We start from the raw sequence: 112,423 nt of genomic DNA on the forward strand, positions 1-112,423 counted from the left end.
TGAAGTTGTGATGTGCTTCGGTGTCCGGTTTCTGAATTCAAGGGACCAACGGGGATGAAGTGGCATCAGCTGTTTGTAAATCCATCGCGTAAAGTTAACGCAGAGTCCTCAAGTTATTACTAACTGCCTCCCAGTTTCAAACTGTTGATGTACCAGAATGGTTTGCGCAATTAAAACGAAATGTCTGGGCGAGTAAAGACTTGATGTGTAAGTTGGCTGTCACGGAAAGCTTTAGCGCACTGCCCGAAGGAAAGTAATGTTTCAGGTTATTGGTTCATTTATTCACTTTTCTTGCCAATTCTTTTTGAATGTAGATATTACTTTGTTTTATTTTAGTATGTCATTGATACATAAATGTGTTTCAGAGTTGGTATTCCTGCAGTTCAGAGTGAGGGATACGTGTCCATTTATGTTAACCGAACCAGCGTCCGCTAGTCATGGGTGGGCATTTTGTACTCGGAGGTATAGAACATATTTTTGTCTTAGATCTGTGAAATGTAAAGTCTTACCAGGTTACATGATTAAATATACTTTTAATATCAGATATATATATAGACCTTGATAGCTAGACATTTTTTTAATGTTACTTTGTAGTTACTGTGAAAGGTTCATATTGGCAAACTAACATTGTTTATTAACAACAGGGATTTATTAAGTAGAACTGACTCCTGGTATCTTTAATAGAGCCCGAACTAGGATGGAGAGGAAAGAATCTCTTAGGGATTTTTTTTTTTTTTTTTTTTTTTTTTTTTAAGAAAAAAATGATCCACCTCTGTTTGGACTCTGGTCATCTACCTACATAGCATTCTTGTGCGCTTTAAAGGTTTATTATATTTTGTCCCATGTAAAAACATCCTCATTCTAATCTGTTTTCAGATTTCCTCTTGTCACTTTGTTTCTTTTTTTGTTTGTTTGTTTGTTTTTCTTCCTGCATGCTCACGTGGACACGGGAAAGCAGTGCCAAGGAAAGTGGAGCCCCTCTATGTTGACAGGCTGATGCTGGAAACTAAAGAGGGATGGTCCTGAAGCCAGATGTAGGTGAAAATCACCCACTTGTACATTTTAGAAGCAGGTTTGTACGAGTTTATATATGAATGAATAATAGACACTCGCTTAAATACCAAAAACATTCAAAGTCACCTTAAAAATGTCATACAAGGACAATCTAATTTAATTTGTGTTACAAAAAACACTTAATTCATGTAGCTGCTTTGAAATGAACTTGAACCCACAGTTTATTGGAAACCTCCACACAATCACTGCTGAATGGAAAACTAGCTACACCCAGTCACACCTGATCCTCATCCGTCTTCCTCCTGTCTCACTGCCTCCTAAATACATTTTCAGTTTGAAAAATGTATTAATTGATGCCAGGGCTTAACCAGCAACAGTCTGTCCCGACATACAAGACCACTTACAGTATTTAAACGGATAAATATGCCTTAACTGCCTGTGAAATACAGATTTTATGTCTTCGAGCAACCAACACGGGCATTTATCTATGCACTTTTATTTTTACAATACTGAAAAGACTCGGCAGGAAGTTGTGCTCAATGACACCGTTAGTCAGGTGGAGCAACAGGCGATGTGACTGACAATTTGAATTTAGGTGAAGACAATATCACAAACATCTTCATTTTCTGTAATGTCCCTCTATCTTCCTTTTCCCTGAAGCCGCCGTGAACCCCAATGTTTTGCCAGTAGTTATGGCTCCAGATCTTAATATTGATCATTTTGTCATAAACTACACATTTACTTCTCTTATTCCCGTGTTCAGCCATCACTCTACATACTGTTATTACAGCCTTATTCCAAAATGAATTAAATTCATTTTTTTCCCTCAAAATTCTACACACAATACCCCACAATGACGTGAAATACAATTTTTTGGAATTTTTGCAAATCTATTAAAAATCAAAAACGAAAAAAATCACATGTACATAAGTATTCACAGCCTTTGCCATTACACTCAAAATTGAGATCAGGTGCATCCTGTTTCCACTGATCATCCTTGAGATGTTTCTACAACTTGATTGGAGTCCACCTGTGGTAAATTCAGTTGATTGGACATGATTTGGAAAGACACACACCGTCTATATAAGGTCCCACAGTTGACAGTGCATGTCAGAGCACAAACCAAGCCATGAAGTCCAAAGAATTGTCTGTAGACCTCCGAGACAGGATTGTATCGAGGCACAGATCTGGAGAAGGGTACAGAAAAAGTTCTGCAGCATTGAAGGTCCCAATGAGCACAGTGGCCTCCATCATCCGTAAATGGAAGAAATTTGAACCCACCAAGACTCTTCCTAGAGTTGGCCGTCCGGCCAAACTGAGCGGTCTTCGAAGGGCCTTAGTCAGGGAGGTGACCAAGAACCCGATGGTCACTCTGACAGAGCTCCAACGTTGCTCTCTGAAGAGAGGAGAACCTTCCAGAAGGACAACCATCTATGCAACACTCCACCAAGCAGGCCTGTATGGTAGAGTGGCCAGACGGAAGACACTCCTCAGTAAAAGGCACATGACCTGTAGTTTACCAAAAGGCACCTGAAGGACTGTCAGACCATGAAAAGCTAAATTCTCTGGTCTGATGAAACAAAGATTGAACTCTTTGGCCTGAATGCCAAGCGTCATGTTTGGAGGAAACCAGGCACCGCTCATCACCTGGCCAATACCATCTCTATGGTGAAGCATGGTGGTGGCAGCATCATGCTGTGGGGATGTTTTTCAGCAGCAGGAACTGGGAGACTAGTCAGGATGGAGGGAAAGATGAATGCAGCAATGTACAGAGACATCCTTGATGAAAACCTTCTCCAGAGCGCTCTGGACCTCAGACTGGGGCGAAGGTTCATCTTCCAACAGGACAACGACCCGAAGCACACAGCCAAGATAACAAAGGAGTGTCTTCGGGACAACTCTGTGAATGTCCTTGAGAGGCCCAGCCAGAGCCCAGACTTGAACCCGATTGAACATCTCTGGAGAGATCTGAAAATGTCTGTGCACCGACGCTCCCCATCCAACCTGATGGAGCTTGAGAGGTCCTGCAAAGAAGAATGGGAGAAACTGCCCAAGAATAGGTGTGCCAAGCTTATAGCATCATACTCAAAAAGACTTGAGGCTGTAATTTCTGCCAAAGGTGCTTCAACAAAGTATTGAGCAAAGGCTGTGAATACTTATGTACGTGTTATATTTTCATTCTTTATTTTTAATAGATTTGCAAAAATTTGAAACAAACTATTTTCACGTTGTCATAATGGGGTATTGCGTGTATAATTTTGAGGGAAAAAAATGAATTTAATCCATTTTGGAATAAGGCTGTAACATAACAAAATGTGTAAAAAGTGAAGCTCTGTGAATACTTTCCGGATGCACTTTATTTATATTTGTTCTGCCTCTCTGTCTTTACATTCCACTCTCCTCTACTAACTCCCTTGCATGTCTACACCTGTCATTCCCCCTTTCTCTCTCAATAAGCCTCTGTGTATCCACCTTCTTTTAACTGCTCTTGCGTGCTGAATTTGTTCCACGTGAGGACCCCTACAACAGTGGAAATCGAATTTATCCCACCCGCCAATGTTTCCGTGCTGCATCTTTGACCCTCCCCCACCCAGAGTCCCACTGAAAACCTGCACACCAGTGGTAGAATAGGGGAAGCGTCCATGTCTGATTTGCTGCGTGCTGAGGCGTGATAAATGAAATTACAGTGCTGTCATGCAGAGATTTCAGACCCCACAGTAAGACCCAGGTTTTTACTGTACGTTGGCCGGCCTCCTCCCTTCACGTATAAAGCACAGATGCCATTTCCCATTGTCCACACCTGATTTACTTTTACTGAAAGCATCTGTTGATGTGTTGAGGCTTTGATATGCAATTAAAAGAAAACATTGAATTAATCCATGCAGGGAATTTTCCTGGCAAAAGATCTCACAATAAATTTCCTCTGAAATGGGATAACCTTTCTGCTAACAAGGTTTTTTATTATTTCTGGTGAATAAATTGTTTTGCAACTCGAATATATTTCCTGGAACTGTCAGCTGGGGATGGAGATATCAGCGGTGTTGACAAATAAGATGTTGCAGTGCATTGTGACAGCAATTCCACTGGGTGGGGATCATTAGGCTGCACAGAGTGAACAGGATGTTCTCCATCAGTGCATTTCGGTTTCCTGCAAAGTCACTCTGGTGTTTTCCATTTCATGCTACAGAAACAATTTAAACGTGACCGTTGCAAGAACAGAAAATGTTTGTTCGGAGCCACTGAGCCCTTTGGTCTGCATGTTAGTAACAGTGGGACAAATGATGAGACCACTTGTTTTCAATGCTACAGAGTGAAATGTATGGCCAGTGAAGTGCTTAAAAGACCTGCAGAAATCAAATGGACTGTGTGTCGACTCCTTTAAGAACAAAACTTGGTGGTGGTGCATTGATAATAGTGACAGTGGAGTGGAGGAAGAAATGAAGGCCGGTGGAGTTCATTAATAACGACTACTTTGTGTGTGAGCCAGAAAGCTCTCAGCCTAATACATTTTAGTGCTGCTGTCCTCAGTGGCTCTGGAATAAATCACAATATTACAGCGGTCACAGAGCTAAATGATAGAAGGCTTTTTTAGCACAGAGCCCAAACGGGCAAAGGGACAAAAATCACTTCATTAGAGTAATTGGTTTAATGTTTCTCATTAGCTAGAGAGATATTTATACTGAAGAAAATTGATGACCGCACTTAACCCTTTCTTTGCAGAATTCACCACTTCTTTCTGAGTCTGGAGTTTCATGATCGTCCAAATAATAATAAACTCTCGCTTCATGTGAGCACCCTGGTAGGTTGTCATTCTTTCTCCCCATCCCAGTGGAAATCTTCAAATCACACATGATTTTTTTTGCGTTTTTCCAGATTTTTCCTCTTCTTCTTCTTCTTCTCCTTCTACCAAAATGGCGTGAACTCAGTTTACCAAATGTAAGCATGAAGGAGAAGCTTGACATATCAAGGAGGACAGGAGCAGCCCTCAGTTTTGACAGCAGTGCGATGGTTTAGGGAGGGTGTTATGTGCTGTTGTGAATCTGTCGGGTTTGTCATCACCTCCTGATTAGGCTGCTATCTCTGCTCTGCCTGTGAGGACGAGGTCCGGGCAGGAGAGCAGCAAAAATTTGTGTCCGCTCATTCCCAGCAGACAAGCTGATCCCCACGCAGAGACAAATGTTTTGGCTTCATGTTGTCTTTCAAGAACTGATACAGCAAATTTATGCATCTGTGTTTAGTTTTTCCTTTCGGGTGAGGAGGAGAGTCAGCTGTGGGGATAAAGTTGGGGCTCAGGTGGGTGCGTATTGGCTGGCCTTTGGTCACAGACACAAGCACGGAGCCCACAGAGCCCACAGAGTCCAGACCCAAACTACAAGTGACAGTCTGCCTACTGTAAAGGTCATAGTCTTTATTACCCATGAGCTTGGTTGCTATCTATCTACCACAAGGCATCTGCAATCCCCCTCCCCTTCCAGCTTCTCCCCCTCCTCTCCCCTCAGTGGCACAGCAGTTGGGCACCTTGTGGCATTTCAGAGGAGAGAAGCCACTGCATGAAATTCAGCCCTGTCACATTATAGACCATAATACGGTCAACAACTGAAGGTTATCATTTGGAGATGTAATATTGTTGAGCCACTGAGAGAGATGTAATAAGGCAGGAGGCAATAGCAGCTGAGGGATTTGATGGTACCGTCTGATAATACAGCTTATTTATCTGTAAATATAGCATGAAGATGTTCACACTGCAAAATGTTCTTCATCTTCTCTTCTTGACATTTTCATGGCAACCAGATTACAAGGAATTCCAAAAATAATGTAAATCATTGGATGTGTAATTCCCAGATGGTGCGTTGTAAAAAAAGATAAAGGACAGTAAAGGGTAATTTCTATATATTTTTTTAAGGGGAAATTTGAATTGAAAGGCAGTAAACAAGTAAGCACAGTCATTCGTTTGTGCAGTAACAAAGTTTTATGCAAAACAGCAATTTGACTATCAATGACAGAAATTTGAGTACACGTAAACTGCAAATGACCATTTCTGCTCTGACTGACTGCCTTCATTTCGATTATCTGATGACAACAATGTCTAATCTCTGATGGTGCTCTAACCTTTAGCGCATAACATCTCGTTTGTCCGAGGTTGACTTGTAGCTATTTACGTTCTGTTAACAGGCCTGATGAGATGTGTTCTGGTGAGTGAAGCTGCTGGATATGTCCAGCAGGTCATATCTAGTAGCTGGGCCTCTGAGCATGGCAGGAAACTAAATCACAGTCGTTTCCCTTCAATTAGTGAGTGATTAACGCCAGGCCAGAGCCGGCTGGCTGACCTTCTGGCCACTTAACTGGATCAATGGGTCTCCAAAAACCCAGCCACATCAGCAACCCAGGAACCGTGCAGTGGGAGTGTAGGAGAAAGAGAGCTGTTGACTTGCGCTTTGACTGCCCACTTCTCACTCTCTGTCTATCTTTGGCTCTGCTGCCATCACCTCTCAATCTATCTTTGTAAAATTGTCACATCAGCTGCCTTTTTCTTTTTCCCACCTACAGTGCATCTGGGAAGTATTCACAGCGCTTCACTTTTTTCCACATTTTGTTATATTACAGCCTTATTCCAAAATGGATTAAATTCATTTTTCCCCTCAAAATTCTACACACAATAAATACTCCATAATGACAACGTGAAATACATTTTTTTTAAATTTTTGCAAATCTATTAAAAATCAAAAACAAAAAAATCACATGTACATAAGTATTCACAGCCTTTGCCATTACACTCAAAATTGAGCTCAGGTGCATCCTGTTTCCACTGATTATCCTTGAGATGTTTCTACAACTTGATTGGAGTCCACCTGTGGTAAATTCAGTTGATTGGACATGATTTGGAAAGACACACACCGTCTATATAAGATCCCACAGTTGACATGTCAGAGCACAAACTATGCCATGAAGTCCAAAGAATTGTCTGTAGACCTCCGAGACAGGATTGTATCGAGGCACAGACCTGGTGAAGGGTACAGAAAAAGTTCTGCAGCATTGAAGGTCCCAATGAGCACAGTGGCCTCCATCATCTGTAAATGGAAGAAGTTTGAACCCACCAGGACTCTTCCTAGAGTTGGCTGCCAGGCCAAACTGAGCGATCGGGGGAGAAGGGCCTTCATCAGGGAGGTGACCAAGAACCCGATGGTCACTCTGACAGAGCTCCAGCGTTGCTCTGTGAAGAGAGGAGAACCTTCCAGAAGGACAACCATCTCTGCAGCACTCCACCAAGCAGGCCTGTATGGTAGAGTGACCAGACGGAAGACACTCCTCAGTAAAAGGCTCATGACAGCCCACCTGGAGTTTACCAAAAGGCACCTGAAGGACTGTCAGACCATGAGAAACTAAATTCTCTGGTCTGATGAAACAAAGATTGAACTCTTTGGCCTGAATGCCAAGCGTCATGTTTGGAGGAAACCAGGCACCGCTCATCACCTGGCCAATGCCATCTCTACGGTGAAGCATGGTGGTGGCAGCATCATGCTGTGGGGATGTTTTTCAGCGGCAGGAACTGGGAGACTAGTCAGGATGGAGGGAAAGATGAATGCAGCAATATACAGAGACATCCTTGATAAAAAAAAAAAAAAAACTTCTCCAGAGTGCTCTGGACCTCAGACTGGGGAGAAGGTTCATCTTCCAACAGGACAACGACCCGAAGCACACAGCCAAGATAACAAAGGAATGGCTTTGGGAACACTCTGTGAATGTCTTTGAGAGGCCCAGCCAGAGCCCAGACTTGAACCCGATTGAACATCTCTGGAGAGATCTGAAAATGGCTGTGCACTGACGCTCCCCATCCAACCTGATGGAGCTTGAGAGGTCCTGCAAAGAAGAATGGGAGAAACTGCCCAAGAATAGGTGTGCCAAGCTTGTAGCATCATACTCAAAAAGACTTGAGGCTGTAATTTCTGCCAAAGGTGCTTCAACAAAGTATTGAGCAAAGGCTGTGAATACTTATGTACGTGTTATATTTTCGTTGTTTATTTTTAATAGATTTGCAAAAATTTGAAACAAACTATTTTCACTTTGTCATTATGGGATATTGCGTATAGAATTTTGAGGGAAAAAAAATGAATTTAATCCATTTTGGAACAAGGCTGTAACATAACAAAATGTGTAAAAAGTGAAACTCTGTGACTACTTTCTGGATGCACTGTATGCTATTGGTTCACTTAAAAAAAAAAAAAATTCTGTCACTCTCTGTGGCTCCTCCAAGCAACTCAACACTTTCAACATGTTCTGTCTTTCCCACACTTTCTTTTAACTCTGTGTTACCTGCACACTCCAGTGCAGTAGTCCAGAGAGCTGTAACAAAGGATTATTTTCAATGTTCATACATTTCTATTACATTTACTGTATTTATTTTCTAATTAGTGCTCATTAGAGCCCACTTACTGGATATTTGGGATATGAGGGAGTTAAAAGATTCTATTATCGATATATGGGCCAATATTCTGTACATATCCAGTATGTATAAACGTACATTTTTCTGCAGTGATAACTCAAATATGACATGATGCCAAAAATCTGTAATGGAGACAGGATGTTTTATAATTTATGTCTCGGCCGATATATCGGTCAGGCTCTGCTTCCAGTTACAACAGTTACATGCACAATTGTGCAACTCCGAAAATAAGCAGTCAAATAATTGTTTACAACTGTGCAAAGAAAGTCTAAATAGTAACAATTATGATTTAAATTCCTCTTACTGTTCCTTTTTCCTGGAACTGTTGCTGCAACGAATCCTGTGGTTTGCCAACTTTTACTGGCCAACTGATTTCTCCAAGGAAGAAATCCAAAACTGTTTTTCCTATGTCCAACTCTTTTCAGTTACCTTAGTTACATGCAGTCTTTCTGCAGAAAATTCCCTTTTAAAAAAAAAAGGTTTTATTGTCACAACACCCACAGTACAGATGTTTCTGTCACATTTCTTAGTAATAAATATTGAGATTAAACATTTCGTTATTGTCTATACGTATATCCAATATTGTCCTTCAGCTAGACTAGAAGGCCTCTCTCGCAGACAGTTGTCTGTTCTGACACTGATCATCTGTGGCTGCTCTCTTTGTCCAAAGAGCCTGATTCTGCAGGACTGGGGGGCTTTTAGCTGTCAGTTGTCCAAAGAGAGCCTTAGGACATTACACATTGTTTGTTTGTTGTCCACCACACCTTCCTCAATGCCCCAGTATCCTCTTCTTTCTCTCTGCTTTAATCTGTTGTCTCCATCCCAATACTTTTCCTCTCTCGCTGAACCGCCACACCCATACTGCAGCCATTTACTATATTACCCCGTCTCCTCGCTTTTTAATGGAATTGTCTCACCCTCTCTGTCTTTTGCTGACTGCATCTGTTTTTTCTGCAGCTCCCGGCTTTAAGTTGTTCATTCATAACCTTTCCTTCTTCCTCTCCCTCACTGCGCCCGTCTTCCCCCTCATATATCATTCCATCTCCTCTCGCCACTCTGCCAGCTGACTCGCGTACAGTCGAGTCGGGAGGAAGGAAAATGAGCAGAGCGCTTTTGCAAGGGCAAGTAAGAAGTCTGTCATGGATGGATGGTTTTGAGTGAAGGCCTGGCCAGTAGGTATGAAAGAGTGACAGCTGAGGCAAAAGACTGCTCACAGATACGTTTATTCTACAAAGGTTAAGGAGGTGGATTTGTTCTCCAGGTCGTGTCTCTTTAACATGAAACTCTTGCCATGAGGAGGTGAAACAAAAACTAAAGAGGCAGGAGAGACACCTATTGATCGGCTTGAGTGGGACTTCCTACAAGCTAGATGTTGCTTTTCCTCCGTCCTTCACCTGAAAATGCCTTCTGAATATTACAGTGTTGGCTTTCGTTTTAAGAGCATCTTCTGAACAGAGGCTGAGGAGATAAAATGACTTGAAATTAAATAACTGTATTTGACTCCAGATTTGACTCCAAACCGAACATTGTCATGTCCACCCATCTTCTATTCCAGTCTCTCACCCAGTTTTTGTGTCCACTCCTGGCATCCAACCAGCCCCAGTTCGACCCTGACCCTCCAGCCTTTCTTCAGCCATCAAGCCTCTCTCTCTCTCTCAAGGATAATGGCAGAAGTTCTCACCTAACGGGCATCATTAATCATTATTCCCATGCTGTCTGCTGCTGTAGCAGCTTTTGTCTGAATGCCTGGCAGATTCTCGGACACCAACGGCAGATGGGCACGCTGGCACCCTCCGTTTGGAGAGGCACAAAGAGAAACCACAGCAGCGCAGAGGGAATGGGGTTTTCTGACTGGACATGGATCTGCCCCAGTTACCTGAGCTTTATTTTTAGGAACAAATGTGGACCGGATGTGAATCATTTCTCATGTCTGTGTCTCTACTTCTAATCTTCTTTTTTTTTTTGTCTTTTTCTTATTTCAGGAACAGGAACAAAATTCACGAGTGCTTGGAGAGGTTAGCAGCGCCAAATGGACCACAAAGTGGGTAGGTATGTAAAGCACACGGTGAAAAACAATGTTATTCCAAGTGCTCTACAGTAAAGTTGCTGATATAAGTATATTATAAAAATTCTGAATTATTACCAATGATGCTAGCTTGAGGCTACACCACCACATATTGCTAAATCCTCAGATCACAAAGACCTGGCTAATGTTAATCATCTTATTTAGCCTGATATCATGCTAATATTTACTAATTAGTACCACTGATTTATCAAACTCAATAGGCTTGATCCTCTGGTCAATGCCAATCTCTGTACCAAATTTAATTATTATCAGAGTTATCAACAGTTGTTATATGGTCTATATGGTCTTTAATTGCCTTCCATAAATACATTTAAAAATAATAAAAACCTCAAAATGTTAGTGCTCAGAAACATGACATAAAAGCCACCATGTTTTCACAAACATGACTCAAAAGCACTGCAGTTAGTGTCTATTGCATTTCACAGTGTTTATTTCTAGTTGCTTGGGGACTGCAGACTCACGAATGAATATAACAGAATAAAAAATAAGTGGTAAGCGTAATCATAAAACAGCGAGGGGTAAAGACTGTTCCGCAGTCTCCAGGCAACAAAGTCCGTTTTGAATTTTGGGGGTGTGAAATTCAGAGGAGTAATAGTTCAGAGGATCTGAAGGGTTTTGGGGAAGGAGTGGGGGCTGAGGAGGTTTAAAATACAAAGTGGCACTTTATGCAGCACTTGGAAAGCAAATAAAAAGAACATTCAGTTTGATATTTGAGGATTTTGGATGAGCTGGAGGGGAAACAAAGACAACTGACTGAAACATAAATTCATACTAATCACGATGCAGCGGATAAATGCATGTGGAAGAAAAGATCTCTATCATCATGTGATTATAGTTACCCCATGACATTTAACAATTGTGTTATCTTGTCACAATAACAAACACAGACAGGCAACCTCCTGGATTACACAGCCCATTATTAGCCTGAAATCAGAGCATCTCTGCATCTCTTTGGCCCGCCCCCCCAGACTCCGATAAGAGACAACAGTTATTCCTGACACATTTTTATTCACCAGCGTTATGTAACATCCTTCCCAGTCATGCCTTTGATTTCACTATAATGAACTGACGCCTATCAAAGTCTTAGCGGTGCAATGAATTAAAAGAGCTTATGAAAGTTGAGCGCAGTGGAGCATACAGATTAAAACACAAAACCTCATACGGACATTATTTCACCTCTGTAGTCTATTAGCTCCTGGAACGGTGCGAGAGGAGAGGGGAGAAGAAGGAGGTGAAGGGCTATAGGCTATGTGCTTTATGCAAATGTACAGCATGCATTATTATCTTTGGCTCTGCTTGGCTTAATATTAGCAGAGTAAAAGGAGCAGCTGGACTCAGTAATCCTGACTGTATGCAGGGAGAGAGGAGAGGAGTACAATGAAGGAATGGTCAGAAACCACAGAGTGAGGTGAAGACAGAGTGAGGGAGGGAACAGAGGAGGGAGGCAGGCAGGCAGGCAGAGGAAGCGGGGTGATGTCACCTCTAACAGGCAGCCAATGAGAGTCAGGAAGGGAGAGGGGAGAGAGAGAGAGCGGCCAAAGGAGGGTGTGTTTTTCTATCACTGCAGCATCAGCAGAGAGAAGAGGGGCACAATCAATTTTCAAAGAGAAGGGGAAGAAAAGGCACAAGTAGATAAGGAAGAGAGGGAGACGCAAGGAGTAGCCAGAGGAAAGGAGCATCACCGTGGAGGTAAGAGGACGTTTTTTTTTGTGATGAGATGGACAGTTTGTCATTTAATGGAAAGTGAGCTGGTGAGCGGATTAATGAGGTGGAGGTGGCTTGTTATGGAATAGCACCTTTACCTCATCTTCCGCTGGCAGTACAAGATTACAGTCTGGTTCATGTAAATTACTTCAACAGCTTCTTATTTCAATGTCGGCTCTTTGGAAATTAATCTCATACGAGCCATCAGGTGTTTAGATGTTTTGGTAAACTATAAAATTACAGATAACACAGCACTTAATTGAAACAATAATGATTGGACAAATGTCAAAAGACGTCTTTATTTTGGTGATAGTGGCTAATTACACTTAATTTGGATTACCTTTAACTGTTTCGAGTTTTGAAGCCAAGTATCGTAGATAACCTGTTGGTGCTGAATACTTTCAGAAAAAGATGTTTTTTGTTTTTGTTTCAGTATTTCTATCATGCTGATTTAACAATCAGTGATCTGCATTCAACAGGGTCTCCTCCAACATGAATAGTGAACATACAGCAGTGCTAAGTGCCATTGTGCCACCTCAACGAACACATTATTGGCCATCATTTCAGTAAAAAATGACCTCATATTTACTTTTTTGGGATGAAATGAATAATAATGAATGATGATGAAGAATGTTTATATATTTTAACAGCATTGAACTACACTTTATAAATTGCTCGTGTTTACAATATCCGAACCAACCTAAAAAAGATACAGTACCAATATACTTAAGTATTCTGCAATGCTGCATTGTTGCATATTCTGCAAACTGGGAATAATTTTTTAAATTCTTCGTTTTGCGTCGCCTCTCCGTCTGCCTTGTTATTTTAATATGAATATTTATTTTCTTCCCCTCCCCCAGCTAATAGCTGAGTGGCTTAACGTTAAGTGTATCCACCGATTGCAATGTGCTGCTATGTTTTCCATTGATGCAGAGGAGGGAACTCAGCTGTACAGGGAGCAACACAGCAGAGTAGACTATAACAATTTTCTGGTCTACCAGTCTTATCTCCTGGAGCTGCAGTGGGTCTGTTTTGCCAGCGCAATGATGGAGTAATCGTAACCTGCAGAGTTTTGAGGAGGAAAGAAAGAGAAGAAGAAAACTGGGAGAAAGAAAGAAAAAAAAAAGAAAAAGAGATTCATCTATCAACTGGGAACAGACGGTGAGAGAGATATTTGTACTGAAGGAGGGGATCAGAGGGTAAATAAGGGTGGGGCAGCGCACACAGCAGACTATGGAGGTGTGCCGATGAAAAGGAGGCACTCACCTGGCTGAATGCCACACAGATGCCTGCTGTCAACCACTGCGGCCTATTAAACATCCTTCCTTTACACGCAAGGAAACGGACTGCTCCACCACTCGTATTAATGATGTAGAAAAACTGTATTGCCAGAAGCAGTTGCTAAAGGCTGTGAGCTCGTTCCATTTGTAGCTTGTTAAGGCGTGTCTGGTGTTCTGTGGGTAACAAATGCATATCATGCACAAAGATATGACTCACAAAAGTATAATTAATAACATCATCATTTTAAAAAGATATCTGCTAATACAATGTCAGTCGAGAGAGAGCTGGTTCACCACACTAGTGGTGTGGTGAACCAGCTCTCTCTCTTCCCTCCCTCCATGCCTGAGTAGCCCGCAGCTTGTCCCAGATGAACCCAGTCAAGGGACTGGAGGGGAGAGAAAGCACTGTGTCTGACAATGACTTGTTACCATCTGTACAACATCCATAAACATACTGCACTGCACACATTCACACAATAGATTCAGATAGAGCTGCATCTGACAAGGGCGTGTTGGAGTGAATGGGTGTGTTTGTGTGTATGGAACCTCTCCGTGGCAGCAATGCTCCAGAGACCTGCTGCTGGTCACATTATCATACTATTTAATGCAGTAGGTTTTGTGTGGAAGTAGCGGGCGGATCTCCAGACTGTGCCCGAAGCTGCTGGTGTTGCAGCGACGTTGTTGTCAGAGTAGCTGGACTTAGAGTCTATGATTACCCTCTCCACAGTATGGTGCAGAATGTAATCTCCCCTCTGACGCTGGCTCGTTAATTGAGCTGTTCCATCAAAGAGATGGATGGAAACAGGGATTTATGTGAGGAGAGAGAGATGGAGAGACAGGGCTCAGCAATGAAAAGGCAGAGGAGGAGGAGGGTGTAAGCAACATAAAAAAAGATAAAGGAGAAGAACGTGGACTTCCTTTTGAAAGGCAAAGCACTCTGCATCCTTTAGTGTATGTTTTCTGCTACAGTGCATCCGGAAAGTATTCACAGCGCTTCACTTTTTACACATTTTGTTATATTACAGCCTTATTCCAAAATGGATTAAATTCATTTTTTTCCTCAAAATTATACACGCAATATCCCATAATGACAAAGTGAAAATAGTTTGTTTCAAATTTTTGCAAATCTATTAAAAATAAACAACGAAAATATATCACGTACATAAGTATTCACAGCCTTTGGCAGAAATTACAGCCTCAAGTCTTTTTGAGTATGATGCTATAAGCTTGGCACACCTATTCTTGGGCAGTTTCTCCCATTCTTCTTTGCAGGACCTCTCAAGCTCCATCAGGTTGGATGGGGAGCGTCGGTGCACAGCCATTTTCAGATCTCTCCAGAGATGTTCAATCGGGTTCAAGTCTGGGCTCTGCCTGGGCCTCTCAAAGACATTCACAGAGTGTTCCCGAAGCCACTCCTTTGTTATCTTGGCTGTGTGCTTCGGGTCGTTGTCCTGTTGGAAGATGAACCTTCGCCCCAGTCTGAGGTCCAGAGCGCTCTGGAGAAGGTTTTCATCAAGGATGTCTCTGTACATCGCTGCATTCATCTTTCCCTCCATCCTGACTAGTCTCCCAGTTCCTGCTGCTGAAAAACATCCCCACAGCATGATGCTGCCACCACCATGCTTCACCGTAGAGATGGCATTGGCCAGGTGATGAGCGGTGCCTGGTTTCCTCCAAACATGACGCTTGGCATTCAGGCCAAAGAGTTCAATCTTTGTTTCATCAGACCAGAGAATTTAGTTTCTCGTGGTCTGACAGTCCTTCAGGTGCCTTTTGGTAAACTCCAGGTGGGCTGTCATGTGCCTTTTACTGAGGAGTGGTTCCGTCTGGCCACTCTACCATACAGGCCTGCTTGGTGGAGTGCTGCAGAGATGGTTGTCCTTCTGGAAGGTTCTCCTCTCTTCACAGAGCAACGTTGGAGCTCTGTCACAGTGACCATCGGGTTCTTGGTCACCTCCCTGACTAAGGCCCTTCTCCCCCAATCGCTCAGTTCCTGGTGGAAGAGTCCTGGTGGTTCCAAACTTCTTCCATTTACGGATGATGGAGGCCACTGTGCTCATTGGGACCTTCAATGCTGCAGAACTTTTTCTGTACCCTTCCCCAGATCTGTGCCTCGATACAATCCTGTCTTGGAGGTCTTCAGACAATTCTTTGGACTTCATGGCTTGGTTTGTGCTCTGACATGCACTGTCAACTGTGGGACCTTATGTAGACGGTGTGTGTCTTTCCAAATCATGTCCAATCAACTGAATTTACCACAGGTGGACTCCAATCAAGTTGTAGAGACATCTCAAGGATGATCAGTGGAAACAGGATGCACCTGAGCTCAATTTTGAGTGTAATGGCAAAGGCTGTGAATACTTATGTACATGTGATTTTTTTGTTTTTGATTTTTAATAGATTTGCAAAAATTTCAAAACATTTTATTTCACGTTGTCATTATGGGGTACTGTGTGTAGAATTTTGAGGGAAAAAATGAATTTCATCAATTTTGGAATAAGGCTGTAATATAACAAAATGTGGAAAAAGTGAAGCGCTGTGAATACTTTCCGGATGCACTGTATATGTGAAAGGAGCAGACAGAGAGAACTATAGGAGATAGAAAAAGGCAAGGTCACAAGAGAAGATGTGTTGTAGCAGAAGAAGGAACCATTTAAATAAAGTGCTCAAACATTAATAAGAAGATTTCTGATGTCTGATTGTTAATGAAGAAGATTATCTGAAAGTAAAGCCCTGCAATGCGCAGTCGGATATTTATGCTTTTGCTGTATTCATTTTTATGGGATGAGTCTGGCCTGTTTCCAAATGCCTTTAGTCCTGCAGTTGAAGTTGGAGAGCTGGTGTTGTGTAGGAGGAGAGAAGTGATCTACTCTCAGTCTGCCAGTTAGGAGCAACTCCACGGTAGAGCAGTGGGGCGCTGTCCCTTCGCTCCTCAGCCACCTGTTATAGCCTCGGAGCAGCTTTGTCTACCCTCATGCTCACCAAACACAGCTCACCAAACACAGCTATATGAACACATGCAAACATAAACACATCTGCACAGTGCATCTTAAGCAACGCTCGGCAAACTCACACTGCAGAACTCCTGTTGCAGTGCACCAAATTAAAGATTCTCTGATGTTGCCTCCCTGGCCTGATTACTTAAGCGTCTGCGACTGATCAAAGACCGCACTCATCACTTTCTGGGGATTCAGCCATTAAAGCAGCAGCGAGGTAAAATATGGGTTAAGAGGGAGAGATATCTCTCAGACTGAAGTGTCAACAATAACACTTTCATGTCTACTTTCCTTTTTATCCTCCTCTGAGAGAATAACAGTTGTAAAGTTACAAACTCACAAGCGCAGATTCAAAGGCTTGTAAGTGATCTCCCTTGAGTAGTCTTCCAGCATGTCTGCGTCTTTTCGATGCTGTGTGTGTGTGTGCGTGTGTGCGTGCGTGCGTGCACAGTTCAGCGGCAGGATCCTGTGCACCTTCAGGATGTTGTCAGGACCCCAACCCCCCCCTGCACCCCTTCTCCTTGTCCGCCTGCAGCTTGGAGGCTGTTTGATTTAGACTGTGCAGATGGGAGTCAGTCTACCGGGTGTCAAGTAGGGGATCGTGGAGACATGCTGTCAGAATACATTGCGGTGATTTAGGGGGCTAAGGGTCAGATGGATTGACGGGCCAGCCACGGGTAAATGACTATAGAGAATTGAGGTGGAGGGAAGGGGGAGACTGAAGTTTTCAGAGGTGAGGTGATGCAGGCAGGGAGGAAAACCTTAAGATGAAAATGATTGATTTAAAAGGAAGCAGGAGGGTATGGAGATGGCAGAAAGGCTCTTATGGAAGATGAGACATGGTGGAAATGGACTTTCGTAGTGTGATGACTCGTCATCCCACCAGAAGTCCTGCACTCTCTTCTCAGACAGAACAAAAATTTCGACCTATCCATTTCTTTTTACTGCCTCGGTGTCTCTTCCTGCCATTTAGTTGTTTGGTTTCACTTGCCATATCCGTATTAATACAGTGGACAGACAAAACCACATTGGGATCTTAATCAAAATAATGACCGTAACTCCCATTAGCCTTTCCAGAAAGTAGCTCTCAGACAAAGACTCATAAATCCAACCCTGCTATACAATTGAACCTACGATGGGTAGAGGGCACAAATAGAGGCGTCATGTATGGAAATGAATTTAATTTGGCAGAGTGAATTACCTTATTAGAGCTTTCAGAAGTGATGTTATGAGAGAGGAGAAATTGTAGAATTCCCTTGGGTGGTAAATATGATATTGGCAGTTAAATTACAAAACTGGAACCCCATCGTGGATATCACTTCAGACCAGGAGAGAAATTAATTATTTCCAAACCAATAACGAAACTGGAGGCCCCAGATATTGTGGAAATAAAATCTTCAAATAAGGGAAATTTTAACTAAATAAATAAAACAAACTGTCTTTATTACATTGTTTCATTACTGTGGGGCAAAATTGTAAATCCAATTCCTTTACAACACATTGTTAAAGTAAAGAATCATACTTGAAAGCAGCAACGCAATAAAGCTACACATTGAATATGAATTAGGGGATATATGAAACTGTTCCTCTCTTTGCCTCCTTGACGTTGTCATCTGTCGCTGGCAACATTATGTCTTTGTCTCGGCAACATACAGAATTCCCCCTCAGCATCACTCCTTCTGGACCCCAGTCAGCTCTATCAAAGAAGCTTTATTGTCCACATCAACGACTATTATTAGACTCAATTGACCCTCTGTCTAGTGTGTTTCCCTACTGCATGTATCTGTCTCTGACAAGTCTTCTTTTGATTGTCAAAGATTATGTGCATGAATGAGTCTCCATTAACAGTGACCAGTATGAGATGAATTAATTAATGCATGAAATACCAGTGTTAGGTTATGGCCTTTTATTTGTGAAAGATAATGTCAAGTGTCTGGTGGTAGCTTTGCTGAGACACATGAATTAAATCTGGAAGTTTAATGGCTACTGGATAGATTCAAAATTAAGTTACATATTACAGTTAACACCATAGAAAACTATTAATGCTTTTATTTTGCTCTGATTCTGTCTACATAAAACTCTTAGTTATATTCATAATACATACGTTTATAGAGTCTAGTTCCCAAGATGGAATCACAAAATAAATTAAACCACAAAAGGCAACTGAATATATTGTCATTATTAGAGTACTAATAGCAGTATTAGTAGTCTATTACAGACTTGTTTCAGTATTCTTTTTTTGTTAGCTTATTAACCATGTTGCAGATTAATCAACCTTTTAGTTTTTGCAATAGTGTAAATGTGCCAGAGCTAGCTGATGAGCTAATTTACATCTGTATTCCCTGGGCTGGTTATTACAAATTAGTGGCCTAATATCACTGTATAATGATATCTTATTGTTGGGTGATGTAAACGCTTATATAGGTTAAATAATTCCTAACGCTGGTAAACATCACAGGATTATATAGAATATATGTTGAAATGTATGCAATATAGCGACAGGCAAAGAGATAGCTTCGGTGGTCAACAGCACCGTTAAACATTTTGTCTTCTGGTGTTTTTTGAAGTTCCATATAGCAATTTTAGTTTTTTTTTAAGCTAATATATTTATTTGACAATATTGACAATATCTCCACACCACTGACCATATTGTGACACTTTGGGGAATTCATGTGCCCTTTGTCCATTCTGGTTTTCATTACATTTCACAGGCTGTTTATTAACAGGACAGGGTAGCATTGGTTTACTAATTCATTGATTTGTTGCAGAGAGGCCGGCTGCATTTTTAATGAAACTTTGGGGCATGATATATCTCAGAGCTGTGGGCGACTACAGCACTGATGCTTTTCTTTAAGTTACATCATGCTGCTCTGCTGAGGCTTTGAAGGAGGTTTTCAGTACGGATGGAGTTTATTCATCTGTGTTTTCCTTGTTAGTTTCCCCTTGGATAATGTTTCTCAATTTCCTTGGCATGACTTTCATCCTTGCCCAGTTTTTACCCTTTGCCAGTAAAAGAGTTTATTCTGATAGTCTAGATTAGAACGTCAACAGAGTAACAGTATCCACGCTTAAAGATGCATCTGTTTCACAGGCAGTCATGACTGAATGTTTTTTGCAGAGGCTGAGTTACTGTCTGTTTGCCTGAAAGACATTTACACTCTGGGACTGAAGCTTTCTCACAGTGAAGTCATGTTTTTTTTCTTCTGCTCCCTGAAAGACTGGACTGGATTGCAACATTGAGGCTTATGCCAGAGTGAAGTCTGTTGAAGCGTTGTGGATGCATGCCTGAAATTCTACTGAGATGAGATCAAGATTATGTTCTTTAGAACTCTTAAAATGTATGAGTTTAAAAACTCAAAGTTTGTGCTGCAGTTGTTGACTGCCAAGGTCTCTATTGCTCTGAAAAGATGGGAAGCATTGTTTGGTGTGTCACAGTCAAGAAGACAAGCTGTGTTTTTGGGGGCATAAGGGTAAATATGTTGAAGTGAATGTGACTGCTCACATGTGAAACCCAGTGTGCTTTGAGTGTTCTGAATCCATCTATAGGTGTATTTATTTGGAGCATTTAAATTTAAGTGTATTGATTTTGCTTAACTTGTCTCTTCCCCACTCTACACCTACACTTCATTTGATTTAACCATAACAGAAATAGATGGGGCGTGAAGCACGAGCATCCAGACAGACACACTCGAACTGACACAGCATCCTCAAGCACTGCAGGTGATGTAAGTAAACAGGTTGTCTGTGTGTTTGTCTCCTTGTGATGTTGTGACTGTAGTTTCTTGCAGGCAGTTTATCTGCTGTGTCAGCCATGATATATTCATTAGGGTTGGATTGCAAAGAGTTGGAGGGGATCAGGTTTTGAGTGGGTTGTAATCCCCATACACTGGCCTAATTTAATCTCACCTACTGTGCCATCCTATTTCACACTACACCCACCACACGCATGCAGGCGCTGGCTGGAGGAGAGAAGATGGTGGGCATACAAGGTTAAAACAGGGTAATGTCAGACAAGAGGCCTGAAGACAAAGAGGGAGGATGGTAAGAAAAGAGCTACAGTGAAGGGAAATTGATTATGAGCAGTGGGAGAGATATTCAAGTGCAGAGAAAGAAGCAGAAAATGTCAAGAAGGCAAGAAATGTCAGAAACAACAGGAGAGACGGATGAGGTTTAGAGGAAAAGGTGCTCTTTAAGTTTGTAACAATGGTCATGTTCGCTTACGTCTTTCTTTTCTGATCTTCGTCTTTCAGCGAACACAGCTGGACATTTCTTACATGAATCTTGTTAACAATTACATCAATATAGAATATAAATGCTGGAACACTGTGTATCTCAGACATGTAGGTTTTTAATTTATAGAAGCTGGTCATAAATAAACACTTATTTTGTCTGTGTAGCTGCATATGAATATATTATGTGTTATAAACCATTCATTGCAAGTATAATGCCTAGGGGTAATGAAATTATATGCCAAAAAAAACCCAACATTTTATTTTGGCATCTTTTCCAGATAGCCTTCTGCCCAATGTATTTTGAGATGCCTCGCCACCTCATTATATTTATTTGGCCAAGTTGCAAATAATTTGCATGTCACAAAGACTTCACACAGTTAAGTAAGGGTTTACATAACCTAATGTCTGTTGTTTTCTTTACCATTGATGACCTACATCCCTTTCATCAGCTATCCTTATCTACTCAGAGCCGGAATAAATTAGGTCATGCTTGCCTGCTATGCGCTCCACACATTTTCCACCTGAAGAGGATGTAGTCTGTGAAACTGTTCTAATTGCCCTCTTCTGAATGTGGACTTTGTGTTTTTAAGTCAGTCTGGTGTTGGAGATATTTTAGCTTGCTCCCTGAATTGGTTAAGGTAATTGGGCATGACACCACAGAAAGCCTCAAACAGAACAAAGCTGCAATAATGAGATGTCATATTTTGCTGTTTTGTTTTTATGCTATAAAATCGTCTACTTACATCAGCCATCATGTTCTGTTGCACAGCGGGAGAAATTGAGCAGTTTTTGTGGCTAAACTTGCGAGGCACATTTGGCGTAGCAATTTCTGCAAATCATTTGTTGAAATCTTTGTTGAAGAGAGGACTCACTAAAGTAGCAGGAAGCGATAAGGAGGCGTGGGGTGAGGCTTCTTGTTAATATGAGGAAATGATAAAAGGGGCAATCCCCAGGAGAAAACACAGAAGCAACAGGAAGAAAAAACTGATTTATTCAGGGGTGCAGATGTCACAAGAACGGGAGGTCTGGAGATGAATAGAGAAAAGATGAAGAGCAGGAACAAACCACATTGAGATAAAGAAAGAAGGGGCAGCAAATCGAGGGCCCAGACATTGTTAACAAGGCAATTATACACATAAGCAAATACCTCATCCACCAAACCTTACACAGTTGGGTGGGGCAGGAGAGAAAGTGGAAGTGCTTGAAGCTAAAGGAAGAACTCTTGTTATCAGTAACCTTTTTATAATGTTGATTGAACCATTAAATTTTGATTCTGCTCAGGGCATCGAGATGGAAGTGTGAGACTGAGGAGGTTAAGATGGAGGGACAATGTGGGAAGATAAACAGAGGAAGATGCAGTTAGGGAGAGATGGGAGGCTAAAGGACAGAGATCCTGTAGTGATTAAAATGTCAGTCTGTGCACAGGCAGGGGCACACCTGCCAACCATGCATTCACATACACACCAGCAAACTTAACAGACAGGATACAATCCAGCATGTGCTCAGTGCTGGCATGACTTAATTCACAGCATGTGTCCTGTATCATCCACCTTTATACATTTTTGTCTTCCTTCGATTGCCCCCATCCCTTCTGTGTTTCTGTTTCTTCCCCCAGTGGCTCAGACAGTTTGTGTTTTATCTGTGTGTGTTGTGAACACCATTTTGACCAGCCTGTGGTTCAAAGGGGGACAAATACGTCTACAGTAAATGTTAGTGACAGGGTTGTTACCAGCTGTGCAGCTGTCATACAGACTGTTCCCTGTGTTGCGACCCCTCAGCCTGCCTGCGGGGTCCGTCCGCCTCCACAAGTGTCAGGAGAGCTGGTTTCTTCTTTCACTTTGAATCAAAGAAAAATGTCTCTGAGGTGTTTGAGAAATGTTGTCATGCAAAAGCTGCATTTGTTTGGCTGGTACTGGCTGGCAGGAGTTGCTGACATGCTGTGTGGGTGTCCTATATAGAAACTAGCACAATCAGCATGTTTTAAGCCGGGCTATCATGAGATGGAGATGATTTAGATATCTGCCACCGTAGCAAGGGATTTAGTTGACTAAAATGTTGCTGCTGGTTTATTTTTGGGTTTATTGTCGGACTTTGTTGGCCTGCCTCTATGAAAAAAAATCGTAGGGTAATTTAGCAGCAGGCAAAGGTCACCACCGTTTCCTCTGCATCCCTGTGGTCACTCTCTCTGTATCAGTTTCTGCCTTCCTCTCTCACTGGAATTGGAGACAAACTCCTTCTGTCATCTCTCATAGCTGAAGTAAAATGGGATGGAAACAGAGATGAGAGACTGTGGTGGAGCTGTGGCCACAGCTGGGGCTTCAATGTACGGGGCAATACCCCAGGAGGAAGATGACGGGGACAGAAAAGATAATGTGATGCATGAGGAGTCGAGCGAGGAAGGGGATGAGCGGTGAAGCTCCACAAAACAATATGAATAGAGAAGAGATGAAACAGCGTCCTCACTTTTTTGCTTATTCACTCTGTTTACCTCCTGGAATAGAAAATATAAAGCCAGATATTCTTGTCACTCCTTTTAAATGTCTAACGGGAGATGACGCACACATAGACTGATGCAAACACAGGCGGGATGGAACAGGTTGTCTGTTTACCCTCTTTCATATTGCGCCTTGCTGAAAATTGGTGCGCGTGCTGGAAAATGTCATGTCCTTGATCTCTTTGCGCTGCTACACACTGGTGCGTGGAGGGGCTGGAGCTGTGTAGAGATGTGCGGAGGGGGATTTACAGAGACGGGGGTCTTCAGCAGAAAACAGGGCTGTGCGCCTCAGATAACACTGCAGCCTTTGATGGAGCTCGGCCCTACTCTGTTGGAGAGCACAAGCTGCTCCGCCTCAAATACATCTCCGCCGCGGACTCCATTGGTAATGATTGGATTTAGTTACAGAGCAGAAATGGTTTGCCGATGATAATGATAACAGATGCGATGGGAGTTAGTCAGCCACTTAGGGACGGGGGACTGTATCGAGGCAGTGCCAGCCTGCAAATTTCCCTTTAGACAGGCTTGTCTCTCTCAGGCTTGATAGAAGTTGATCGAATGCTACCTGTAATTATATTTTGTATGATCTTGGCCTGGTGATTGTAATGAAGATGTAGTGCAGGACAGATGTGTCCCACAAGCTTTTTTCCAAAGGGAAGCAGCAGAAAACTAAGGGGGGAGGGACAAAGAAGTTAAGGCTGAGAAAAAGCGGGGTTTCATAATAGTCAGAGGCAATCAGCAGGGAGCAGAGACTAGAGAAGAGAAGTGAAATATACAGACAGGAGTGCAAATAAAAGACAGACTTTCAGCAAAGACGACAGCCAGGAAGCAGGAACACTTTCAACTATTGGTTGCATGTAGACATAACAGGGGAACTGGAGAAAGTCAGAGATGGGAAAAAGAGCAAGAGATGGAGACACGGGAGACAGGAGATGAAGGTAGCGAGTATAAAGTACAGATACATGATAAAGAGAGAGCGAGAGGGGGTATGGGTATGAGGGGGGGCGGGGTGGGGCGGGGCGGGGGGTGGGGGTGAGGAAGATGAACATGTGGGAGGGGGAGGGGAGAGAGAAATATTTGCTGTGTGCAACTGAGCTGGAGTCAGGAGGTTGTCATGGTGATAGCGAGGTGAGAAAAGAAAAGAGAGGCAGGGGTATTCACACCTACACACATACACAGGCATGCACGCACTCACATGCACGGACACATGCTACAACAAACAAAATGAGTCATGCATAACAACACTGACCTGTCACGTTCTTAGCAAACACTCTCACACTTTTGTACACAAATGCACACACAGGTGGTGTGTACAAATAAGCTGAGGCCATGTATGAAGCCCTGTGGCCATATCACCACGCAAACTCCACGTCCCATCCCTCTCTGCTGTCTTTTAGCCTCAATCAGCTTCATTTGAATGGCAGGCAAATCTCCTTAAACTGACTTGACTGACTTGACAATTACCCAAACCAGCCTGCAGTCTGCTGCTGTATGAACACACACGTGTTGTTGTTGTGTGTGTGTGTGTGTGTGTGTGTGTGTGTGTGTGTGTGTGTGTGTGTGTGTGTGTGTGTGTGTGTGTGTGTGTGTGTGTGTGTGTGTTTCTCTTTACATATCTGAGCTGTGCTGTCTACATGGGTAACAAGCTGATGTAAAGACAAGCAGCAGCTCCAGTGGGGTATGATTTTCTGAGCCAATGCACACACACACTGCTGGCACGCACTTAATAATAATAATAATAATAATAATAATAATAATAATAATCAGAATTTATATATCCATAAAATGTTATAATAAAGATAATAAAACTGCAGTGACTTCTGAAAGAAATGTCAAAGTTATTGTTTTTTTGTATCAGAAAATTATAGAGTGTCTAGAGGAGCAGATGCTGAGGTTTTATGAACTGGAGAACAAAGCATGTTCAAGGAGAATAATATTTTACTCAGATCAAAGTGAAGGGACTTTTCCTTAAAAATAACTTCACCTTCACTTGTACCATTAGAAATGTGTCTCATTGCAGTGAGGGGAGAGAGTCTGAAGCACAAGAGAAAAAACAGCTAAGTGCCAACACAGCAGGAAGAAAAATGATTCCATATTGGACTACAAACAAATCAATAACATCTCTCAAGCAGAATCTTAGCACTTAAATTAAATCTGGTTTTAGATGAGTGCTGGGAGGTGGAGTTAGGTTGGAGATATTTTTCCGCAGGTGATGGGTCTATGATAATATTTAAGTTTTAGTCTGGATTTAAGATACTACACTGTTTCAAGGTATACAATATGCAATAAATAAACCCCCAAAAAATTAATTTGATTTCACTTCTGTCAATCCTTCTCATCCATACACATCACCATCACCTCCCTCTCCTTCCACTCTGTTTCTACTCCATAAGCATTTAGTAGCTGTTCAGGGATGTTGCATCTCTTTCCTCATCCCCAGAAGATCTGGCTTTTGATTAGATGAGGAGCACTTAAGGGGAAGTGCTGCATTTGCAACTTTTAACAAAGTTAATGGGATTGCCAAGGAGTTATCTGACCTGGTTAAGCATTTAAAAGATGCGAATCATAAGTGAGCTGTTTTGTTAAACCTGCCTTTCCTCTACCTCTAATGTGGTCAGATAATTTGTGACACCTGATTGGTTATGCTTGTGTTGTTTTTATAACTTTGTAAAGTGTATTTGTCTCTCGTTTTGCATTGCTTTGACAATGAAACAGTAAGTTTCTACTGTTTATGCATGGATGAGAGCATGTCTGTTGCATGTTTTCATGAATGTACTATCTGTAATTTCATGTGTGACTCCTTTATGTCTCCACAAGCCCAGTGTTAGGCTAGAGATAAAAAAGAAAAAGGTCCAGCCGCTTTTCCACAGTCGTTGAACCACTGGGATCCTTCCATGCAAATGTGCTGGCAAAGCACTGTGTGTGACCTTGCCCTGCCAGCAGCTCATTTCCCTGAAGTGGTGGAAGAGACGGGATTACATCCAACCTAAAGAGACCTTGACAAATGTTTCTGACAAAGTCTAAGACTTGGCAATGAGCTGTCTGCAGGAAAGGTTAAAGGCAAACATTACCCTTTGGAAATATTATGAAAAAACATTTTTGTGGTTAAGAACCTGAAAAAACAGAAACTGAAACTTCTCTGCGAAATAAAGGCGTGTCACAATTTCACATTAGGCAAATTAAGCCTTCTAGTTTTCTCGAGTACTTTCTCTTGGAGGCTGACGTTTCTCAATTGTCTTTCCTGGTGTGATGAAGGTCGTAGGTCAAATACACAGTCCGCCCCTCTCTTCAAGTTGTGGCGCCCATTTTCCCTACGGACGCGGCCACGTGTTCTTGTGTGTCACACGAGTGGCTGGCAGCTGTGTCCTGCAGAGCTATATGGGCCACTTATTACCTGACCCGAGGGACCGTCCCCTCCTCCCTGTCTGCTGATCGACTGAGCCCCTCCTCAAACATCACTACCTGCAGCAGCCAACACAAACCTCCCCCCCCCACCTGCAGTCTTCACTTGATGCAACCCAGACACGCACACAAGTGCACACATATGCTCCCATTCACACCTGAGGCTCATCAGATAACCGTACAACAGCCTTCTGTTTGAGGCTCTGCTGCTTTATGCTGTAGTTATGCATGGCTGACTTGAATAACAATGTGAGCTGTATGGAGAAAAAAAAAATCACCATGAAGTCATATAAAATTCTTATGTTTTGTGCCCTTATGAATGCATCCGTATGGATATATGAGCATCTGCTCCAGTGGTTGGTTTCCCTCTAGTGCTGTTACTGTTTGTGTTGTTGTAGCTGGTTTGTCATCTCCAATTGTATTAAGCTGCTGCATCTGGTTTCAGGGCTAACACTGACAGATACTATACTGATGTCAGCTCCTTTTTACTGGCCTTTCTGGCTCCACTTTGGTCCCCAAAGGCTTTACTTGCACACGCGCATAAAATCTCCTTTTCACCCGTCTGATCTCACTCTAATTTTTCTCTCTGAGGGATGAATGGCTACAAAAATATCACTGACTCTCACTTCCCAAACAGCGTGTGGCGTCACAAAAGTAAAGAAAAAAAGTGGCGGTGAAGGTCAAAATGTGCGTCGAAATAATAATAATAAATTAAAAAAAAATACAAAGTGAAGACATTCTCACCAGAGGAGCAGGAGAAAAGGGGAGAGGCTGACTGTGAGAGATAAGGAGAGAGAGAAAACAGAGAGTGTAGGGAGGGCGGAGCAGACATAAAACGAAGCAGGGAGGAGAAAGAGAGAAGGTCACTCCTAATAGCTCCTCCACGTAATTTCATAACGTCATGATTGCCCCTCTTTACTCAAGCTAACACCATTAACTATCTGCCGTATGACCACTAAACCATTCTGCTCTTCATAAGCTGTACATATTCAACTATCAATGTTTCCACTGTACACAGAGTATCAGTATTACTGTTGAATTATTTGGTAGTGTGCAGGATCAACACTATGAATCCCATCTATCTTATCGCATAGGATGTGTAGCGTGTGTTGTGGGTGCTTGCATGCATCACATCTTATATCTACTGCCTGACACTGAGGGCGTGTCTGTAATTAGCGCGCTTTGTGCTGAAGGCATGCAATCTGATTGATGCTGTTGCTAATGAAGCAAATGACGCACAAGCAAGATTGCAGCAGCCTATGGAGAGTTTATGTTTGTGTATGGGTGTGTGTAAGTGAGTGTGTGCATGTGTGCAATCATAGTAGACAGTAAGTACGTATTTAATTTAGTGTACCAAACAGATGTAACTGGCTTCCTTGCTATTGTCTGGTTATTGTTGGTCATCTTTCCACATTAAATGCGTTTAGATGGCTGGTGAAGTAAACTTAAATTGACAATTCTTTTCAGTGCTACAACACCAGCAACATGTTTAATCTTTAATCTTCTATAAAGTCTCCAGTCATGACTGGAACACACAAACCTGCTCCATATTGTTTATTTTTTCTGTTTTTGATACATCATCATTTCCTGTAACTAACTGACTGACAGGCAAGCCAGAAGTGAATTAGCTTATCAGTTGTGGACTTAAGTGAGCAGCAGCAAACATGCTAGAAGCACGGAGCGCGAGAGGCAGAACTCCATCTGCAAGACTGCCTCCATTAGCTGACAAGAGAGATTAGCTGACCTGCTGACACACAGGCTGATCTTGACTGATACACACAGCAACACACATGGACTCTCGTGCACACAAATACACACACACACACACACACACACACACACACACACACACACACACACACACACACACACACACACACACACACACACACACAGGGAATCTGATACACCGTTACATTAGGATAGCACCCCTGTTTTGATCATTATAGAGCTTTTACTGGTCAGTGATACCATAACCAGATATCTCTCTTTTCATGTCTGTCATTTACACTCTGCAACCCACTTTTTTCTCACTTTGTTCTCACTTTCTATGAATTTTTCAGACTTTTTGTTTGTTGTTAAACCCCTCCCTCTGATCTCCCACCAGTGTTGCCCTTCTTTTTCTCTTTGTTGGTTTTACTTCCCTCCATCCACCTCTCCTGTTTTTCTACCGCCCTCACTGATATCTTAATGAGTCCACTCCCTTCCCCTTCAATTATTCACCACCTCTTTTTTTCTTCCATCATTCCTATTGTGTCTTAAAGGGGAAAACATCAATAAATAAATCACACCAGGGGTAGCTTATTTTGCAGTCTTGGAAATAGGTGGGTTACCTGCGCCTATTGGTGTACAATAAAGGAAGAGCGAGAGAGGACGAAGGAAATCTTGTCCTGTTGTTTTGTACTTTAACTTTCAGTTGGATAAGTCTTTAAATTATTTATCCTTACAAATCCTTAAAAAACTTTGTGCCACGTGTCAGTTTAAGTGTGTGTAAATAGTATAGACATTAAGGCATCCAGTATTTGCACTTGCACATGAATGTGTGTGTGTGTGTGTGTGTGTGTGTGTGTGTGTGTGTGTGTGTGCGTGCGCGTGCGCGTGGGCGTGTGTGTGTTTGAGGGCACGGTCTGTCAGTTTGCACCAGCAAATGAGTGAGTGCGTACGTGCGTCCGCATATGTAAGTGATACCGCAAACCCGTTAGTGTCCATGTGTGTGAATAACTGAATTTGTATGTACAAGGGGGATGCTGTGTGGAGACCACGTTGTCATGGCAACCAGGACAGAGAGGGAGTGGGCGGTTGCCCTCACGGCTCCTCTGACAACCTTCATTTTCTCCTGCCTTGTGCCACTCCAATGTTAACCCCTAACCCTTGTCAAAACAATGGGGGGTTGTAGTGAGGTGGGGTCTTCAAAAGAGGTGCAGGCTTTGGAAAAAAATCAGGCAGATACTGTGGCGTGCATTCTCTCACCAGATTTAACACCAGTGGGAATAGGAAAGTATCTAACGGTTGACCTTATGCTAATAGTGGTATTGATAAATGTGCTGTCTGTGTAGCCTGATTCCTGATAAGCTGTAGCTCTGCAGCTTTTTTCTACTGGTAAATTTCCATTTGGAGTTGACCACGGATCATCAGTCATCACACATGTTACTTGGCCCTTTAAATGAAGAGCCACAGCATGAGGGAAATATTGGTTTCCCACTGTGCTAAAATGCTCCTTTTCCATTAGAATTGCACATATTGAATTAACTAGCTGCGTTGTCTTTTGTCCGAGCCAGACTGCTACCGCAACAGTTTATTAAGGTGATTGAGAGGGGAGGAGAGGAGAGGAGAGGAGAGGAGAGGAGAGGAGAGGAGAGGAGAGGAGAGGAGAGGAAAGGAGAGGAGAGGAGAGGAAAGGAAAGGAGAGGAGAGGAGAGGAGAGGAAAGGAAAGGAGGACAATGAAATGCATTTTGAAAAGCGATCGGGGGGGAATTGAAGAAAGCTTTTAGTGTGAGCTACCAAGGGGGCTGAGAGAGGGGTAGACTGATAAAAAGGTGACAGGAAAATGGGCACTCATCATTCACGGACAGTTCCTATTATAAGGCTGGAAACACTTTTAGAAAACATGAGACAGACTTGCGAGAAAGGCAGTCTTCACTGCGACGAATGATGAAGGACAAATAATTGTGTTTCAAAGTGAGTCGTGGATCCGAGCGGAAACAGGTAGCTGGTGTTATTTCGCATGATTTGTGGTATTTTTCTGCTGTAGCGACAAAGTGGGTCTGAGACTTGTCTCACGGCAACAGGCTCATGCATTAAGTATGACCCTGCCAGGGAGAGGAAGAGGGGAGGGTGTGAACAAGAGAGACAGCCCCACCAAAGACACCAGGTATGGATGGTCAACATTAGTCTGGGACCAAACCAAATGTATGGCAAGGGGAGCAAATGAATTATGAATTTGGGTGAATTTAGGCCAAATTGTGCCGACAGGAAGGGGCTTCCTATGAATAATTCACTCTGTAGGGTGCCTAATCATCTACCCCCACCAGCATCACCTTGTTTCTCAGACAAGCCTCCTCCCTTCAACTCCCCATTGACCCTTACAATTTCTCACTGCCCTTCTCCTGTAATGCATATAACTCCGTCTGTCCATTTTTTTTAGAGTACTCTCTTTGTTTACATTTAAATCACTCCATATTTTTCCTGTCTCTCCATCCGTCTCTTTTTTGTATGATGTTTCTTCAGACAGACGAACCCCGGGGGATGAGGAAAGGGTAAAGGGGGGCATGTATTCATTTATTTTTCTCCCCCCCTCCTATCCTGCATCCTCGCCTTCTACACATCTTCACAGCTGGAGGTTGTTAATATTTAAAAGCAAGGCATGACAGTACACAAGACCTGCACACGTTTGAACACACACACACACACACACACACACACACACACACACACACGCACGCACACACACACACACTCACGCACACACACGCTCCCCCATGAATCCAGTAGAGCAGCACATTGGATCAAAGCACATAGAGACTTTCATAATTTATATTTTTATAACTCAAAATATAGAGAATATACCTACATTCATCTACATGGTAGCTCCTAACACAGATATGGGAGGAAACAGGAAGCATCTCTCGTATGTGTGGGTGGTTGTCACGATGTGGATCAGACTATATGTGAAACTTGGGACATGATTAGACTCTTGAGGTTTGATCCCATCTTCTCCACAGACAAGAGAGACGATTAAGCACCGCAAGTGCTTGGCAACACCCAACATGTCTACTTAATGTTAATTACAACATTTTGCAGAAGAAGGAAGGGTGTCTATGTAATGTCTGACAAGGGGGGAAAACGCTCCAATGGAAGTGCAGCAGTTACATTTTACTAATGATAGCAACATTAACAGTAATGAAAAATGTTTGTGTTATTTGTGTTTTTCCAAGCAAAACGCCTCAAAGCTCATGAATAATTGAAGGAATGAAAACATTTATTTGGTCGATTTGGCTCGTTTGAGTGGCCTGTTGATGGCTAATTTACTGCAGTCAGGCTTTCTTGTGAAAAAAAAAGAAGAAAGAAGCGACCACGCCCTCAAATCTCTCCTCACTCTACAATCTCCCTGTGATTGAATGACTTCTGATGGCGCCCGCTGACATCCCAATGGCGATAATAGTTTTTTAAAAGCACTCAGAAACACTGTCGGGTCATCTCAGCCCAGCTGCAAGCAACCATCCCAGCCGTGACCTTTGACCCTGTCCAATGAAGCAGGTAACAGGGCTGGGATTGGATCACTGACAGCTGCACAGCAGACACCCTGAAGAAGTGAAATCAGGCATCTGCTTCACCTTCAGTCTTTCACCTCTGTGTTAATGGAGAGGCCACCAGGCTCCATGCCATGCACACAGCTTGGAAGTAGCGTGTGTGTGTGTGTGTGTGTGTGTGTGTGTGTTAGTATGTCTCAGACCACATCAGTCTGGGCTTTCAACTGTTTGGGTGGCTGGGTTGGCCCTGTTACATGGCAACCTCTCAGCCTCTCCCTCGCATGACAGTCATTTCCTCACCCTTCCTAACCCATTATAGTGTTCCCCTTTACTGCCCCTACTCAACATGACTGGAATATTCTCTGGTAGGTCTGCCTCCTGACTGGAGCCCACTGGACCGAGCACTTTTATCTTTTTGATCTCCCCTGTCAGACCACTCGAGGTGTGTGTCTGTCTGTCCCCTTTCCTTTCTGTCTGTCTACTCGTGCATTACAAGCTTCTTTGTGTGTCTCGCCTGTGCCAGCTAGTGCATGTGCCACACACTCCCTTGGTGAAATTGTGATTGGCGGCGTGACAAAGTACGGTGCGCCTCATCATTAATCAACGTCTTGCTTTGCTCCACACGGTGCTCCCTCACCATCTCCTTGGAGAGAGAACTGATAGGCAAGCTCCCACCTTAGATCACATTAACAGCAGTACTAATACACTAAAGAGCCCCGCTTCATTCATCTGCCTCTAATGGCATTTTGGAGAGGTCGGTTTAGGACCGGATCACCGTAATTGGCTCCCTGTCAACAAAGAACAACAACAACGAAAGTGGCTTTAGTCTGGTGGTGGGTTTGGTAAAGAAGAAGAAGGAGAGGACCAAGAGGAAAGTGACTGATGCACACTGATTGGAGGAGCCTGCACATGTGTGTGTGTGTACTAGTAGATGGATAGGATTAGCGTCACAGCTGTCACCCTTTGTCATCCGTCCCTCCCTCCCTCTTGCCTCTGCACTCCTCACCCCTCCCTTTTTTTCCCCTCCGCCTCTCTCCTTCCTCAGCTTCACCTCTCCCTCTCCTCTGCTCTCCTCCTCTACCCCACTTCTCCACTTTTTATCTCTCCTGAAGTCCTCCACCCACCCACCTCACCACCCCTCCCCTCCCTCTCTGCCTGCTCTGACAAGGAAAGCAAGTGAGTGTAATAGCTCATTTAATCCTAATGCTGTTAGTTTAAACTGCCTTATTAAGGACTTAGCTGTTGTTTGCTCTTTAATTCAGTCTAATTTGGCTCTTTTGATGTAGACAAATCCCACATTCCTGTTTTTTCTTTTAAGATATTTTTCAACACATTCTTGGCTGAGTGACATATGAAACATCAACTGTAATTAACTGGCCAGCCATTACCGACTTGTTAAAAGAAAATGAGTGATAATCACTCCTCTCTCCACCCTGCATGCTTCTTCATCATCTGTATGTCCTCTTCTTTCTGACCTTCCCCTACTCCCCAAGGTCAATCATCATTCCGTTGTGGCATTGCCAACACACAGTGGTGAGCGGAGCCAAAACTCTATCAATCAGGTTGCAGAGCTGCCAAAGAAGCCTCTCTGTCTCTATTATCGCCATTTTCCTTTTGTCTCACATGTACATCTTAATCATGGTGTGCTATAACAGTTCTTTGTGTGTGATACTGAGTAGTGTAAACAGTCAGCGGGCTGCGCCACGTGGTGCCGCGGGGGAGGACAGCCTGCATGTTGTGGCAAGGACCGACTCCAAGGGTACAGATGGAGAATGGATAGACTCTTAGTAGGGGGGGGGGGGGCTCGCCTTACTCACCACAACTGATAGCATTTTTATCACACACTTATCACAGCACTATCACCCAAGTACACTATGAGCTGTTCAGGCAACGCAGTCCTGACCAGTCAACCTAATTAAGTTTGTTTGTCTTGTGTATTATCAGATTTGACAGTTCATTGGTCTGCATTTGTCTGTCCGAGCCCCATCTGGAAGGCTCTGTTCAGCTTCTTGTTGTGGTATTCTGCCCATCTGTGCTGCTGACTGGCCTCTCCATATGGACCTCTGGTCATGTAATTAAAACCAAATAGAGACTTTTTTTTAAATTCAGGAACAGGTGATGGACATTGTTGGTGTTTTTTGTTGGATGTATATTGTAGACTCTTGATTGGTGTGTTAACTCCATGTCTCAGTCTGTCTATTGGTCTGACCACATGGTCCGGGGTAATTTTTCTCCCATTCTGACACATGGCCCTTCTCTGCCCCTCTCTGCCCCTCTCTGCCCCTCCCTCTTTCTCTCCCCCCCCCCCACCTCTCCCTCCCCCCACACCCTTCCTTTTTTTTTTTTTTTTTTTTCTTTCAGAGAGGAGACCAGCAGGAGGGCGTGGACCTGCTTTAAAGAGGAATACCAAAAGAAAGAGGAAAAAAAGAGACAAGACAAGAGGGACCAAAGACATATGAGGCAAAGCCAAGGCCTCTTGCAAGAGAAACATAACGTCACACCTGCTTAGAACAAGTGTGTGTGTGTGTGTGTGTGTGTGTGTGTGTGTGTGTGTGTGTGTGTGTGTGTGTGAGAGAGAGTGTGTGTGAGCGAAGTTGCCCTCTGTGTGCATCTTACTGGAAGTGTGTGAGCAGGTGGAACTTGGATGGGACAGTGAGCAATGCCTCACACGCAGCGACAGCAGGTTGGCAGTAGGGGGCAGTGCTCCTCCCGCCTCCTCCCCCTTGTCCTCATCCTCCTCGCCCTTGCTGCCCAGCCCAGCCAAGCAGCCATACGCATACCCTCCAACTGTGAGTACTGATTCATAATATTCATAGCAATGGTAGCTGAATGCTTCCAGAAGGTTCAAAGATCTTTTTGTTGTGTTAATTACCTTGTTGATTCATCAAAGCACTCCAATAATGCGCTTTTATCGTGATTAATTAGTACAGATGAGCAGAATGAACATGTGTTTCTCCTTCAGTATCTCACTTCAACATCCAGTGCTAGTGAAGCCTGTTGGCTCAAAATACTACTGTCCGTGGTTTCTTTGGTGAGCCCTCATCTGCGTCTGTGGTGTGTCTAATTACTTTGTAATTGATCCCCGCATACTGCATTGATTAGTCCCACTATTGATCTGGTTTCCTTGGTGCAAACCAGAATCTGATTGGAGCGTAATTTAATCAACAATTGAATTATACAACAAAAAAAACTGAGGTTTTTTCTCTGGCTTTCATTTCTTCCACCTCCTCGATGCAATATGTGGGCATTACAAATACAGCTGAGCTTGTGGCCCTACAGGGAAATTGATCTTCATCTCCTCTGCTGCTGTCGGCCTGCCCACAGACCTCCTCTGGAAGGAGAGAGAATATTGTTTCCACTGCTACTTTTGTTGTTCTCTCTTTATCTAAGACTACTTGCAGTGAGTCACAATCCTTCACCACCCACACAAATTTCCAAAGTGTGTATACACAAGCAATGTGTGCGCTGACACACACACACACACACACACACACACATACACACACACACACACACACACACACGACGTAAATGTTGATGAAATACAATAAATCTCCCTGTTTAATTCCCAAAGGGGCTAGGTGACACGGAGGTGAGGGGGACAAGGAGGATGAAGGGAGGAGGAGGAGGGGGGGACAAGGAGGATGAAGGGAGGAGGAGGAGGAGGAGGAAGGTGGAGCGTCAAAGATGTAAAAGGTCAAGGTGTCCCCTGCCTTTCAATTAGGGAGCCTCTGCCATGTCAATAAGAGTCGGTGAAGCAGTGATCAGGATCAATACAGGAGATGCTAAGAATCTGTATCAAGGAAGACCGGGTTAAAAGCTACGCTCCATTACAGAGGACATTACACTACTTTATCGTCCATGCATCATAAATGTTGTTGAACTATCTATCTATCTATCCATCTATCTATCTATCTATCTTTCTTTCTTTCTTTCTTTCTTTCTTTCTTTCTTTCCTTCTTTCTTTCTTTCTTTCTTTCTTTCTTTCTTTCTTTCTTTCTTTCTTTCTCTCTTCTATAACTAAAATATTTTCCCCTATTGCCTTCACTCTGGCCATCACTGTGGACTAACAGACCACATAAGTAATCGTAAGTACTTTTAACTTTATTGACGTCTGTCTTGTCTTAATGCGGGTGCTGGCAGAGCTTATCGTAAACAAGTGTTTAGAATAAGCTCTGCCAGCACGAAACTTCATTATGCCACAGATGTTATTTTCTATCCATTCATCAGTAAAATTACTTTGCATTGTGCTGCACTTTAATGGATCTGGCATTAACGTGCAATGCGTGACTGTATGTGAGGATGTGTGTGTTGTACTGTGAACATGTACCTGTTTCTGTATGAGGGTGTGTGTTTTAGTCTCATTGGCTCCCAATAGGTGAGATCCCTGTAGGAGCAGGGAGGAGGAAGTGTGAGGAGCTGCTGTCTGTAAGGAGGCAGCAAAGCTGTCAGATCAAAGACACAGGGAAATAAAGAGGAGTTAAAGCACTAAGCTCCATCTCCTCTCCTCCTCCTCTGCCAATAATGGAGCAGAGCCCACAGCCCAAACTTCAATTTGATCAGCTGAGGAAATGGGCTTATTTCCTCTATCAGTGGGGATTCTTTCATTAAATTCCCTCACTCTTCTTATCCGTCACTTTCTGAATCTCTGTGAATTTACCCCTTGTTTTTTTTTTTCTATCTCCATCTTGGTCTCCCTTTGCTCTGTTTTTCCTGTTGCTCTGCATGTGCTCTCTCCTCACTGCTCTTTTATCCGTCTCCCCTGTCCACTTAGCTCTCCATCTTCATCGCCTTTTTCCTCATCTACCGCAGCCCCCCCTCTGTCCTGTGCCCTCCTTTACCCACATACCTACATAATGTAAATGAATCTCTGACTCGGGCTCTGTCTCTTTTCCTCAAGTCAAATTAAGGAGTGTAACCCCAAGTATCAAGCTGAGACTCCTATTCCCCCAACAACAGCGTATGTGCACCGGAGCTATGGAGAAAAAACATCTAGATTTCTGTCTATAATTATTCAATTGAAGTAGAACATAAGAATGGTCTGTAATGTATGTGGAAGATTCACACACACCCCAGCAAGTGTTTCTTTTTCTACAAGTCTGTTATTGCACCATGCTTTATGGCTGGTGACAGAGAAAGAGAAACCTCTTTTGGTGGTCATTACTTTTTTTTTCTTTGAAATCCCTGCTTCATTTCCCCGCAGACTCTTTCCCTCCCTCTCTCTGTCTCAGTCTCAGGGAGCACTGTGCCATATATCTCTTTTACATGAACTCTCCCTCTTACATTATGCGGTATCAATTTCCTCTCATCTCAACCCATTTTCTCTGCCCGTTCTCGTACTCTTTTCCTCGGCCTACATTTCATCTCTTTCTCTAGGGAGTCTTTTTAAGTGATATTGACTGAATATACTTATCAGCAGCGGTTAAACTATGAAAATGAGTATTTCCAGTTATTCTGTAGTGTTTGGTAAGACATTAAATGTTGCTATAGAGTTGTGTGTGATACAGTGGGGTGACTTATGTGTGTGTCATCATTGAAGTTAGAGCAGCATGAATCATAAAAGGAGGTCATGTGAATTCATGTATGCATATCACACTACCTATGCAATCCATCTAGATGTGCATATACACGTCTGCTTTATGTTTTGTAACTGCACTAACTCTGATTGTGGTCCATGCAGTCAAGACGCCTCCAATGATCAACACACATCCGGAGTCTGTCACCGTCTTCAGCGTTGAAGACCTTGTCATGAGCTGTGAAGCCTCTGGCAACCCTTCGCCCATGTTAGTCAGCACACACACATGTACACAAGCAGAATAAACATGTTTTGTCTAAGTCTGAAGATGCCATGAATCAACTGGGAATGCTGACCTTCCCTCTCCTTGTTCAGCTGACATCTACATATTAGTATTACATGAGAGCGCAGCTTCTCCCAGTCAGAGTTCTTGTTTCAACGAGGGATAAATGTCATTAAGCCCTGGAGCAATCTTTTCAGTGTCTGAGCTGCTCTGAAGTGGAAAACTGCGCCGATTGCCAGGGAAAAGATGAATATCGCAATTACACAGCGCAAGCCCCAGAGTCCCACTGGGGGAGCTCGTGTAAATTTTACAGCAACTCATTTGTGCCCTCAAATCCAGTGACATATAAGGACATCTTGTGTGTGTTAAAGCCTGTTCTTAAAGGCGGAAAAATGACTGCGTGACTGATATTTGAATGAACAAATCTTCTGTCAGTGTTACTTATTCTCTATTTTTTCTTTGTTCTAGTTTCCGATGGACGAAGGATGGAGTGGAGTTTGACCCCAGCAGCGACCCAGAGCTGAAGGTTTCTGAGAGCTCGGGCTCAATTGCATTCTTCACGCTCAGTAATACGATGGACACCCTGAAGCAGTACCAGGGCAAATATGTGTGCTACGCATCCAATGAGCTGGGGACAGCCGTGTCACGCGAAGCCATACTCAACACTGATGGTAAGAGCGCAATAAAGCAACCACTGACCAGTTAAGACAGAGTCATCAATTTTTGATGGACGATTAATACTTGATGATACATGACTTGAAGTATTTGATGCTGTATGTGCTGATTTATAATCATTTCTCTTTAGAGACGAGGGTGGAATCACACCCTTTGAAATAGTATCAAACAAATTCAACATCCTCTGATCACATCAGAGAAATAACATATCTTTTAAAATGTCAGTTTTAATGTTAGTTCTTCTGTAAATGCCTTCAAGGTTCAGATTTGAGGCGAGCTGTTCTGTTGTGGATTCATGTAGTTGATTTATGAAGCTACGAGCGGAGCCAGCGTATAAACCGTTTCCTTGTTCTGCTTTGTAGAGAACTCATCTGTTAGCAGATGGTGGCTCACACTGAGAGCTCATACTACAGCCACCCAGAACATAATTACATGCAGTAACATGATAATCAGCATACACTCACACTCACACTCAAGCAAACACACGCGCACACACACACACACACACACACACACACGCACACACACACACACACACACACACACACACACACACACACACACACACACACACACACTCTCTCTCTCTCTCGCTCACTGGGGCCCCTGGGCAAAAGTAAAGAGCACCTCGGTGTATCCATCCACCTGTGTGACTGGCTCTCTCCTGGGCGACCTCCTTCCTTCATAGTTTCCCTGACAACCGTTTCCCCAGAAACGCTCTTGAGTTGATGTCATGTGAAGCACTCCTCAGCAGCTCCTTTGGGGTTATCAACAATGGGCAGAGGGGAGGAGGGAGGAAGGGAGAGCAAACACATATGACTGAAAAATCACGTCCTTTTACTTCTGCAACACAAAGAATAAACCTGAAGATCCCTCTCCTCAAATCCTTCAAGTTCCTCCAGTGGAAATTTATACCTCATACTCCTTACCCACTGCTGTGTGTGCTGACTTGTGATGTGCATCGCCTCAGGAAATCTTCACATGTGTTTATGTTTGTTTATCACCTGTGTGTTTCCACACAGACTCACGGGTGTTTGTATTCTTTCCTCGCTTGCCTCCCTTTAGTCCCCCCCTCCCAGCAGAAAGAACAAAAGGTCAACAAGAAGTCTGAAGAGGGGAGCAGTGCTGTTCTGAAGTGTAACCCCCCGCAGAGCTCCATGGAGCCTATCATTCACTGGATGGACTGGAGTGAGTACATCACTTTTCCATCTCTCCTTCCATTACATGCTTCCTGTCTCCTCGATGAATCTGCCACTTAGACTGCACGTCCATCCTTTTGTTGTCCACTTTGATCACATCAAAGAGAGCTAGCTGATAATATATTTCTGAAACAATATAATCTAAATTGGTCTCTTTTTCAATATCCAAATATTCTTTTACTCATTTTTCTTTTTTTCCTCAACAGCAGGATTTTTTCATACCCCTACTCTCCTTGCTGTCTTTGTAGTTACACTTTTCTGTCTCACTCCTTTTTTTTCGGCTGCCTCAATCTGTCAGCATTTTCTGTCAGTTTCTCACCTCTGCTCTCCCTCTCGGTTCAGGGCTACACCACATCCAGCTCAGTAAGCGGGTGGTGGTGGGGAAGGATGGCAACCTATACTTTGCCCATTTGACGATTGAGGACAGCAGGGATGACTACACCTGCAATGTCCAATACCTGGCGACACGCACGATTCTGGCTAAAGAGCCCATCACTCTGACTGTCAACCCCTGTGAGTTCTGCTCTGGATCAACTCAACTCCTAATCACTGAACTGAACTGACAGGAACTGAAGTTGGTTCCTGAAATGTATCTTTAGGTTAACGATACTAACGTGTTTAATATCAAAATTTAAACCAATGCAAAGGTCTTAATGAATGAGGAGAAATTAAGCTCCTGGTCAAACTGGTATCATGTAAGAAACAAAACATTTTTCTACAAATTAAGCTGGATGTCAGGCTCAAAGGTAATGTTGCATGACATGTAAAGTTATATAAAAGAGAGTGCAGGTTCCCTTGATGTATCTTTCTGAAATGTCAAAAGATAAGTTCACTTGAATTGCACATGTGGAAATTCTCCAAATTTTAAAGAAATGCATCCTTAACGTATTGAGATATTTCGATCTGAAACAGAGTGGTGGGTATACCAACAAACTGACTGAGCAACACTGAAATTACAAATACTGGCCAAATACTGTCTGTGTTCCTTGTCATTTTAGGGACTCTGGACATTAAAAACAAGACTACATTGTCTTTAATACATGTATTAACTATACATTTGAAGTTCTTCAATTGTACAGTTTGATAGTAAGCAACCATGAACATCCCTTTACATCCCGTTCTTATAGTAAAATGCTGCATAAGTCTGCGTGTCATTTTTGCACGTACTGTATGATATTTGTTTAGAACCACCGAGGTCCCAGAGTTATACCAAAGTCAACTCACCATTATGTGGCGGCATGTTCTGCTGACCAAAGCAGTGCCCGTATCCGGGAGACATCCCAGAGCCAGCAGGGGGCCCATCACCTTCTCAGCCCAGTTGTAATGAGATGCAGCTCACACTGAGATGTGGTTTCCAGCATCTGTGGCCCATCTAGAGGTCACATGTTAACATGAGACCTGTGTGTGTGTATAGGAAGTCTGTATGATGATGTTTTGTTAGAGAGGTAAACTTTTCTCCACATGACTCCACACCCTGCATCTGAGTGTGTCAGAGTCTCTGAAGTGGCTGCTGTGTCAGCAGCACAGCAATCTGAAAATTACACATACATATGTATGAGTTTTCCTCCTCGTCTTTGTGTTTCCACCTGTCTTTGTCCAGCCAACTCAGTACTGCGGAACAGGAGACCCCACATGATGAGACCTGCTGGATTCCACAGCTCGTACCACGCCCTCAAGGGCCAGACCATCGAGCTCGAGTGCATCGCCGAAGGCCTGTGAGTGTGTGCGCGCATATGTGTGTGCTTCAGTCCTCATCAATCAGATTGCCCATTTTAATCAATCTTCCTGCCTCTCATCCTCCCCCTGTCTTCCTACAATGTTGCTGTCTCCTACCAACTCTGCTTCTCCTTCTTTAACATATTTCTCATCTTTTCTCCCTTCACGTGTTTTTCTCTCTGCCTGCCTGATTCATTTTATCTCACTTTCACCCACCGTTACACACTTTTGTTTCCCCTCTCTCTGTTACACGTCTTCCCTCACACATGTCGCTCCATTTCTTCCTATACCTCCTCCTTCGTTCTCTCTCCTCCTCTTCAGTCCCACCCCAGAAGTATCGTGGCTGAGGAAAGACGGCGAGCTGTCAGAATCTCGGACCGTTAAAGACATGTTTGACCGCCGTCTGCGCTTCAGCAATATCTCGGAAAGTGATGGGGGAGAATACCAGTGTATAGCTGGAAACTCCCAAGGGAAAATCACACACACTTACATGCTGACTGTGGAAGGTGTGTTTCACACACACGCACACGCTCACAGACATGCAAACAAAATTTCAACACATGTTGACCGAAGCTGAAAGACAACACTGTATATTAATATTTTCTATGACATATTTTGAAGTCGGTATATCAGAGAAATTGTTCTCTTGGACATACAAACACAATACAGTCAGCCAGGTATGAATGAAGGCTTGCAATTATGGATTGAGTCATACACTTACACAAGTCTCTGCATTTTCTATTTCTGTGGCAAGAGTTGGCAGATGTTGAAATTAATATATTGATTTTATAATACACAGACTCCAAGTTCTTGTTGTCCATAAAGATATATAATTTTAAACACAATATGTTTTATTGAACATGAAATAAAGATGATATGAGCTCATGATTTTACAACATAATGGTAAATGGTAAATACAACAATCCCGATATTTAGTAATAAGAAATTACATTTTAATACATTTTGCTTCTGCCTTGGGTACTTGTGAGTGATTGATGAAAATAGTCTCAAGAGATGCAACAGAGACACAGATATCCTTACTTTTTATCCCTAGTTTTGGTTAAGAAACACTTGTTCCTACATTTCCCATAATGTAACTCCATATTGCCTGTCCCTGCTGAGTAAACACCCATGTTTTTCACAAGTAGCCCTTCCTGTGACCAGTATATAGACAAAAATTTTTTTTTATTATAACATAGTTTGGTCAGTTGCTTCATTTTTTTAAGCCTTACAGAGTCTCTTACACTGGTACTGTGTAACTTAAAGATGTGATGTTTTGTTTGCACTGTACATGTTTGTTATATTCTGTCCTTGTAGCTGCTCCTTACTGGACCAAGGAGCCAGTCAGTGAGTTTTATGCCCCTGGTGAGACTGTCAGACTGGACTGCCAGGCAGATGGCATCCCTTCTCCAACCATCAGCTGGACCATCAATGGGATTCCCCTCTCAGGTCGGCACTCACACCCACCTGAACATACCTCAACACACATCCTTCAGGTGTACTGACAATGTTCACTCTTTAACAGAAATTGATAAGGACTCCAGGCGTACTCTGACGGCAAGTGGCTCTCTGATCCTGGCGGATGTCAACTTTGGAGACACTGCCATCTTCCAGTGCCGGGCCTCCAACAAACATGGAACCATCCTCGCCAACACCAACGTCTATGTCATTGGTGAGTTTTTGTTTTATACATGTTTTTATTGAACGGACCTTTGTGTATGTGCATTACTGTGTATCTTATTTGTCTGTGTGTTGTTTCAGAGCTGCCTCCCCAGATCCTTACTGATGCCGGGAACACATATAGGTTTGCAGAGGGACAGGAGGCTCTACTGCAGTGCGACACCTTTGGCTCTCCTAAACCTAAAGTCATATGGTGAGGCACATGGCTATTGTTTTGTATTGCACACTCTAATGTTGTTTGGCACATTTTCATATTGACAGATTTCACAAAGGCAATATTATTGCGTAGGTAGCTCTTCATATACATAAATTAACAGCCAAATGCTGTTACATCTGGGCTGTGACTGAATTCTGTCAGTGTGGCAGGTGTCCAACCAGCCTCAGTTCTTTTTAGTTAAATGGGCAAAGTGGCATTTAAACTGATGAATTTATCAGCCACTGCAGTAGTTTAAAAGCTTTGTTTTGCTTGCCAAGTTTCTGATGTGTGTGTCTTTTTTAGGGAGAGAGGCAAATTCTCCCTCCTGGCAGATCCCAGAGTTAACCCTCTCACCAATGGGGGGCTTGAGATCTCTAATGTCACCCACAACGACGAGGGACTCTACATCTGCTCTGTACTGAACACCAACTTGTCAGTCAGTGCCGAGCTGGAAGTGTTCGGTGAGTGAGACACACACATTACAAACCCACAATGTGTCCCTTAGCATCTGATGTTATTTGCACCTCTTGCATCTTGTATCAGTGTTGTGTGTCTCCTCCAGACAGGACAGTGATCGTGTCACCTCCGCAGCCTCTGAAGGTGCAGCCTGGAAACACAGCAATCTTCACCTGTCAGGCCACCTTTGACATCAATCTCAGCCCTCCGCTTATTCAGTGGAGGAAGAACGATCAGAAGCTGTTCCAGTCCCACAGCGATGAAAAGTGAGACTGACATCTATAAAACAGAGACATGACAATAAGATAATGTTAGACATTACTGAGAGGATTATTTTCTTTTCCATTTTAAGTTATTTCATCCATTTATTTGTTAATTCTAATTTTATATTGGCTTCTGCTAGATACATTACATATCTTTTCACCATGTTTACATTTTTATGTTCATTGTACCAGTTGCACAATCAAATAAATACCTTTCTGGGGTGACAAAAATTTAAATGAGGTTGATGAGATGATGAGGTAGAATACTGATAAAGGGGGAAGATGAGGATAACAGTGATGACTGTTTTTCTTCAGATACACTTTCGATGGGTCGGACCTCATCATCACTAATGTGGGACCAGATGATGAGGGCGTGTACACCTGTCAGGTCATCACTAAACTGGACATGGCTGAAGCCAACGGCACCCTCACTTTATGTGGTAAGTCCATTGACCATATATGATCACAAAGCAGCAAGGGCCTGAGATTGCAAACATAAAAACTATAAACAATAATCACACAATCCTCTAAAAAAATATAAAAGACATATTTGTTTAAACTTGTGGTGTATAGATATGAAGTTTGCAGATTAGTGTGGTAATGTAAAAATTGTTGTCCCTCTCAGATCGTCCTGAACCTCCAGTCCTCCTCCAGATCAGTGATTCTAAGCAACGTGCAGTCACTCTCAGCTGGACTCCTGGAGACGACAACAACAGCCCTGTGCTAGGTTTAGTACAGACACACTCATGCTTACAAACACCCACATCTGTACTTGTTCTGTTCCTCTTCTGTTTTTCTTCTAATTAACACACAAATGCAACTCAGAGTGTCTTAAGTATGATTATGAGTGTTTATTAATGTTTTATTTATCTCTCTCCTTTTGGTTGACTTCCCGTCTTTTTCCATCACGCTTTGACTCTGTTTCTACAGAGTATGTGGTACAGTTTGAGGACCAGGGTTTGAAGGAGAGGGGTTGGGAAGAGCTGAAGACAGTAAAAGGAAACGAGGAGCGTGCCAGCCTCCCCTTGTGGCCCTACATATCCTACCGTTTCCGGGTCATCGCCATCAATGACGTGGGCAAGAGTGACCCCAGCAAGCCATCTGAAATCCACAACACCCCAGCAGAAGGTAAAAGCCCGTGTTTTGTAGTGAAACGTTTTTAATGTAACGGTAAACCCCAACAAACACTGGACTCTCCTTTTTGCCAATCACAGCTCCAGATAATAACCCAGAAGATGTTAGGAGTGAGTCCGCAGACCCAGACTCGCTGGTCATCACCTGGGAGGTACATCTGTTACCTGAATGTACCATCATCTGAAACTAAAGGTTTAAAAAAAAAAAAAAAAAAAAAAAAGGTCTGTGTCTTATTGGCCTCCTTCCATCATTATAGAAAATGGACAAACGTGACTTCAACGGACCGGACTTCAAGTACAAGGTGCTGTGGAGGCGAGCGGTGGGCAGTGGGCCTAACTGGCACATGAGCTACACAACGGAGCTGCCATTCGTCATCAATGACATCGGCAACTTTTCTGCGTTTGAGATCAAAGTCCAGGCTGTCAATGAGAAAGGGGAGGGACCTGAGCCAGACCCCATCATCGGCTACTCAGGAGAAGATTGTAAGATATATATATAGATATATTTTTCGATGGTTTTAATCAGGTTTTTTTTCTGGGAATATTTTGACTTGGTATCCACACCTATCACATTCCTGTCTGCTGTTGTCTCTCAGTTCCATTAGAGGCTCCGATGGATGTGGGTGTTATACTGATGAACAGCACTACAATCAAAGTGACCTGGGCAGCAGTAGACAAAGACACAGTCAGGGGACACCTGCTGGGATACAAGGTACTGCTCCTGTGTCTCCTTTGCTGTTATTAATGACTAACATGTTTGGTTTTACAGCAGAGGCAGCCATATCGTAGCTTAGCTTAGTTCTCTGTTGTATCAACGCTGTGAAGAATAGACAATTTCTTTTTAATTTAGATTATCTCACCTTTAACCTTAGAGAACTGTTTTTAATGCTGTCATAAGAAAATGTGTAACTACCTAACTCAATGCAGTCATGATATGAATTAAATTAAGTATAAACATGTATGTAATGTTTAAATGTTCAAATTTAACCCATGATTTCCTCTTTAAATTTCTCTGACTTTATGCTTCCAGATCAGCCTGACCAGGTTAGGGTCCAAGAGCCATCACCGAGGCCGGAGGGCCAGGGAGTCAGCGACCACTGTGGTGGTGGAGATTGGGGCCAATGAAGAGAAGAAGGTGATCAGTGATCTCAGGCCGTACTCCCACTATGCCCTGTCCATCACTGTGTTCAACAAAAAGGGAGAGGGACCCCCTTCTGAGGCACTGTCCTTCAACACTGAAGAGGGAGGTGAGAACAAGGAGAGGCGTGATCGTGGGGAGGAAGAGGGATGGATGACAAGGCTGTAATGGGGGAGGTGATGGATAAAGGGAGTGAAGAGGTTTAATTATAGACAAGAGTGACAGAGATGGAGCAATATTGGATGGAGGGGGGGAATATGGGATTACAACGAAGGAAATGACACTGATATCCAGAGAATGACTGGTGCACACTGAGGAGAAGGAGGATAGATATTCTGAGCAGAAAAGTATCTAGAGGCGAATGGTGCCAATATATGAATAATCCCTTTGAAATCAAGTGCATTTTAATCAAGCCTGTTTGTGCTGCTGCTTAGTTCCTGGTCCTCCCACCACCCTGATGCTAGACAGCCCATCAGAGACGGAAATGACCCTCCGCTGGACGCCTCCTGGGCAGCCCAATGGAATCCTTAAAGGATATCTGCTGCAGTACCAACAGAGTGAGCATCGTTTACATTTCATCTTCATCCAGCCAGTACACATACAGTAAAATATTTTCTATGCTGCATTAAAGATGTCAGTAAAAACATTGCGTGTAGTGTGAATGATACCAATACATCTCCAGATAAATCAATAACACTTGGAAAATGTCAAAAGCAGAGCATCCTAATGATGTTCATCAGTCAGTCACATGTCACCCAGAACTGTGTCCTCCCTGTGTTAACGATTGCACAGTGATTGACTATTTTATTTGGCTTTTCTGTGTTCAGTTACAGAGAGTGATGATAGCCCCATGCAGGTAGAGACAATAGATGACCCCACAGCCACCCACCTCACCCTGAAGGGCCTGGACCGCCACAGCCACTATCGCTTCTACCTGAGGGGGCGCACTGGTGCTGGGGACGGAGAACCCATCATGATGAAGGGTGCCACCATACTGAATGGAGGTCTAGAGCTCTTCATAGTCGTATGGCACATATACGGCCAGTTTGTATTGGATCATAAATTAGATTTTTGTTTTTGCAGCACCTCCTACCAACATCAGCTGGTCTGTGGGTGAAAACTTCGTCAACTTCAGCTGGGTGGCCAAAAAGAGACACAGGAATGTTGACTTCCAGATCTACTACCTCAACAAAAATGGTATAATATTCACACTAATGCATGCATACGTTAGACCTCATTGCTTCATTTGTATCTAGTGGGAATAGTTTCAACAATCTCGAATAACAACAAGCTAAAACTGAGCTTCATGTTGTGCCTCTGTAGATAGCAGCAAATGGAAGAAGACGGAGAAGGTGAACTCCTCTCAGTCTTTCTACCAACTCCAGGGCTTGACTCCTGGCTCTCATTATCGTCTACGCTTCATCTACAGTAACACCTCCTTCTGGGATACTGTCATCAAGACAGATGGAACAGGTACTCTGAGCTCTCTGCCTTCATTCATCCCCTCTGCTTTCATCTCTGCTGTCTCCTCTGGGTTTCCCACATCTAAATATAAAGCCCGATATAGCAGAGAGAGTGTCTTGCAGTTCTTTCTCTGCCTGTGAAGTGCTTTCAAAGACTCATGTGAAAAGAGAGCTTGGTTAGCCATATGAAATGATCCATTACTTGTGTTTGTTTGGGGTATTTTGCTGTATTCTTTGGTTCCCTGGCGAAATGCCACCCTGTCAGAATGCGTAATGCTCTGTCTCTTTTGCTCCAGATTCTGCTCCCTCTTTTGTCTTTTTTTCGCCTACCCTTTTTTATACTTTCCATTCCTCTTGCACTTTTCATCCTGTTTCCCCATTACAAAAAAACAACAACCTAACTCTCTTTTTTCAACCTCTCTCGTTTTACCTCTGTAGAAGTGACAGAGGTGCAGCCAAGCTTCGCAACACAGGGCTGGTTCATTGGCCTTGTGAGCGCCATCGTGCTGCTGTTGTTGCTTCTGCTCATACTCTGCTTCATCAAGAGGAGTAAAGGCGGGAAGTACTCAGGCAAGTGCAGCTCACAATCATGAGCACTCATCAGTAGAGATGTTAAACTGAAAGAATGCACTTAGTGACGATGAACACAAAATGATTGAGGGCTTAAGCAACTTATGCACAATCAAATTCCCAGTTGTTTAAGAGGATCACACTCATACATAGAAAAGGGTGTTTGCAGCCACCTATAAGGTGCGGCATGTAGACAGAGGATCTCAAACCTGTTTATTATTATAGCCTTTTATTATTTTACCAATGTGTTTTCTTCTCTCTCTGCTTTGTCTCTTTCTCTCACTCTGTCCTTTTCTGCGTCTGGACCTCTGACCTGCTTCTTTCCCTCACAGACAAACAGCTCAACACAAAATCTCTCAAAGACTATCAGAGTCTGTAGTAGGCACTCTTTTATAGCTAGCCTTAGATTTTGGATGCTAAAGGAAATGATGGAGCTTACCTAGGTTACCATATATATTATTATTACAAATGAATGAACAAATGGATGAATACCTAAATAAATGATATGTTAAAATTAGTGATGAGTTTTAATGTTTGCCAGTAGTAGCCGCCCCCCTCAAGACACAATTTTGTTGACATTTTTTGTGATGCTTTTTTTGTAAGCTGAGCCTCTTAAAAGCTCTGCCTATGTAATAGTTTCTCCTTCAAAGCCGACACAACCTTTGTGTGAGTAACTCTAGCCAGTCTGAAGCCATAAAGCTGTCTGACACTGCAGTACAGAAAAAAAAAAGCAAAGCACTTATAGGAATGCACCACAGTAAACCAAATTATTCTCACTGGAAAAAAACACTGTAAAATAAAACTGCACCATTTAAAAAAAAAAGAAGAAGAAAAAAAAGCTCCCTGCACAGTTTCTTTAACTCTGTAATCCTTATAGTGGCTACAACTCCAAATACTTGCTCGGTTTCACTCAGCCTATACCTTCTCCCCTGCAGCCTTCACATGAAACATGTAGTGAAGCAGACCTCTGTGCTCTCACTTCCTCGCTGAGTGAGAAAAAGGCTTTGCAGAACTGTGAAATAATAATCACAAACCACAACAGTAACTGCAGCTGACTGGACAGAGAAAAACACCAGCTTTTCAATCATTTCAGTCTCCCACACAAGGGAGAAGCAAGTGGCTGGTAGTGTCTGTGCTAAACACAAGAACTAATTGAATAATAACTGACCACACACACTGGCATTATACTTATGGAAAATTGTTTATTTAACTTATTTGGAATTTAAATAATGGTTATTATTTTATCATATGGAAGTTAGAGGATAAACTAGGTCAAAACAACAATCCAGATAGATAAACATGTTGTCTGATAGTCTGAGTCATTTTGCGCCACAGTGACTGGATGTTCCTGTCTGACGGAGAGTCATTATCGATGTCTGAGAGAGTGGCTTAGAGAGTAACATGATTAAGATCCTACTGATAATGACATCCAATGATCTGTCTCCTTTTCAGTGAAAGATAAAGAAGAGGGTCCGATGGACTCAGAAGCACGGCCTATGAAGGATGAAACTTTTGGAGAGTACAGGTTTGTCATCTGAAACACATTGTTTCTTTGAATGTTATGCTTCCATAGATTAATTAATTTCCTAACACAGCCCTGGTTCCCTCAGCACTGCTTGGTTTTCTTAATCCTTTGTGTTCCTTTCATTGTCCCTCTTCCCCCTGATGCCTGCCCTGCTTTGCAGATCTCTAGAAAGGTATGCTGTGATGTGATTCACTACCCCAAACCCACTTATTTATTATCCCCTTCCAGTGCCTTACCTACCTACTAACCTCCCTGTAAGATTTGGTGTGATTACAGTGTAATATATTATACAAGGCTGCAACTAATGATTAAACATTTTGCTGGGTAATTCTTTGATTTATCATTTAATGCAAAACACCCATCAGGACATCTTGGAGCTCTAAGTAACTCTGAGTCTTATGTCTGACCAACAGTCCAAAACCCAATAATATTCATTTACTTTAGTATACGACTAGAAAAGAAGAAATGTTTAACATTTTAGAGCCAGGAACTATCAATATTTTAGTGTTTTTGCTTGAAATATTTGTTGAAAATTGATTTTTAAAAAAAATTAAAAAAAAAAATCTTTTCAGATCTAATGTGAGGTATTTTCAGCTTGCATGTTGGCATATGATCATATGTTTTTTGAGATTGTTACATAAAGAATGTTATCAGATTGTGTTCCATTTTTTATATGGCTTGTGATAATATTTCTTGCTTTTGACCTCCTCTGTGCCCTCACTTACTGCAGTGATCTTGAGGAGAAGCGGACTGCCAGCCAGGCATCCCTGTGCGAGAGCAAGCTGTGCAGCGAGGACAACCTGGATTTCAATGGCAGCAGTGCCATAACCACGGAGCTCAACCTGGACGAGTCTCTGGTCAGCCAGATCAGTCGTCCCAGCGAGGGTCCGGAAGGGTTCCACTGCCTGCCAGATAACTCCCTGCTCAACCCCACCTCCATCTCTCCAGCCACCAATGGCATGCCCAACTCAGTCACCATCCTCGATTAACTCCCACACATTCACTGGGACCCATCAGACCAAAATATGTCAACACATACGTGCCCATACGCTCCTGTTCCCTTCTGACTCGCTGATCTGTATTTTGACGAGTAATACACAATCATATATTAACTAATCATATATTGACTATTCAGATGGCAGTCATCTGATTGACTGGACTATTTTGACCAAAGGAGTGTCCAAAGTAGTGGACAATGTGATACAAGTCTGACTGACGTGAACATGCCCCCCCTCCTCCCCTCACACCCTTCATCTGTGTAGTTTACAACATATCTAAACAACTAACATTCATTTCTCTCCCTAACTTCTCTTTCTCTCAGCAAACAACACTGCAGAAACTTATTGATAGAACGTTGTACATTTAGAGATATCAGGGGTTGTAGGTATGGTCATATAATAGAGATGCAGAGTAGTGCATTAAAAGAGGAGGATGACGGTGGAGCTGAGTGTAGGGGAACAGACAGCACCTGCTGCTGTGGAAAGTCTTGAATCTTAGATATTTATCAAGTCTGATATTATTTCAAACATGATTTTGTACGTCTCATGCCATTTGATGTGTCAGATGGTACTTGTCAGTGAAATTTTTTAAACATTTTTCTACAACTCTTTCAATAGAAAGAATCATTTTTTTGTTATCTACCATTTTTATTTCTATCATCATTTTTCAAATTGTTTTTTTTACACTTTTTTATATAAAACCTATGACTTCTCTTCATTGACATATTTCATATTTAATTAAGATGTTTTCATTTAAATCGAGTGAAGCCAAGTTTCTTAATATAAATAACATTGGATGCGTTAAGGGGAACTTGCAGTGAAAATGCTGAGTAGCATCTGGTGTATATAGCTGCATCTACATCTATCTATTTAGCCATAATACAGTATTATAGATATGTACATGCTCCCTCTAAGTTCCTGTGCCTGCTGGGTCTGCATAAAGCACCAGATTGATGTCATTACTCTCTCGCCTTCCCACCAGAAGTGTAATGCCATTATTGGAAATGATATTGTAATTTCTTTGTGTCAAGACCTATATGTAGCTTTCTGTATATGTCTTTGTCTCTTTCTACACTGTATTAAAACATCGTTGTGTCGAATTAACAACCTTTTCATACCTGTCCATCTCATACTACACAAAGTGATTGAGGAGCAGTATTTATGTATATTTACAGAGCAGAGAGTGGAGTCTTGTGGGCAAACACTCTCTCGAGTTTTATTTTCAGACCTTCATCAATGCAAGTTAATATTGACAGGCATAATGGTTGCCAGTTGATATGTGAAAAAGGCAAACAGTTGGTATTTATATCAAACACAGAATGTATTATTTTCAGGGTTAGGCAGACATTGTATTTACATGCTACTGATTAAAAAAAATGTGAGTGCAAGACACTGGAGGGATAAGAGTTGCTATGGCATTGAACATTGAACATTGAAGAAGACGTTGAAGGACAATTTTTTTTTCCACCTTATGTAAATACAACCCTTAAAGAACCATGTTTGATATAAAAAAAAATGTGAAAAATGTGCAGGTTTTAAAACACTTCACTTAATTTAAAAATGTTGCAAGTTGTAATTTTTCTTCTTCTGTACTATTGCTATGAAATCAAACTTTCTGTTTTTAACAAATGATTGCAGTGAAATTTGGGTGTAGCAAAAATGGTTCATCGTGGGGAACGAAAAAGAAAAAAAAAATCCACATTGTTCTGTAGATGTTTGCAAACATATCAAAATTTTAAAATCAAAACATTGTACATTAGTGTCATTTAGTGAAAGTAGTTACGTAACAATGAAAGCTGAGATAGTGTTCATGCCCATAATCATCCAGCAATGCGATGCAGTGCAGTGAATATCTGTGGAGTTTTTGACTGATGCAGTTATGCAGGGCAGCAATGCAGTGAGCCAGCTAGCACATACCACAAGGAGTACCTATATGCAATGCTCTCCCTACTCAAACAAATGCCTGCCACTGGCCAAACATCACCTGACAGTCCCTGAGGTAGTATCTGGGATGTCTAAAAAGGTTGGTGGCACTGAAGGAGGTGTTGTTGGTTAAACAGACACACTCAGGACAAATAAAGCTTTTAAAAACAAAACAAAAAAAAAAACCTCTATTTTCCTACAGGAGCCATGACTAACACAAAATATGCCGATACTCTAACTCAACTATGTGCTGCTAAACATCTGTGTTCGTTGGTGTTGGGGGCAAATGTTTGCTTTGAATGAGGAATGAGTGTACACACACAGATACTCACTCGACTGCCGCTCACTCTTGGCTCTTCATGTTTCAAGGGGAAACCTGGGGACAAGGGCCTTTGCTTTTCTGTTGTTGATTTTTTTATAGTTAAAAAATAAAAATCTATGAAAAAATGAATTGGTTTGTTTTGAGAAACATTACCAGAACTCAAATGCTGACAGATTAAATAACAATACCTGAGTGAGAGAAACTGGGGGAGGCAAGGAGTGGTAGGGAGTGTGTGCCACTGCCATGGCGAGATGTGACACTTTGTGATGTGTGGGGTGCTCTATTAGCACCATGATGAGGCTTATATGTATCACAGGTGGATGACAGCAGTTGGGTGGACTTGTACCACATAGTGGGGCCAATATAACTGTAACTGCATTGTGAATCTACTACTGTAACTGGACATATGACTGAAAAATAAAGTACGTGGAGCAATCTGTACTAAAAAGAGGGTCCTTTTTTGTTAGTATCAGGAAATACATGTGTTAATAATAGTCACTTAAAAATAAGCAGCATGTATTGACTAACAGTGATTCAATTCCCATATATTTATGCAGAACAATTAATCAATTTTATTAGCATATCGTCACAGAAGGACAAGCTGTTGGAGGGCGTATGGTGGTCAGCGGGAGCTGGTGTTGAATTGATTAAAGTAGTCCCTGGTGGGTTTGTTGGTGTTCAGCTTCTTATTCAGGTAGTCCCGACTGAGGCAGAAAAACAAATGAGCACACAGTGAGTGTCTCCAAAGGTGGTTATTTAAATCTGAAATCTACATTACAGTATTTCATCACTGGCACCCAAAATATACATGCTGACTAGTGCCTGATTAGAGAGTGTTTGTTTGTGTGTGCAGTGCTCACTGTGCCTTCTGCTCCCTGGCCAGCTGCATGTTGCACTGGTCCATCTGAATCCTCTGCGCTCTCCTCAGTTCTGCTGATTTCCTTTCCTCCACCTCGGCTTCTCTGGACAGCTTCATGAGATTGAGGTCCCAGGAGAGATCCTGAATCCTTTCAGCATTACGTTGTTTCTGAAAGTAAACAATAAGGGACTAAAGTGGAACACTCAGTTTAGAAAAGTACTAGAAGTGTTCTTCTAAAGCTGTCGCTCCCAACCTGAGGGCTGAGATTACCCCAAAGAGTTACATGATAAATCTGAAGGTTTGACAGAAATTAGAAAGGATAAGAAAGCATAGAAACATGTTTGTTTTTTTTTTATTTTTTTTTTTATTATCAGACTCTCTTGTAATGTTGCATTCTTTTTGAATATTGGATATATTTTTTAGCTTTGGGTGTTTAAAAAAAAATTGGTGAATGAGTAATCTTTTAGTTGAACTGATGCATGAGACGTGCTGTATCTTACCTGACGTAGACACAGATAACAAAATAGTGGGGGAAAAAAATGCATGGATAAACTTGGAGAAATAATTCAAATCCCCACTCAGTACAAAGCTTCACTAAATGGTTACATGAGCATGAAAATGACATCAATGATTCTTTTAAGATGTGACTTACACCATGAATTACTTGGGAGTGACTCCAGTACCTGTCTCTCATAGTGCTGTTCTTCTCTCTCCCTTTGAATGGTGCTCAGCTGCTCAGGGCTCATCCCCTTCCACCTGTCTGGCAGAACTTGTGGAGGCCTCCCTCCTCCCACCTCTCTCTGTGCTGCCTCTGCACACTCTGTCATCATGTCAGATGTCATCGTATGCCATATCTCCGCAAGATTCTCACTTTCCTCTCTTCTGTGTTGCTGCTTCAGTTCCTCTGCTTGCTCTGCAGCCTGTGGGAACAGGACATGGTGAGGCATGATCAAGGGACAATTAATTGATTGTCCCATTGAGCTTTACAAACCTCAATTTATAAAATGGGCTTACTTCTATCACAGAGCCAAGAGTCAGCCATACAGCGAATGTCCTCCTGAGAGATCCACTCAGTCAATTGTATTTGCTTGTGCATCATGCATGTGAGGGGTTATTACAGAAACATAATTGTCATGAAAAATATCATGACCTGAAGGATTTGCAATGATGCCTCCCAATGGAGGATTCAGCCAAGTGCATTCAGGCAAATTAGGGGAGTGCTAAATGGGGGCTTTTAAAAGCAAACAGGCCCCACACATACATCAAAGCAGTTTAACCATCCATGTTGCTTGCCACCAATTAACATGAGTGTTGCCTTCATGCACCAAGTGTGTGTGTGCATCACTTAACATTTCCAGTTAGCAATTTTAATTTTAAAATCCCACCTGAGAACACCATGTCACAGCTCAAAAAACACACCGATTTGCTTTGAGCATTGACATCAGCAGGTGGTGTGTGAGCATCTGTGTGTCCATCAGTGTGTGTGTGCATATGTATGCACTGTACCAGAGCTCGATTGTAGTTGTCTTGTGCGATGCGGGCAGCTTTCCTACAATCCTCCTCTAGTTCATCTTGCAGAACCCCCTTTAGATCTTGATGCACCAGCTCTCTGTTCACGAACATCTCTGTGACACACATGAATTGGATTTTAGCCATCGCACATTGTACAAAGCTCTTCAAAAACACACTCACACATACATTATGGCTCTCTGGGATGAGTATCCATCAGTGTCACCTGGCAATAAGGGCTGTGCGTGGGAGTGTGTGATTGTTTGCGCAGGAAAGCATGAAGCATGTGTGTGATTTACATAGACTACAGCGTACGGCATGTAAGCTCATCAGTAATCACAGAATGTGCTTGTTCCCGTGTGTGTGGCGCTCGTCTCTTTTCACCTCTGCGCTTGTCTCCCATGTGCCTTCTTTCATTGTCTACCATCTGTGCTCGCAGATCTCTCTCAGTCTTTTGCATTTGTTCTCTTCTCATTTGCTCCTCACCAGTACCCTCTCCCTGTACATGAAACAAGGACACAGACGGTGATTATTTATTTAACCATTTACTGGATTTTGTTCCACTGGTCTGGGAAGTACACCAACTACCTGTCTATCTGTGAGCCTACCTGAAAGATTGTCATACTGGCAGGCCCCAGCTCACCCTCTGGAATGGTGATGTTGAATGCCCCCTTGAGGTGACACTTGAGATCAGCATCACGGTAGTCCTCCAGTCGCTGTTGAGTGGCCCAATACCGGGTCAGGTCATCATACAAAACCCCTCGCTTCTCTTTGTCATCAATGTCTTGCTGCACCAGTGCTTCATCCTGATATTTTCTCAGCTGCTCTGTAATGTAGGTATTAAAAATACACCTGATCAATGCTCACAGGGCTGAAGGGTGATTATATAAATGGAGAGGGCCTATGACAATACTCTGCTGTGGGAGTGAGCGGTCCTAAATCCCATAGTGAATAATGGCTATGATTCAGCTCATTTAATTCTGTCCCCTCTCTGTCTCTCATCATATCACATAATGAGTTTACCGAAAGTTTGGTCCCGTTGTTTCTCTATGTTTTGCTGATGTGATTTCTCCTGGACTTGTTGGGTCAGAGTATCTAGGTCGAGACCCATCACACGTAGCCGAGTGTTGAAGATGCGGGCCCTGCGTGCTGTTTCTGCAGACCTTCGCCTCTCCACAGCCCATTCTATGGAGTGGTCCACAGGCAAATCCACTTTGTGCATGTTGACAAGTTTCTATTGAGTTTCAACAGAGACAGCATCACAACATGGGTTTTTATAGCTGACAAACCTCGCTGGAAATAAATGATTGTGCTGAATAAATTCAGGCAAAGTTTATCCTCAGACAGATTTTTCTCCTGTCATGATGTAATTACATCACACACACCGAACTCTGGAGAGGTTTATGGCCTTTGGATTGAAAGCAAACTCTTCAATTGATTTATACTTTCCTTTAACAACAACAACAAAAAAAGGTGGTAATCATTGATTAAAAGCAACACTTACCTCTGACGTTACAGATGTTTGAAAATTATTTCAGCTAAATATCTGTGCCGTGAATGAGACTGCTTTGCTGCTCGAACCCTGTTGTGGTTTGAAGTCCTTGGTAACCATGGTAACATCTGCATGTTATAAATATATCGGAAGAGTGTCGACGACAGCTGTATAAAAAGGCTTTCTGAGAACCGAAGGATTTATTTTGTAACTTGGATAATTTACTCTTGGCAGATTATCCAATTTACTCTCGGTAAATTATTCAAGAAATGGTACAATCATGAACCCATAAGGAGGACAAACTCCAGGCGGCTTCATTTCCTCTCGCGAGAAACTACGAGGTTTCATGTCTCGCGCGCTCGAGGGTCTTCCTGTTGGATTGTAAAATGGCGCATTGTTGTGCCAACCGTACCGAGTGTATTTGATAAAGATTATGACGCTGTTTATATTACTAAACTGAACGTGCACTTCATAATGTAATTCGTGCATAGGTCACCAACAGATCGAACGGAGAGGTTCATTCATTTGCGCGCACACTTCATCTTTGAGATAACCTGTTCGCTAAACATTGATTGTTAGCATTAGCTAACCAGCTAACATTTGCCGAGCTAATAGTTTCTTCTTAGATCGGTGTAACGAAGATGGGCTATTTAAAACTCATAGAGATCGAGAACTTCAAGTCGTATAAAGGAAGACAGATCATCGGACCGTTTCACAAGTTCACTGCAATCATCGGACCCAATGGATCTGGTATGTTGTGATCGCCGTTATTATCTTGCGGCTAATGCAGAAGTGCTAACTGCTGACTAGCACCGCCGAACAGTAAACACGGAGCTTCAAAGCTCCGCAATACTCAGATTTTACAACCTGAACTTTAATGCACAGAACACGTGTCACAATCTGCTAAACAGCACTTCACCTACCTGACGTGCAATGTGTATTATTAGCTGTTGTTATCATTTTGTTCTGAGATCTTTATTTCTGTTATCTCGGTTATTGTTAGTGACCAATTTGTACAATGTTGTTTGTCTTTTCATCCTTTAATGTGTTACAGAGATAATCGAAGTGATTTTGTCTGTTTTAACGTTTAGTATCACGTTTTTACCATTTTAGCAGAGATGTTTCAGTCAGCATTGCACTGGACACTCATCCTATCATCCCATTGTGTGCAGCATCACAACCAGCTGGACTTGGGAAGTAGTTGATGAATAACCAGCAGAACATAAACGGAAGTGGTTATTTTAAAAGTCATTAGGACAAACCTCATTGCAGGACTCTTGTCTTGGTTTGCATCAGATTGTTCACGTGGATCAAAATAAAAAAAGGTCTCAGCTTATTTTGGGTGATTTCCGTATAAGTGTTTATACTGAATATCTCAATGCTGTTCTTGCAGGAAAATCTAACCTTATGGATGCTATCAGCTTCGTGTTGGCAGAGAAGACCAGTAACCTCCGTGTAAAGACTTTGAAGGATCTAATTCATGGGGCGCCTGTAGGGAAACCGGCTGCCAACAGAGCCTTTGTCAGTATGGTGTACCAGGAAGATAATGGGGAGGAACGCTCTTTCACAAGGGTCATTATTGGTATGAAGCTCCATTGACCGTCATGTTGAAATGTATGATTCATTTGTGGTTGTGTGACTGTAAAACATGTCAGTCAAATAACTTTCTTTTGTCACTTGTACTAGAAATTTGAAAGGATGAGCTTTTTTGTTCATGTATTGTGCTGCCCATTTGAATACGTTGATAGTAAAGCAACATAAACATTTAGGTAGTGTTACATTAGAGCTTCTGTAAGCGTAGGTGCCCAAGTACAGCTGCACAAACATGGGTACCCAACCATAAAACTGCACATGACAAAACTCATTTTCAAATCAGGTCTCATGCAAAAAAAAACATGTGCATATATAGATTTGTGTGTTAGTCATTAAAATATGTTGCATTTATCAGTTAATGAAACCAAAAAAAAAATCACAAGTGGTTCAGTCCTACAGAACGACAAGTTCCATTGTGGGAAAGTTCTTTTTTCCCTGAATGACAGTTTTTGTGAATGAAACAACAAATTGAGCTGAACAGGTAGCATTGAATGATAATTTTTGAAAACAAACTCATAATTAAATGCATCCTAAAATCTACCCAAGATCCTGTTGAGATCTTTAATCGGTCTCTGTTGACCTCTTTGCACAATTGAAATTTTGTAATTTGACACATTTTTGTGACTTAAATATTTAAAGATATGTTTTATTATCAGTTGATTGTCTTCCCTTGGAGAAGTTTAATGCAACACCTTTGTAACCATTCTCTGTGTGTTTATGATGATCTATCGAATACTTATGGTGTTTTTGCCGTGTGCATCAGGTTCTTCCTCGGAGTACCGCATCAACAATAAGGTGGTGGGCCTGCCCGAATACAGTGAAGAGCTGGAAAAACTTGGCATTCTGATCAAGGCTAGGAACTTCCTCGTCTTTCAGGTTAGACAAAAATTTTAAAATAAACTTGAAGAGAATATGCACGGGCAATCTTTCATTTAATTTACTATCAGAGTATTGTGCTTGTTGTTGATTACTACAGTAAAATGTTGTGTGCGACTTCACTGACTATCGCAGCTTTGAATGTGACTTTAGACCAGGACCCTAAAATACCAATTTCATTGTGTTAAATAAACATCTAGTAACAAGCTCTCAGCATCTGCTATTGTTAACTGCAGCTTGGTGCTTGTATTCCTTCCAGGGAGCTGTGGAGTCGATTGCCATGAAGAACCCCAAAGAGCGTACAGCGCTGTTTGAGGAGATCTCACGTTCTGGAGAGCTGGCCCAGGAGTATGACCGGAGGAAGAAGGAGATGGTGAAAGCAGAGGAGGACACACAGTTCAATTATCATCGCAAGAAAAACATTGCTGCGGAGCGCAAGGAAGCCAAGCAAGAGAAAGAAGAGGTATGTCCTCGGTGTTGTGTCTAAATACAAAATCTTTTGAGAACGTTTTTCTTCTGTGTGCTGGTCTTCCATTTAGATTGAAATGAAAATACTTGTCTAACTTTTGCTCTTTGATTTTAAAGTTGTTTCTCCAGTAAGGAACATTTATGTCACATGTTAGTTATCTACCTAATGTTTTTTTCCCCCAATAACCCACAAGTATTGCTGCCTGTTTCGGCCAGGACATTTTTTTTACTAAAAAATGTACTGCCAGTGGGGCTTTCCTGGTTATTAAAAGGCCGTATACAAAGCATGTTTAATTTACTTCATTACACTTGTGCTTAATGCTGAATAATGCGGAGCATTGGTGTTGACCAGGAATGGGGCTTAAAACCCAGTTATGAGTGTTATTTTTGCATCTCTCTCATCTACTCCGTGTTGCTCCCTATTTACAGGACGTTTCACTCCTCTCACACAAACAGAGCTTATATCTTTGTTCAATAAATGATGACAGTGTTTTTTTTTTTTTTTTAAATCTCTGTAAGTGCACCAAAAGCTGCCAACGAGAGAGTCAGTACGAGCTTTTAATTGAACACCAACATAAGCTTGCAGAGATGCGACATCTTTAACTGCTCCCTCCCAAAGTCAACCAGGGACAGAGGGACTGATTTGTTAAGAATAAAGAGAACATGTGGATACACAGAAGTCAGGATTAGCGATCAGCCAAAAGAGTTGGAAAGTATCAGCATATCAGCAAAATATCTAATACTGTGCATCCATAATTTAATAGTCCAACCACATGTATTTATGTCAAGTTATTCTAATGTTTTTGTAACCTATACATACAAATTAAGTTTGGTAATAATTAAAAGTCTAATATTAATACAAATTAACTAAAGTAAAGGTTATTACAAAAAGATATACAATAAATCAATATATTCTTAATTTGCTTTTTAAACCTTGGTGTTGCATTAGAAAACTTGATTGGAACTCTGTCTCCTACTATCACTCTACCAGGCTGAGCGTTACCAGCGTCTCAAGGATGAAGTATGCAGGGCCAGTGTACAGTTGCAGCTCTTCAAGCTGTACCACAATGAGACTGAGATTGAGAAGTTAAACAAAGAGCTCGGTCAGCGGAACAAGGAGATCGACAAAGACCGTAAAAAGATGGACCACGTAGAGGAGGAGCTGAAGGACAAGAAGAAGGAGCTGGGCAGGCTGATGAGGGAGCAGCAGACCATTGAGAAAGAAATCAAGTCAGTGACAATGTCCTGAAAGCCCTTCTCACAGCTTTCTTATGCATATACATGGAGCCATGCCATTTACTATTTGATTTATTGTTCATCTTTTGCTCGCAGAGAGAAGGACTCTGAGTTGAACCAAAAGAGACCTCAGTACATCAAGGCCAAAGAAAACACCTCGCACAAAATCAAGAAGCTTGAGGCGGCACGAAAATCTCTGCAAAACGCCCAGAAGATGTACAAGAAGCGCAAAGGTGACATGGACGAGCTGGATAAAGAGATGAAGGCAGTGGAGCTGACCAAGCAGGAGTTTGAGGAGAGAATGGAGGAGGAGGCGCAGAGCCAAGGCCAGGACCTCACGCTGGAGGAAAATCAGGTCGGACATGTTAGACTGATGTTCACATTTAAAGGCTTCCACCATTCCTTTTGAGTAAATAAAAAAAAAAAGAAACGGAATTATGTGTTCTCCCATATCACTAAACACACATGTAGTCATGTCATGGTTTGTGTAAGTTTTGGCATTCAAAATTCAGTAGTTTGGCATTAAGATGATGGTAATATTTAGAAAATAAGTGCATGTAACTCCCTGTGTTTGTTGTTTGAAAATCATCTCAGATTTTTGTTCAATCATGAAGTCAGATTGATGTTAAAATGTACATGACTTTGTGTGACCCTAAGTTTCTCCCTTCCTCCAGGTCAAACAGTACCATCGTCTGAAGGAGGAGGCCAGTAAACGTGCTGCCACCCTGGCACAGGAGCTGGAGAAGTTTAACCGCGACCAGAAGGCTGACCAGGACCGCCTTGACTTAGAGGAGAGGAAGAAAGTGGAGACAGAGGTAAAGAGGAGGATGATGACAGTTTTGTCTGTCAGACCAAATTCATTTGCACTGATTTGATACAACCATGTGATTTATTGTTTTCCCTCCAGGCCAAAATCAAACAGAAGATCCGTGAGATTGAGGAAAACCAGAAACGTATTGAGAAATTAGAGGATTATATTTCCACCAGCAGGTACGCTGCTCTTATTTCTCTATTGATTTTAAACACTGCGATGTGCAGCTCATTGATTTTATAGGTTTCTCTGCCGTCCTGCTTCATTTTTACCTTCTTGTCCTGTTACTCCTTCAGGCAGTCACTAGATGAGCAGAAGCGCATGGAGGAGGAGCTGACTGAGGAGGTGGAGATGGCCAAGAGGAGGATCGATGAGATCAACACGGAGCTTAACCAGGTACTCAAACACAGGAGGGAAAGAAAAGCAGATGACTTCAAAAGGTTAACTTAGCTGACTGTCAGTGTTTTTGTGTGCTTTCATTGGTTTAATTCATGTTTACATGTGTTAACTCTGTTCTGAAGCAAAAATCTCAGGCTTCCTATGCAGCTGACCTGTTCCCTGAAAGCGTAATTTATTGATGTGAATCAATAGACATTTCTCACTGCAGACATTTCATATATCACACGATTGCTCAGTGGGCCACTAATCCATGCTACTTGGCTAGCAGACATAGTACCGCATTGTACATATTACTTACATCTTTTGGCAAGTAAAAATATCAGCTGTGAAGAACTCGATGACAAATGCTGTTATTATTGGCTTCTGCTGTAGGTAATGGAGCAGCTGGGAGACGCCAGAATCGACAGGCAGGAGAACAGTCGCCAGCAACGCAAGGCAGAGATCATGGAGAGCATCAAACGACTGTACCCAGGCTCTGTGGTGAGCATTCAGGGAAATATCAGCAAAGTTTCTCATGCTGTCTTCAGTTTTCAGTGACTAGATTTAGTAAAAGTGGTGAATAAACTTGACGCTCAGTTTGGTAAAAAAAAACAACAACAACACGCTGCTCTATTTTCAGTATGGTCGTCTTATCGACCTGTGCCAGCCCACTCAGAAGAAGTATCAGATTGCTGTGACCAAGGTGTTGGGCAAGAACATGGATGCCATCATTGTCGACTCAGAGAAGACCGGCAGAGACTGTATTCAATACATCAAGGAGCAGAGAGGAGAGCCTGAGACCTTCCTTCCTCTCGACTACCTCGAGGTGAATACTAAGAAGTACAGATGATAGCTCTATTCAGGAGTAATTACAATATGCAGAATCAACACACAAAACAATGTGTCAAAGACCACTGGGAACACACTTGTCAACGAAAAAGAGAATGAATGTTTTTATTTTAAATCTAAGAGATTTTAAAGAATCTTTAATCACTTCAAATTAAAATGCCATTTGAATACAGAATATTTACAGCCAAATTATCTTTGGTTATTCATTTCTTGGTTAATGTCATTAATTAAATCACAATGGGAATTAAAAAACAATCAAATTGTATTTTGTCTCTTCAAAGGTGAAACCAACAGATGAGAAACTGAGAGAGCTGCGAGGAGCAAAGCTGGTGATTGACGTGATCCGCTATGAGCCCCCCCACATCAAGAAAGCCCTCCAGTATGCTTGTGGCAACGCCCTGGTCTGTGAGAATGTGGAGGATGCACGAAGGATTGCATTCGGAGGGCCATACAGACACAAGGTACTTAACTTCATTTAGGATGGGAGGATTGAGAGCTCCATCTGGTGATACGGTACATGAGAGAATTGTCCCTTTTGGTGCCTCATATCTCCTTGTCCATCTCTGTCCAGACGGTAGCCCTGGACGGTACCCTGTTCCAGAAGTCTGGAGTCATCTCTGGAGGAGCCAGCGACCTCAAGGCCAAAGCCAGACGCTGGGATGAGAAGGCAGTGGACAAGCTCAAGGAAAAGAAGGAGAAACTCACTGAAGAGCTCAAGGTGACTTACTGATTGTTACCTGTATTCATGGAGGTCGTTTATTTGATCCTATTAGTCTGATAGTTAGCAGGACATTGCAAAAAGCAGTGCCTAAGGATGGCTAACAAAGAGTTACAAAATATACCTTTCTGCACTAATTTCAGTTTAATTTTCACTTAAAGTAAAGTCACTTCATTTTCCCTGATTTTTGATGTTTTTCTTTGCAGGAGCAAATGAAGGCCAAGAGGAAGGAGGCAGAGCTGCGTCAGGTGCAGTCTCAGGCCCACGGCCTGCAGATGAGACTCAAGTACTCCCAGAGTGATCTGGAACAGACGAAAACCCGCCACCTCTCCCTCAACATGCAGGTACAGCCTGGTCGCAACTCAGTATTTTCCTCTTGCCATTTGTAAATAGTGATTGTTGCATCAAAAGCCTATTTCATTTGCGTCATGCAGGAGAAGTCTAAGCTTGAGAGTGAACTGGCAAACTTTGGCCCTCGCATCAACGACATCAAGAGGATCATCCATTCCCGCGAGCGGGAAATCACGGACCTGCGCGACCGCATGAACCTGGTGAGGCACAATGCGAGATCTATTTAGATGTCAGTGTATGAATCTCTGGCATTGCAGTAACATCAATGGATTTTGTTTTGCAGGTGGAAGATGAGGTGTTTGTGGAATTCTGTAAAGAGATCGGCGTGAGGAACATCCGAGAATTTGAGGAGGAGAAAGTGAAGAGGCAAAATGAGATCGCAAAGAAGCGGTGAGTTTAGTACTTCAGTCAGTACTCATGTTGGTCAGTTCTTTATTGTTACTGAATCAGTCCTGGGTTTGCTGTCTAGTCTAACCTCATGTCATTTTGTTTCAGTCTTGAGTTCGAGACCCAAAAGACCCGTCTGGGTATCCAGTTGGACTACGAGAAGAACCAGTTGAAGGAGGACCAGGAGAAGGTCATGATGTGGGAGCAGACTGTCAAGAAGGACGAGGCTGAAATAGAGCGACTTAAGAAGGTAAAAACATAGAGTGACGGATGAAAACGTAACTCGGTATTTAGTCTGTCCTCAATTTGAACATCATGCTTATTGTCACACGTGTGTTTTGTGTAGGAGGAGCACAGACACATGAAGATCATTGATGAGACAATGGCCCAGCTTCAGGACCTGAAGAACCAGCACCTCACCAAGAAGTCTGAAGTCAACGATAAAAATCATGAGATGGAGGAGATACGCAAAAAACTGGGTGGCGCCAACAAGTCAGTGGCTGCAAACGCACACATTCTCTTAAACATTCCTTATGTCATGTTACTGTAAATGTTACCTTTTGAGATAGTTTTTCTACAATTATTATTTGTATTATTATTCCAGGGAGTTGACTCAGCTGCAGAAGGAGGTGACGGCCATTGAGACCAAACTGGAGCAGAAACGCAGTGACCGTCACAACTTGCTGCAGGCCTGCAAAATGCAGGATATCAGGCTGCCTCTCCGCTCGGGAACAATGGATGACATCAGCCAGGGAGAGGTACTCAAACACCATCACAAGTCCTCTAACTATTGTTCTACTGAGACAAAAACAGACAAATTACACTTTTCGTTTCTTTTGCTCTTTAGGGAAGCTCCCAGACTGATGAGTCCAGCAGCCAGAGGACATCCAGCACTGTTCTGGCTAAAGAGGCTCTCATAGAGATCGACTACAGCAACCTGTCTGAAGACCTTAAGGTACCAAGTCCAAACATCACACCTGCCTTCATGTAAACAGTCCAGCATGTCCTCCGCTCCTTATTTTAAATGCAACCTCAGCTCTCTGAGTTTGTGATACTTGGTTTTCTTGGTTGCAGTAATATTAGCAACATAGCACTTTTCTTCATAAATTGCTTACCAATACACTAAAAACGAAAACCAGCCATTTCCTGCAGAGATATGATAGCTGCATAGCTTAAAGTACACTTTGGAAATGTAAGAAAATTAAGTTATTTGATCCTTATTGACTCCTTACAGGATGCACTGTCAGAGGAGGAGATCAAGGCAGAGACAAACACACTGCAGCAGCGTCTGAATGAGCAGCAGAGCATTCTGCAGAGGATCAGCGCACCCAACATGAAGGCCATGGAGAAGCTCGAGAGTGTCAGGGACAAGTTCCAAGAGACCAGTGATGGTGAGATGGCAGGAGAACAGTTGACGCTGGGGTCAAATGAGCACCTTTGACAGAGCTCTGAATATGAACTCTGTGCGATCTCACGGGTTCATTTGTCCTTGTTTCAGAGTTTGAGGCTGCTCGTAAGAGAGCCAAGAAGGCCAAGCAAGCCTTCGAGCAGATCAAGAAGGAAAGGTTTGATCGTTTTAATACCTGCTTTGAGTCTGTGGCCACCAACATCGATGAGATCTACAAGGCCCTGTCACGCAACAGCAGTGCCCAGGTGGGTTTGAGCAATGACTTTCATGAAGTTTGTTACATTATGTATAGCGTTAACAGATATTTCTCGGTTATCCCTCTGTGCAGGTGCAAAACCTTATGATATGCGTGTCTTTCTTCTGCAGGCTTTTCTGGGCCCAGAAAACCCCGAAGAGCCATATCTGGATGGTATCAACTATAACTGTGTAGCTCCAGGAAAGAGATTCAGACCCATGGACAACCTGTCTGGAGGAGAGAAGACTGTTGCTGCCCTGGCTCTGCTCTTCGCTATTCACAGGTGAAACAAGGGAGACATACAAAGTTTGACTTGCTTGTAAATTGATGTAAATTTCTGCTCCACTTGAACATTGTTAACAGCATCTCTCCTGCTTCTCTGTAGCTACAAACCCGCCCCGTTCTTTGTCCTTGATGAGATTGACGCAGCTCTGGACAACACTAATATTGGCAAGGTCTGTTCAGAAATAAAAATCTGATTCAGTGATTCGAACTTCTATCAATGTTGATTAATGCCGCTCGTCATCAACCCATAATTTCACTCTGTACCCTCAAGGTGGCCAATTACATCAAAGACCAGTCGGTGATGAACTTCCAGGCCATCGTCATCTCTCTGAAGGAGGAATTCTACACCAAGGCAGACTCACTCATTGGGGTTTATCCGGAGGTCTGTTTCTGTTGAACGTGTAGTTTACAAAAAAATTAATCAACATAATTCCATATATTGTGGACTGGATTTATAGTATACACGTGTTTCCTAGTATGAGCATGTGCTCACACAAGTAATCATAAGACTTCTTGAAGTACCATTTGAATGTTACAAGAATGCAGCTTTTTTTTGTAGTATTGCATTAAACCAACGCTACAATATAAAAACCATGACAGAAAAAGAGTAAAGAGAAACAGACATGAAGTTAAAGAAAAATGTGAATAATGAAACTAAAAAAATCATGCCACACTGTGATATGGAGTCTATATATATATATATAAAAAATAAAAGCTTGTGTTTTGTCACACAAGCCATTAAACTTTAAAACCTTTATATTAAAGAGTATTTGCCAGACCTTAAAACTTTCAATTCGGTATCCTCCAGAAAATGCTAAATGTGAAGTAAAAATAAATAATTTACTCGGGTCAAGCTGTTAGTGGATGTAAAATATCTCTTAACTACAAGTGAGACTGGTGTGATGGTAGATTTGGGTTCAGGAAGTCTTTCAAACTAAAAGCACTGCAGCAGAAGTTCTGTAGACTTCAAAGTAAAACTACAAACCTTTTTCCCCTCAACTGTCTTTATTTCTCATGCGGCCTCTTTTTGAGTTGCAACCCACCAGTTGGGAACTATTGTCATAAATCATATTTGGTACATCTGGTTTTAAACTTAGTATGATTAAAACAAAATAACAAAGTGTTCTGAGATGTTAAGTGCATGTTCAATAACCTGTTTTTTCTTCTTTTCCATCTACAGCAAGGAGACTGTGTCATCAGCAAAGTGTTAACCTTTGACCTCTCGCAGTATCCCGATGCTAACCCAAATCCGAATGAGTAAGATGAGCTCTCCAACGCTGGCAAGTTGGATGTTTTATTCTCTATTGTTATCTGGATTGCTCATGTACTCTGTAGTCACAGATCATGTATCCATTAGGTCTCACGTTATTTCCTACTGTTTTTTTTTATGTTGTGTATTTTTTTGGGATATGCTAGAGTAGTGAATTAGTGAGGTTTTTTTTGTTGTGTGGGAGGGGGGGGGGGGGTTCTTTTTGGATGGTGACAACCAGGATGTATGTAAATTTATACAAGCCAGCCCTTTGTCAATTTGGCCATTACAATACATTAAATGTAATTATTATAAATCTGATGTAATCAAGTAAAAGTGTGCAGGAATTCGACCTTTTTAACAAACTGTAGAATTTGTATCATGTGGTTAAATGTCCTGAATATACCCAAAACGACTTTTATACTGTTGATGGCCCTCTTTACAACCGTGTGCTTTAAAGCCCTCGCCTGTCCTCTGTTGTATGTACTAAACGATGTATTGGCATTTTCACATGTGCTACTTTTTTTTTAAAGCTCGATCAGGAAACAGTTGTTACAGTACGGTGGATACATTCCCTTGTGTGAAAGCTTAAAAAAAAAAATAAAAAAAAAAATCCACAATTAGCTGCAGCAGGCACAGCTATAATGAGATCATGGCGCTTTGTAAAAACTCATCAGAACATTTTTCAAAGGAAATGTGCTGATGTCATTGCAGATGTATGCTCAGCAGTCTCTTTTTATTCCCTGAGTAATATTCTGAATCAGCTTTAGGTAAACTCAGCATTAGTGAGATTATTCTGTCAGGTCTGTTTTATTGATTGCTTTGCCTCAATAAATAAAATTAGAATTATTTAAGATCCTTTATTCTGTTTACTTTGTAATGCGTCCATGCAACTCCGTTTTATTTAGGTGCTGCTTTGGCAGCTTTACCGTCTGTTTTATGAATTCTCTTACTTTGATATGAATCAATTTGAACCCTCAATGCAGCATGCAACCTGCTGCTTTAGTTTTCATTCCATATGGGGGAGTCTGTGCTTTGCGACGCAAGGCTATTTTTGGAGTCTCAGTTTTCACACCAACTTCTGCAGAGGCAGCAGCCAAAGCTGTCTCCACCACAAGGCAGTAACCGCGTCATTTCAAAGTATATTTCTATCAAAATTGTAATGCTTTTTTCTTTTAAACACACTCACCAGTTTCGTCTTTTTATTTTTTTCCTTCTCCAAATCCCAGCCTGTGTATTGTCATATGTCCATGATGGTTTGCAGAAAGAAAACTAACACAAAGGCAAATGTTTGGATGATTTATTACTATTTTTTTTGCCAATGGTGAAAATACCAAAATAACATCAACCACAGTGGCACAAGAAGTGAAGGAGAATTAAGGTGAGGTTCTGACTGAACCTCACACCTCGCAAACTGCAAGTTTGACTAAACTGCAGTATCTCCAAAACCTCAAAACATAATGTAACGTACAGCAAAACAAAGGCAGATCAGAGGATAATGTAAAAAAGAAAACAGTCCTCTGGAGGGACTATCAATGTTTGCATTCAGACGCAAAACATTAAACAAGTGCAAAAATGATGCCCACGCAATTATAAGATTGTAAGCCTCGGGGAGATTTCACGCTAAATCAATCATACTCCAGGTATGCTGAAGAGTCTCTGTACTAAACTGCCCCAATTCAACAGGATTACAAATTCATGTAAATAAAAAACACTTAAAATCTGTAGCAGTAAAGTGACTTAACGATCACATGCACTGCCAGACTACGATGTGACTTCAAAGTGATCAAATACTTATTAAAGTTAGATCTTTGAAATGTTATTTTATAGATTAAATATACCTGCATGTTCAAAAAGTTTCCGCCCTAAAATCTGCTCATAACAACTGCATATAACAACAATTGTGAGCAGAAGTAAACTTGGTAAACCTCAGTTTTATAAGACAGCGAGTCTGAAGAGACGCTGCTTTACAAACAAAAAAAACACATCCTGCAACCTGCACTGTCAGCACCAGAGCCCCTTTCAGAGAAGTTTAACTTTCCTGGGCCTGAATGCTCAGAAACTCAGTCATTGTTTCCTCAAAGTGGAGTCCTTTCCCACTGTCCTCAATGAACACAGCACGACGACAGCTGCCCTCATTCTGTATTCACTCAGTCACTATCCTACCTCCCTCAGTGAGGCTTCAGTAAGACTCTCCGCTCACCCACATGGTTGTCCCATAAGTCTGTGGAATGGATAACCTCAACAAAAAGAAAGAAGTGCGTCAATAACTTTTCTCAGAGTAAACAGTGTTTTTATTAGATCAATAAATCTGACGAATAAGTCGTTTAATTATCAGATATATTGTTTCTCCAATCTGTCTTAAGGCCTCGAGTCCGTCTGGCACATACAGATTGTCAAAGAGCCAACAAGCCTGATGAGGTGAGGTGGAGCCACCTACAAGTGTAAAAAAAAAAAACGCATTATACTGCAAGTGACAGCGTTTAAACCGCAGAGTCGGCCTCAGCAGGCTCCTGTACGGAGGGAACCATGGGAATTGGACGTCTTTTTCTCCTCACAGCCGGATCTGGCCGGCCTTTTCCCTGTGCTGCCGCAGCAGGGACAGAGGGAGGGACGGGGACGGGGCGTCTCTTTTTGACAGAGGAGATGCTGCCGGACCGTTCGTGGAGGATGCCCCGAGCCATGCCCTCCATTGCATCGACGGGCATGCGCATGGCGTCAGCCATCTCCACCTTAGTTACAGAGACGAAGCCCGGGTCTTTGGCCAGGGAGACTAGACCGCCCTTTACAAGAGCCTGAAGAAACACAACATGGAGGATTCTTGTTTACATACAGTAACAGTTTTGTATATTATATTTTGTATTCTATTATTTGTAATTCAGTAATCTTAAAGATCCCATATTGTATAAATTGTGATTTCTGTTTAATTTTTGGATTATGAAGCAGGTCTAGGTGAAACACATCCACAGAAAAATGCACATAGCCCTCATTCAGCAACCAGCAGTTACATACAAAATCAATGCAAAGACGCGAATGTCCACGAATTTGCGCTGGGCGACGCAAATTTGTGTCCACGCAAGTTGAAAATATTGAACTTGAGCGGCCTTCCATGCGCGAGTAACACGAGGCAAAAATATATTATGTTACATAAAACTACAAAAAATATTGTCTTAGGAATATCAAGACTGCAAAAAAAAAAAAAAAAACAACGCCGGAAAAGTGTAAAATATGGGACCTTTAAAACCACTAGTCTTGCAGTATTAAGTTATGTTGTTATTATGCAGCACTTTCAAATATCACAAAATTATCCATTCTTGAAACACTGTTAAAAAGTGGTAACACTCAACAACCCCAAACTCCTTTTAAGTTAAGAGGAACTGTTCGAGTCATGACGACGCTAAAGAGAAAAGAGACTATTGATGAGGTCATGTAAATAATACAAAATTTGTGATTTGTGAAGGTTGTTTTTTTTTTTTACAACAAAAACTAGCTCAGTGCGATCTGCTTGGTTTTCCAGTTGATGAGCAGTCTTTAAATAAGAGATGCTCTTGCAATAAAAAAAAATAACAACCTTAACTTGTGTCTATGAGGGAGTAAGGTCATTATCAATATCACTATCAATGACAGATCTGACAGCTGATCAAAACACGCCCTACAGACAAAGGTGGTGATTAATTAGAGTGAAATAAAAAGAGTTGTCACTTCCACACTCACCTCCTGGACGAGCTGGTCAGCTGCTGTTGAGGAGACCTGACTCTGACTGTCACCATAGCTCGGGTCATGGGGCACCTGGGTTTAAAAGAAATATATTCATGCATTGCCAATATGATCTCATCATCATGTACACTGGACGAGTCAGCCTTCAATCAAATATTACCCGAGTTTTGTCTGTTCCCACTGAGAAGCTCCAGGACCGTCTGCTCTCTAAAAAAAAAAAGGAAAAATGAATAAAAACAATTATGAAGTACAGGTAAGTCCCTCTTTTTTGAAGTCTTGAATGTTTCAATCATTTGCCAGATTTCATCCAGGCAGTATCTGTCTGTTTCATTTTAAGTGCTGTATGCAGGACTTTAAGGGGGCAGTGTGTAGGATTTAGTGGCATCTAGTGGTGAGACTATAACCAACTGAACTCTTCACCCTCCCCTTCCAGGTATGCAAGAGAATCTTTGGTGAAACATGAAAGTCCCTCTAGAGCAACTGGTTGGTTTGTCCTTTCTGGACTTGTGTAGAAACATGGCAGTCCAAAATAGCACGCACCTGCTCCCTATGTAGATATAAGGGGCTCATTCTGAGGCAACAAAAACACAACAATTCTTAGTTTCAGGGGATTATACTCTCATGGAAACATATTTATAAATATTTTATTTCATTTCTGCCAATAGATCCCCATAAATCCTGCACACTGCATTTAAACATTTAAAATGGAGGAGTGCTCACACTGACAAGTGCAATTTAAAAAATAATTTTCAAAGTGTCTTGAGGCCTGTGAAGACCTCGTTTATATGAACCCGGTTCCTGTGCCATACCTGGCTCTGCATCCTCACTGCGATTGTAAAACTCTTCTGGACTGCCCTCCCTTTCAAATGAAAATCTGAAAGACAACAAGACATATACCTGATGCATGGCCACCCTGTGCACATGTCATCAAAGCAGTTTAGTGTGCGTGTTGGTCCTCACTCTGCAAAGGCGTTGTTGTTAGTGTTGCTCTTTGGGGCGGTTGTGGGGAAAAATTCTATATTAGGGTCCAAGCCGGAGGAGTTTGGTGGAGACTCGGGCTGGCTCTCGGAGAACTGGAGCGGCCGCTGGCTGGTCACCTGTGAGGACTGAGCGTTGGTGGGTTCAGCGGAGAATGAGTCGACCCGGTTACCAAACAGACCGTGGGAACGCTGGAAATACCAAGCAAGACAAGCACACGTGCAGGTTTAATCCAATGTCCCATATCATAACAAAGAAGTCGCTATATTTCATATCATGTAAAAGCAGGTTCAGGACAACACGTGTGTATGTGTCCGCATTTATGGCCACGATGATGCAGAGCTTGAGAACAAGTGCCCTGTACTTTGTAGGAGACAGCGTTTCATACCTGGTAAATTCCCTCTTCCCCAGCCTCCTCCATGGCTCTGTCCATTTCTTCCTCATTATGCAGTTCTCCTGAAATGGCCCTGTGCATCTGTGGGGCAGCTTCTTCCTCTATGTTCCTCAGACCAGCCTAGAAAAACGGGAAGGACAAATGAAGACAGAGGTTAAAATTGTTGCATTGTGTTCACAGGGATACGAAAAACACAGTGAAGTTGAGTACTGGTGTAAAAAAAAACAACCAAAAAACAGGTGAGCTATAAGAAGCGTTACACTGTAAGCTGGTCGTGTGAAGTGCATGAAAATCTTGGTGATTCAATATCACCAATTTATTTAATAGACAGCTCACCTGGATCTCTGGGCCTGAGGCACTCTTCTTAGTAGGCCTATAGCCGTAGTACTCCTCCTGACACTTCAAGAAGTTGCGGAAATGTTCTTGGAGCAGGAAGGTGGCGTAGAATTTCCCAACTGTCACCTCATCATCTAAGACACGGCGTAGCCAGTGTTAGGAATACTAGATTCTTTTTAAAGGTGAAATGTAACTTTATGTCTGTAGACTCACCTCCAATAGGGGGGATGACCTGGTCTAACAGTTTCATACTGGTGCGTTTCCAGATTGACTTTATGATGGCTCTCAGCTCCTCGTTGGCCTGCTCAAAGTTACCTATTAAGACCATTTCAAGAAAGTTTAACTGAATTGCAATAAGTACATCAAGTTGAAAGATATGCATATATAAATCAAATAAATGAAAGTTAACAAGTCGTTTTGAAGGAAATGTGTATATTTTATACAATATATGCCATCATGGTATAAAACCGGTTCTGATGCACTCTACCTTCTGTTTTGATTTTGAGTGCAGTTCTGACCAGAGCGAACAGGGTGGCGTTGAAGGTGACGGTGCCATCACTGTTGAGAGGCATGTTCATACCAACCAGGCGCTAGAGATGAGAGGAAAAGACTAATTTAACACAATCACAAAACATTCTTTTTGTTTCCATGTAGGATTTTTGAACTAATGTCCATCTACAGTGTTTACAGTTGAATTATTTCGCCGTTTAAAGTCCCCCTTCACTCAAAAATATGTTCTGCTTTTTGTTCCAGAAGGGTAGGGAAGGGGGGCAAAGTTCTTCTGCACTCATTCAAAATGTGATTATAAGAGCATGATTTGTGACATCACAAATAGTTTGGAAACCAATCTTGATCCAATTCAACTTACACAAGTACAATGTGGAAATTTGAAACAAACACTGAGAATGGACTTCACAGTGAGGCAGGAAACATCTTGTCTCCAGCAGTTAAACTTTACAGATGAAATCTGTTTGCATATTCATTTTTTTAGTTTTTGGTCCAAAAACAAAGTCGAGTATTTATATACCTTTAAAAAACACATTTGCTGGTTGCTGTTTTTTTTTTTTTTTTTAACATATGAGCTCCTACTAATTATGTTACTAATGAATTAAATACTGCAAGCACCACACGGTCTTTGCTTAATGGCTGTATGTACCTGGCATGCAGCCCGATGAGGACAGAACTTGCCGAAGCCCAATGGAGGCTGGATACTTCGAAGCAGTGTCACCACATCCAGATGTTTGATTCTCCCCCTGTTAGATCACAGAAACATTTTATATTCTACTTGAATGACACCCACTAAAATCTGACCTTAACCCAAAGGTTTAAATGGAAGTAAATAACTTAAGAATTGAGATTTCTTATGTGGATCTCATCATGGTGTTTATACTCACGTGGCTTCAGGGTCATATTCAGCCCAGATCTTCTTAAACTCATCCAGATGGTGCGGACCGAGAAGAGACCAATCGCGGGTCAGGTAGTCAAAGTTGTCCATGATGACGGCTACAAACAGATTGAGGATCTGGAGTAGGAAGGAAATAAAGATGCTTATTTACACTAAAGGTTTCTGTTTTTACATTTCTTTCCTCATATGAAAAATAATTGTTCAAATATTCATGTAGCTAATAAAAAAATGACTGCTGAATTTCTGGTTGGCTCTCACCAGGAAGGCACAGAGACAGTAGAAGCTGAGGAAGTAGAAGACAGCAAAGTTGGACCCGCAAGTGTACTCTTCTCCTGGCAGGAAGTCAGACTTGGGGTCACACTTCTTCCCATACATTGAAGCCATCATGACCTCCTGCCAAGCCTCTCCAGTAGCACATCTGGATACATTAACAGACACCAGACGGTGAGATCTTGGCCCAGATTTTGAACTTGCAAAAAGTCCCTTTTGAAGTTGCTTATTACTCACCGGAATAACATCAGAACAGCCTGAGGGAATGTCTGGAAGTTGTTGTTGCGGTTGATTTGGGTGCCGTCCACTAAGGCTACCTTTCCGAAGATCTGCAGTTTGTTACAATCCAAATAAAATTCAGAGTCAGTCAGCAATACAAGAACTTGTCTTGACGACATTTACCAGAAACATAATGACAAGCTTCAGAAGCTTACAATGTTTTCCTTTACAAAATGAATACTGAAGATTGTACCTGCATCCCAATGACAGCGTAGATAAAGAAGAGCATTATGATGAGCAGAGCTACATGAGGGAGAGCCTGTAGACAGAAAACATTGACGTTATTGAAAAGTGACCACTGGGAAGCACAGCGGAAAATGGTAATTAAAATAATGATGATGATGATGACCTGGAAAGACTTGATGAAGGTCCACAGCAGGTTACGGATGCCTTCAGAACGGTTCAGCAGTTTGACCAAACGCATAACACGGAAGAGTCGGAAGAACGTGATGGAAACTGAGGCATTTTCAGAGGCCTGTGGACAAAAAGACAGCGTTCGATGAAAAAGACAAAGAAGTAAAACATAAAAACATAGCTATGTCCAAATGTAAGGAAGTTTCAGCTTACCGCAATGGCTTGCATAGGATTTGTGTCCTGCACAAGGTAGATGAAGAATTATTGTAGTTGCATGAGTCGTATTTTATGTAATAATATAATTAATAGTGAGCAAAATAGGGTTAATAGTAGTATGACTTTCCACTTTTGATGAGTTACAAAGCTTCCAGGCCTTTACTGCGAAAGAGTTGCAACTTGTAACTCATGCGAAATCGACAAACTTCACACACGTTGCTCTAAAAATATTAAGTTTTCAGTCAGTCAAGCTGTCACTGATACTTGCTTGTAAATATATATACACAGTGTGGAGATGTAGCCCTGTTTACACAATCAGAATGAGCCATACTGTAAGACAATACAGCAAACTCCCTGAGGTCTGTAAGATGAGACGAACAGTAGAAATGTTTCACCAGCAGGTTGAGTGACACACGATTCGTTACAGTAGTTCTACAGTTTAGCAGAGAACATAGTGGAGTGCTCACACAGCAAGGCGCATGCAGCAGGGCAGTGCAGATCAGATATTTACAGCACAGCCATGGAGACAGTACAGTCCTCCACTGGAGGCCAGGGCAGTCTGTGGAGGATAGACAGGTGAGGAGTGAGGTGCATGGAGTACAGAGGGATTGATGGGGACAAGAAAAAAAAAAAAGGGGGCTGATGTGAAATATGGTTGTGGATGGAAAAACTGTTCAAAGCTCGTGTTTAAGGGGGAAAAATGAGGACAACGCGGTGCAACAATGGCAGGAAAAAACTGTGACTGGCCAGAGAAAACACGGAGTCCGTGTACATAGAATTACACTGAACTGATATTGTGTTCTTTTTAAGTGCCCACACAACACATATAAGACATCAAATCACTGAAAATGGAGTAATTAATAATTGTGGGAATAATAATTGTTTTTGACGTTTTGGTGATGGAAATGCACTGAAGAAGGTGGAATGTGGAAGAGGTGAGGTGGAAATGGACAACATCAGTACTGACCATGTCCTGTGAGCTATTGTTTTCCTGGCACCAATCAACTGTTGGGCCACAATTAAAACCTTCTGGGTCAGATTACTGAATAAATACACAAACTGAATCAAATATTTAACTGGGAGGGTCTTGTTTAGACAAAATAGGGGACTTTCATATGACGCACTTGCAATGACAAGCTTTAGGATTGATCATCATATGTACTCACATCCACTTCACTCAGGATGACATCAACAACGCTACCTATGACGATGATGAAGTCAAAAACGTTCCAGGGGTCGCCAAAGTAGCCCTGCATGAAGAGGGAAAGCATGCTGACACATTAAGAAATGAGAGCGGGTGGGTAACCACCAGAACAACAAGCATGAGAGCCTTTACCCTCGCTTTGAAGGCCATGAGCTTGAGAATCATCTCCACAGTGAAGAGCACAGTGAAGATCAAGTTCAGAGTGTCCGATAGCTTGGTGACGTGGTCCGACTGGTTACAGTGCTGTTAAAAGCATATGAACATGTTAGAGCTCCTGATTTGACAACATTTATTTGCAAAATGTAGTTTTTGTGAAGATGACTTTATATAATAACAATAATAATAATTGATTTCAAATTAAGTATCTTGTAAGAGGGATGATGGACAAACCTAGACAAATAATTTCACAGTTGTAATAAACTGATAAACCTTTAGTAATAAATAATATCAGGCCCATATTTCAACTTTTAAAAATAGTGTCCTCTGCTATGATAATTACACAAAAAACAGCCACCCAATTTACAATTTATTGCTTTCTGGAAATTAATATGCACCATAAAGTTTTGTAAATTAATTGAGAAAAAAATATGTAGGGGTTTAGGTGCTGCTAATTTTCTCCCAAAATAAAAATTCTTGGATTTGTTGCGTCCCATATTTTAAAAATCATTTAAAATGTTCCAGTGCATTAATTAAAGGTTGCAATAAACACCAGACCCACGAGATTTAGGTACAGAAATGACTGAAATCAGCATTTAAGGATACTAATTAATGACACTGAATACTGAAGTATGATGTCAGTGCTTTTAGCTTGCAACATGACCCTAATTTACATACCTGCATCCCCAGACACAAGGTGTTGAGCATAATTAGGAAGAACATGAGGTACTCAAAGTAGCAGGAGGTTACGATGTACCAGACCCTGTACTGGTAGGGGTTTTTGGGGATATAGCACCTCAGAGGACGAGCCTTCAGAGCGTACTGCACACACTGACGCTGAAGGGAGGCAGAAAAGACAGGAGGTGTGTTAAAAGAAAAACAATCCTACTTCAAAGTAACATGTTTTATATTTTACTGAGACTGATTGGACTCTCGCTGTCCTGAGCTACATCTCAGTGTACCTGGTTCTTGTCCAGCTCGCAGTCCTTGTACTCCTGCTCGCCCTGCTCCTGGAAGGTGACTATGACAAAGCCCACAAAGATGTTCATCATGAAGAAGGCAATGAGGATGATGTAGATGATGAAGAAGATGGACACATCGACACGGTTGTTGAAGACTGGACCCATATCTTCTTCGTCTGAATCTATGGCTCTGTATAAGAGTCTGGGAAAAAAATACAGTCATGTTGAGAGAAGGCAGGACATTGGCAGGACAAAAATAAAAGATCACAGATACAGTAAAGTTATTTTATACGGGCTCCCATCAGGCAAGGGAATTACTTCCAAATCAATATCTACCTAATACGATAAACTGACTTCTAACTCGATCAAACAGATAGAATCAAAACGGTCTTATCAAAGATGCAATGTAACAAATCAAAACTTACTTTGGCCAGCCCTCAAATGTAGAAACAGTGAAAAGAGCCAGCATCCCTCTGAGCACATTGTCGAAGTTGAAGTCGCTGTTGAGCCATTCTCTTTTAGCTAAGACTGTGTCTTGTAGGGAATTGTCCATGTGCTTCCAGAAGAATCCCCTGAGAGCAGACACAGTGAGTGGTTGCTCTGAAACAGCATTACGGTTTCGATAAAAGAAATCAATGATGTGTGAGCAGTATTTGTCTTACTGGCATTCCTCCCCTGTCACTTTGGAGGAGTCCGTGCAGCTGTAGAATTTACCCTGGAAGGATTAGTGACACATTAAATACACAAGCAGTGAGACCTCCGTACTTACTGAAGATTAGTTTGGAAATGTGACCTTTACAGTATCGTACCACATGTAATGCAATATTTAAAAAAAACGTACCTTAAAGAGTTGAACTCCTATGCAGGCAAACATGAAGTTCAGCAGCATGGTGACCAGGACGATGTTGCCAATTGTTTTGATGGCCACAAACACGCACTGGACCACATGCTGTCAATTAAGATGAACAGTCACAATAATTAGGAAAGGTGCAGGTTTGTGGAGATGGTGGCAATCTCTAATTACTTTACTTAAGTTCTGTATTCAGAGTAATACAAATTTGAGGTACTTCAGTATTTCTATTTTCTGCGGCAATATTATACTTTAAATTGCACCACATTTATCTAACAGCTATGATTAACACTTACTTTTCAGCTGAAGATTTTACATAAAAAGAAAATTCAAATAAAAAATAAAATATTATAAAGAAATTAAGCAAGTGGACACCAATTTTTTTGTGCTTTTCGCTGAAAGTCCTTTTGGGGCCTTTAGTCACGTTTCAGATGTCTATGTATTGTCTTGTAAGCAGTTCTGCCACATAGTCGTTTCCTCTCTAAACTTTTCAGATGGTTTCACTCCTATAATATTTTCAGTTGAAAACTATTTTGCAAAATAAAAAAGTAAACATTAGAGAGAAGGATATTTTTTCTTCTTTCCCCCTTTCATTCATCTTCCATCTTGTGACCCCTAAGATTTATCCTGTGGCCCTTTGAGAGGGGCTGACCCTTATGTTTGGAACAACTAGACGAAACCACCTGACTGCATCTCCAGTAGCTAAACATGCAACACCTTAAAAAGCTACATTAGTCAAATGAGACAAATAAATGCATCAGTATTAACAATCTAATGATGATTAGTAGCAATATATCATTCACATGCACTGCAGAATAAGAACTTTTAATATTTCAAGTAAATGGTATGTACTTGTATAGCGCTTTATCACCTTTCGGTCTCAAAGCGCTTTAACATGGTTTTTCCCATTCACACACTAATGAGACAGATCACCATGCAGGGTACTGCCTTCAGGAGCACATTCGCACACCGATGGCACACCATCGGGAGCAACTTAGGGTTCAGTGTCTTGCTCAAGGACAATTGGGCATGTGGACAGGAGGAGCTGGGGATTGAGCCACCAACCTTCCGATTAGTGTGCAACCCACTCTACCGACTGAGCCACAGCCTCCCAAGTACATGTTGCTAATGATACTCTTGTACTTTGACTTAATTATGTTTTTGGTCAGGGCCTTTTTACTTGTGATGCACTATTTTCTCCTTGTTGCATTGGTCCTTCTGAAACATCTAACTAATACTTCCATTTGTAAACACAGACATCTCCCATGAGGACAGATTTATGCATGTGTTGTACCTTTAAGCCTTTGGCTCTGTTGATGGCTCTGAGAGGCCTCAGCACCCTCAGCACCCTGAGAATCTTCACCACAGAGATGGCACTGGATCTGCACACAGCACATTACAGAAAACAGTCTTGATATGCAAAATCTAAAATCCTCAACATTGTAATTTAGGAGAAAAAAAATACCAATTTTGATATTTAGTATGTAACTTGGTGATCCTAAAATATAAACTCACTCCATTCCCATAGACAGAAGAGAGACTCCGACCACAATCAGATCCAGGATGTTGAAAGAGTTACGACAGAAAGATCCTTCGTGCATGAATGCTCCATACACTGTCATCTGTCAGTGACACATAGTACAAGTATGCTTCTCAAATATGAGCATTTGGTGCTTTTTTACATCAAATCTATTAAACTGAATATCTCTATAACACAACTGATGACATCCCCCTGGAGTCTCAGAAGTTGTGTTGGCCTTTTTACTTTTAATGTCCAAACAATTAGCAGATTATTTGATAAAAATCATTGTAGATTAAATCACAATCACAAGAACTGCTAGCTGCAGCCCTAATGTTGAAAATGTCATGAATGTATTTCTATCAGTATTGACATTCAGATCATTGAATTTAGAGTTGGCAATTCGGCAGGGCAATAACTGGTGTCACTGTGTGTTAGGTTGGTGATTTATTCATCACACAAGTGAATATGTGATCTCAGTTCATTGATTTCCCAAAGAACCTGCAAAACCCTGCCTCATCACAATGCGGCAAAACCTTAGGAACTTTTCTCTGACCTGTAATATTCATAATGCTGTTCTCTGCCAGGGATACTATTGAATGGAATAAGAGGCAGTTGTTTTTTGGCATAAGAATGTCAAATTTGAAAACACAATATATATATATATATATATATATATATATATGTATATATAAAAAATACAGTATAAAAATACAAAAATCATTGGCTTCAGAGAAAAACATTAATGTTACCTGGTATCTCACCCTCAAAGGACCAAATCAGTCAAACCCAAATAAAGCAGTACATGAAATATACGACACACTACTCGCAGTTGAATCTACCTTGAGTACAATCTCAATGGTGAACACAGTTGTGAACACAATGTCAGCATAGGCCAAGATCTGAAAGAAAGGCACAGACAAACTGTTATCAAATTTGCCTTCATTAAACAGTTATTGTCTGACGTGTTGGTCTGGACATGGTTGTTACCTTATTTCTGTAGGACTTAGGATCGATGGGATCCTCAGCTGCCAGCGAGATCGAGGAGAGCAGGATGAACAGGAGGATTAAGTTGGTGAAGGACGAAGCATTGATGATCTTGTAGCAAAGCTTACGGAACCTGGATGAAAAAAATTAACAGACAGCTGTAGGAACACACAGCCACAGATATTTATGTGCATTATTTGCTGTAGTATTGTGTATTTTCAGCATGGTGCAGGATGAATGTCAGTTACTTGTTCTGAGGGCCAAAAATAAAAAATGAGCTGGCTTCAGGCAACGGCACCGCTTCTTCTTTCAGCTGCAGGTCGGCCATTGGCCGAGGCCGAGGGCTGATGGGGATTTCAGGCTCTACCTCCTCGTCATCACCTATAATGCAGAATGGACTCTATAGTACAATGACATATTTACTTTCTGGGGGTATTCATATAAAAACCTGAAGCAAAGACCCAAGAGAACTCTCCCAATGCTGAATAATGCAGTTCGCTTTATATGGTAGTCACCAGAGTGGGGTGAAAATAACTTTTGACTCTGCTATAAACACAACTCGGGGGATCGGCTGAATCTAATAGTGATGAAGGGTTACTATACTTACACTGTAACATAGCCAAGACAGCAGCACTGGTAAACAGCTGGTGTAATGAATACGAGCTCCTGCAGATAGTGACCTCCTTCTGCTACAATTACATCGCTGAGAAATGTGGGAGGTTTGACATGCAGGAAAAATAGAGGTTTAGACATAATTTGTTTTACCTGGGAAGTCTGCAGGTGGGAATGGATCTTTCACTTCATTGACATTGGACTCAAATTCATCAATTTTCAGCTAGAAAAAAAAAGGAAATATATGTGTATTATAGATACTTATTCTCCAAGTGAATAAATCCTTCAGAGTAAACATGTGATATGAAACCAGAAACAACACTAACCTTGGCTGTGGTAGGCATGCCCTCTATCTTGGCTCTCTGCTCTGCCAGTTTCTTAGCTATCCTCTCCCTCTCCTCATCAGTCTTGTCAGGCATTTTTGACCTGGAGTGTAAGAAGGAAAAGGAGCAGAATATAAGTTAGCTATGCATACACAGAGCAGATCCTGCCACCTGGGTTTAAGTTTTAGAATTTTTTTTGTCACCTGAGTAGCTTCCTCCTAATCTTCTCTTCTGCCTTCTCTTTCTGAGCTGAAGTCAGACTCTCAGCCTCTGCCAGGTTGTCAACGGCGATGGCCAAGAAGACATTGAGGAGGATATCTGGTGGCACTGAGCTCAGGAAAACCAGAACCTTGCTTGTTAACATTAACGCCAAAAATACAGGTTTTAACTCCAGGATGACATTGTGAGTGTTTGTGAAGGATACAGTTTCCACAGACAAAGAGGACAATGAAGTAGATGGCAACCAGGATGCCTGGGATGACGGGCCCTCCGTAGGCCATAATGCCATTGTACATGATGGAGGTCCAATCCTCTCCTGTGAGGATCTGAGAGACAGATAAGCATTGAGAAGCAGCAGAATGATTTATCATTGACATGTATGAATAGATGGTGTTTGAGCTGAAATGAAAACTGACTTTAAACAAAATCAAAGCAGTCCCTGACCTGGCATTCATTGAATTCCCCAATACTTTTTTCTTTTTCCCCAAAAAACTTTTTTCCAAGAAAATAATCCCCTAAAAACTTAAAGTGGTTTATATGTACCTCGAGACCTTCGCCATTATTCACTACGTGCAGGTCTATGAATATGCAAATAGTCTCTATCTCCACAGCTCCATATATAAATCCCCACCCCATAAATTGAGACTGTTAACGAGGGTGAAAACGCAGAGCATCTAACCTCACCTGAAACACACTGATCAGGGCCTGAGGGAAGTTGTCAAAGTTACTGCGTCTGGGTCTGTGGTCGGCAAAGTTGAATTTCCCTCCAAACACCTGCATGCCCAGGAGTGAGAAGATGACGATGAAGAGGAAGAGGAGGAGGAGCAGGGAGGCGATGGAGCGCACAGAGTTGAGGAGAGAGGCCACGAGATTACTTAGAGAGGTCCAGTATCTGAACAACAGGAGAGAGGAGTTAAATGGAAACAAATTACAATATAACTGTTTAAAATGAGGCAACATGACGATTTGAGGAAACCCAACTCACTTTGTGACTTTGAGGATCCTCAGCAGCCGGATACACCTGAGTACAGAGAAACCCAGGGGAGCTACAGCCCCTGCAGACAACATGATCATCTCCAGGATACCGCAGAGCACCACGAAGAAGTCAAAACGGTTAAATATGGACATGAAATACGCTCTGGGTCCTAGAGCATACATCTTCACAAACATCTCTGTGACAAACAGCACCAGCAGTACACGACTGGCCACATCTGTGGGAATGACAGAGGAGAGGGACAAATTAACAAAACTCGGGGGGATTGGAATACATATTAAAAAAAATCCTTAGTAAAATATGTACATTATTCACCAACCTTGCAGGGAAGTCAGTGAATTGGACTGGTGGTGGTGCTCTGTGGCTATAGTCAGAGTATTGAGGAAGACGAGGAACATCACCAACCAATAAAAGCTCTTGGTTTTCACATACACCAGGCACTTCATCCTGAAGAAACGGTTCCAGCGTCGGGCCAGCCGGCTAAACACATAAAAAACTCAAAGCTTACCGATCCAAGCTGCTGTAGATATTACATGCCAGCATTTATAAGTTTACAGAAAAGGAGACTCACTAGTAGTAGATGATTTTACTCTTTCCTTCCATTTCATACAGGCTGTCTGTGTCAGAATCTCCACTCGTCAAAGGCAGGAGACCTGAAAACATAATAACAGCTGTAAGTTGACAGTGTCTCTGCATGTGTTTAGTGCCGAGATGGTTTATAGCGCTGACCTTTGCCTTCTCTGTCAGCATCCAGGACTTCAGCGTGAGTGATCCACTCCATGTAGCCGTGAAGGTCCTCATCCAGCTGCTGGCGCTCTCGCAACTTCTGGAACTCTCCACGAGACCTGGCCTTCTCTCGCTCTTTGGTAAACTCTCTGTGTGGATCGACAAAAAAAATGTGTGATTTATTTGTTTGTTTATGTGAAGAATAACAATAAAGAGTATTGAGGATGATAGCTGTCTTACCCACTGAGCACGCCCAGAACCAGATTGAGCACAAAGAAGGAGCCCAGCAGAATGAGAGGAACAAAGTAGAGGCACGGCCATTCATTTCCTATGGCATCGTTAACCTGCAAAATAACTCGAGATTGTCAGCTAAAAGCAATGATATTTGTCAGGTTTACACTATTAAAGCTTTGCCCAATCAACATCTAAAATGTAGACTGATGTAGAGATGTTGGTGTGCAAGCAGCTACTGACCCAGTAGAGCACTTTGGTCCATCCCTCCATGGTAATACACTGGTAGACGGTAAGCATGGCAAAGCCAATGTTATCAAAGTGAGTGATACCATTGTTGGGACCTTCCCAGCCAGGCCGACACTCAGAGCCGTTGATGGTGCAGCGGCGTCCGTTACCAGCCTGAGCGCATGGAGCAGGCAGCTCACCCTCTGCTGTGGCATAGATGTCTGTAAAGAGATACATTTATGTAACCCAAAATATAAAGCCAAGTGCAACTATTTCTGAATGTGTCTTTTCATACACACTTGTGCCAGTGTAATAGCAGGTCTTATGCATTTTGCACTTAAAGAGCTCCAGTCCCATAATGGCATAGATAGTGACGAGTAAGAAGACCAGCAGGGCGATGTGCAGCAGAGGCAGCATGGCTTTGAGGATGGAGTTCATTACCACCTGAAGGCCTGAGAGGCAACAGTAAAACCAAACAATTACAATAATACAAGACCACAATACGTAATACACAGCACATCAGCAGTATACCACAGAAACAGGGTCTCTACAGTATTTGTGGATTGAGACTCTTACTGGGGACTCCAGAAACGAGGCGCAGGGGCCGCAGTACTCTGAAGGCTCTCAGTGCCTTCATGTCAAACCCCCCGCCCTTCTCCATGGGCACACCTGCTATCTTATTTATGGTATCCAAAGCAAAGGTGAAGAGACTGTAGGAAAAGATAATACAACCATAAGTGCATACAAAACAGCTGCCTTGATACAAAATAAGCAATACAAAATTGGCCTTCAGCATAACTACTGTACATTCCCCTTTTGAAATTGACTTTCTCAACTATTAAGACTGAAGTGTCAAAGGGAAGCTGTGTCCTTTGGCAATAGAGACATCCACCTGCAGCTTAGAGCTCGTCTTACCCCATGAAGACGATGACAAAGTCCAGTATGTTCCAACAGTTCCGTAAATAGGCTCCTTCGTGGAACACGAGGCCGTACGCTACTATCTTCAAGAAGCACTCTAACGTGAAGATGACCAGGAAGATATACTCCAGACTCTCCTGCAGGAAGACAAACAAAACGAGGAAATTACATCGTATAAAGGTCACACCTCTCACATTCAATTCTCTAATCAGATATTGAAAGATCATACTAAATTCCAATTTTGGCAATTAAAGAACAATTTAACACCAGGTGGAAAAGCATTGTTTTGCTGCTCTCTGTATTTGAGCAGCCAGCAGTGATGTCGTGAGTCCTGAATTACATCTGTACATATCTACAGCAAGGTGACAAGTAAAACCACCAGAAGTCAATGAAGACAAGATGTTTAGGAGGCGTTAGGTTACTCTCAGAGGCATTTGCTAGAGGGAATAGCATAATATGTTGTAGATTAACTCATTAGTTTTAATAGCTTGTTAGCTAATTTTGATGGAAATTAAACATAACCTCAGGAGGTTGGAATAGATGGATGACCCATGACTCAGTGATTAATGAAACAATCTGAGCCACTGACGTTACAAGTAAGAGATGTGTCTGTGAAACACAAAGCAAACTGTTTGCAGAAAACTGAAAGGCTTTGCTCACAGATGGTAAACACATAAAACATCTAGGTGGCAAATTGTCTCTGTCTCTTTGCTTTTATCATCAGTCTCGACAGACACAGAACTGAGACATGGTTTTCCTCAGACGGTTTTTATCTGAATAAAAATATTGTAGCACAAGGGGCTGTAAATGACAACAGTGAAGTGGAGCTCTGCTAATTCGGTCCCACAGGCACTGTCAGAATTGGAGAGTTCATTTGAGGTACACCATAAATTATATACGATATGCTGTTTCTTGCCCATTGATTCCTTTAAACAAATCAGATCAATAATCTTTAGCTGAACCGCACAGCAGCAGTCAACAAGTCCCTACTCAATTAGAGGCTGCAAGGCCATCCTCACTTCCACTAACAAGAAAACATACATTTATAGACTGAAGGCAAACAAGGGTAGTTGCACTTTTAGGTTTTAGTCCATCAACGTTAGAATCCTTTTTCTATTTGCATATAAGTGCAGTCACACGAGACAACTTTTGACGACTCTCCCGTGTCCACCTGCGTCAGTGGCGTGACGCCATGTAGGCCGACCTACTTCTAACAGCACCGGGGGGTGGGGGAGCATCTCTTCTTTCATTTTTCACCTCTCAGGAATGGCAGAGTTATAAGTAAGAAGGATTTGTGAGGAGGCTGGTAAATAGGCCAAAGCAAATATATTAAAGAGATAAGGTCACATTTGGGTACATAAACTGAAGGTGTATCAACAACATTGACAGAAGCTTTAACCTCGTGATGTGTGGGATTTATTGACTGAATGTAGAATAGTAAGTGATAGCTGGCGATGGGTGTTTCATATTGACATTTGTGCTGAAAGTGAAGCCTCTCAGAGACAGCAATCCAAACCAAACACAAATGTCAATATAGCATCTAACATATCATCACTGCAAAAGATAAAACATATATCTTTTGCTCACAATACCTACATGCCTCGATCATCCCCCGAGTTATGTAGTCGCTGACCTGTAATAAACTTCTGACAGCCTCCCCACAGTGCAAACACACACCTGCGATGTTGAAATGTAATATTTCTTTGGACACACATCAACAGCAGCCAGGGGTGGAACATCTGCCAGCAGCTTGTTCACTCTACTTTAAAATGACTGTGAATCACCCACAGTAAGGAGTCATGAAACCCGTCACTACTCACATTTTCTGTCAGAATACATATCAAATGTTTCCATAAATGCCTGCTTAGCCCCCCAGAAGCCATACATCTTCTGCATTATCCAGTAAATTAATCAATCAGATGAAAATTCTGCACACATCATATCCCGCACATTGGCAGTTTATTCTCATGTTTTGCACTTTTGTCTTCTTTACAAGCCAGTTTATGATCAGAAAAGGATACACTTTGAAAGATAATAAAACAAATTTGATGGCACGTTGTTCTGAAGACACAGATGGGACTCCAGATAAAGAACTGAGTTGGGTCTGGACATATTCAAATGAAGCTTGGCACTCAGACCAATGAGCAGCTGAAACCCTTAGCCATAAATTATGACTTTGATTATGCTTCAAAGATGCAGCTGTGTTCAGCAAATTAAAATGACTAATAAAATTGACTGAACACAGTGAAACAGTCATCTGCTGGTCATGGTAATATGCTGGACCTTCTTTTCTAGCATTTTATGATAAATAAATCTCATCCTCATCCACCAGACTGAGGTTTCTCATGCAGTAATGTGTCAACTATCAAAGAAAGTGCTTGTGTTCAGACTCATACTTACCAAATTTGTGTTGGTGTTATTACCGTCTTCCTCAGGCATAGGTAAGAACACAGCCAAAGCAATACAGTTCGCAAAGATGGTCAATAAGATGATGATCTCGAAGGTTCTGGATGGGGAAGCTCAGGATCATAACAACACATGAAGAGCCCCAGAATGAATATCATCAAGTAGACGATAAATAATTAAAAGCAAAGAATGACTCACACAGATAGAGAAACTGACTCCCTTATCTGTGTGAGTCATTCTTTGCTTTTTGTGATGTGTGAGTGTAAGAAAACAACCCAAACAGTTCTGCAGCCCTGTTAACATTGATCAGCACCTTAAAATACGGCCTGAAACATCATCCCTATAGTGGCCCATAGGGTCGCCAGCAGAGCTGTCGCAGCTAATGTAATCTTGTCTGCTGTACTGCTTCATTCTTGTCCATAGGGGGCTCACCGGCAGAATTCCCCTGCCAGGTCAGCATCATGTCTCTCTGTGATGCAGAGGGACAGCTGCACAGCCCAAGAATATGACCAAACCATTTAAACACAGGCTACTCATCATGAAATAAGTGCTTGGTTATCCTATTAGTTATATATTTACTCTGAAGTCGGTGCTTATGGATAGATTTTATTGGCATAGTTTAAGAACTTAAGGAGTTTAAGTAAATTTCTGTATTTTTGCTCTAACCAGCACCCACGCCCTGTGTTACAGAATCACATACCAATGTGATTAAACTGCCACTGTAAACAATTTATGACGTGGCCCAACATATGCAAACAAATTATGAGAAATATGATTCACACCATTATAATGTATTAAAAATGCTGTCAATGTTAATGTCCAAGTCCATATATCGGATTTCAAATGCTGAAAAGATGAGGCTGTTGTCACTGGATAGATATGATCAACTCCTTCTACTTTGGATGGAAAATATGTATAATCCAGACATGGTCAGGCTGAAAGCAGGAAACCCCCCTATACGGGCCACAACTTCCCTCAACAGCCTGTGTTGTGTTCATGCAGCCCCACAGACCCCCTTGCATGTCAGAGCGACTATTTCCACATGAAAAGATCAAAACATGTGTGAGTCAGGACACTAAAGAGGAAATGTTATGTTTCCATCTATCAGATGTGACCAGATTAGCTTCAATTCACTGCAGGTGAAAATCCGAGGGCTACAACCCCGACTTTGACACACACCGGGAACATAACAAAAGTCTTAACACTTCAGGGATCGCCTTAACACTGATTTAAAGGGAGACTTGGCTTCAGCATGGTTACCACAGGTGAACAACATGGCTGATAATTTACAGACATGCAGATACATGATTTTTGTATATCCCAGCTGTCAGTGTTCTTAACCAGAGCTCTACATGCTGTAAAACCTCTATAATACTCTTGAGTTTCTTACGTTCTATATATTCAAAGGATATATCCTTCAGCCAATGTCTGCTTATTACAAACACAAACATCTGAACAATGTGTATAGTGTGTGTGTGTGTGTGTATATAGTGTGTGCATGTGTGTGTGTGTGTGCGCGTGATATAAAGGATACTTCCACTCCACAATGTTGATGCAGGCTTTGCGGAAGGGGTTTTTGAGGTTGAAGAGGAAGAGGGATCTTGCGGGTCGTGGGTTGCCCCCCGTTGCCTGGAGCTTCTTCAGCTTCTCCCTCTGCTTCCTCTTCAGCTCCTCTTCATTCATGATGACCGGCTTGGCCGCCTCTGCGTTGGTCGCCATCTTGATGCCTCCACCTGGGACGAGCTCCCAATCCCAGAGAAAAGTGGCCTCTCACTGTAAAATCCCAAATTCAAGTCCTCTGTGGTCCAGACTGGCCGATCCTACGTGGGCTCCCTGGCCAACCTCTTCTCCTTTTCCTCGGACTCTGTCTCCCTCACGCAGAGCCACAGGCCTCTCCTCCTGGCCAAGGACCTCTGACAGAAAAAGCCCACCTCGGCAGGGAAAATATCAGGAGCCCATAGAGGCTGGAGGAGCAGTTGGCCTTGCTGTAGTTTAAATTTAGATTGTGAACCAGCGACAGGCCATGCTTGGGGATGGTTAAGAGGGTGGAGGGGGTGGAAGAAGGGAGTGGAAGGGATCAAAGGGGGCTGGGGCAGGACAGCAGTGGCAGACCAGAGCACAAAAAGGGGGAAAGACACAGTTTGAGGGGGGCCCTACCAATAGAACATATTGACACCAGTCTGAACCTGCCCTCCCTTTGAAAACAGACTGCTGGACACTAAAGCTGAAATCTAAACTGACAACCAAAACAACAGAGTGAGCAAGGAAAGAAGGAAAGGAAAAAGGCCTCCACTGTGGCATTGTGCAGGTGGAAATAGTTTTTCCTGGGGGCAAGAAATGATCACTTTAACAGTATGTTTACATGTAGGTCTTTTTCCATGCAAGTCCCTCACGCAAAGATTTTAGAGCTGAGTGATAAGTTTAATAACCCTTTTAATCCAACTATTTAGCAGTTTTAAGTAGTATATAGGCATTAAATTAAGGGTTTATGATACACTATAATGTAGTTGTGAGCAGATATACAAGTTTACTAATGTATTTCTGAACAAATAGCCCCTGTGAGAATTCATAAGTCGAGGCTGGTGTATAAACATATATTAAAGGACAACATAGTGACATACTGTTGTAATATTATAATGTCTTCATGGGTGAAGTTATAATTGCTGACAAACATTAATGGCCACTATATAATGTCCTTATGTTTAAGTACAACTACAATATAGTATGTTATGAACCATGTATTAAATATTTTGTGCTTATAAATGATATATAGGGGTGTTAAAGTGGGGTTTAATGATGTAGGTTATAAACAAGAAAATGCAAGCACAAAACTTAATCAAACTGATCTTCAGTGATACAAACTGTTACAAAAACAACAACACCTTTTTGTACTCCTAAATATTTAAATAATTTTAGGTAGATTTGTTCCTATTCATTTATTTTGACCACAAAAGTTGTTAAAAAAAATGTTCAAATGTTCATCATCGGACAATTTAAATGAAAGTCAAACCACCGACTTATCCTCAAGCCTTGAAAAAAATGAGTCAAAGCAGTGCAACATGAAGTTTTACGTATTAAAAATGTGTACTTTTTTCAAACTGACAGCACATCACAGGTAATTGCTGAAAGCTGAACACCACCTAAAATGTGAGACTTAATGTAATGGTAAAGAAGTGCTTTTTTCGAAGTGCTGTGCGAACAGATGACCCACATGTTGTGTACTTTGTCGTCCTCTAGTGCTGACGACTACAGGCGAAACAAACAGGTAAAAGTGTGCCACAACCAAAGGAGAAAGACATTCGCGAACGTCGGGAGGAATGAACAAAAATCTATCACCCAGTGTATTTTTTTTTTAATTTCACATCGAGCTAAATGCATGAACACGGGCAGTAAAGTACTCCAAAGAGGATGGAACTTAAAATACATACAAAATACTGATAGCAGTGATATGAAACAATACTTAATAAATCAATCAAAATGACCTTAGTGATAAACAAATCACTAATAACAAATAAATTCAGCAGTTCACATTGTGCATGAGGTAAAGTGTGCCTTTTCTTTGTCGTATTAAAAATTCCTTGGCAGGCAGCTTCAGGACGCGAAAGGGAATTCGCTGACACATAATGATGCACACAGGGGCCCTTCAAAGCCATGAGGCATCCTGATTCTGCCACACCAAACCGAATTATCAGCAGCTTTACCGATTTAGGACGTTCTCCTGTGGCAGATTGATCTGAGGAGGCTTTAAAGCTCTGTGAAATGCCCCGTTCTCCATTTCTCTCTTTGAATGGAAAGTATGTTACACCAACCAACAAATCCTTTTTCCAAACAGGCTCCACTGGTAAATTCAAGATATAAACACACAACTGTTAGTGGTGTAATAGATGATATCTGCCAAAATGTCTTGATAGAATTACCATCTGCCATGTTTTGCAAGCTGTGACTTGCCAACATTTAACAGTCAGATTTTATACTTGAGTTTGTTGAAACACTTCCACCCACACAAAGAGAGAGACAGAAGAAGGCACAGACTGGGGCTGTCTTGAAGGTAGCAGTGGCAAAAATGTTAAATTACAAAGCCCAAAATTAACAATAATTTAATCGTACTACGAGTGCAAATGACCTTAAATATGCCCAAATGTATATACTACTAAATTATTGGAGTTAAACTAGGAAATATGCAATACCTAGCATTAGTAAAGACAGTGTACTGCTGTCTAGCTCATCCTTACTTAGGTTATGTACAAGAAAAACTGCTCAAGTAGCTGTTTACAAATGACCACGAGGAAGCTTAAAAGCTATTCACAGCCTTTCTGAGATGGATAAAAAAAAAAAAAAAGGTTCTTACCTTAATAAAACATTCCAAATCTATTGCATTGCAATTTGCTGAAAATGATTGAGACGATAAGAGCGGAAAAACATGCGGCTTCTTTCACAACTGCAACCTAGCCTAAGTTGTGATATATGGTAAATGAATAATTATTAAATGTCTGCTTGTTAGATCGGTGTGTTTAAATGCTTTTGGTGAGGAAATAGTAATTGAGCGAGTGCAGTGCACAGCCGTGACAATAGTGCTTGTGTAATAGTGCAGCTGGTGACAGTGTAGAGGCGCTGAGCCCAGGGAGGTTACCTACTCTAAACCTGGTTTGAGGTCAGCCGCAGGGTTTAACTTAGCATCTTGTGGCGGTCAAAAACAGTCTTGCGCTGCTCCTGGACCTGCTTCTTCCAGCGCTGTTGAGCTCCCTCGACCCGCTCCAGCACCGTGTTTCCTCTGGCCTGACTACTGTCCGCCTGCGGACGCATCTCCTGGACACACAAACCAAGAACCTTTGAAATCAAAAACTTCACATTCTGCTGAAATTAAATGAATTAATGAAGTGTGTACACGAGTTTGAATGGTTACCTCAGAGTCCTCCTCATTGTGCAGTGGCTGAATGTAGGGGTCATGTTTGCGGATAAGAGGATCGACCAATAGCAGAAAGAGCATGTAGAGCAGCAGTGCGCCCACGACAGACAGGTAAATGATGATGGTTACCTGTGACATTGAGTAAGAGTAGCTTCATTATCATGCCAGAACCAATGTCCAACAACACAGTTTCCTGCTTGTTTCAACATAATTGTTCATTTCAATTTCATTTTCTGTATTACACTTAAGAGCGAAAAAGTTTATTTCACTTTTAAATTGGAACAACTTCTCAAAATTCCGTAAATCCAACTAACTTCAATGTAAACTTAACAAGTGGATATAAAGTCAACTTAAGACTAATACTTACATTTACTTTCCCTTTTAAAGCCAATTGATATCCTATATTTTTTTACGATCACTTGTTTGCTGGACATAAACCAATTTCTTGGACATCATTCACATTACATATTAGATATCAAAAACTTTATACAAAGTCCCACTTAATTTTCTTCTGGCTGACGTCTGCCAGGATAGTGAATGTTACATAAGCTCTCTGTAAACACTGACACTATTTCACACTTTTCTTACAACTGATGACAAAGACAAACTAAACAGACTTCCGGATGCTTTGAATGATCATGTGACCTCACAATCAAACTGAAATGCTTCTCTTTCTTTGTGTCATTAAAGATTAAAGAGTAAATGAGATGTGGTGCCACAACACAAAAAAGCCAGCGGTACCTTGATGGTGTTGCTGCTTCGCTCTTCATACTTGCACTCACACAACAGACAGTAAGCCTCTACATCATAGCCAGGAACCGGCATGGGCTCCACCACATGGAGGCAGTTACTGTAAAACACATCATGATGTTGGTCCTTTTTCTACACAGCCGACAGATACGCCAGCACAGTGGAATAAAGCATTCAAAAAAAAAAAAAAAAAAAAAAAAAAAAAAAAAAAAAAAAAATCACGTGTAACTTTAATATTGTTGCTTTGTGAAACAAAAACAACATTAGTGTGTAGTGACTGAAAATCTGAGTTTTCCTACCAATCTTTCTGGGAAACATTTCTGTTGTAGATGTGGCCAGTGATGTTTCTGTATGGCGGGCAGATGCACTTGCAGCGAACATCTTCAAAGTTCTGTAATAGTCAGAGAAGAAAACTTGGTCAAAAAACTGTTTTTTCCCCACAAAATTAACCTCACCTCTCCTTTATTAGTAAAACTGAGTTGTACAAACAATCACATACATATAAATTAAAGCTGTAACAACAAAACACATATTTCACCAACTATTTTGATAGTCAATTCTTTGATTTAAGTCTTTTTTTTTTTTTTTTTAATCTAAAAATGTGCTAAAATCCTCTGATTCTTAAATGTGAATATTTTATTCTTTGGTACTCCATGAAAATAAAGAACCTCAATATGTTTTGGTTGTGAACAAAACAAGTAATTTAAGGCTAAAATCTTGAGCTTTGGAAAACACTAGCATAACATTTGTTTTTACCATTATGCAACATTTTAAAGACCAAACAGCTCATCTATTTATTGAGAAAATAATCAATAATGAAAATAATTGTTGTTTATAGCTATAGTATATAAATATAAATGAAAAGTTCCAATTATTCCAGCTTGAAAGGGACAAACATATTGAATGTAGTTTTACATGACATGAGATGGCAGACCGTAAAATCACACAAATGAGTCAAACAGACATCCTATAAGACACCTGAGAGATTTTATCCAGTTAATCATTAAGCAGAAAAAAAAACTAATAAACGTTTGATTTGTGGGAGAGTCAGACCAATGCTGGTGTTTTTGTTTTGGTCGGCATACAGGACAACTGTGACGAAAACTGTCTCTGCTTTTCGCTGATTATTAACCAATTATTATATACTTATCGACACAAAATGTTACACACGTTAAGATTTACAAGGTTTTAATATAAGTGCGTTACACTGAATAAACACACGCATGGAAAGGTAACCGAGGGTCCTTAGATCAACAAAATAACAATAACTGATGAAACTCTTTCAACACTTATACAACATCATTTAAAAAAAAAAAAAAAAAAAAAAAAAAAAAAAGTGCCTCTTTAATGAACGGCATTTAGTTTGTTACAAATGCCTCAAGTAAAAGTAAAGTAATGACAAAAACATATCGGTCGTGTCACTATAGCGATCCGGTGTGCATCAGCAGGTTTGTACCTTGGCCTGTACAAAAACAGCAGCGTCCAGCAGGAACAGGGTCACTACTGCGGCGACAACACGCACAAAAGATCCGTCCATGCCAGGCGACATTTCCCCACCCCACCTCCTCGGGAAAGACTTATCTGCACGACGGCTGTCGGATCACCACCGGAGCCTCTGCCAAAACACAACAAGGCAGCCAGGGTTATGAGATGTAGCAGGAAGCTAACAAGGAAAACAACGACACAAATATCACACTAAAGCAGTAACACGGGAGCTAAAACAAACGTCCTGACAAAAAAACAAAAAACAAAAACAAAACCCGCATCAAACAACGCAGTGAACTCACGCTGAAAGTGGTGACTGAAGGGTTTGTTTCTGCTGCGCATTCAGGACGAAGCTAAACATTCAGTCGTAGCGTTTGCCGAAAGAGCTCGTTTTCCGCATTCCGGGGTGACGTCACACAGGAGATTTAACGTGAAACGTGCAGCGACAGCGCCACCCTCTGGACAAAAAAACAAAACAAAAACGCCGCAATAAACACTATTTTATGTCGCTTTTTGAATAAAAAGTTGGACCAGACCATTTGTTTTCTAAACAACATTCAAGCGTTTCAGCCATCTTGATCAGTTGTATTACTGTGCTCACTAACTGGTTTGAATAAACTTGCAGCAGCAAGATTCACAAGATTTATTGCCATTTGCACAGGTACCACACGGTAAAGGTACATTGGGATTATTGTGCATCTCTCTTACAGTCAGCTTTGTAAAAAACAAACACAAAGAAAGACAATTAGAAAAGGAAGCGGAGCAATTTAAATAAAGAAAATACACTGTATAAATAAACAAAAAAAGGAAATTACACAAAAGTATTCTGCACTTTATTGGGGGGGGGGGGGGGGGGGGCTGTATTGTAGGGAGGCTGTTGCTCAGATGGTAGAGTGGGTTGCATACTAATCAGAAGGTTGGTGGTTCAATCCCCAGCTCCTCCTGTCCATATGCCTAAGTGTTCTTGAGCAAGACACTGAACCCTAAGTTGCTCTGGTGTGTGAATGTGTTGCTGATGGCATGCACCTTGCATGGTGATCTGTCTCATTAGTGTGTGAATGGGAAAACCATGTTAAAGCACTTTGAGACAAAAAGGTGATAAAGCACTATACAAGTACAGACCATTTACCATTAAAAAAAACTTACCCTTAGTTATGAAACTGTCAACAAAACAGCATTACATACATTTTATAAAACTGCCTGAGTTATACATTACCAGACAGTCACTTAGAAAGCAGCCTCTAATCCTTTGTTTTTAGGTCACTGGGGCTAACTTTTTTGTGCCTTTTTATAGTTTTATTATGCTACTTTGACAGAAACAGACCAGGCCCACTGTTGGAAACTAATTCCCTTTAATTCTGCAAATGAACACAATTCCACTGATGTCTATTTATTATGAAAATCACTATTAGGGTGCAGTGGCCAGACTTAGAAGGCTTTACACTTTTGAAAACCTTAAAAAAATGACAAAAACTAATGTTCTGTAAAGTTCTAAAATCTCACAGTTTAGTACACCTGTCACATTTGTCTGTGTTCTTGGTTGTTTGTATATAATATATACAGATATATACTGTACTGTATATGCTGTGCATTTTATATTTTATATTTAATATTTTACTGCTATTTTACTGCTATTTTATTGCTTTCTATTATTCTATTATTATCTATTGCTTCCTGTATGCTGCTGTAGCGAAAAAAATTTCCCCTCAGGGATTAATAAAGTAACTACCTAACCTAACCTAACCTAACCTACACCTGCAATTAAAACATGAAGAGTGCTGAAATGTGCTGAGATATACATTGTGTAGGCTTTTTTTTTTAGACTTATTACATACACTCTCAACACTGAATATAGTTGCTACAGGTACTTATAAAAGTTAGTAGTTATACAACGTACATGAATTTATTTAAAGTGTGAAAGTAAGGGATCACTGAGGCTGCATGCACTGTGCCCAGATCTGCATCACTGCTGTTTACTGAATAAACAATCCAACAGAAGTGACTCATCAGAATATTTTCTCATATCTTTAAGTCAACAGTGTTCTTTTGTCAAATCCTGTCTTCCTGTTGGAATTTGAAATGCAAGCCTCAGCTTCTTGACCCAATCAATACCTCTATTTCCTGGTAATCCTGCTCTCACATCTCGCTGTATAGTAAGATACTCATACCTTTAATAAGCCATAGAAATCAATGACTCACAAATTCAGCCTGAACCACTTGAGCTTGTGGTCACACAGATCAATTGAGACCGTGGTTATTTCTCTAATGAGCTATAATATCAGCGTGAACAACACAACACCAGCCTCTGTGTAACCTCAATCATTCGTGTGACCCTTGATTCAACCATTTAAAACAACAGCAGAGGACTTGTTTATTATTTTTATATTATGAAGATTTGGGATTTACAAAGGATGTGAACAGATTCAGTGTAGGTCTATAAGATATTTGTTGGCTGCACTGTGTGTAAGCTATTTGGATAAGTAAACAGTGGAAGGGAGCATAAGTGAGAAGCTACTCATGTGAGACACAAACACAGGCAATTTAGAGCCAGATTATTTTCACAATAAGAAAACAGGGCGTGAGGAAATGTGTATCTTGAGAGAAAACATCAATACTTTGGCATGATTAGAGATTGTGTTTTTAATGGCTCACCAAATGTGTGCCGAGTTCAGGAGAGGGATTTTTGTTATCACATCTTGTAGCCATGATTGCACTGGTGAACAGGGTTTAAAAAACCTGAAAATTATATGCATTCTTTTGTAGCTTTGACATTAAAATAGATTACTTATTTTAGAACCACTAATAAGCTCATATTGTTCATGTAAAAGCTTAAACAATAACAATTTAAAAATAAAAACTTTTTTAGCTCTTTTGACAATATAATGCTGATCTCTTCTGAAAGTTACTCTTTGAAGTCACATCCAAATTAGATCTGTGATACTTTAAGGAGTTATATTTTAGTTTTTCTTGTGAATGTGAGCGCTGAATGCTGAAAGTGTGTTTTTAACATCATTGCATTATCAGTGAAAATGCATTTTTCTTGTAAGACATGACAATATCTCCTTAATAAATGAATAAATCAACTAATCAAGTACTGCATGTATTTATGTATTTGTGGAACCATTACTGTCTGTGTGTCATAATTCGGCTTATAGACTCTCTTTAGGTGGTGATTTGTGCAAGCTCTATACCCACAGTATATTTGGTTTCTTCACTTCTGTCATTGTAAGCCACTTAGTTCTCTGTCTTCTCTCTGATGCATGACTGCCCTTTACACCCTTAGGCCAATTACAGCATAAATGACACTGACCAGAGCTCAGTGCCAGGCCTCATTATCAGTCTAGAGTTCTCAGGAAAAAGAAAAGGGGATTCAGTCCCTTCTCAGGTAGACTTTGTTAAATCAATATATGGATAGATAAAAAAAATCTAGTTATCTTATGTAAAATACTTTATTTGTACTAAACTGGAAATACCTAATTGATAATATTTGTCATATTTTGACTAAGTCTCTGAGAAGTCAACTCGTATGCACACACCCTGACTATAAAACAGCTAAGCAACATTATCCATAATGCAAACACTGCAGAGAAATTCACCTTATAAACAACATCACAAGGTGTCAAGTTCTCTTATTTGTCAAGGTGTCTGAGGGTATTGACTTAATCAAATTATTCAAAGCATTAATTTTCCAGGGACCTGAAAGCAGCCAGCAGTTTGCCCACTAGGAGATGCTGTAAGGCCCAAGGCAAAGCAAACTGAATCCTGACCAGCAGACTTCAGTCGAGTATGCAGATACGATGTGGGACATGTCATGTAAAACAAGACTAAATATATTGTGAAACCCACAGGTGACCCTACATAAAAAGCACAAAGCAACAACCGAGATGTGGTTTAAATTAAATAATGGCAGGTTTGTGGCATCACTGATTAGCCTACGAAGGGGCTGAAGAGCTTTATATGATTGTAGATATATGCTGTGTGGCCACGTTTTAATGTGGGCAATTGCATCCCAAAAAACTGCCATACACGACCACCTGTAGGAGGATATTGGTTTCTGTCCTTAATCTCACATTTTCACTACACCCCTCAACCTTTCAGCGTGTTTCTTTTTGACCTTTATCACATTATCTGCAGTGTCTTTTTGCTTTCCACTCATCCTCTGTATCATGATATTGGAGAGAACACTGTTTGAATAACAAGACAATCTCTTGGAGATATCTCCTCTCCTCTCCTCTCCTCTCCTCTCCTCTCCTCTCCTCTCCTCTCCTCTCCTCTCCTCTCCTCTCCTCTCCTCTCAGGTGATGCATGGTGGGCAGCAGGACTATTCTAATAGATACAGGTGGTAATTACAGTCGTGGGAGGTAGCAGACAGTGGTGGTCCAGGGACAGCACAAAACTATAAATCACAACTCCTGGTTCCGCCCTCCTGAGCGTAGCCGATCACGCTCAACCAAAAAGCAATTCTGCCAACATGTGTTTGCACATTTGTCTTCATCAGCCTCTGGCTTGTTTTGGGCCCTTGCGACTGAATTTTCCTTTCCCATGGTAATCAAACAAGGACTACTTCTCAACTGTTTCAGTCAAAGTCATCTGTATTCGGCTCAACAATTAAACACACTTGAAATGCGACAAGTAAATTTACTCCACATGAGCAAAAAGCAACAACTTAAACTAGTGAAAAGGATCTTTTGTGTATATTTCGAACATGTTGGAGTAAAAAAAAAAAATCAAACAAGAATTAAAGTACTAGATGCTTAAAAATATAACCCTTGTGTTCTTTGATCAAACCTCAGTAAAAACAGAAAAATATTGCCTAATATCAGATTCTTTGCTGGAGGTGTAGCGTGAGAGGCTTCCAGGAGAAGAGTCTAAACCAAAGAGGTGTTAGAAGCAGTGATGGTGTCTCAGAGTACAGTGTGTGTCCTGTTCTGCTTTATCCGTACGGACAGCTGCCTATCAGCCAGCTGAGCCCGTGCAGGGGAAAGGTGTCTGCAGAGGAGCTGGTGTCAGCAAGGTGAGAGCAGAGCCCAGCTACACTGAGCTGAGCTGAAATGGATGCAGAGACGAGAGCGTCTCCTGCCTCCGAGGGACACAGATTTTCAGCCAGGAAACAGAGACTGCTGGAGCAGGAGACTCAGCCAGACAGAACATGAAAGCGAAGAGCAGCCATGACACATGATGGACACAAACGCGGGAAGAGAAGCTGTCTCCACCCCCCCACCACCCCCAACCGCCGCTCGCTATTCCTCTCCTAAGCAGCGCTGCAGAGATACAAGAACCCCTGAAGAAGAGGGGGGAAAAGGGAAAAGGAGAGATGGTGCTTGAATTGTTGCGGCTCTCACTTGAACTCTGGCCCCTTGTAACGTAAGGTCTTTGATGTTGCCCAAGATGTTTAGCGAGATGCAGGAAAACTTCAAAGGGAGCTTCATAGACCGATCATACAATTTGTTGGAAAAAAAATAACAGCAAGCTGCCAGAAATCCACGTGCATATTTCAGGGGAGACCAAGGGGTCAGGCGAGACGACAGCTGAAGACAATAGCAAGAAATGAAAGGTGACATGAATTGAAAGGTAGATAAATAGCTGCAGGGGAGGAAGGAAGTTTGTTGTTGGTACAGAAGGATGCAATGTGGGCTTTGGTCTTGGAAAAGCTGCCAGCTGGTTTAACAAGGCTTGACAGGCCAGTCAATAGACTGTCAGCCATTAATGTCCACATTTAAGTGACACCGACCCCCAGACTGATTTAGACACCCAGTGATGCATAGAATCCTTAAGTACAAAAATGCTAGCACCTGGCTGATCCAGTCAGTGAGCAAAACAGGTGTGTCCTGTTTTTTTTTTTTGTTGTCCAAATGTGTCTTGGCAAAATGGACCCATAGAAATGATATGTGACATTTTTTTCTGTGTCAGCTGCCTTAAAGCTTAAGAGGGAGGAAGCCAAGTGAACAAAAGTCACACAGAGTCGGGGGGTTTGTCTGGCTATGCAATGACAGATCAGAAAATGTTGTCAACTCTAATCCTTTGGAAAGGGACCCCACTTTTGGTTTGTGTTGTCTGGTGGTGGGGATGAAGGTCTTTACTTGATATGAAAGCTTTTTCTTAATGGGTTGGTGTTGAGTTGCAGGGATCTCATTAGTGTCACCCCCTTACTTCATCTCTAGTGAGTCCCTTGTTGTGGCAGGCTGTGCTCTACCTGCCCCAGCTGCAGGCCACGTCTGCAGGCATGATGGATTTCATCCGCAGGGGCCTCCTTCACCAAATGCCACTGTGACTAAGCTTCCTCTGTTTCGGCATTTGCTGCAATCTGACCTGGCAGCTCAGTGGTGTGCCACAATGGACTGCCCCTGGCATTTTCACAAACACAAACTGAAACAAAACTATTCTTGAAACATAAAGGATATAGAGTAAAAATTATTGTATACATGGAGCATGGCACAATAACAGGTAGCCATCTTCTTCAAAGGGAAAAAAATAATGTTTTGTTTTTTTCTCTGATTCCCTATTGTTTTGGGGCTTGCAAGAACTCAGAAGTAAACAGGCTGATCTGAATCCAAACTTGTCATCTCACAGCTTCAGAAATCAATAGAGCCCCACATTTTCCCTCTAATCTCGGCACACATGTGGAGCAAGCTTGAGTTGAGTGGCCCTGAAACGGAGACAGGGATAGACAGAGGGGAGTAAAGGAGGCTGACTGAGAGGTAAGAAAGGTGAGGATGGAGGAATAGGACCTCTGCCAGGAAGAAAATAAGGGATGTTCAGAATGTGAAATTACAGACGGAGGTTAAAGGTTTGGTTCACAAACTTTAAAAGATTACACATTGGGTTTATAGCCATGCACATACTTTTTGTTAAATTTTTCCAAGATTTTCTATATTCATCTTTTAGATTTCTGCCTTCACACCAGTACAATGGAGGTGGATTGAATTTTGTTGGGGGTGCTGATAGCATAAAAAAACAAAACAGAAACAAAATTGATCAGCGATGTGTCTTTTCAGAGATGCTGCCCTCATTGATCCAACTACCTCACCGTTAATATTTTTCATTAGCTTTTGTATTGAAGAAACAGTTTTTGTGAGCCTATTGAGGTCTGTGGCTGATCACGAGTAACAGAGATAAGGCTGCTGAATTTTTTTCAATTACATTTTTCACAAACAAAGATTCTACTCACCTCACTTATTTTGGGTAACTAGTAAAACAATATGCTGCAACAGACTAAGCAAAAAACTGATGACAGACCAAAAGATCCTGCTGCACTTATGAGACTGTTTACTCACCTTTTGCTTTTTATATCACAACCAATTTCACCTAACAGTTGTTTCTATGCGTCGGTGCAAAGACAAGGCATCGGCACAAATAAAACAAATGGTTCAATCCAACGGCAAAATGTGTTCAACAAAAAATGTATAATCAAAAGGCCAGTCAGGTGAACAGGTAAGTGCAATTACTTCTAAACACAGAATACACAACCATAATGACGCACCCATCACCCAAGTGCCAATGCCCATACAAACCAAGCACATGATTGAAAAAAAGCTTACATACTGTATGAGGCTCCTACTTCCATTGTATTCAGAAAATGGTCAAAATCCTGGAGAAAAATATCTCAAAATTAGGAAAAATGTCATCTTTTTTATTCCACACATTCTTCTTCTTTGTTAAAACCTGGTGCAATTTCACTGCCAACATTTTGGTCAGAGATCTAGATGTCCGTTATGATTGTATAGGCTACCTCGAGGTGCTAGCCTCAAGTGTATCTAAGGAGCAGGTTACAAAAGTATAGTAAGCTCACTTCTTTTAAACTCCTCACCTCGAAATTATTTTGTACTTTTGAACTTGTAGTCTTCAGACCATTGATTGTATATAAAAGTGGACATAGGTTCTGGGTAAAAAAAAAAATGAGGCTGCTGTGGAAGTGCCACAAAGTGGAACCTAACCCATCGACTCCAATTTAACTTCTGTCATGATTTTTTTCCACAAGTTATTATGCTGTTGTTAGTTAAAGTCAGTCCTTTTTATTCGTTTTCTGGCTGACCATTTGAAAATAAACCCTTCATTAATTGGAAAGTAAGATTTTTGTGGGCTTGACAACCCTTTAGTAGAGTGAGGTTTTCATTATTGGTCGGCGAGCCACAGTATCATCTGGTTTTCAATCAGATCAAGTCAGATCCACTGCTTGCTCCCCCCCCAGCTTGTCCAAAATGGTCACTTTTGGCTCTGAACCGTTCCGAACTTGCATGACGGTAAAGGCCAAAAAGTCGATCTTGAGGCTTTTCAACAGCAGTTCACAAACCAATAGGTGACGTCACTATTGGTTGCCGCTTGCTTCGGACCCAACTGCCTGACTCAATTGACATCTTTTGCTGCAGCTTATCAGATCTCACAAAGCTCCCGTTGGATCTACAAAAGGCTTTGAATACAACTCAAATGCAGTCATATACCTGAGATGCAAAAATAGACTCTGAGGTGTAGAATTGATGGCGTTTCCCTTTAAGTAAGATTTTATTTATTGCCTGTTTACCACGGGGCTTCTCATGGACACCTGCAGTGATGCACAGTACAGCATAATTGTAAGTATTGTAGCCTCACTAGGCTTCAATCAAAATCAGAAAATCTTATGATGCTACTTGAGTGATTTTCTTTTTTTGCCTCCCTTCCTGAAATAATTGATTTGCCTCAAATTACTTCCCACCATCTATCCCTCTGCTTTGCACCTATTGGCAAATCAAACTGCCCCACCCTGTTTAACAGTCTCTGTACTATCTGTCTCTTTATTGACTTTATCAATAGGCTCTCTGTTAAAGGAGGAGTAGAGAGGCTGTTTAACAGACCTGAGGAAAACAGGGATTGTGAAAAGACAAGGCAATCAGAGCAAGAGAGAGGTGGAGGTTTAGAAAGAGAGAAAGAAAGTGAGGAAGAAAAGGGAAAAGACAGAGAACGAGGAGGAGGTGGGGTTAGAGAGAGACGCTCCACTGCCTGGCTGACAAACAGAGGGTCCCTCCAGAGCCAGGCAGATGAGAAGGAAAGGAGGAGAAAGGGAGAGGGGTGAGAGAAAAGGAGGGGAGTTTGATGTGGGCAGTCAAGCCCACCACCCTCCAACAGCCTTCCCTCTCTTCATCCACCTCCCCCCCAGCAGAAAATCTATGCCTACTCTCTTAGTATTCCTCCCATTTCTTGTGAAGGCTCTGCGGAGGGGAGAGCAGACAAGTGGACTGCTAGTGAGGCCCTGGCCAGCCGTGTGTGATGCTATCTGGGAGTTTTTTTTCCCTTCCTCCTTTTTAGGACGGGGTGTTTGCTCAGGGCTGACAGGACAGACAGAGCGCCCAGCCACTTGAAAACCTCCACCAGGGACCTGAACTGGACACATCCTCCCTGTACACCCCCTTTTCCTCTTCCCTTCCTCCCCCTTTTTTTTTTGTTAAACCTGTAGATCAGTGGGTCTTGTGTGCAAGCTGTTCATTCCCAGACTGGACCTGAGTGTGCAGATGACCAGATTGTGATGAAACATCCAGCACAGTCAAGATGTTTTCTTGATGGAGCCTGCAGTATTAATTCTTTATATTGACTTGTGAGTCACATGTCAATCTAATCGTCTATAAAACGTATGCCTGTGGATGTAAGTCCTCTATGACTTGTGGACTGATTGAATACAGGAGTACCACTTGTGCATTCTGTGTGTTTTTACATGCTGATACAATGCCGACAAATTTGTTGAGTCTTTGGCTTTTTATCTAACACCATGGTCAGGTTTGTGTAAGATCAGGTCTTCACCTACAAAATGCCCATCAGCATTTAATACCTTAAACATGTTCTCAATTCTACGGAATCAAATACTGCCGTTTTGTCAGAGCTGTTCGCGTCTCATTAAAATGCATAAAGTGATGCACAGGTTTAGGCACCAAAAAAAACACATCGCTCTGCATTAAAAAAAAAAAAAAATCACTTATGTCAATTCTATAATTCACAATGTAAGCTATGTTATTTAAAATAAATCCACGTTGACCTTTTTTTGTGATGGACTGGGTAACCTGTCTCCTGGGTTAAAGTCCATGGTTTGTTCATGACCTCCTCCCTACACATACTTGACCACTCTTTGTACATCATTACATGACTTTCTTTGACCCTGCTCGTCACAGTGCATAAGACATATGGCTTTGTGCGTGCATCTCTTTGACGCCAACACCCTGGGAATGAGAACGGGCTCGTACTTTGGGTTCTGTGCTAAATAGCAGATGTTATGCTAACATCCTAAACTAAGATGGTTAACATGATAAACATGACACAGCTTTGCACTTATCATGTTAGCTCTGTCAATGTGTGCATGATAACATGATAACTTTAGCCCCAGGAGGAGTGAATTTAGCAAATGACACCATTGTGACTTTTGGAAAAAAAATGATTGACTTTGTGTTTTATGCAAGTGGCAACCAGCAGTGACATCACCCATTGGTTTGTGAACGGCCGTTATGAAGCCTTGAGTTCGGAATTCAGCCGGCGCCATCTTGCTAGTCTCGAGCGGTTTGGAGCAGATAGTGACCATATTTGGGCGAGCTGGGGAGGAGCGAGCAGGGAATCTGACTGATCTGATTGGATAAGCCGGCGATACTACATCCCGCCCAACAATTACGGAAACCTGACCGCTCCATAGGTCTTTCAATCAAACAGACACGCCCCCCTCCAAAACACAGCTTTTTGAAGCTTATTTTATCATTCATGATGGGATTATTTTCAGATGGATGGCCAGAAAACTAATAGGAAAGAGCGACTTTAGCTAACAAAACCAAGATAATTCATGGAGAAATTTTACTGACTGAGAATTTTATGAGACGAGTTGAAAGCGAGTCTATTGAGTCGGAGGCTTTTTGGAGCCAACCTCTACTGGCACCTGGTGATATTGCACAGCAAGGCATTTCCGCATTGGCCTCACTTTTCAGACCAAGATGCTATAACATTTGAATACAGTCTATGGTCTGAGCACAGTCTCAAAGATCTGCTAGCATGGCTGTGTATTATTTGAATGCAAATGCATCTCAAAGACAAAGACACATCTTACCAAAAGAAAGGTGACAAATGGTCCACACTGATGGATTCCTTATTTTATGCAAATCTCAAGCTTTGATATATTTACATGCAATGATGATATTCATATGAAACTGTCTGGAAAGTGGAGAATCAATCGAAGAAACCTTCGTCAGCATTCTTGTAAACTAGGCTACATGAATTGTGCAGGCTGTGGGCTTAAACATGCAAAATCACTCAGTGTGGTCCTTAGGAGATGTCAAAACTCAAAACACACTGGAGAATTTAGGCTGGTGTAAATTGAAGACAAAACCTTGTTTGCTCTAGCAGTGCATCAGCATGGCACATAGCATGAAGGAGCACATGTGCACTGTTGACTTTATTTTACGTGTCTGTTTTTTGTTATTATTTTTTTTTTTAACTGCATTTACAGTTAAACATAGTTCCAAAACCATGACCAAAATTACAGTGTTATTGATCACCTGTGCTATAATCTCTATTACCACTGCCGCACCATGACTGTTAAACCACAAACACACAAAGCTTTGTTGTCTTTAATATCCTCTTCCAAAGTAGTCGGTTTCTCTGTCACCTTCAGCCTGGTTCGTCATGCTTGTGTGATTGCTCGAAAGGTCACAGCTTGTAGCTACTGTCATTAGCTGTCACTCTCCCACACTCTCTCCCGTTCCCTGCTTCTTTCCTCCTTCAAGTTGCTCTCTGTCATGCATTTCTTTCTTTGGCTCTGAAACAAGGATCAAAGCAGCATCCTTAGTTGGACTTTGAAGGTTGAGAGAAGTGAGAAGCGATCCGGAAGCATGCTGCTTTGTGCATCTGAAGTGAAGATGTGCAGAAAGTGGAGTCAAGCAGATGAGGGTAACTCTGCTGGGATCACGGTATCTTTAAGGGTAACAGCTCATCAGACGGTATGCCCATTACAATTACACATGTTTTTGAGACAGAGTCTATCCACGGCTATTTGAGGATTCACTGCCTGAGGGGAGAGGAAGGGAAAAGATGTTTTCCAGCACTTCAAGAGCAGCTAATCAAGATCTAATATTTCAAATTGCAGTCAGAGAATAGATTCATTGCATTTTTCATCAGGGACATTAAAACAATAACACAATACCGTTTTCTTTATATAAACACAGCATGTAATGGACTGAATTCTTCTCAAGCGCACCACAAAATAGAAGAAATTCAACCTGTTGCAGAATGTTCAATGGACAATGTGAGACAGCAACAATAGTGAAATGTGATGCAGTCCGCCTCACACGGTGTGACCACATGTAGCTAATTGAAACATGTTGGAGTGAGAGGTGAGGGAGAGAGAGAAAGAGAAGAATTAGTAAAGAGACAGCAAACACAGGTGTGGCATCTTATCTGTTGGGGAAGTGCGGGGTAATCACGGCAAACTTTAATCAGTTCAGATCAATTATTCATGGTCAGGGGCCTAGCGAGCTGATTTCTAAAATGCCCCTTCTCTCTCTCTCTGACAGCCCCGTATGAATTATTCAACCTGCATTTACACAAAGAACTCCATCTCTGATACCTGATCAGTCAGTTAGAAACATTATGCAACAGGGGATGTCAATTAGAAATGGGGAAATGGGTCTCCTGGTATGTGCACAATAAAAAGGAAAACAAAGCCACTCAAGGAGAAGCAAGACGATAACATACACCATGAAAAGTCTTAAAACGTCCTTTTCTTGGGGAATTATTATAAATTATTATTCACTGAGGAAGAAGTTCTCAGCTTTAATGGGCTCAGCCAAAGTCAAGTTTGTCCCTATACGCTTTGTGTCTACTCATCATCCATCAATTTATCCATTCACTAAGTGAACTCCACCTACAGTGTGAACCGCAGCCGACCAGGTACTCAACCCGGCTCCATGGTAAAGCTTTAATCATTTACCTTGCAACTCCTTCCTCCAACTCCATCAAAAAGACTTCTTGCAGCCCCCGCTGCTTATTCAGAATGATGCGGCTGTTAATCACTGTTGTCCCTTTCCTTTTGCAGTTCTTTTACTGGCTGCCGCAGGTTGTTTGCAGTTAGACTAAAACCCTAGCGCTTGGGTTCGAGCCTACACTCCTGCACCTCAAGGCCAGGCAATATGCACCGGTCACTGCCAGCAGTTTAGCTCTCCTTTCCCTGCATCTTTCCACGGTCACCGCCCTACTCCCTGAAGGAGAAACGACCTTCCCTCTCTGGTCTGTTGGGTGTGACATACCAGAGAGGGAGGGTCAAAAATGATGATGGGGTGTCATAAAAAACAAAACAAAAAAAAACATTTTTACAACCATCTCCATATCCTTATTAATTAATTATCAGCTAATTTCTCAATCTTCTTTCTTGGTATATAATTGTTTTGTTTCCTCAGTTGTTTTTCTCCTGTACATGAGTCAAGCCATCATTTACATATTTCACAGATGTTGAAATACTTCACAGGATAAGCGAAAAGTTTGACCTAAGTGTGGTGCTGCTTCTGTCACAGCAATCTCTCAAAAATAAAAACAGACTGAGTGACACCGGTTGAAATTCGTCCTTTGGAAACATGGATGAATATGTGCTATACATTTTATGACAATATCAGTAGCAACTGAGATATTTCAGTTTGGAATAAAAATAATGGACCAACTGACCAACAGATAGACATTAGTACAGTCATACTAACATGGCTAAAAAAATAACTTAACCACACCTATGATGCACACCACAGTTGTCATGCTACTTTATCACAGGACTTTTGAGGACATGCCCTAAAAGTCAGTCTGAAAACTTCCTGGTACAAGGACAGAGGAGGTAGTGGGATAAGTGTTGGATAGAGAAGGGGTGGTCAGGCAGAGAAAGGCAGATAAATAGACAGTGGAGAAATGAGAAAGTGTAATTCTTGCTTGGCCCAATTCATCACACCGTACCTGACAGCCACCAACCATAAGTCACCAAATAATCATTCTCAATAATTCAGAGGGATCTCTCGTGTCCTCCCTTCCCCTCTGCCTGCCCTTGTAACGCATTCCCATGACATGAGGTCAAACCACATGCCCACTGACACTTCAAGCTCTTCGTGAAAGCAGTTTGACCAGACCATGTTTAACCTGACTGACTGTACAGCTGCAGTGCATGACAACAAGTTAGAGGGAGGGTTGGAGGAAAAAGCTGGATGTGTTGCTCATTCTTGCCAGCGTTTCTGAGCAATCCTGTATCTCAGCAGCTGAACTAATGGGCTATAATAACTGACATCTCCATGGGAACATCCCACTGCATCTCTAATAAACAATGCACCGCTGCTACCTTACATTCCAATAATATTCAGATGTACTGTGAGGACATTAAGAGGACCAAGCTCTGCTTGTTTATGTTTCTCTGTGTCCTGGATTTCCATGTGGTGTGTTGCAGAGACCACAGATCAATGCAAGATGTTTCAGTGGATATAAATTCTGCAGGATAAAAAGATGTCAGTGATATGAAGGTAAATAGGTATTGGTGACACAAGAAGCTCTATATTGCAGGATGTGTGGCCAAAAAATACTTGCATGAAAGAACTGAAGGATAATTAAACAAGTGCCGTGAAGGACCTGAAATAAATGAAAGAGAATATGGGGCAGATAAATGTATAATTTCTCCTGCAGCATGTGTTTAGGTTGGGATCGCTGGAGAGTCCATTCATCCTCGTCATGTTGCTGTCAGAGCCCCGCTGCAGACGAGTGATGACCACCCTTGTCAGACCAAGCGCTGTCTGTCTCCCTCTGAATGATAGAAATGTAGAATGTGTCTGTACGGAAGGACGGATCAATTTCTTTCACTCTGTCCTCCACGTCTCTGTTCTTTTCCCTGTCATACCTTAAAAATCACTGTAATCTCTCCTCCTCTGAAATAGAGGATTTGGGTGTTTTTTTTGTTCCGCTATCTGAATCTTAATCCACACCTATGCAGCGGCAAAGGTTTTCGCTCTGACATCTGTCCCTGCTGTGTGTCACTTCTCGACCTTTTCTCTGCATGTGTGTCCATCATCTCTTTTGTCTGTGACTGCTGGCTTGGGTGATCATGTGTGCGGCGTGTGTTTATTTCACAGTGTAGCACAGGAGGGGATCGCCTCCGACTTGAGGATGCTCTGAAAATGTCACTGTTTGGTTGTGCTCTGCTTTATGACACAGTTTATACAGCGCCAATGATTTCTATTTCCCAGCAAGGCCCTCTGCTTTTTCTGCCTGGAATCGTGAACGGTAAATAAGTGGTAATGGGAGTGAATGGGAGGGGAAGTCAGCCAACGTCTTTCTGTCATCACTTTAGAAGGTTGCGACCCTAAAGCACGGTGGCACAGAGCTGCTAAATTATTCAGGCTGTGTCTCAAGCCCCGATCTCTGGAGAAGACGGGCCTGTGATTGCTGGGAGCGGACTGACTGACATTTGCACATGAAAATCTCCTCTGTTTCCCCCAAACACCGGTCCTGCTCAAAGAAAACAGTAGAGGGACCCTGGTTGTGTGTGAGGGGGCTGAGGGTGGTGGAGGGCAGCACTGAGGATTGGAGGCATGGTTGGGGTGGTGTAATTAGAAGAACACTGCTGCACAGCAGTAGAGACAGTGCTTTTTAGATCTGCTGCAGCAAACAACCAGACAGACTTTACATGGTTGTAACTCCTGGAGAAACAAACTTGGAGCAAAGTTCTGCTGTGTGATGAAATTGGATTTGAGGGTAAATTAATATCCTAAAAGTGTCAATATAATGAGCATAAACGTAGCTTGAAAATTGGAATGGCAGAGCAAGACCTCAGGGACTTGCTGGCTCATAAATCATCTTTCTTAGTGGGGTCAAGGGCCATTTGAATGAGACATGAGCAGAAATGTGATTTTAGTCGTTATGGAGATATTTTCTCACCAATAATGCAATAATACATTGTGCATATCCCCAGCATACATATTGATTTAATGCCAGCATTTGTGTACATAGAAATTCCAGATGTCTGGGAAATTAATCAATGTGTTCCAAAAGGCCATTGCATGCTATCTCAGTGAATGGTTGAACATCCATATAATGATGTATTACACTGTACAAGGTTTGGATGTAAGGCCAGCGACGTGTATCATAACTATACTGTGTAATTACAAATTGAGGTTTGTTTAATTGTAATGTATTATCATCTTCAGTAAATTGTTACCAAAACAATCCACACAATCCAGGTTGTTAATTGTTATTTGGCCAATTAAAGGTGGAGAACGTTTGATTAATCAGATTGCTTCCAGAGTGCAGTTAAAGCCTGTGAGTGAGCAGAGTAAGAACACATCTCTGTATGCTGGACCATGTCTCTGAGCTGATGGCGAATGGAGCTGGTGTTGAGGGTGGGAGGAGATGGAGGTGGAGGGGATAACTGGCCGTGCTGGGTGCGAGGAGAACACAACGAAACAGAGGGAGGGTGAGAACGGGAGAAGGAGAGGGTGGAGCGTCGGACAGATGACAAATTGTGATTAATAAATGTGGTTGAGGACGGCAGAGTGGAGGGTTGTTATTAATAGAGAGAATTAGAGTGGCTGTGCAACTCAATCTGCACACTGTCACTCTGCATCAGGCCCCATAATCAGAGCCTAATGAAACAGCACAGCACCAGGATGTAGACACATCCACTCTCCGCTTACAAGTCTTCACTTACGGTACAGTAAACACACATGCTCAGGTAAGCATGGGAGGAAATAATGCATATCACAGTGCAGAAACAATGTGATATATGAACTAGCAGGTCCGAATAAACAAACGTCACATTCTTCTTTGAATTGTCTTGCTAAAAATATGACATATTTTCTGTGGCAGGACCTCCAGTTCTTTCCCTATTACTCCACGGTGCAACCCACAGTGGCCTTATTTTTAAGGGTCAAGCCAAATAAAAGCATCAGATGTGTATTATTGATCCACATTTACTCTTCATGTAATGACATGACTTTTAAATGCAGCAATGAGAGTGTCTTTCCATTGCTTTTCCACATTACAGTTTTGGACTTGCACCAAACCACCTTTTATATCCCTAATGACCTCTAAATTGATTTACAAGAGAGTAATCTGCATCGCAAAGAATGGGAGCTTGATAGCTGGATCTTCTGTCAGTGTTACTGTGGAGAACGTGAACAGTGGGCCCCCCGGGAGTGCTGGCCCTCCGATAGCTAGCTGCCTCACGGGGGACAATATGTCATTATCCATGTCAGAGCTGGTGCTCAGTATGTGCTGGGCGCACTCTATGTGCTGATGAGGATTGTGTAATGGTGCTGCTATCTCAAAGGAAAACCCAACATGTCACATACATTATACCTGTATATGATATGTGACATAGGCTAT

At 41.8% G+C, this 112,423-nt stretch overlaps 5 protein-coding genes across 9 annotated transcripts; 2 read left to right on the forward strand and 3 right to left on the reverse strand.

The window, feature by feature from the left end:
- The first annotated feature begins 12,083 nt into the window (after positions 1 to 12,083).
- Positions 12,084 to 53,402, forward strand: l1cama (L1 cell adhesion molecule, paralog a). 5 transcript variants are annotated; one of them, XM_069141513.1, is made up of 31 exons: positions 12,084 to 12,230; positions 13,247 to 13,406; positions 20,168 to 20,246; positions 34,261 to 34,688; positions 35,973 to 35,987; positions 37,580 to 37,682; positions 38,166 to 38,368; positions 39,438 to 39,560; positions 39,914 to 40,084; positions 41,172 to 41,286; positions 41,609 to 41,793; positions 42,605 to 42,736; positions 42,813 to 42,959; positions 43,049 to 43,160; positions 43,467 to 43,624; positions 43,726 to 43,885; positions 44,198 to 44,322; positions 44,508 to 44,609; positions 44,813 to 45,010; positions 45,097 to 45,167; positions 45,273 to 45,498; positions 45,612 to 45,727; positions 46,046 to 46,262; positions 46,588 to 46,710; positions 46,981 to 47,157; positions 47,237 to 47,350; positions 47,477 to 47,626; positions 48,055 to 48,186; positions 49,639 to 49,711; positions 49,872 to 49,883; positions 50,442 to 53,402. In XM_069141513.1, exons 4-31 carry the CDS (start codon positions 34,559 to 34,561, stop codon positions 50,698 to 50,700), a joined length of 3,849 nt encoding a protein of 1,282 aa, XP_068997614.1. In that variant the 5' UTR covers positions 12,084 to 12,230; positions 13,247 to 13,406; positions 20,168 to 20,246; positions 34,261 to 34,558; the 3' UTR covers positions 50,701 to 53,402. The 5 variants fall into 5 exon arrangements, with proteins under 5 accessions (XP_068997614.1, XP_068997615.1, XP_068997612.1 ...); XM_069141514.1 differs by lacking the exon at positions 20,168 to 20,246; XM_069141511.1 differs by lacking the exon at positions 13,247 to 13,406.
- Position 53,403: 1 nt separating this feature from the next.
- Positions 53,404 to 56,997, reverse strand: ribc1 (RIB43A domain with coiled-coils 1). Its single transcript, XM_069141516.1, has 8 exons — positions 56,827 to 56,997; positions 56,346 to 56,556; positions 55,931 to 56,148; positions 55,707 to 55,821; positions 55,320 to 55,438; positions 54,497 to 54,733; positions 53,815 to 53,981; positions 53,404 to 53,658 (listed from the first exon to the last, which is right to left on the reverse strand). The coding sequence occupies exons 2-8, from the start codon at positions 56,542 to 56,544 to the stop codon at positions 53,577 to 53,579; spliced, it is 1,137 nt and encodes a 378-aa protein (XP_068997617.1). The 5' UTR covers positions 56,545 to 56,556; positions 56,827 to 56,997; the 3' UTR covers positions 53,404 to 53,576.
- Positions 56,998 to 57,184: 187 nt separating this feature from the next.
- smc1a (structural maintenance of chromosomes 1A) lies at positions 57,185 to 68,512 on the forward strand. The gene is made up of 26 exons (XM_069141465.1): positions 57,185 to 57,564; positions 58,208 to 58,396; positions 59,171 to 59,283; positions 59,543 to 59,746; positions 60,743 to 60,981; positions 61,084 to 61,342; positions 61,662 to 61,802; positions 61,895 to 61,977; positions 62,095 to 62,194; positions 62,570 to 62,677; positions 62,817 to 63,002; positions 63,307 to 63,486; positions 63,597 to 63,743; positions 63,950 to 64,087; positions 64,178 to 64,294; positions 64,378 to 64,484; positions 64,590 to 64,731; positions 64,828 to 64,973; positions 65,086 to 65,239; positions 65,329 to 65,436; positions 65,716 to 65,872; positions 65,980 to 66,134; positions 66,256 to 66,407; positions 66,510 to 66,579; positions 66,681 to 66,791; positions 67,590 to 68,512. Exons 1-26 carry the CDS (start codon positions 57,456 to 57,458, stop codon positions 67,668 to 67,670), a joined length of 3,696 nt encoding a protein of 1,231 aa, XP_068997566.1. The 5' UTR covers positions 57,185 to 57,455; the 3' UTR covers positions 67,671 to 68,512.
- Positions 68,513 to 68,944: 432 nt separating this feature from the next.
- On the reverse strand, positions 68,945 to 89,928 carry LOC138193434 (dihydropyridine-sensitive L-type skeletal muscle calcium channel subunit alpha-1-like). The gene is made up of 45 exons (XM_069141464.1): positions 89,477 to 89,928; positions 87,937 to 88,042; positions 85,534 to 85,673; positions 85,195 to 85,328; positions 84,918 to 85,070; positions 84,634 to 84,839; positions 84,400 to 84,503; positions 84,163 to 84,308; positions 84,005 to 84,086; positions 83,753 to 83,913; positions 83,425 to 83,650; positions 83,124 to 83,331; positions 82,645 to 82,765; positions 82,424 to 82,538; positions 82,224 to 82,323; positions 82,051 to 82,120; positions 81,534 to 81,666; positions 81,289 to 81,418; positions 81,141 to 81,200; positions 80,295 to 80,401; positions 80,074 to 80,161; positions 78,771 to 78,878; positions 78,592 to 78,644; positions 78,355 to 78,501; positions 77,930 to 78,131; positions 77,646 to 77,804; positions 76,944 to 77,054; positions 76,774 to 76,857; positions 76,119 to 76,166; positions 75,605 to 75,631; positions 75,387 to 75,512; positions 75,231 to 75,296; positions 74,996 to 75,087; positions 74,747 to 74,906; positions 74,478 to 74,605; positions 74,240 to 74,336; positions 73,571 to 73,673; positions 73,297 to 73,398; positions 73,084 to 73,217; positions 72,742 to 72,867; positions 72,336 to 72,544; positions 72,185 to 72,249; positions 71,536 to 71,582; positions 71,373 to 71,447; positions 68,945 to 70,453 (listed from the first exon to the last, which is right to left on the reverse strand). The coding sequence occupies exons 1-45, from the start codon at positions 89,659 to 89,661 to the stop codon at positions 70,142 to 70,144; spliced, it is 5,556 nt and encodes a 1,851-aa protein (XP_068997565.1). The 5' UTR covers positions 89,662 to 89,928; the 3' UTR covers positions 68,945 to 70,141.
- Positions 89,929 to 91,277: 1,349 nt separating this feature from the next.
- tmem9 (transmembrane protein 9) lies at positions 91,278 to 95,486 on the reverse strand. Its single transcript, XM_069141009.1, has 6 exons — positions 95,386 to 95,486; positions 95,055 to 95,213; positions 93,898 to 93,989; positions 93,590 to 93,698; positions 92,846 to 92,977; positions 91,278 to 92,748 (listed from the first exon to the last, which is right to left on the reverse strand). The coding sequence occupies exons 2-6, from the start codon at positions 95,145 to 95,147 to the stop codon at positions 92,608 to 92,610; spliced, it is 567 nt and encodes a 188-aa protein (XP_068997110.1). The 5' UTR covers positions 95,148 to 95,213; positions 95,386 to 95,486; the 3' UTR covers positions 91,278 to 92,607.
- Positions 95,487 to 112,423: the final 16,937 nt, after the last annotated feature.

This window comes from Embiotoca jacksoni, unplaced genomic scaffold, assembly GCF_022577435.1.
Source record: "Embiotoca jacksoni isolate LCO1_2020_lvr unplaced genomic scaffold, fEmbJac1.0.p SCAF_9, whole genome shotgun sequence".
Classification (NCBI taxonomy): Eukaryota; Metazoa; Chordata; class Actinopteri; family Embiotocidae; genus Embiotoca; species Embiotoca jacksoni.

What these genes read in the sequence shown, in the direction of transcription:
- l1cama (XM_069141513.1), top strand. Translation starts at nt 34,559, where the DNA reads ATGCCTCACACGCAGCGACAGCAGGTTGGCAGTAGGGGGCAGTGCTCC. An exon ending in CACTCTGACTGTCAACCCCT is followed by an intron (nt 40,085 to 41,171) that starts GTGAGTTCTGCT and finishes GTCTTTGTCCAG; the next exon opens with CCAACTCAGTACTGCGGAAC. An exon ending in TCTGCTGCAGTACCAACAGA is followed by an intron (nt 46,711 to 46,980) that starts GTGAGCATCGTT and finishes TTCTGTGTTCAG; the next exon opens with TTACAGAGAGTGATGATAGC.
- ribc1 (XM_069141516.1), bottom strand. Translation starts at nt 56,544, where the DNA reads ATGCACAAAGTGGATTTGCCTGTGGACCACTCCATAGAATGGGCTGTG. An exon ending in ACAACGGGACCAAACTTTCG is followed by an intron (nt 56,149 to 56,345) that starts GTAAACTCATTA and finishes CCTACATTACAG; the next exon opens with AGCAGCTGAGAAAATATCAG. An exon ending in CATGGGAGACAAGCGCAGAG is followed by an intron (nt 55,439 to 55,706) that starts GTGAAAAGAGAC and finishes TGTGTGTCACAG; the next exon opens with AGATGTTCGTGAACAGAGAG.
- smc1a (XM_069141465.1), top strand. Translation starts at nt 57,456, where the DNA reads ATGGGCTATTTAAAACTCATAGAGATCGAGAACTTCAAGTCGTATAAA. An exon ending in ACCATTGAGAAAGAAATCAA is followed by an intron (nt 60,982 to 61,083) that starts GTCAGTGACAAT and finishes TTTTGCTCGCAG; the next exon opens with AGAGAAGGACTCTGAGTTGA. An exon ending in GTTCCAAGAGACCAGTGATG is followed by an intron (nt 65,873 to 65,979) that starts GTGAGATGGCAG and finishes TCCTTGTTTCAG; the next exon opens with AGTTTGAGGCTGCTCGTAAG.
- LOC138193434 (XM_069141464.1), bottom strand. Translation starts at nt 89,661, where the DNA reads ATGGCGACCAACGCAGAGGCGGCCAAGCCGGTCATCATGAATGAAGAG. An exon ending in GCATGCCTACCACAGCCAAG is followed by an intron (nt 82,121 to 82,223) that starts GTTAGTGTTGTT and finishes TTTTTTTTCTAG; the next exon opens with CTGAAAATTGATGAATTTGA. An exon ending in ACATTTGAGGGCTGGCCAAA is followed by an intron (nt 78,132 to 78,354) that starts GTAAGTTTTGAT and finishes TTTTTTTCCCAG; the next exon opens with ACTCTTATACAGAGCCATAG.
- tmem9 (XM_069141009.1), bottom strand. Translation starts at nt 95,147, where the DNA reads ATGTCGCCTGGCATGGACGGATCTTTTGTGCGTGTTGTCGCCGCAGTA. An exon ending in CTGTTTTTGTACAGGCCAAG is followed by an intron (nt 93,990 to 95,054) that starts GTACAAACCTGC and finishes TGACTATTACAG; the next exon opens with AACTTTGAAGATGTTCGCTG. An exon ending in AATGTTTCCCAGAAAGATTG is followed by an intron (nt 93,699 to 93,897) that starts GTAGGAAAACTC and finishes TGTGTTTTACAG; the next exon opens with TAACTGCCTCCATGTGGTGG.